Source organism: Xenopus laevis, chromosome 4L, assembly GCF_017654675.1.
Source record: "Xenopus laevis strain J_2021 chromosome 4L, Xenopus_laevis_v10.1, whole genome shotgun sequence".
NCBI classification, from domain to species: Eukaryota; Metazoa; Chordata; class Amphibia; order Anura; family Pipidae; genus Xenopus; species Xenopus laevis.
In genome coordinates, this window is record NC_054377.1 from 136,423,492 (window position 1) to 136,567,670 (window position 144,179).

Here is a 144,179-nt window from a genome sequence, read left to right on the forward strand (position 1 = left end):
GACATCTGGCTGACTTTTGGCCAGATATTGATCGGAAAAGCCCGTCAGATGGCCCCACACACGGGCAATAAGCAGCCGACTCGGTCTGTCAGCAGCTTTTATCGGCCCGTGTATGGGAGCCTTTAGTCATGACAAGTGTGGCTCACCAGCTGTGCAGTCAAATTGGTCACAGACCTGCCAATGGGTTAACGAGGTCAAAAAAACTGAAAAGTTGCTAGGAATGGGATATTCTAGAACATATTAAAATTAGCATAAAGGTGAACCACCCCTTTAACATATTCAAAGTTTTTGGAAAAGTCAAATAAATTGTAGCGTCACAGAGTAGAGTCCTGCACGGGTCAATTTTTTGGAACCCGTAGCCGCAATCTGCAGCCCACTTTCTTAACCGCTTGGCCCCGCTACCTGCGTACGTTATCCGCAACCTGGACCCGCCTACCATCAATAATCAGGAAGTGCTGTCATTGTAAATGGGAAGTGACATCATTAGAAAATAAGGTAAAACAGGAAGTGCTGTCATTGTAAATCGGAAGTGACATCATCTGAAGTAGACGTGATCAGAAAAAAAAAAAAAATCGAAATTGAGAAGACCCGCGGCCCAAACTGCAAAACCGCCGACCCCTGTCTGTACCCGCAGGGTACCGCAGGTTTTTGCGGGTAACCCGCGGGTACCCGACCCGCTGCAGGACTATCACAGAGCACTCGTTTTTGGCTGACGGGGTCAGCGACCCTAGTTTGAAAGCGGCAAATAGGCAGAAGAGGTAGGCCGATGATTCAGTACTATATAAATGAAGACTAATTGAAAAGAGCAGGATATTAGATGTGTACTAACATTAGACAGTACTACCAGTCCAGTATCCCATAGCAACCACTCAAATGTTGGACTATAGACAGACATTTGGAATGAGTAGGTCACCTTTTTGAAAAAAAATACAAAACCTGATGACATTTATTATTCAGTAAAAGTTTTTTCTTTTATTATAGCTGAATCTTTATTAATAAAGTCAGATCTCCATTGAAAATACTATAAGACATTACACAGATATCTATGTTATCAAAATAAATAGTTTACTTGGGGATGGGAAGGAAGAGTCTGCCCAGGGAGCGATGCTGTAAATTCCGTGCTCTTGAGCCATGGTTTCGTCATGAAGCTCTGCATGCGCATTCTGCGCCACTAGAAAAATAAACCCGTGCATAATACTTTAGGAAGAGCCAAATTCTGTGATCAGTTCCCCATTCACAGTGTTGTCAGTGTCGGCCAAATTATTTTGCCTCTGCAGCCATGAGATCTGATTATGAGACAGAAGCAAACGGTGAGCCCAATATCATTTGAGGATGATTAAAAGGACCCCCTCTGTCAGTTTCTCTAACTCTCCAATACATAATGGGACTGTGACTTATTTCCTAAATGGGAAACCATTAGCATCACCATAAATATAAGGGGAAATAATATCCCTAATTGCAAGTGCTCAAATCAAACTATTCTCGAATACGGTTTCCCAAGAGGAGCTGTCATTGTAAGAACAAATCCCCAAAAACTCTAGTGGATTTAAAAAAATATATAGTATTTTGTATTTTTCCTTATAGAATTTGAGATTTTTCATACCCCCATCCCAAAAATATATAGTATTTTTCCTTATAGAATTTGAGATGTTTCATAACTTCACCCACACCCCATAGTCGGGGGGTAGGGCCAGGTGTTACAGGAAGGGAGGGGGTGTCCTGCAGGCGACACCCCCCTGTGATTTTGATGTACAGTAGGGGGCTGGACCCCTGAAGTTATGCTTTTCAATTTACAAACTGATTTGAATGATCTGGAAGGCTCAACAACCAGAATACTGGTTGTTTGCAACAGAAAGGAATAAAGCATGTTTTTGGTTAAAAAAAAAAAAAACATTCACTAGTCTGGGTTCCCTTTTACTCTCATTTAACATCTAGTATGCATTGACTGCAGTTTAGAGCAGAGACAGGCAATCTGATGGGAGTGGTGGAAAAACCAGGAGGGCCATACGTTGCTGATCCCTTTTAAAGAAATTGATATCCGTGTTTGAAGAGGATTCTCTAACCTGACATAGCAGCACTAACGGTCTGTCGGTTTTTTTTTTTTTTTTTTTTAGAGGAGCAGTCACAGGAATTGAGATGTAAACACTCTCTGCAAGAGACTCCTAACCTGCCTGTCTCTGGTTGAAGCAGAGATGCAACTGCCAGCATTCTGTGTTGGCCCTTTTCAGGAGCTGCAGTTCAGCACTAGTCGAAGAGCTGTATGGAGAAGAGAATTAATGAGGTTAGTACAGAGATGTCTATTTTCTAATTGAATCCAGTTAGTGATTATTTAGCTAGCCTGAGAAGCCATCTGAGGGAACTCCTTGTATATTTCCCTGATAATGATTTTGTCCATCTGGCAGTGAGGCTCCGCCTCTTCTTCAGATAGGATACGCTGCAGAATTCCGTGAAGGTCGGTCTGGCGGTGCGCGTGCTGAAGGTAATCAGTGGAGCGAACGATGGCGTGCATAAGTGACAGGTACTCCATCCGTAGCTGCAACATAAAGAAATTCAATGTGAACCTCTATGGAAATAAAGACTTGGTCTTCCTATTCGTAATTCCCTGCATGGAAGCTAAAGCAAGGTACACTTGAAAGGTACAAAAGTGATTATATGGGGTGTCTCCATAATTACGAATGTTTTGCAGTCTCAGTATTCAGTTATACTATCCAAGAGACATCCAATAACAAGTATGGGTGGGTAAAGGTGGACATACATGAGCAGATCTGCTTGTTTGGAGAGGTCGCCCAACAAGTGGATCTTGCCCCGATATGGTCACCTTGAAGGATATCGGGCTGATTCGATTGTGGGCCCCCTAGGGCCCAACGATTGGATTGGATCACAATGCTGGGAATGCAGGCGGTTGGAGTGAAAACCGCATCAACGAACCAATGTGGCTTTCAATCCAACTGGATTTTTAAACAATTTTTAGCCAGATGACAGTTGGGAAAACTCGCTGGACGGCCCCATACACTGGTCAATAAGCTGCTGGCAGCTTTTATTGGACCCTGTATGGCCATCTTAAGGCTAGTGGCAGACGGGGAGTTTAGTCGCCCAGCCGAGGCAACTTTGGAAATCCGAAGCGATCCTGCTGGCGATTCATATTTTAGCCAGTAGGAAGGCAGTACATGGAGATTAGTTGCCCGTAGAAGATGAGATTTGTCGCTGGGCGACTAATCTCCCCGTCTGCAACTAGCCTAATGGTCCCCATAGACGCAAAGATTTCTCTTGCTGAACGACCAATTTTAGCGAAGTCCGACCAATCCTTCGAAATTATCGTGCGGTTAGTGGGATTCGAACGATCGAACATCTTACTATTTTTCGCCCCACATCTGTCAGGTTAAAAAATCTTTGTCGGTCCCAGTGCAATCTATCTATGTTTGCAGGGCGAAGCAGGCAGCTCCCCTTTGTTTTCCTGGCAAATTGGTCTTTTTAGTTGATGGACAATTCGTATGATCGTTCCGAGATAATCGTGGTCTCACCATGACGATCGGATCTTTTAAAAATCTCAACATCTATGGCCGGCTTAAGTGTGGTCTGTAATAAGATTTGCACAGTTCTTATCCCTCCCTGAGCCTTACCTTGTCCCCCGGCGACAGGTCGGCAATCTGACGTACTATTATATCGATCATGACCATCATGTCTGTGTGGTAGAAGAGATGAGCGGAGTCCTTGCTGCCAAAAACGTCTTGGAGGATCTTCAGAACTGAATGTGGGGGCTGAGGCTGATGTTTGAAGATAGAAACTGGGTCGTCTAGTAAAAGAGTAGTAGAAGTTAGCGGAAGCCAAAAATTGCTGTATTATCCTCAGGCCACACTATAGTCATGCATGAAGACCTTTTTTCTCTTGCCTAATTTTCTCTTACTCCTTCTGGTGCTATAATGCCATTATGAGGAGTCAGGGGAGCAGTGGAATGAGATCAATGGCACACGGCTAGTGCAAAGCAGCTGATAATGGAATTATACAGGCACAGCACCAGCAAGAACAACGCTCTAGGTCAAGGTTGCTCAAAGGAACAGTAACACCAAAAAATTAAAGTGTTTTAAATAAATGATAATATAAAGTATGGTAACACCAAAAAATGAAAGTGTTTTAAATGAATGATAATATAAAGTATGGTTGCCTTTATTAGTAAAACTGATGTATTTGCTTCAGAAAACTCTACTATAGTTTATATAAACAAGCTGCAATGGGGGCAGCTATTCAAGCACAGGATACACAGTAGATAACAGAAACTCTGTAGTATACAATGGGATTCTTCCGACCTTACCGGTTATCTGCTGTGTATCCTGTGCCTTTTCTCCCTTTTTCAGCTTTAAATGGCTGCCCCATGGCTACATAGAAGCTTGTTTATATAAACTATTGTAGAGTTTCTGAAGCAAACACACCAGTTGTACCAATGCAAGGCAACACTATATTATATGGTCATTCATTCATTTTTTTGGTGTTTCTGTTCCTTTGACTTCTTCTCAGGGGACCAATATTAAGTGGCAGAATTCACCTTCCCACCTAAATATTCTATAAGAACCAATATCTAATTGGAATTTAAATTTGAACTGATTAAAGGACAAGCAAAGCCTCAGTAACTGAGTGGTGCCAACTACACTCTCTAGTGACTCACTGGGACTCCTCTACCTCTACTCATCTACTAAAAAGTGCACAGGGGTGGTTTACTGCAGAGCAACTTCCATCTTGTGCAGCCACCCAGGATCCCCTCCAGTACAGATGTTTCTTGTCATATACTGTGCACATACCAAGTCTGACAAGGTGCAGGAAGGCCATAAAGAAATGGGAGAGAAGTTGAACTGGAATGCTGAACTGGGGTAAGGAGCAAGAAATGCTAACAAATTGGTACCCCCCCAGAAACTAAGCTTTCCTTCTGCTTTAAAGACCCACTCACCCTAAACAGCATGGAGAACCATTTTTGGATCCCAGGAAATGCAAAGAATCGCTCAAAGCCTATGAATTCCCCAGCAAGAAGCACAAATCAATAGAAAAGTGTCTAGTTGGCCCGTAGATATACATTTAATTACAGAGGGACAGACAACCTGTGGCCCTACAGATGCTCTGTGGCTACAACGCTTGGCCTTTGGCTGTCAGGGGAATTCTGGAATTAGGATGCAAACTCTAATAATAAAAAAAAAGAAAGATTAACGTGTTGCCAAAGTAACATATTGTCTCGGGTTAGTTAACTAGCAAACCTTCCTGTGAAGTAGTGTAAATGCAAGCCTTTTAATTAAATTGTTTTCCAGACCTCTGATTCAATTAATCAAAAAGCAAAATCAAATGTATGTGACCTTCCTGCATGCTCCAGCAGCCAGCTAAATTCTGTGCATTTCGGCAGCGTTTAATTAGGTTCCATATGCTCCTGTTATTTTCCAAGCGCTGTATTTCAGAAGCCGCTAATTCTCCAGATTTAGATTTATATTATTATAAAATATGCCGATTCCGCTACCAACGGTACATTTACAGGAGAGGTGCAGTATAATAAGGATAATAGCGCACAAAGTAATTTTATTGCCGACGTTCGGCAGAGACAATTCAGTGAAAATCCCAGAGCTCTTTGAAAGTGATCCGGCTCCCTCCTTCCTATTTAATGTCAACTATCTTGTGCATCTTAGGCAATTACTCCTTGCTGGAGAATGCTATGAATTGTCATTGTAATGGTCCCTAAGGAGTTGCCGGCCCTAAAGCACATGTGCATATTAAAATTAACGATTACTGTACACTTACCCCCTCTGTTAAAAAGTAGCAGCAACTTTTCTGTAAACACCTTCACGTTGGATTGCTTGACCAAGGTTTTCATGATCACGTTGTTTGCCGGAACTATCGGAGTGAAAGTGCAATTGTTATGGTCAGCATTAATCCAATGCAACTACTGTATGTTCTAATGCAGGTAAAGGAGCTTGAGAATGGGCTCAGACTGGGACAACACAACATCAATCACTGTCCAAATATCTCTTTTACAATGGTTAAAGCGGTGGTTGACCTAACTTTTAGTATGTTATAGAATGGCCAATGTAGTGATGTGTGGGCTGGCCGAAACCCACGGGTCGGGGTTGGGTTCGGGCTGGCTACTGCAAAAAACTGCCGGCTTCCTTTCCCTGAATTTATAGGCTAAAGTCTGCTCGTCCCTTTTGTGATGTCACTGCGGGTGGGTGCAGGTCTGTAAATAGAAGGGATGGAGCAGGCCGGGTTCGGAGGGGCGGGTTTGGTTCAGGTCGAGGGAACCTGCAGATCACTAGTCCAATTCTAGGCAGCTTTTCAATTGGTCTTCATTATTTTTTATAGGTTTTAAATAAGGATACACCGAATCCAGGAATCGCCTTTTTCAGCAGGATTTGGATTCGCCGAACCAAAGGAAACCGAGGGAAATAGTAAGGCAGTAAAAATGTTTTTTCCTTCTCCCCCCTAATTTGCATATGCAAATTAGGATTTGGTTTGGTATTCGCCCGAATCTTTCGCAAAGGATTCGGGGGTTCGGCCGAATCCAAAATAGTAGTTTAAATCTGGCTTCTGACTCTTTCCAGCTTCAAATGGGAGTCAGTGACCCCATCAAAAAACAAATGCCCTGTAAGACTATAAGTTATTGTAACTGTCTGTAAATTCAGGCCCTCTCCTATTCATATTTCAGTCCCTTATAAAAATCAGTGCATGGTTGCTAGGGTAATTTGGACCCTAGCAACCAGATTTCTGAAACTGCAAACTGGAGAGCTCCTGAATGAAAAGCTAAATAACTCAAAAACCACTAATAATAAAAAATCAATTGCAAATTTTCTCAGATTATCACTCTCTACGTCATACTAAAAGTTCATGCAAAGGTGAAATCCCCCTTTAAGTCAGCGAATGGAAGGCATCACCAAGACGGTCTCCCGAATCAACGCAAGTCCCCATTGCTAAGCTGCAGCTACATTGGACCCACTCTAGATGTACCTATTAGGTTCATATTTTGACAGAGGTAAAATGCAGGTTTTCCTTGTAGTTCATAAGCACTGCTTATATTGAGAGGAACATATTGGCAGAAGATGCGGTGGGAAGTGAATGCTGCAGCTATGGTCACTTCATTCCATCTGTGCCCACTGCTCCCTCAGTTATACTTTGTGGCATTTTGGGATGGAACTATAATAAACTGCAGGACTTTATAATTTGGGTTATGGCACAGGCACACGGGTTATGGCCCTCCCAGGCAGAACTTGAGCAATTACAACACCTTTCCATGCGAATAGCTGCTTCCTATGGCAGCCACTGGGAATTCCGTTATGTCCCTATAAGAATAATTATTAAAAAAAAATACAGCCTCCGCCAAATGTCTTCTTATTTTTAAAGGGCATGTAAAGGCAAAAAAATAAAATCCCATTTTTACTTTCTTTAATGAAAAAGAAACATATCTCTAATATACTTTTTATAAGAAACCTGACTGTATGCAGTGAAATTCTCCCTTCATTCACTGCTGTGGATAGGAATTGTCAGACGGTCCCTAACTGCTCTGCAGGGAAACAATCATACTTATGAACAGCAGGGGGGGGCCCCCACCTTAATTCCCAGCCATGCAGAACTCAAGCAGCTTTGTTTGTTTCCCTGTAGAGCAGTCGGTGACTGTGTAGAGATTTGTATTGGATTTTATTTTTGTCTTTACATCTCCTTTACTGTTTCCAACTCCAGATGCAGGGACAAAGATCATGGAGCCAGATAAACTGTGATTCTATTTGGAGGATTATTTTGCTGCAGCCACTGTTCTGTAGAGTTGGAGAAAGTTTGTATTAAACAATACAAAAACTATAAAATACACATTAGATTACATGATAACACAGGAGCCAGTGTAGTCTGTATATTCTGATTATTAATCAGTCTTGCTGTATCGGCTTCTGGCAGATATTATTTGACTTGTGCTGTTTTAATAATTTATGACGATCCTAAGCAGCCCAGACCACACTGAGCATGTGCACAGTCTTGGTCTTGCAAAGATGTTTAACAAATTTACAAGATGGTGACCAACTTTAAAAGCATAAATCATTTGTTTGATTAGGCTTGTGGTGCAGTAAGTTCATGTTTAGTATACAAAATACAGCATTTCTAGCCTTATTCTCTTTTAGACTTTACTTCCCCTTTAACTGTAAATGGAATTTCTCTCCACTCCGCAAAAATAAGACAGAGGGTATTTCCATTCCAGTGTGTTTTCTCACCCACTAAACCCATTCACTAGCAAATGGTATCGTGGGATTCCAAAGTGAATTGGTAAGAAAAGAAAACCACAATAATTTTTTTCCCCTGCTTTGTGAGCGTTTAACTTTAAATTACGTCTGGCATGTGATGGAAGCTGAATACAATTTTGCATATGAAAGAAAGAATTTGAGTGCTCTCCCTCCTCTGCTCAGAATGAGTACAAATGACTCTCGCTTCTCCTGCTACCGATAGTATATTGGCGGCTGCAAGCTCATTTGTCTCAACGTGGAGCTGGGAGGGGATGACAGAATGACTATTAATTGTTTCCTTATGTCCCACCTGGTATGTGCAAGTTAAAAGCCAAAAGCACATTGATAAACAGGTCAGGTAACTGCTCGGTAATGTCGGAAGGCAGGCCGTCTTCGATCACTTCCAGCAGGAACTGGACAAACTGGGAATTCAGATGCTCTGTTGGTGGAATAGGAATAGAATTGTATTCACAGCTGGTCTATATGATATGGGACGAGTCATGTCTTGGTTCATTGCTTGTGAGTAGCACTAGGATGAACATATGTCAGAATTTGCTTAGAGAGAAAAACAGATAACTAAATCCAGGGGTGGTTCACCTTCAAGTTAACTTTTAATGTGCAGCTTTTCAATTGGTCTTCATTATTATTATTTTTTTTTTTATCGTTTTTGAATGAATTGCCTTCTTCTTCTGATTATCTCCAGCTTTCAAATGGAGGTCACTGACCCCATCTAAAAGACATATTCTCTGTAATGGTACAAATGTATTGTTATTGCTACTTTTTATTACTCATCTTTCAACTCAGGCCTCTCCTATTCATATTCCAGTCTTTCATTTAAATCATTGTGCATGGTTGCTAGGATAACTTGGTCCCTAGCAACCAGAGGCTGAAATTGCCAAATGGAGAGCTGCTGAATAAAGACTAAGATCTCTCAAAAGCCACAAATAATAAAAAATGAAAACCAATTGTTTTTAAAGGGGTGGTTCACCTTTAAGTTAACTTTTAGTATGTTACAGAATTGCCAATTCTAAGCAACGTTTCAATTTGACATTATTTTATCGTTTTTGAATTACTTCTTTTGACTCAGCTTTCAAATAGGGGTCACTGACCCCATCTAAAAACAAATGCTCTGTAAGGCTGCAAATGTATTGTTATTGCTGCTTTTTATTGCTAATCTTTCTGTTCAGGCCTCTCCTGTTTACATTCACGTCTCTTATTTATATCAATGCATTGTTGCTAGGGTAAATTGGACCCTAGCAACCAGATTGCTGAAATGGAAAACTGGAGAGCTGCTGAATAAAAAGCTAAAATATGCAAAAACCCCAAATAATCAAAAAATCAAAACCAATATTAAATTGTCTCATGATATCACTCTCTATATTACACTAAATTTAAAAGGTGAACAACCCCTTTAATTAGGAACTGATTAGGAGAAGTGCTGAAAGAATAGGGTGCACATGTCAGTTGCATACAATGGAAATGATGCTAGACACATTTCTGAGCCTGATTTGCATTCATTTTGCAGAATCTGAAACTGCAATAAGCACAGCAACACTGTGTCAAGACCATTGCCTCTTTGTGACTGCAGAATTTTGGGAAAAACTTCTTGTCTGTTTTAGAGAAAGAGGGAACCTATTTAAGATCACTATACGTTATATGTGTATAGTATAAAGTTTAATCTTAGTGTTTATTTGATATATGAGCTGGTAAAAAATACTTCTGAATTCATAGCCGAGAGATCAAAGCTCTTACAGGAAGCTCTCTGCCTCTACACACTGTATATCTGTAAATAGACTGATGGACAACATGACAACGACAGGTAGTTGTTTTCTAAAAGATGTGTGCATATAGGCAATGCTCTATAACCATTGGTGTTACCTGTTTTCACCTTCCATTACATACAGAACAGGGTGATACACCAAAGTTGCCTCTCCAGATTCCTTGGGTCTATACATAGCCTGTCACCATTAGGGCACAGACACGCGCTCAGATTAAGGGAGATTAGTCGCCCAGCGACAAATCTCCTCTTCTTCGGGTTGACTAATCTCCCCGAACTGCCTCCCGATGGGTAGAATGTGAATTGCCGGTGGGATGGCAATCGGTGGACTTTGTTTTCCCGAAGTTGCCTCACGAGGAAACTTCTGGCGACTTTGGAAAGCGAAGTGCTCCGAGTGCCACCCCGCCGGCAATTTAGATTCTAGCCGGCAGACGGCAGTTCGGGAGACTAGTCGCCCCCAAGAAGAGGCAATTTATTGCCGGGCGACTAAATCTCCCCGAATCTGAGCATGTGCCTCTGCCCTTAGGGTGAAGAAACACAGAGCTACTAGTAGCAGCTACTATAAAATGCCAAAAAATATCCTGCCATAGACAATCCTGAGAATTGCCTCTGCTAAAACACACGTAGTGTCTTAGAAAGTCAATTATCACTATTGTTTATTTTGCAGCTGTGACAAGTAGCTGCGACTAGTAGCTCTGTGTTTCTTCACCCTTAAGGCACCCATACATGGGCTGATAAAAGCTGCCGACAGACCAAGTTGGCAGCTTATCTGCCCGTGTAGAGCCCTCCGACGGGCTTTCACGATCAATATCTGGCTAAAAAGTCGGCCAGATGCCGATTGGGCAGGGTAAAAAACCCTGACCGCCTGTTTGGCCTCCATTCTGATCCAATCGTTAGGCCCTAGGGCCCACGATCGTATCAGCCCGATATCGCCCACTTCAATGTGGGCATATCGGAGGGATCTCCCTGTGTATGGACACATTTATTCTCTAAAACACTTTGCCGGAGCACAATGAAACATTCATCACACCTATTTAATATCATTCTTGCACAGAGAATCAAGGAAAGACTTACCATAATGGTGATATGGAAGAGGCTCCCCCATGGAGAAGATCATTGCTAGAACCAGGGCAGAGTAACACAACTTCTGATGTTCTAAAACACAACCAGTTCATCACGTCAGATTTAATGAGACAACAAACATGCATGCATGTAAAATAAAGTGTAGTCCCCTAATTCCCCTTTCTATCACTGTTTATTCTTCAAAACTGAGCTGAGCTGAGAAATAAAACAACCAAGGGAAAGTTATGCTCACCACACCACCCTTGTTTGTAATAATTTATACAGGAGCAGTGGCTCTATTATGTAGCTCCCAGCCTTTCCAGCTATAGGCAACCAAGTTGCGGAGTTTTAAGCAGCAAGTAATTTGCGGGTCAAACTTCGTCGCTGTGTAAAATGTATAATGAAGCAATAGAATTCTTTATGAATCAAAGGAAAGTTGAGTGTAGCACTGGCCATACCAGGGATGACTGATGTAGTTGGCCAGCTTAAATATATGGACAAACAATCCCTGTTTTGTTTTTAGTAGCTTAAGGCACAAAATGGCTCAATGTCCTAAATATATTGATAATAGCTTGAGTGCAGAGGACTCTTGTATTTGTCTAGTGGAATTCTTAGAAGAGTACAAAATAAATATTCACTAATAGGGGGAAAAAAAATCATACATTTATCTTACAAAATCTGATTTGTTTACTGCTTTTAGTTATTCCGAATACATTTTCAATGTATAATATACTCAGAGCCTGTTATTGAGTCCAGAGCATCTATTTATATGCACATACATCAGTGACAGCAGGGGCAGTGTCTGTCCACTTTGATAAATCAGTGAGGCCAAAAGACAGGTTTGTCATATTAACATGACATATTATAGAGACTTGTACTTGTACAGTTTGGCAGTTACCAACTCATTTACTGTAGATTCTTAGTTTGAAAATGAATTCATACTATCCTGCTCATAACTGGAAACAGATATAAGTCATTCTAGTGCAAATAGGGATGCCGAGGTGCTGGAGACAATACCCAAAAAATGTGGGGCTTCATTTACATATATACGGTAGCTCCCACACCAGGATCAGCTCTTTATTGGATAAGTCCAGTGCTTGTTATACGAGAGGAACATGGAATGAAATATCTAGGAATGTCATATTAAATATTTATAAGCTGTAGAGTGACTAGGGTCTATCTGTTGGTCTTCTAGATAAACCACAAAAAAGCATTCAGGTAGAAAACTGGATCTTGTAAACAAACTTGGCAAGAAATCACTCATTTTAGTAGCTTGGCATTTAGGGAATTAAAGTTGGGAATTAGCGTTTAGATGTTCACACTTCGATAGAGACAAAATATCATACAGTTAAGTCTGTGCTGCTGTTAGTTACTTCCATGCATTCTGTTTATGTCAGTTTTTCATTTTAAAGGATAGAATGGTAATGTGTTGGCAACTTGCGTGACAATCGGTCCCTATGGTTTTTCATACTTCAAAGACCTTAAAACGTTTAACCAGTTGGCTTTGGCAACATTAAGTAGTTGACACAGATCCCAGGGAGTCCAAATGGAAGATTTTATATTCCCCTACTGAAGAAGGGCACCGACTGTTTTACCAAGCGTAAAAAAAAGGATTATAGTAGACAATGGAGCAGCAATCAGCCCCAAGTCCCCCAAAAAGCTTACATTTTCTGAGCTTCAAGGTCATTTTATTCCAAAGGACCCACATTCTTTGGAGGATTTGATCCAACAATAAGGCTATTTATTTGTTTAAAGCTGAAAATAAATTGAACTTGAAGGGGCAAAAGGAGATTAAGAGTAAATACATTTGAAGGAGTTCTGGGATTGGAGGTAAATGTAATTGAGAATGTTACTTATTGTGAGATGGATGTAAGCACAAGAGTCCTTGAGTTAGATGATTGGCGTTCTAACAGAATTCAATGTGCTGGGATACAATGCAATGCATTATCAAATTATATACTTTACATATAAAAAAAAAAAGGTGCTGGTGGCAGCACTCCAGCAGTCTGTAGTATGGTAATAATGCAAAATAAAGCAACGTATAAGAGCAGCACTCACTTATTCTCAATTGGATTAATAAGTAATTCCAAAAAATATGTGCATGAATTACACAGAGTGCTGGTCTTTTTATGAAGAAATGCTTGCATTGTAAGTCTGTGAGCTTGAAGGGTGCAAGGACCCACAATGGGTGAGCCAGAGGGGAGCAAAAAAAATAGTCTGAGGGTGGTCTACAAGCAAGGCAGGAAGGAGTAATGATCAAGCTCTATATACAAGGGGCAAGAATGCAAGAATGCAAGAATGATGAGCCAGAAGGGACAATGAAGTCATGAAAAATTGGCCCAAGCAGAGCAAGGATCCATGAAGCATGTGCCAGAGGAGAAACAGTAGGAAAGAGGTCCCTGACCTGCACAGTGAAAGACAAAAAGCAAGGAGACGCAGATGTTGAGTCAAGACCTGGACGTCCACAGAAGACAACAGTGGTGGTTGATCCCAGAATCATTTCCATGGTGCAGAAAAACCCCTTCACAACAAACAAGTGAACCACCGCTGCAGTAAAGACCTGGCAGAGCATTAAAAAGGAGGAAACCCAGAATCTGGTGATGTCCATGAGTTCAAGATTTCAGGTTGACGTTGCCAGCAAAGGGTTTTCAACCAAATATTAGAAATGAACAGTTTATTTTCAGTTTTATTTATTTGTGCAATTACTTTTGAGCCCCTGAAATGAAGTGATTGTTTTAAAAAAAGGCTTCAGTTCCTCACATTTTTATGCAAACTTTTTGTTCAACCCACTGAATTAAAGCTGAAAGTCTGCAGTTCAACTGCATCTGAGTTATTTCATTGAAAATTCATTGTGGTAATGTACAGAACCAAAATTAGAAAAAAAAGTTATCTGTCCAAATATTTATGGACGTGTGTGTGTGTGTGTGTGGGACGTGTGTGTGTGTGTGTGTGTGTGTGTATAAATATCTATAGATATAGATTAGATATAGATTAGAGATATATATATATATATATATATATATATATATATATATATAGATATATATAGATATATAGATATATATATATATATATATATATATATATATATAATATGTCCAAGGGTACCTGCACTCCAACCACTTATGCTTTCACGGGTGCTTGGTCAAAAACGTATTGTATAATGATCGAAGGATGGACCAGCACTCCAGTTCAAATAAATAATCGTGCTTTTATTTATCACCGTGCATCCAACGTTGCGGCCCGCATTGGGGCCTTTATCAAGGATCAATAGAGAGTAAATGATAAAAAATAAACAAAGGGAAAGGGTATTGCAGTAAAAATAGGGCAGACAGTGGAATCCTGCTAGAGGACATTAGCCCTATGGCAAGGGCCAGAAAATTAGAGGTAACACATTTTCAACAGAAAAATGTGCCGACTCATTCATTATTATATGAACGTGAAGAATAATGCTAGCCCTGCATTGATGCATTAGTAATGATCAGTAATTGTGCTGAAGTAATTTGATTAGCTGGTATGACATTCCGAGAGACTGGCACAGGGGGAGAGCACGGTTCCTCAGACTGGCTCCCCAATATAGCCAGCCTCTCTATGAGTATGTGAACCAAACACAGAGAATAACATTTGGCCTAAACAAAACAATTCATTATTAGCAATTTGCCAACAAAGCAAATAAATCAGTTCAATGTTTTGTTTCTAAGAAAGGTTTCAAACTCCAGAGCTGACAGTTCATTAGCTTTTTTATTGATTTATACATTTACATTTCTTTTTGTGTGAATTACTATGAATCATGTGCAGGTGAGAACTGCAGGGCACACGCTGTTCCTAGTCTTGCCATGATTAACACATTGTTCTGCATGAAATGATGTTGCTCCCCACCTCACGGGCCATGCGATACTGGTGTAAGCGCACACTGAGCCTTTCATTTCCCTGCATCAATGTTTGACTCACGGCCTTTTGAAATGAGGTTACATTCACTTATTGAACAATAAATACTACAAGCTAGACTATGGTGTGTATTGAAAAATGACAAAGCCCCGACATAAAATGAACTAAATGGGAAGGGTCTCCTGGAGTCAGACTGCATTGTCCACTTACAGCACTTAGATACTCTCACATTCAAGGAGAAATTACTTTTATTCTGTTTTGCCACTGGCAGAATAACAGATGTTTGATTGCTAATGAAGTCATGCAGCATAAATGCGATCACATGCTATTAGGAAGAGAGAAATGCATTCAAATACGGCTGTATACAGCAGCTGCAATGTGGTTGCATCTATGTCTCAAAAACCAGGGCGCTGTATGTTTAAATGTACCATACCCTGGTGCTTAGGAATGGAGATCCATCTTGATCAAAAGACCTGATTCCATATCTCCCAACATTTGGAAAATAGAAAGAGGGACAAAATGATCTGTCACACCCATTTTATGGCCACACCCCCTAAATACCACATCCATTTTACATATGGAAAGTTTGAACACATTTCTGGGGGGTTTTAGGTAGGGATGCACCGAATCCAGGATTCGGCCAGGATTGGGCCTTTTTCAGCAGGATTCGGCCGAATCCTTCTGCCTGGCCGACCGAATCCAAACCCTAATTTGCATATACAAATTAGGGGCGGAGAGGGAAATCACATGACTTTTTGTCACAAAACAAGGAAGTAAAAAATGTTTTTCCCTTCCCACCCCTAATTTGCATAAGCAAATTAAGATTCGGTTCAGTATTAGGCCGAATCCTTCGCGAAGGATTCGGCTGAATCCAAAATATTGGATTCGGTGCATCCCTAGTTTTAGGGTCAGGTTATTAAAGTTTTGCTAATAAAGGAGAATTGTCCTTTAAGCTGCAAGTCACAGTTCCCCAAGAGAACTGCTTATCTTAGTTACAATTGCTTATCTTAAATTGTTACAAACGTATCTAAGTGCAAGTTGCTGAGTATTCTGGGCTCTCTGCCAAAAAGCCTCTTATTTAATTACATTTCAGAAACTTTGTATCTTTTTCTGGCCGTTTAGTGCAGGAGATCAAAGAGAAACTCTGGACATTTCAGTAAGGAACCCGGGACTGCGGGACGAGTTGTTACAATCGGGACTGTCCTGCAAAAAAAACGGGACAGTTGGGAAGTATGTGATTTCACCAGCAGCTGGTTTATTGTGATTTGGGCAGCAATATGTAGATTGTAGCTCAATAAATTAGAATAAAGAAGCTCAATAAACTAGGAACTGAAGGAATCTAATTAACTTAGAGGGTCTTAGGTCCATAAGAAAGAAAAAAGCCTTCCAAATGACCCATTATGTAAAATTGATGTATGTATGTATGTATGTATGTATGTATGTATATATGAGTTATTTTGCTTTTTATTCAGCAGCCCTTCAGTTTGTAATCATAGAAATATGGTTGCTTGAGCCCAAATTACCCTAGCAACCATAAACTGATATGAATAAGAGACTGGAATATGAATAGGAGAGGCCTGAATAGAAAGATGATTAAAAGAGATTAAAAAGTAGTAATAACAATAAATGTGCAACCTTATAGAGTAACTGTTTTTTAGATGGGTCAGCTATCCCCATTTGAAAGATGAAAAGAAAAAGCAGACAGCAAATAACTAAAAAATGATTATAAAAATTGAAGACCTATTGAAAAGTTGCTTACAAATAGGCCATTCTATAACATACTAACAGTTAACTCAAAGGTAAACCACCCCTTTAATGCGTTTAAAGAATGGGGTTTAAAGTGCAGCTCACTGAAGGGTAAGTTGCGGGGGCAACTGCATTTGTGTTCGTAAAATACCTCTATAGTGTTTTCTTCAAAGGGGTTGTTCACCTTTAAATAAACTTTTAGTATGATGTAGAGCATGATATTCTGAGACAATTTGCAGTTGGTTTTCATTTTTTATTATTTGTTTATGAGTTATTTTGCTTTTTATTCAGCAGCTTTCTAATTTGCAATTTCAGTAATCCGGTTGCTAGGGTCCACATTACCCTAGCAGCCATGCATTGATATGAATATGCGTCTGGAATATGAATAGGAAAGGAAGATGAGTAATAAAAAGTAGAAATGGATTCGGCTTAACCCCCGAATCCTTCGGCCGAATACCGAGCCTGAATTTGCATATGCAAATTAGGGGTGGGAAGGGGAAACAATTTGCATTGCATTAGGATTCGGATTGGCCAGGCAGAAGGAATCGGCCAAATCCTGCTGAAAAGGCCAAATCCCGAACCGAAACTTGGATTCGATGCATCCCTACTTAGAATTATAATATACGAACAAAGGTGAACTACCCCTTTAAGTGCAATCTATTACTCGTCTATAGCAGGTTAAAGCTGGGTACAGGTAGGCAGGTCAGTCTGACAGCTGAATAATCACATTACTGACTATAAACAACCGCAGCCAAACACAAACACAGGCCTAGGCCCGCAGATTTGGCAGGGCAGCCATTAACCTCTTTATGTGATGCGTGTATATATATATATATATATATATATATATGTGATAAAACAATCATCACCAGTTTGTATTTATCAACACTTTTGAGCAGATTCCATTTATAACCTGGCTTGCTTAGTGTTAAATTGCCAGCCCGCTTGATGAAATGTTTTGTGTATCCAGCTAAAGTCAACATGGCTAAAACAAACAAACAAACAAACAAAAAAAACAAATAAATAGAAGTCATTTTAAAGCCCAGCCAAGTGGAATGGAGATATGTGTAGACAGATGTTGCCTCTGATTGAATTAAACTGCTCTGTGTATGAAAATGATACCGTGTATTTCAGACTGTAGCCTCCTATCTGTCAGCAGTGGGCAAGATGCACAGTTAAAAGCCTTGATTGTTGTCTACAAGTGTCCCTGCCCTGTATATTTAGCGGCTCAGGGAATAAAACATTTAATATTAGCCAGTCAATGGAAGGCACAGGCGATAAGAAAGTGAAGAAGTCTCTGCAATTCCTCAGCATGTTTCTTGTTTCCAACAGACAAGGGATGGTGATCTGCAGGAGACACTGTATACAGGTATGGGAGCAGAATGCTCGGGACCTGGGGTTTTCTAGATAACGGATCCTTCTGTAAATCGTATTACCTTAAAGGACCAGTAACATCAAAAATTTTGTTAGAGTAGAACGAAAAAAAAAACAAATTAAAATTTAAAATAGCAAAGCCTTTATTAAGAAATAACTTACAGAAACTCCACTTCCTGTCCTCTTCAGAAACGGCGAAAGGGCGACCATACATCCTGCAGCACTCGATTTCTCCTCCCTGGATATTCACAGCTCTTCTTCAAACTCCTTCATCCAGCAGCAGTAGGAAGGCGATGTCAGTGGGTTCCATTGAAGAGAACCAGAACCCACTGAAGAGAACCAGCTGGGCGATTTCGCTTGGGAGTCCGGACTGAGCCCAGCTCTCCCCAGCTGAGCCTCCCGGCGCTGGAGAGACTGACCGCAATGACTGCAGACAATGACTGTAATGCTCCACAAACCATGGACTATGGTTAATAATTAGGATAGCGACTAGCATATGCCCAACGGAAGAGAAAGTAATTCTAACCGATGTTCCAATATTCATGCATTAATTGTCACTGGTTTTAAAGTTCTTTGTAAATCTAATGACCATTTCCTATTTTTAGGAAGTAATTTAACAGTATTCAGGGGGACCACAGGTACCCATACAAGGGCCAGAGTTCTTACAACAAATTTAAAATTCTTTTGTTCAATGGCTAAAAATGAAAAAAAGTACAATTTGCCCATCCATATTTTAGACTGTTCTTTACCTACTGCTTTATCGTAAAGGGGTGGTTCACCTTTGAGTTAACTTTTAGTATGATGTAGAGAGTGATATCCGGAGACAACTTGTAATTGGTTTTAATTTTTTATGGTTTTTAATTTATTTAGCTTTTTGTTCAGCAGCTTTCCAGTTTGCGATTTTTATCAATCTGGTTGCTAGGGTCCAAATTACCCATGCACTGATTTGAATAAAAGTTTGCACTATGAATAGGAGAGGGCCTGAATAGAAAGATGAGTACGTAGCAATAACAACATATTTGTATCTTTACAGAGCAATGTCTTTTAGATGAAAACACAGAACACACACAGAACAACCAGCTTAGGTGGGTCAATTTAATTACTGTTTTAAAACTTCCGTTCAAAACTTCCGTTCAAACATATATTTGTCTATAGAATGGAGAACTGTTTCCATAAGGACCCCTATTCTTCCCATCAATAAATGCAAAAGACAGATCGTATTATCACTACTCCTATTTGGATATATTTATAGTTTATTTATACATGAGGTCTATTTCCCCCCAATTGGAAATCATTACCCAGTCTTTATTTCAAGTTATATTTTTTCCAGCGGTTATAAAGGCTGAATAGTAAATTCTCTATCTAAAGGGTAAATGTATTCAGCAGAGTCTCCTAGGTCTGTCTGATCTAGATAGTTTTCTATCCTCTGATTGTTCCTGGGTATGTGCCAAGGAAATAAGGAGCTTGATATGTCACAAATGTTTAAGCTATTGCATTGTCATTTCCCATTAAACCTCTCTTACAGAGATTTGGCACGCTGCTAAAGCTACCTCTGAGAGCAGAATATGAGGTTCAGCAGATGCAACCCCTGGTGCTAAAATCCGGCGCTTTAGAGAGTCAAATGGTCAATATCCGCAGAGTGGTACTGTGAAAGCAAGTGATTAAGAGACTTGTATAACAAAGATCTAACAGTAGAGTTTAGCAATTAAGCAGCATATAACATTGCTCATAACTTAAAGGAGAAGTAAACCCCTTTGGCACTAAAATCCCTTCTTCCCCCTGGCCTACCTCCCCCCCGGGCAAATGCCCCTAAGTTGCTACTTACCCCTCGCCGCAGGTCCTGTCCACGGAGTTCACAGATGCCATCTTCTCCCATGCGGTCTTCTTCCTGGATTGCCCGGTTTGGTGGAGCATGCGCAGTAGGGGCATTTGTCGGTTCAGCTCTACTGCGCATGCGCCAAAAGTCACAAAGTTTCCGAAAAAAGAAATTGGAAAACTTTGTGACTTTCGTTGCATGCGCAGTAGAGCTGAACCGACAAATGCTCCTACTGCGCATGCGCCGGCAAATGACGGGCAATCCAGGAAGAAGGCCGCATGGGAGAAGATGGCGTCTGTGAACTCCATGGACAGGACCTGTGCCGAGGGGTAAGTAGCAACTTAGGGGCATTGGCCCGGGGGAGGAGCAAAACAGGGGAGGGATTTAGCGCCAAAGGTGTTTAGTTCTCCTTTAAAGGAGAAGGAAAGGCTTGGTGCGGTTCGGGGTGCCAAATGTTAGGCAACCCCAAGTGAATGTATTGACTTACCTGAAACCCCGGGCTGGTGCTCCTATCAGCAGAAAACTGCACCTGCCCACGGTTATACCAGTGAGCACCACAGATGGTTTCTCTTCCGGCTTCTTCTTTCTTCAAATTTCCCGGGGCAGACGCATGTGCAGTTGAACGAAATAGCCAACTTTTTAGTTAAAGTTCGGCTGTTCATTCTACTTCGCATGTGCAGCCACGCAAAGGAAGACGGAAGAGGATCACTCTGTGGTGCTCACTGGTATAACCCCGGGCTGGTGCAGTTTTCGGCTGATAGGAGCACCGGCCCGGGGTTTCAGGTAAGTCAATACAATCACTTGGGGGTGCCTAACATTTGGCATCAAGTCCATGAAGCCTTTCCTTCTCCTTTAACAAATTAAAGGGCAATGGAAACATGGACTTGCTTTATAAGTGCTATGCCAAAGGGCTTTGGATGGGTGCTTTGGCATAAGGGGGGCACAGAGTTACTGGCCATGGTAAACAGCACAGTAGCCACAGATAGTAAATAAGCCTATATTAATTTTAAAGGGGCTGGCCACCTTTGAGTTAATATTTAGCATGATGTCAAGAGTGACAATTTGAGACAATTGGGAACTGGTTATCGTTTTTTAATTGTTGGTTTAGAGTTATTTCGATTTGTATTCAGCGGCTCTCCATTTTGCAATTTCAACAATCTGGTTGCCAGGATCCAAGTTATCCTAGCAGCCACGCATGGATTTAAACAAGAGAGTGGAATATGAATAGGAGAGGGCCTGAACAGAAAGATGAGTAATAAAAAGTAGCAATAATAATGCCTTTGTAGCCTTACAGGGCATTTTTGTTTTTAATATGGGGTCAGTGACCCCCATCTGAAACCTGGAAAGAGTCAGAAGGCAAATAATTACATTATAAAAAATAAATAATGAAGACCAATTGAAAAGCTGCATAGAATTAAGTCATTCTACAACACACTAAAGTTAACCAAATGGTGAACCACCCCTTTAAATTACTTTTAGGTTACTAGTCTATCCCTCCTGTACCCCAATAAGTTGTCATTATTGACTTCATTACGGATTTCCCCCATAATGAAATATATAAAAGCTCAGAACTGAGGATATGACCTGATAATAAGCAACAGACTACCTGCCAAACCCAAGTGAGAGCCCTTTCTTTAAAAATGTATCTACCCATATAAAGCTGTTTGTATTGCGCAGGCAAAAAACCAATGTAAGTGTCTCAGGTTAAAGGAAAACTATACCCCCAAAATGAATAAGTAAGCAAAATGTGACCTAACATGTATGGTTTGTTTGTGTGCACTGTGAATCATAGGATCACAGGGGCGGCCCTTATTTTTTTAAAATGGCAGTTTTCTATTTATGATTACCCAATGGCACATACTACTAAAAAAGTATATTATTATGAAAATGCTTTATTTACATGAAATAGGGTTACACATAGGAGCTGTTTTATGCAATATATTTTTATAGAGACCTACAAAGTTTTCCTTTAACGTCAGGCGGAAAAACTTACCCGAGATGCTGAAGTTTAGGGGAAGATGCAAAATTGTGATATTTTGATCCTTGCAGCACTGCACTTGACAGGTGTCAGCCACGGGCTGGACCTTTTTTTACAATACACATTTCTCCTGCCAGTTTCCAACTCAAGGTATTTTGTAGCCCGAGGGGTCACAAGTCACATAGTCAGAGAATGTGATTAGGCGTGTGCTGACCCAGCCAACAGCAAATCTCCAAAGACCTCTAAGGATACCTGTAATGATGCCCCATGAACCCAGTTTGCTGGTCAATTGCTCCTCAAGGAAAAGCTTAAGTCACAGAGCCCTCCAGCTATGATTAGGGTTTGAAATGCTGTATCCACCAATAAATTGTAAGGTGGGGCTCTTGTAAGGTGGCACAGCCTGAGCATTTTCCAGCTCTTTGGGTGGGTGACCCAACTCTTGCAATTACTCTCCATTCATTCCTATGTGAATCGCCTGCACTTGAGGGTCAGGCAATTATCGCTCGAAAACGCTGACTGATGCATTGGAGTAAAAAGTCATGATAGGCCACAAAAGCCTGGATCTTTAATTCATTCTTACATCTCTAAAAGCACCATGTTATCAGGACAGACTTACCCTGAGTATGCGTCTGCATGTCCCGCGCTAGCTCCATGGGAAGGACAGAGTTAACGAGAGCAGAAATAATTGATGCGTCCAGATTACACATGGCACCGAAACACTTCAGCAGCAGCAGCCGTAATGGCACTCGGTGCTCCTATCACACAACACATTTATGTTAGTGTATGACTTGATGAAACATATGTGCACTAAAATATTTAAACAGTGAGCAATTGTCTTTCCGGGGTGGCAACACAATATACGGGATATTGAGCTTATAAGTTAATTAATTTTCCATTTTCTTGTGTACTCAATAGTAGGGCTTTCTAATTAAGAATTTTATAGACACAGCAATTACCGTGGCCTTTGTATGCTTTACTGAGCAGTGTAAAATGTATCGCATTTATCAGCCGGATTTACTTACATTACATATTCCCTAAAACTGTTCGCTTTGGAAGAGGCAAGCCCCCATTGCCCAAAAATGAAACCGTGCCTCTAGTTTTAATAAACAGATTGCATTGTTTCAACGGAGCCTATGCAGAATGCACAACAGCAGAACTTACAACATATGAATGTAAATTGTGAGTGTATTCACAGGTGATTTACATCAATTGCTTTTTGGGTGCAGTCCATGTACCATTATCCTAAAAAGAAACTGGGTTGGGTGTCAGGGAGCACTGGGGCTGTGGCAGGATATGACTGATGTGACCTTTCCACATTAGGGGCAATGTATATATAGGGGAATATGTACCCCCCAACTGTAATATAGAAGGATATTATAAATCACCCAGGAGTTCCAAAACCATATAATAAAGGTCATAGAACTCCATGATGACTTTGAATACCCTCATATGTTAAAGCAGGGGGTACAATAATGTTTATAATACAGGTATGGGACTTGCTATCTAGAATGCTTGAATATTATAAGAATATTATAAATCACCTAGGAGTTCCAAAACTATATAATAAAGGTCATAGAACTCCAGGATGACTTTTAATACCCTCATATGTTAAAGCAGGGGGTACAATAATGTTTATAATACAGGTATGGGGGTTGCTATATAGAATGCTTGGATATTATATGAATATTATAAATCACCTAGGAGTTCCAAAACTATATAATAAAGGTCATAGAACTCCAGGATGACTTTTAATACCCTCATATGTTAAAGTAGGGGGTACAATAATGTTTATAATACAGGTATGGGAATTGCTATCTAGAATGCTTGGATATTATAAGAATATTATAAATCACCTAGGAGTTCCAAAACTATATAATAAAGGTCACAGAACTCCAGGATGACTTTTAATACCCTCATATGTTAAAGCAGGGGGTACAATAATGTTTATAATACAGGTATGGGAAGTGCTATCTAGAATGCTTGGATATTATAAGAATATTATAAATCACCTAGGAGTTCCAAAACTATATAATAAAGGTCATAGAACTCCAGGATGACTTTTAATACCCTCATATGTTAAAGCAGGGGGTACAATAATGTTTATAATACAGGTATGGGACTTGCTATCTAGAATGCTTGGATATTATAAGAATATTATAAATCACCTAGGAGTTCCAAGACCATATAATAAAGGTCACAAAAACTCTAGGATGACATTGAATACACTCATATGTTAAAGCATGGGGTACAGTAATATTTATAATACAAGTATGGGACTTGCTATCTAGAATGCTTGGAACCTGGGGCTTTCCAGATAATGGACCTTTCTAAAACGCATACCTTAAGTCTACTAGAAAATCATGTAAACATTAAATAAACTCAGTAGGCTGCTTTTACTTCCAATAAGGATTAATTATATCTTAGTTGGGATCAAGTACAAGCTACTGTTCTCTTATTACATAGGAAAGTCAAATTATTTGCTTAAAGAGAGTCTATGGGATATGGCCTTCCCATAATCCGGTACTTTCTGGATAAAGGGTTTCCGGATAACGAATCCCATACCTGTACACATGTTTTAGGGATTCACTTGAAACAAATTGCATGCATTAGCAGCCATTATAACGGATGACATCACAAGGCATCACAGATAAGGATATAATTTACAGGATATTCATGGTTCTTGTTTCTTACATGTTTATATCCTGATTTTAAATTGGTAAGTGAAGCATTTGAGAGAGGTAGAGTTTCTCACCAACCCCCTTGGATGTTGCTCCCAGTGGCCGCAAGGCAGGTGCTTATTTTTGAATTCCAGGCTTGGAGGCAAGTTTTGGTTGTATAAAAACCAGGTGAATTACCAAACATAGTCTCCTGTAGGCTGCCAGTCCACATTGGCGCTAACAAATAGCCAATCACAGCCCCTATTTGGCATCCCTAGGGTCATTTTTCATGCTCATGTTGCTCCCCAACTCTTTTTACATTTGTATGTTGCTCATGAGTAAAAAAAGGTTGGGGACCCCTGCGCTACATCATTAACTCCATACTGCCCTCTACATATGAGACACCAAGCTGGCTTTATGTAACAAAATGAAATCTGAAAAGAATGGCAACCTAGTCAAATGTACAGTGATATTAATGAAAAGCAGTGGCATAATTAGAAAGCTTGGCCATGACAAATGCGATTCACAAGGCCTAATCTGTTATTGTACAATTAGTGGAATGCTTTTCATTGACGGAAAAATGCGATTTTTCAGCATTCTTCAGCAAGCGTGAATCAGTTATTAATTACAATGTTCGGCGAAATGCTGAACACAAAACAAATACGTGGAATGAGGCCAGAGGTTGTTTCCATGTTTTTGGAAGCCGGCAGATGCTTTCCTTGATTGCGCTCTACGCACGCTGATCAGCCTGCAGGATTCATTGGCAGGAATGATCTGAAGCACAACTTACCATTTGATAATAAGCCACAAGGGAAAGAACGGCCTCAAACTGGTTCCTCTTGCACATCCTCTTGCACACTTCTGGGTCAGCATCTGTCTGAAAGGAAACAAGGAGGCATTTCTCATACTTGATGGATGCAGAGTCTCTGGGTTCTGGAATGCACTGCTACATCAGGACAGGGACTGGGGGTGTTCATTAGGGTTGCCACCTTTTCTTAACGTTTTTACCGGTGGGGGGCAGGAACAAAAGTGGCGTTCCTAGACGCAAAAAGGGGGCAGAGCCACGTACCGTGCCGCAGTAGGAGGCAGAGCCACATCGCATGATGGCCAGAAGGCAGAAAAAAAGGTAATTACTAAGCAAATTGGGGGCAGGCCAGGGGCTTTTTTTTTAAAAAAAGGATATAATAAATTTACCGACAACTGTGTTGCCTGTAAATTTGTAATACCGGCCCCGGCCTCGGCAGGTGTTTTACCAGCTAGCCCGGTAAAATACCGGCTGGGTGGCAACCATAGTGTTTATAAATATAAAACTGAAAACTTTCATTTATATACTATGGGATGTCAGAATCAGAGCATCGCACAACTAAACACTACTATTGTTTATATAAATAAGCTGCTGAGTAGCAATGGGGGCAGCCATTCAAAGGAGAAAAGGCTCAGGTGACACAACAGATAGCAGATAAGCTCTGTAGAACATAATGGGGTTATCGGTTATCCACTATTTAACCTGTGTCTTATAGCCTTTTTTCAATGTATATCCAGGGTTTGGGAATCACATACTATAGGTAGATTAACTGCAAGTTGCATTTTCATTATTGTCCACACGACATGTTTTGGGCATCGAGGCCCTTTTTCAATTTCCGTCATGGCTACACAGCAGCTTGTTTATATAAACAATAGTAGTGTTTCTGAAGCAAACACATCAGTTTTACCAGTGCAGGGCAACAGTTTCATTATTTTAAGTTTCATTTTCTGGTGTTACTGTTCCTTTTAGATATAAAGGTTACATATAAAGGTAACTTGAAGATGAATGTAATCCTTCTGTATGCATACCTACACAGCTGTCAACCTAAATTTGCAGAGAAATAAGTTAAAAGGTATATTAACCTCACATATCTAAAAACTAGGGAATCCGTTATTTTACTTTAACGGTAAGTAAAACTTAGGGTCAGGAAGTTTTCAAAAAAACCCTTATAGATAGGGGCAGACATACATTTTGCCTAAAGCATCATAATCAGCTATGTTCCTAAAGTGGAGTCTCCATCTTGCCTTGTAGTCATGTTCTAACTATGTAGATCAGTGATGGAGAACTGGAAGCCCTACAGATTTGTAAGACAACTTCCAATAAACAACCCAACAGACTTCCTAAAAGGGGACTGCTTATTACAGTAGAACACCTATGCTGCAGGCTATGGGAACAGCCAAAGAGTTGTCCCAATGCTATGGGAGCATAAATATGTATGGATGAACATGTCCTCTCCAGGCCTGCTTCATCAAACCCCTTTTTGGTGTTTTCTAATGGGATTATAACATAAAAGAAGCTCATTGGAGTTGATAATGAATCTTGTAATCAGCCATGCTTATTAAGAGACTATTACATGGCAGATTTATTAAGGTTCGCGTTGTGTTTTCTTTGATAATTCGATAAAAATTGCCAAGATTTATTATACTCCCACCCTGCAAATAGCTCAAATCTGAAAAAACACCACCTAAAACCCGTCGAGCTCATGTAGGAGTTAATGGCAGTGGTCCTTTGAAGCACTTGAAGATGTTAATAGCCTTCATGATGTTTAAGTTATTTACGGATGGTTTTGCCCAAAAAGTCGATCAATTCAAGTTTTCCCCACCAAAAACGCGATAAATTTGAGTTTTTCCCACCAAAAACTCGATCAATTTGAGTTTTCGATTTGTTAACACCGAACTAAAATTAGACCTTTGATAAATAACCCCCTCAAATTTAACAAGTGTTAAATTCTCTTGCCTGGCCCTCGAAAGACAGAAATTCATATCAGAAAAATAACTGTAAGATAAGCGTCTATTGCCACTGGAAAATGACATTATGGTATTGTGTCCCATTAACATAAAAAAGCAATAGGATCTAATATGATTGATTAACATAGCAAATATTAAATATTTTGAGATGTTCCGCTGAATACAAAGAACCCACCAGTATCAGCAGCAACTCCTCCAGGTAACAGAGAATCACATTTTCATCTTCATACAGGGCCCAGCTCCGTTGCTGGGCATCATCTTTGTGCCTGGCCAGATCGGCAAATATCACTTCCAAGCGCTGCTCATCATGGCAAACCTGCCCCGAAGGTAATCCCGTGCCTGAATCCTGTCAATAGAACACACAGATATCAGTTCTTTTGTCGATTTATCATCGACTTAAAGTGGGTAAGCTGCTTAGTGCTGTATAATCAGGGTCTAATCCTCTGATCATATAATTTGTGCTTTTTTCCTTAAAATGGATAGCAATGCTAAAGCTTTCACCAGGCTATACCGGAGACATTTTTTGTGCGTCTCTTCAGCTATTTGTTAACCTTTCCTTTGCAGTCAATGGAAAGCAGCCTGTGGCAGTTCCTCCCTTCACATCCAAGGGCTGATAGAATATAGGAGCAACCAATCAGCTTCTGCAATTTAGCACCCACGTTTGTAAATCATCCACACGGATCACCATGCATTTACTCTCAAAGAGAAGTAGCAAAGCATTTATAATAGAGTGTAAGCTTTACAGGACAAGGACCTCCTTCCTACTGTGACTTTTACTAGGGATCCATCAAATTCACTATTTTGGATTCAGCCAAACCCCTGAATCCTGAGTGTTTTAACACTCTGAGGGAGTGCCTAAACAAAGCTCCCCATAGACGCGACGATTCTTCTTGCCGAACGACCGATTTTAGGGAAGCCCGACCAATCCTTCGAAATTATCCTGTGGTTAGTGGGATTCGAACGATCGTACATCTTACGATTTTTCGGCCGACATCTGTCAGGAAATTGATCGGCCAGGTCAAAAAATCTCTGTCGGTCGCAGTGCAATCTCTCTATGTTTGCAGGGCCAAGCAGGCAGCTCCCCTTTGTTTTCCTGGCAAATTGGTCTTTTTAGTTGATGGTAAATTCGTACGATCGTTCTGAGAAGATCGTGGTCTCACGATCAGGATCTGATCTTTTAAAAATCTCAACATCTATGGCCAGATTTAGGGCACGAAACGCGTCAGTGGTGAGCAATATGCACTGTACCTAAACTGATAAATTTTTAATGGATTAAATAAAGCTAAATATTTTATATCTTGGAAATCGTGTCAGAGAAATCCGTATTTATGAAATTAGGGATGGGAACTGGAAACGTTTTTTACTTCCTTGTTTTGTGACAAAAAATCACGTGATTTCCCTCTCCACCCCCATTTGCTTATGCACATTAGGATTCGGTTCAGCCAGGCAGAAGGATTTCTGCTGAAAAAGCCAGAATTCTGAACTGAATCCTGTATTCGGTGCATCCCTAACTTTTACAGTGTGGCACTTCTCTGTATATTTATACTTATCACAGTGACTCCTTATTTGTATTTTTCCATACAGGTATGGGACCTGTTATCCAGAATTCTTGGGACCTGGGGTTTTCCGGGTAATGGATCTTTCCGTAATTTGGATCTCCATAGTCACTAGAAAATCATGTAAACATTAAATAAACCCAACAGGCTGGTTTTGCTTCCAATAAGGACTAATTATATCTTAGTCGGGATCAAGAACAAGCTACTGTTTTATTATTACAGAGAGAAAGAAAATCATTGAAAAAAAAAATAGATTTGGATAAAATGAAGTCTAATTCGGAGCCTTTTTTTCCGGTTTCAGGATAACTGATCCCATACCTGTATTTTAAAAATGTATGGTGCGGTGTATCCTAGTAGCGCTATATAATGTTATACTGTACAACAAATAAGACACACAAACAGGCTTAACATATCCAAATGAAAATATTTTCTAAAAACATAAGAACCCAAGACAAATTGGATTACACGTTATGCCTCTCTACACATAATTATCAATGCTTCACTAACTACATGTAATATAAACAGAAATTATCAATTCCCTGTTTCACAGTATGCAATATAAATCTGCACAGATCTGCATAAAGTCCTTGTATTCTTCTTCTACTTCAGACCCCACCATTAGATCTACTCCCATGGGGTACAAGGAGTCCACACAGTGTTGGGGCATCTTAGAACCATCAGAAAATCCACTACGAATTCAGAACTTTTCCGCCAGTTTACCACTGCAAATCTTTGATATGATACCCTTATACATGTCAAATTAAAATAGAACCAGTTGGGTTATCTAGGTTGCTCAAAAACATATAATACACAAAAGCCATGAATATCCTGTCAATTCTATCCTGATAAACGGTTCTTAGTGATGTCATAGGTTTAATGTGAGTTTAGTGATGTCATTTCTGTCACTGAAACTTCTGTATTATAATCAATAAACAGTTGCAAAATATGAGGATATTAGAAGTCACCTCGGAGTTCCATGACTTGTTTTTTTTTTATATGGTTATGAAACTCCTCGGTAACTTATAATATCCTTATATTTACAAGGGGGGGTACTTTATTCACTATATATTTTTAAATAATTCACAATTTATCTGTGGAAGGCACATTCCTTTTCTGTCCACATTAGGGATGATCGAATACACTATTTGGGATTAGGCCGAATTCCCAAATTATGCCAAAACTGAACCGAATACAAATTTGCATGTGCAAATTAGGGATGGGAAAAAGTGGAAAAAACATTTTTTTACTTCTTTGTATATGCATCCCTAGTCCATCCCTTGCCCATATGTTTGGTCTCCACCTGTTGTGTGGGTGTTTTTTAATGGGCACTAGGTTGCCTATTCCTCACGGGTGCTCCGGCATGGCTAATCAACTTTAGCTTTTGAATGTAGGCAGAGGGATTGCCTTTAGGATTTTAATAATTTATATACTCAAGGCTTGGAGCCTCCTGGCCCATAGCTCAAGAAACAGATCTACTGGTATGAAAATAAGTTGCGCCAGGGCCCACCAAAACAGTGAAGAGGCAGAATATTTCACATTGCCCCTGCAGGACAGTAGCCTGAGAAACACTACGCTAGAGTAATGAAGACCTGAGGATCTCTAGAGATGTGCAATGTTTCTTTGATATGTTATAATCATTTGTGGCTGGAGCAAACAGGCCAGCAAGGTTAGAAAAGATGGAAGTGTAGGCCAGGAACACATGAGAAGAGTGATTCTGTAAATGATACAAATCTAAGGTTTCGAGAATCACACTTCCCCCTTGTCAAGGCTCAAACTGCTCTTTAATTCATTATAAAGGAACAAAGCGTCAGCTAAGTTTTATTGTGACCACTTGAAAGCCACCTGAAACCCATTGAAGTAGAACCCCCGGATGGCTGGAAAAGCTTATAAACCTCAGCCAAACAAACACACGTTACATGCAAGTTGCAATTTCATGATAACCGAGTCTACAGTACTTTATGCAGTGGGTTACTAGACCAGGAGCAACCTCGGTGTCTGTTATGGCATTCTCTTAAAATATCCTGTTACTCACAAGAGTTCTTGTTGTAATGCAAAAATCCCAAGTACTAGAGATAATATATATTTGAGATAAAAAGGGTCTAGGTCATCATGCAGTAAAGTGCTTTATTGATCCACTAGAAAGCCCAAGATTTCGGGCACCACTTAGTGACCTTCATCAGCGACATAAGGATTTAGCCATAAATCCTGATAAAGGTCACTAGAACTCACAATTTCAACTTGTAGCCACACACATGCATGATGCACACATTTACAATGCAACTTGTATGTGTTATGTATTTAAAGCAGGGTTTGTAGGTCTGTTTCTGAATAGGAGAATACTTAAAGGGGAACTCCAATCCAAAACTTTGACAAAGAGGCCCACATAACACAGAAACCCCTAATATATCCATTACAGTCACCAGTTTCTTCAAAAAGTATGAATAAATGCCATTTTCTATGCTGAAATCCATCTATTTAACAGTTCTTCTCTTTCTGAATCATTTGAAATCCTGGCAGGGAAGGAAGGACTAAACACTGATATTGTAACAACTTCTCCACAGCTTACAGACAGCATGCAGGAACTACATAACCCACAATGCATTGCACTGGGATCTTCCTTTCCTTATTGAAATCACGTTTGCAGGGAATTGTGGGGTTTGGAGGATAGACGGTTGTTGATACAAAGTAACAGTAGTCAGCCAGCACAGCAAAGTAGTCAGACAGATCAACAGGAGAGCAGGGGGCTAGGTTAAGGGAACTGTTCCATTAAAAATCATAAAAAATCTGCATATTTTTTAACTGATGTATATTGCAAAGTTGCTTGAAATTATGTTTACTTTTCAAAAAGCTCAAGTTATGTTTGTGTGGAGTTCCCCTTTAATGTACAAGGGAGGGGATCTCGCATATGATTAATGACTTTTTCTCGCTACAGTGACCCACATTAGACAGAACATTAACCTCTGTCCATAAGCGTATTGATGACTTCATACATACAGAATGAGCTCACCTATAAGGCAACACAGTAACCAAGACTTTTGTGGCTTAGTGCTCCCTTGGCTAATGAGGCTTCATCCAGCTGTGCTTATGCACATTAGCTGTGGCCTTGACATTAAGCCAGAATTCAGAGTATGCTGGTACCCTACTGTCAGACTCCTGATATCCTGGAGATGATTTACCAAAGCTTCTACCTTTAGCAGCATGAAGAGAAGGTCAGCAAACAGTGTGTTTAGAGAGATGGGATGGCCACGGACATATTCATTAATGTAGGCCATGGGGGGCAGCTTATACATATAACCCCCTGCTTGCAAAATTCAGTGTGAGCTTCCAAAGTAATGGGCAGAGGAGATGTAAAAAAGAGAGAAGGAGATAAACCATACTGAAGATGATAAGATGGCAGGGCATGGAGGCTAAAATATAGAAAAACCTCTATATAAATTGTCATATTCTAGTTTTCAAGCTCTGTTTAGGGCTAAGATTCCAGATGAGAAAGATGCTATAAAAAAAAACCCAATTCTACACATTAAATAACAATGAGAGAAATGTTACACCTTGTCAGCGTCTGACATATGAACTAATTTTAACGGTTAACAAATTCAATCCTTCTTTTAAACTGCAATTTCACTCATGAGTGCCATACTGTTATTAGTTTATATTTCCCCACTAGCATTTGCCTTCCCAAGAAAATGAGCGCAGGATAAAGTATAATGAGACACAGATTCCTGCACTTATCCGCCTTCTGTAAACTAATAAAGTAAGAAATGATTCGGGCCGGCATGAGAGAGTGTCAGGGATCTGCTCTACTTTGATCAAGGAAAAAAAAAAACAATACTTTTTTTTTAGAAAATGTGTAATGTAAGTCCAATATTATGTACAATACACCACCAGTTGGGAACCAATTTAAAGGGTCAATTCTCGTTTGTCAGGGAAATTCACTTACTGGAGATCAATTGAGGTGAAAGACAAAGTTTATTTGGCACAAGAATGGATAAAACCCTGCCTTATACGCCACCCAATATCATACCACCCAACATTTTGGAATCAGAATGAGGGACAAAAAGATTTGCTGTACGGATATTGGCGAAAAATGTTTTGCCCATGCCCATTTTTGTGGCCACACCCCCTAATTACCGTGTTGATTTTACAAAATTTGGCAGGTTATGAAAGTTTGAACACAATTCTGTGGTTATGTGTTATTACAGTTTTGCTTCTGAAGGTGAATTGCTCTTTAAGATGCTAGTCTGTTTCCCAAAGAGACCTGCTTATCTTAAATTGTTACAGTTGCTTCTTTGCTTATCTTAAAATGTTACACATGTATCTAAGTACAGCTACCACATATTCTGGGCTCTCTGCCTTTTAAAAGCCAATTACGTTTTAAAAACTTTGTATCTTTTCCTGGCTGTTCAGAGCAGGAGATCAAAGAGAAAGTCGGGACATTTCAGTAACAATCCGGGACTGCAGGATGAGCTGTCAAAATCGGGACTGTCCCGGGATAAATGGGACAGTTGGGAGGTATGGAATTTGCATTTATTAAGACAGCATATACATTATCGGATTAGAGAAGCACGTTTGACCCAAAGACATCAGATTGCTCTTTTTTCCCCCACTTTTGGGCATTTTATGTTTTCATTATGTATTGAAATTAAATAAGTCATTTTTCAAGCGACATATATATATATATATATATATATATATATATATATATATATATATATATATATATATATATATATATATATATATATATATATATATATATATATATATATATATATATATATATATATATATATATATATATATATATAATTAGAAGGCTTTACCGCTGATGTCACAAGCAAAATGTCAGATTTATATAAAAAAAAAAGTATAACATCAATGATATTATAAATCTAGCAATGCTGTCTTTGCACCTCTCCCAGCTCCATCCCTGCAGGCATTAACAGTATCTTGATGTTATGTGACAACTACTAATGAACCATTAAAAAGCCTGTAAAACCACAATTTCAGAATTATTAATACTGACCACTTTGCAAAGAGAATTCCTACAGGAATAAAAAAAATCAATATTGAGTAAATTGCATGTACAGAAAAAAAAAAAAACATACTTTTTTGAGATATTAATGTTAATTAATTAACGGCTTGGGCTCCCATCAACTGTGCCCAGTAACTGTGAATCTTCCCTTCGGCGGGTTCAGATTTGCACTGAAGATGCTGATCGTGCAACGCATATTTGATTAAGTATGAAATGGTATTATTAAGTAACTAATCAGTAATTCAGTGAGACATTTGATTCAGTTCCAGAGTGAATGTTAGGGGCCCCATAGCAAAACTGTTGACTGGCCATTTAATACAACAATAATAAAAAAAAAAAGCCTAGCAGAACTGCTAGCAATTTTTTTATCAAAAGGCCTTGCCGTTAGCTGAAATATTAATTAAGTTAATTAATTAGGTTAATCACAAGACAAATGCGAGTTTAAATGCTGGGAAATGTAATTTCCAGTTTATCATTGTTCCAGCGATGCATTTGTGTTACTCCATATAATCTGTCAGTTAAACCAATTCACTGAAATCACCAGCAGGCACAGAGACAGCTTTGCCTTGAAGCAAAATTCGGCCCACTAATAAGGTGCTTAGTGGCAGCTATAAAAAAAAATGGGGGTATGGGGGGGGCATCACTTTTCCCCTCATGGCCGATCCTTGCACACATTTGCCTGTGACATGTGCTTGTATGTGTATTTATTTTTAATATTCTTATGCCTAATATTATACAGGACTGTTCAAAGGGGCCTATGGCCCAGATATGTCCTTTCAAGGGACTCAAAGCATGCTGAAGAACTCCATAGACCACTTTAAGACCATTTTTATAATAATCCATACCTCCCAACAGTCCCTTTTTCGGAGGGACAGTCCCTCTTTTGACAACTCAACCCGCAGTCCCTCATTTGTACTGGAAAGTCCCTCTTTTCTATGCACTGAACAGCCAGAAAAAGAAACAAAGTTTCTTACTTAATTGGCTTTTAGCAGAGAGCCCAGAACAGCTAACAGGTGCAAATAAGATACTTTGTAACAATTTTGAGACACAAAAACACAGTTTAGATAAGGAGAAATATTTTCAAACTTTCATAACCTGCCAAATTTTGTAAAACAAACATGGTAATTAGGGGGTGTTTGTCAAAAAAATTGCTGCGCTACGTGCGGGAAAATTTTTTTTGTCCCTCTTTTTACTTCTAAAATGTTGGGAGGTATGAATAATCCAGCCCCAAACAGGCTAAATAATGGAAAACTGTTCTGTATCATGGAAAGTGGAAAATTAGGTTTTACGGTGGCCATACACAGAGATCTTGAAGTGGGCGATATTTGGAAAATTCGATTGTGGGACATAGGGCCCAATGATCGGATCATAATGTAGGAGTACGGGCGGTCAGATCGCATCAACGAACACACGCGGTCCGCGATTCAACTGTATTTTTTAGCACTAAAGGATTGACATCTGATCGACTTTCTGTCAGATATCGATTGGGGAAGCCCATCAGAGGGCCCCACACAGGGGCCAAAAAGCTGCCGACTTGGTCTGTCAGCAGCTTTTATCGGCCCGTGTCTGGCCACCTTAAATTATTGGACAATAAGTGAAAAGTGGGTTGTCTCTTGAAAAGCTAAGTTTGTCAAATTAAATTCAAATTACTGAAGTATTTAGACTTGAACACATTTATGTAATGTATATTCTTAACAGGCCTAAGCATTAAAAATAGCACAGCTGTAATCTTTGTTTATTATGCCACAAGCCATCCTATGCCCATAAAGGCTTAGGACTTGAGTATGATGTGCTACATTGTTATTATTACAAAGTATATTACAAAAATTAAAGAAAAATGGAACAAAATGACTGGGTGGTATTTTTTTTTGTTAGGTGCCACCCAGTGCCTCTAATTGTCCTACCCCAGGTCTGTGTACTTATTTTTCTTGTTGCAGGCCCTTACGCATGGAATGCCCTTAGGCTAATGGCACATGATGATCATTTTTTCTTCACCTGCTTTTACTACATATTTTTGCAAAGAAATTCACTCCATGCGTGTGCTCTAAGGTCGATGCCATGCCTTCATCGCTCCAAGTAGAAGAATCAAATAGGAGAACATCAGCTTTTCTATGCCTGTGTGCAGCACATTTGGCCAACTAGAATAAAGGAGGCCATAGACGTAACAATTACAATCTTTCCTGGAAAATATCTTGCCAAGAAAGATCGTTCATTTCAATACACACGCGTAGAGCTGAATCGGCAGATATACAGATAGAAACAATAGAATTCTACCTGTATCTAACAATTTAGTACTAACAAAGGCAAATGTTCTGGTGCCTTCAAAGGTGCCCAATCAAAATTTTCCACCTGGGCGGATCGACGAGCCAACCGATATCCAAGTCTTCTGCTATCGGTTGGCTTGTCTCCTGCCATACATGCACCAAATAGCGTACAAATTTTTTTTCCCCGTCCGATTGATGATTGTATGGCCACCTTTAGGTTAATAGCACACAGGGCTGATGGTTTTCTATGCAGCTGGAGAAAATCCAGTGTGTTCCTTCTTGGTGCACAGACATTGCATCAGCCTGAGAGTGCACACATGGAGCAGTTTTAGGCCTAAAATTATGCAAAAAAACTCAAGCAGATGAAGACCAATAATCAACCATGTGTGCCATTAGCCTTATTCTAGCTAGCTGCATATGCTGTACAAAACTTTTGTATGTATGGAATATGCTTGTAATATGTAATTCCCATATTTCAGAATAATGGGTTTACATGTGCCATACTTGTGTGAATTGCTAGCAAATCAATTTAACTGGGTGAGGGAGTTACCCTTCAGGTACTCTGGTTCCCTCAAAATACTGATAGTACCTGCCTGTCTGTGTTTCTGGAGAAATTAGATTGTGAGCTCCACTGAGGTAGGGACAGATATTTAATGGTGCTTTGTCAAGAACAAACTCATAAAAATTATATTAGATTACAGTAAAAGCATCAGGTTAAGTGGCACTTTAGAAGCGGTTTCACAGCCTCGAAGGTTTTTCCTGAGCGGATTCCGCTTTCTTTGAGAAGATTTAATTGATGAACTGACTATTTAGTTGCGCCAGAAACAATTTAGAGCTGAGATTTTCACATATGGTCCCAAGTTTATCAGGACCCCAGTGGCACATAAAAGACTTACTAAAATATACAAATATTCCCAAATTACACCTACCAAGCTGGAATTCCAATATCCAAGACTAGAAATAGGCACCCAACATTTGATCATACCCATATAAGCCGTCAGACTTGCTACCTTATTCATCATTTTTGGGCATGCCTCATATCTGAAAACTTTTTTTTTTTTATTCAACTGCCCCATTTTATATTGAAAAGTAGAAGTGGGTGCTGCATAGTCCTGTGATAATATGTTGTGGCCAACATAATTTTTTTCATAGATGGAAGTTGGCAGATAAACTCAACAATTTTACACTTTCCTAAATAAAATATTTCTGACCTCAACAATACCGTTTCCATGCCTTGTTTCTGGGAGGGAAGAACACAAAATATACAGACACTTTTCTTTTGCATTTTTGTGACCATGCAAATACATTTTCTGTAGGGATGCACCGAATCAACTGTTTCGGATTCTGTCGAACCCCCGAATCCTTCACGAAAGATTCGGCGAGAATAGCGAACCAAATCCTAATTTGCATATCCTAATTAGGGATGGGGAAAACATTTTTTACTTCCTTGTTTTGTGACAAAAAGTCACGCAATTTCCCTTCCATTAGGATTCGGTTCGTCTGGGCAGAAGGATTCAGCCGAATCTGAATCCTGCTGGCCAAATCCTGGATTCGATGCATCCCTAATTTTTTGCTTAGCTGACTTATCCAGGAGCTCTAGCAGTTCTGCTTGGGTCACAGAGAGCTCTTTATTCCTGAGGAAGGAGTCCGCTAAGTACACTAAAAATGCACGTGTATCGGAAGCCGACTAGCCAGTGTTTCCAGAATGGAGAGTGAGGCCTGTCTGCTGAAAAGCCATTTGCATTCCAGGCTTTAAGCCATAAATCCTTTCAGTCTGAGACAGGCAGCCCCATTATCCTACAAGTCATTCTAATCACATCTGCGACAGCATCATAAAAATCTATGACAGGCACATTTTTGTAGTATCTTCCCTGCAGTAACAATAACAACATCCCAAATATTGAGAGAGCTCCCTTTCCCATATAATGGTAGCTACACAGGGGTGTATAGGTCCCTAGCACATACCTCCCAACATTTTGGAAGTAAAAAGAGGGACAAAATTTTTTTTTCGCACGTAGAACAGCAAATGTTCTTGACCACGCCCCTTTCTGTGAACACACCCCCTAATTACCATGTTCATTTTACATAATTTGGCAGGTTATGAAAGTTTGAAAATATTTCTCCTTATCTAAACAGTTTTTTTGTGTCTCAAAATTGTTACAAAGTATCTTATTTGCACCTGTTCTGGGCTCTCAGCTAAAAGCCAATTAAGTGAGAAACTTTGTTTCTTTTTCTGGCAGTTCAGTGCAGAGGAAAGAGGGACTTTCCAGTACAAATGAGGGACTGCGGGTTGAGCTGTCAAAAGAGGGACTGTCCCTCCGAAAAAGGGACAGTTGGGAGGTATGCCCTAGCATATAACCACACCCTATGTTGGCTCCTATAAAAGGCACACTGCTTTATTACCCAAGAAAACACGCCCAACTGAAAATATGAAAATCTTACAAATGCACATTTTGTATATTAAAAATCCCATTTTTTTATACCAAGGATTGCATGTAACACTGAATTAGGACAACCCTTTATTTGATCTCTGCAGGGGACTCTACCAAAGGGAAAACATCGCTTGTTTAAATAGGTTTCCTTTTCGCGGTCATTTTCTATAAATGCTCAATACAGCAATCTGCCCATTTGTCTTTCATGATATCAATGGAAGGTGCCCTGCTGCTTGCTTTTGTTCTTTCAAGATTCGGCCGCACACGCCTCCTGGCCTGACTTAGAGCAGCTGCATTCCCCTATACATCCTATATTTAATAAAGTCTTCCCAAAAGATCAGTCGGAACGAGAAGCTCTGTCCCACGGTAGAGGGAATTTAATTTAATTTACTGCATACTCCTGAGAGTCCCATTAACAGATTTTAGCTCCCTGCTGCGTGCCTTATAATTACATAAAATAATGCTAGAGGAATGGTGACAATCTGTAGGAAGCGCAAGTTTGCCATTAAATGAAGCAGGGGTGGATCAGATTTTAGAAACGGCTGAGGATAAGTTGGTGTGAAATGAAGAAGTGCTACATGAGTAGGGGCTGTAGAAACCAATGCATGTATCTGATAATGGGACCTACCACAGCATTTGAAGGGGCACTATACTCAAAGGCGAGGGTTTCCGGCAAGACTGGGTGCTGCAATAGCTTAACCGACATGACAATTTGGTTACAAGGAAAAACTCATACAGTATACCGGAGTCTATATAGAGATGTAGTGGATGGGACCAAATCTGAACGGGTAAACAAACTGAGCAAGGCTTAAGCCCCAAAAGGGGGTCCGCTTACAAGCAGTCACAAAGTCTGCTGTATGGCAATATAATATTTATGTCACACACAGATACACAATCAGGGGAAGAACGAACAAGCGCCTTTCAGATCATGCCCTGGCTGCAATCGATCATAAGGTAACCATGCAATGGTTTTCCGAAGTCGCCCGAAGTTGCCTCACAAGGAAACCGGATGACTTCGGAAAACGCCAGCGATTTAGATTCTTAATCTACCCGAATCTCCACTTGTGTCTCTGCCCTAAAAGTCAATGTAAAGGTGAACCACCCCTTTGAGACCCCAAGGGCCCCTTATTTTCCACAAATTGATACATTTCTTAAATAAAAACAACCAACAATAATACGGATGGCATTTCAATTCAAAATCTACATTGGTTTGCCTTGAAAGACTATGTTGCCTTTGGATGATGGAAATGAAAGTTTACTATTAAAGGATTATTGAAAAAAAGTTTTGAAACGGAAAACAAAACCTGGTTAGGGTGAGAAGGGCTGAAAGGAGCCAAAAAGCCCTTCACTAGCAAAAACATGCAAAGTGAAGCCTTTTGGAATCAGAATGTATTTACTTGTCTCATGAAAAAAAGTTTGAAATTCCTGCCCAGGACTCAACAGATTATCTCAATATCAAAACACATCATTTTAGGGGATAGTGATCTGCCTATTTCTGGTTGGAATAAAGCACCAGAAGCCAGGCTGCTACCTGATTTTCTCTGAGGGAATGCACCCCTTAATAAACTAGGCTACGAACACAGGCTCCTGCAGTCTCCCAAAATATTATACAGGTATGGGACCCGAATGCTCGGAACCTGGGGGTTTTCAGTTAACTGATCTTTCAAAATCGTGAAAACATTAAATAAACCCAATAGACTGGTTTTACTTCCAATAAGGATTAATTATCTCTTAGTTGGGATCAAGTACAAGGTACTGTTTTATTATTACAGAGAAAAAGGAAATCATTTTTAAAAATTAATTATTTCAATAAAATTGAGTCTTTAGGAGTCCTTTAAAGGGATCCTGTCATCGGAAAACATGTTTTTTTCAAAACACATCAGTTAATAGTGCTACTCCAGCAGAATTCTGCACTGAAATCCATTTCTCAAAAGAGCAAACAGATTTTTTTATATTCAATTTTGAAATCTGACATGGGGCTAGACATTTTGTCAATTTCCCAGCTGCCCCCAGTCATGTGACTTGTGCCTGCACTTTAGGAGAGAAATGCTTTCTGGCAGGCTGCTGTTTTTCCTTCTCAATGTAACTGAATGTGTCTCAGTGAGACATGGGTTTTTACTATTGAGTGTTGTTCTTAGATCTACCAGGCAGCTGTTATCTTTTATCTGTAAAGCTGGCCATAGATGTTGAGATTTTTAAAAGATCAGATCCTGATCGTGAGACCACGATCTTCTCAGAATGATCGTACGAATTTACCCTCAACTAAAAAGACCAATTTGCCAGGAAAACAAAGGGGAGCTGCCTGCTTGGCCCTGCAAACATAGATAGATTGCACTGGGACCGACAAAGATTTTTTGACCTGGCCAATCAATTTCCTGACAGATGTCAGCTGAAAAATCATAAGATGTACGATCGTTCGAATCCCATTAACCGCACAATAATTTCGAAGGATTGGACAGGCTTCCCTAGAATCGGTCGTTTTAGCAGCTTTAGGGAGCTGCTATCTGGTTACCTTCCCATTGTTCTTTTGTTTGGCTGCTGGGGGGGGGGGAAGGGAGGGGGGTGAAATCACTAACTTGCAGTACAGCAGTAAAGAGTGATTGAAGTTTATCAGAGCACAAGTCACATGACTTGGGGCAGCTGGGAAATTGACAATATGTCTAGCCCCATGTCAGATTTCAAAATTGAATATAAAAAAAAATCTGTTTGCTCTTTTGAGAAATGGATTTCAGTGCAGAATTCTGCTGGAGCAGCACTATTAACTGATTCATTTTTTATTTTTGTTTCCCATAACAGTATCCCTTTAAGTAATTTGGAGCTTTCTGGATAACTGGTTTCCAGATAACAGATCCCATAATTGTAATTTGAAAGGGGGAAAAAGTGGCTTTCCCCCAAGATATCTGCAGAAATCGCATATAGAAATCGTGTCTTGCCATTTACCCAATGTGCTTAGTGGACCTATCATAAATCAGCTAACACGGCTAAGAAAAAGCAGTCTGCCACTAGGCTCACAAGAATAGATGCCTCTGCTAATTTTAAAGCAGCCAAACATATCACAGATACAAACATAAACTATATTTTGTCTGCCAGTGAATGTCTAACCAGGCTGCAAGCCATGTAATAATGTATTTATTTTCCATAATCATTCTTCTTTAACATGATTACGTTGAAAACAATTGATGAAAGGCAGAGCCGCTGTACTGGGAGAGAATCCTTTGTATTTGTGGATTGGGAAGGGTAAATACATAGTTGCACAGCTCAGAAACTCAATAAATAAGTGAAGCAGCAGAGGGCAAATCAGATGTGGCAGGGCTTATTTGTGTATATTATGGAAAATGGCTGTTTGTATCGTGTCCTATCTCCGGCTGAAGGACACATGATTTCATGTAAAAGGGAAATATATTAGATGGAATCCTTTGATACAACAAGAGGAAAATTCTTTCAACAATTGTTGAGCCAAATGCAAAGCAGCCATAAAACAGGAGCACGGTAAAAAAAAATAATAAATCAATTTAGGTTGGGAACCAAAGGATATGATAAAACTATAAAGTAGCGTATGAGACAATCAGAATATTTATAATGCGGGTTGTAGGTAGAAGAGAAGGAAATTAAGCCTGGCACGAGACAATATGCCAACAGCATATAACAAAGCCCATTAGGTGCTCTGTATTTATCCATAAATCTCTCCCTTTAACACAAACTGATCCAGAATGCTCTGGACCTGGGGTTTTCTGGACACCGGATCTGTCCATAATTTGGATCTTCATACCTTAAGTCCACTAGAAAACCATGTAAAAATCAAATAAACCCAATCGGGAGGTTTTGCACCAATAAGGATTAATTATATCTTAGTTGAGATCAAGTACAAGCTACTGATTTATTATTACAGAGAAAAGGGAAATCATGTTTTAAAAATTTGGGTTATATGGATAAAATAGAGCTTTCTGCATAACAGGTTTCTGGGCAATGGGTCCCATACAGTAGATTAAAAAGATATAAACAGATATATAACTGTACGCCAAACTGAAAACCAAAAATGTGGTGCCTGATGCAGAGCACAGCTTCAAAGTTACTGGTTCAGACGCTGTATATTTTCCCCTGCCTATACAGGCTTGTGAGCAGAACATTCCTTTTGTGCAGTTGTGTATAAGCAGAGCTGCCATGCTGCTTACATCAGCTGAAAAGAAAACTAAACAGAAACTGCAGTACTTTATGAAAGGTTGAATTTCGAATTCATGTGAGTTTTATTTAGGGTTGCACCGAATCTACTATTTTGGATTTGGCTGAACCACCGAATCCTTTGCGAAAGATTCGGCCGAATACCGAACCGAATTCGCATATGCAAATTAGGGGTGGGAAGGGGAAAACACGAAAAACTCGAATGTCAGGAAGGCTAGTAATATGTAGGGATGCACCGAATCCAGGATTTCGTTCGGGATTCGGCCAGGATTCTGCCTTTTTCAGCAGGATTAGGATTTGGCCGAATCCTTCTGCCTGGCCCAACAGATTCCTAATCTGCATATGCAAATTAGGGGCGCAGAGGGAAATTGCGTTACTTTTTGTCACAAAACAAGAAAGTAAGAAATGTTTTCTCCTTCCCATCCCTAATTTCCATATGCAAATTTGGATTCGGATTTGGTTCAGTATTGAGCCGAATCTTTCACGAAGGATTCAGCCGAATCCAAAATAGTGGATTTGGCGCATCCCTAGTATGGGATATGTTATCTGGGAACCCATTACCCAGAAAGTTCTTAATTATGGAAAGGTCATCTCCCATAGACTCCATTTTATCCAAATAATAAATTTTTTTCTTAAATTATTTCCTTTTTCTCTGTAATAAAACAGTACCTTGTACTTGATCCCAACTAAGATATAATTAATCTTTATTGAAAGCAGAACCAGCCCATTGAGTTTATTTAATGTTTTCATGATTTTCTATTAGATTTAAGGTATGCAGATCCAAATTACAGAAAGATCCATTATCCGGAAAGCCCCAGGTGCCGAGCATTCTGGTTAACAGGTCCCATACCTGTACATGAACACTGCAGGTTTTAGATGGCAAATAATGGATAATTCACAATTCGAATTTGAGATTTTTGACCATAAAACGATCTGCCCCCACTTTTAGTATGTTGTAGACAATTTGCAATTGGTTTTCATTTTTTATTATTTGTGGTTTTTGATTTAGCATTTTATTCAGCAGCTCTCCAGTTTGCAGTTTTAGCAATTTGGTTGCTAGGGTCCAAATTACCCTAGCAACCATGCACTGATTTGAAAAAGAGACTGGGATAGGAATAGGAGAGGGACTGAATAGAAATATGAGTAATAAAAAGTAGCAATAACAATACATTTGTAGCCTTACAGAGCATTTGTTTTTTAGATGAGGTCAGTGACCCCTGGAACAAGTCAAAAGAAAAATAATTAAAAAACTATAAAAAAAATAAATAATACAAATTTCTTAGAACTGGCCATTCTATAACATATTAAAAGTTAACTCAAAGGTGAACCATCCCTTTAATGTCTGCTAGGTCATAACTAGACAGCACTGACACAAATGATAAAATAGCTGCCCATATCCAGCTTCTGTTGACCACGTCAAGTATGAAACAATGACCCTACCTTGCTTTCCACCAGAGTGACCAGTATCTGCTCCATGGCTGAAGCAGTGGATGGGACAGAAGCCTGGATGTGTCCAACGATCACGCCAATGGCCACCCGGGAGAGTTCATAGCTAAGGTTGGTGTTCTTGCGGACCAGTTCAATAAGCTCTGCACCAATTGTTTTTGGAACCGTCATAGCATCATGGGTTGGGGATTCGGGTGCAACAGACTTCAAAGAGGCTTTAACTTTGGAGTCATCGTTGATGGCATTAAAGGCCTCAATATTGGGAGGGGGAGCTGGAGCGTTCCTTTTAGTTTGTGTAGTCTGGCTGCTCTCAGTTGCATAATGTATTTGAGTTGGGGGTCCTGGGGCAGCTTGATTAGTGTGAGAATTGGGAACAGCGATGGCTGACGTGCTACTGGGGTCCACACCCTGGGACACTCTAGTATGTGCGCTCCTTGTTGGGACAGGGGGTGGAGTATTGCATGGACTGGAAGCTGTGGTGAGATGAACAGAGTCTGTGGATGAGGAGCAGAGCGTGTCAAGAGATGAAATGCTTGGGTTGGAAGCATTGGACATAGACTTGTCAATCATACCTGCAAAACACAAAACAAAAAAAGGATGCGAGTACTGCTCTAATGGGTTGCAATGACCTACCGAATGCAGGGCAAGAATAACTTTCATGGCAAGGAAAATATATAAGATATCTGCAGATAGGGTTGCCACCTGGACGGTATTTTATCGGCCTGGCCGGTAAAAATGATGGCTAATGCCAATGTTATTAATAGGGAAAAAAGATAAATATATAAGAAGGCCCATATTTCTTTCCAGAAAAGGGGACAACCATACCAGCTGATGTGCAATTCAGGTTATTAATCTAAATGTGGGAAGGCATGGAGTCGCCTCTCATTTGCATGTTTGAAATTTTATTGCAGCATTTAAAGGGATACTGTCATGGGGAATTTTTTTTTTCAAAACACATCAGTTAATAGTGCTGCTCTGGCAGAATTCTGCACTGAAATCTGTTTTTCAAAAGAGCAAACATTTTTTTATATTTCATTTTCAAATCAGACATGGGGCAAGACATATTGTCAGTTTCCCAGCTGCCCCCAGTCATGTCATGTGACTCTGATAAACTCTTTACTGCTGCGCTGCAAGTTGGAGTGATGTCACCCCCCCCTCCCTTTCACCCCCTAGCAGACTAACATCAGATCAATGGGAAGGGAACAATGATAACAGCTCTCTGGTAGATCTAAGGGTGGCCATACACTATTAGATCGCAAAATGAGCTGATCTTAACCGGATATGCCCACTAATGGCTGGGCGATATCAGGTGAATCGGAACGTTCAGCCCTGGGGCAGACCGATTACAATGGTGCAAATGTGCGCCGATGGGACGCAGGACCGCACCAACTAGTTGATGCGGTCCTGGATCGTAGAAAAAAATCAAACTTGACGATCGTTATCTGCCCGTTTTTTGGCCTAATATTGATCGGGAGGACCCGTCGGGAGACCACACATGGGCAGATAAGGCTAAAGGAATATCGGCAGCTTTAATCTGCCCGTGGCCACTTTATGGCTCAATAGTAAAATCCAGGTCCCACTGGGACACATTCGGTTACACTGAGTAAACAACGGCCTGCCAGAAAGCAGTTCTATTCTGGTGCTGGCTTTCAGAAAGCACATGACCAGGCAAAATGTCCTGAGATGCATCTACACACCAATATTACAACTAAAAAAAAATTCACTAGTAAGGTCAGGAATGAAATTTGATATGGTAGAGTGAATTATTTTCAGTGTTAACAGTGTAATTTAGAAATAAAAACTACACCATAAAAATCATGACAGAATCCCTTTCAACATAGCAGGGAATTGCAGTGAGCTACTTACTTTTAGTACAGAGAGCATTCTGCAGATTCCTCTGCTTCTCGGGGGGCGGAGGAGTGACCGGAGCAGCTCGTCTTGGCTGTGGGGGAATCTGGACGACAACACCGTGCTTAAAATATACACATATTTAAGGAAGCAGTTAACGGTGCTATAAAAAGATTTTATTGCCTTTGCACATTTCATAAATTTAAAACTGGTTGCACTGGAGACTTTATAAATCACTCCGCAATTTCCAGTTGATTTACAATAGACATTCAGCAACCTGCTCTGAACAACAAACTATGTAGGACACAAAGGGTATTTATAAATAGAGGGTAAGAAATCTTTATAGTTAACAGGTTTTATGGTAGGGTTTCTACAGATTGCAAATGGAAAAATACCTGATAAAGGTTACTCTCCTCTAATTGGAACTCGGGGTTCGGCAAGCTCATGTGGCGTTCTGTCCGGTTAACCCCATTAGACTGCCGTCCCGAATCCAAGTGGTGCTCACTGGAGGAAGCGGTGATGGAATTCGACTGAGAGGATGGGGAGTGGTTCTTTCGGGTTTGTGTCTCTTTACGATGATGTATAAGCTTCCTATCAGGAAAATAAAACCAGTAAATAGAATGATCGCTGTCCCTTTAATCCCAGCCTTGATAATTCCAACCCAGTCTTCCATAATCTTTTCTGTATCTGTAGTAGCTTTTTTCATGCATCCAGGTAGAAAGTGCTAGATGGGCATCTCAAATCAGCTTGCAGTGGTCTGAGTATCAGGATGTGGGGCATAGAAAGCACTGCTAATGGTTTTATATAGAAATCAGAAATAGTAGGCCACAATGGGCCACCATGTCTGCACCCTCGTACTGCCTTTATAGCTATGGGAAACATTGAACTAATTCCTCTTCATCTTTTAAAACATACCTAATAATTAGGCTTTTACTTTAACTGGCACACGGACAGCAGAACTCTCACAGCCCCAATATATCACATTACTGAGAGTTTACCCGACCCTTCTCCCCAACATCCCTAGCCACAGCCAGTGGGCAACTCACTGCAGTACATCTCGCTGCTCTAGGTTGTATTTTCCTCCATTCTTCATAGCCGCATTATGGATTGTCTCAATAGCTCTGTCAATTGACTGCAGGACCACGTCTTGTTCTTGGACCTGGGTCACAAGCAAAAAGACACAATGCTTAACAAGGAGCAATATATGTAAATTGTTCAATTAATAAGTACACTATAAGGCCATGTAGACTTTTCCTGCAAGTATGTGCTACCTATCTCTCTCTCTCTCTACAGACCTTGAGCTGAACACCTATGCACACAGATGTCTATAGAATTCCAGCCTAACTGTCAGTTCTTCTATTCATGTGAACAAAACCAGACTGACCAGTGAATGAAACAGAACAACAATATCCCACATTTTCGACTCATGATCTTTAAAGGAGAAGGAAAGGCTAAAATTAAGTAAGCTTGATCAAAAAGGTCTATATAAATACGCCAGTAAACCCTCAAAGTAATGCTACTCTGTCAAAAGAAACACCACATTTCTTTCCTTCTATTGTGTACACATGGGCTTCTGTATCAGACTTACTGTTTTAAGCTCAAACCTTCAGGGCTAGGGCTTGAGCATGCTCAGTTTGCTCCTCTCTCCCTCCCTTTTGCCTCCTCCTTCCTCCCCTCCCTGCTGTAATCTGAGCACAGAGCTATGAGTGAGCAGGGAGAGACTCAGGCAGGAAGTGAGTCACACCAAGCTAATATGGCAGCTCCTATCCTAAACAAACATAGAACGTATCTAGAGTGGTTTACTCAGGTATGGTAAAGCATTCTGCAGAATAAATTTAGTGTTATTGCTTGTGTCTAATCTTTTGGCAATAAACTGCTTCAGTAGATTTCCTTCTCCTTTAAGTGTCCCACAGGTCAATCTAACAGATCAGTGCAATCTGAACACCCACACATGTGGACAAATAACTGTGAAATCCATCTGATAACAGAGTTGCCCTTCCTAGGCAGTAATTCATATACATCACTGGCCAAACCCAAAGGACTACCAGGTCAAATACTTGGCAGGCATCTATTAAGGGTAATATAAAACAATAGGAAGGCTATGAGTCTAAAGGTGGCCATACACGGGCCGATAAAAGCTGCCGACAGACCGAGTCGGCAGCTTATTGGCCCATGTATGGGGGCCCCCGACGGGCTTCCCCGATCGAGATCTGGCCAAAAGTCGGCCAGATCTCGATCGGATGGGGTTAAAAATCCCGTCGGATCGCGGCCGCATCTGTTCGTTGATGCGGTCCCGCGATCCGACCGCCCGTTTGCGAACGTGAAGGATCCGAACGTTGGGCCCTAGGGCCCACGATCGGATCAGCCCGATATTGCCCACCTCAAGGTGGGCATATCGGAGGGAGATCCGCTCGTTTGGCGACATCGCCAAACGAGCGGATCTATCCGTGTATGGCCACCTTAAGGCCAGTGAACGTAAGCTCACTGCAGATCCCAGCATGTGTATATGTACTCAAGAAAAATGGATTATTCATGAGAGATATGAGGCCAGAACACAGCCAGTAAGGTTGCTAGGCAGATTGTGCAATTAATGGAACCCTAGAAATGTCATTTCTGTGACACCCCCTCCTCTCAGATCCCACCCACTAAGAAAGCAGATCCCACGGCTGCAGGGGGGCCCAGGAGGCATAGGGACCCTATGAAGCCCTAATCCATATACAATTTCAATAAATATTGATAAAAAAAGCAAACCTTTAGGTTTTGAAAATAATTTTTCCGTGGGACCCAGGAATATCTAGTTATGACACTGCCTCCTCCCTGGGTCTTTCTCAACTTTCAAACATCCTGAATATTCACAGAAAAAGACCTTGATATGCTTCATATATAAAATATTTCCCAGCTAATGACAGAAATGGCAGAAATGCTATATTTAATCAAATTCCAATGAAAGAAGTAATGTCATTCAGTCCATGCTCCATACAGAGGAACAATCGCTACTTTCATATTGGTAAAGAAGTTCTTGGGTGGTAAAAATGGCTACAAATCCAGTACTATAAGAAGCCAGTCAGCCTTGCCTTTCCTCAAGGCAAGAAAACAAAAGAAAACATTATTTGGCCATCTCATAAAATATTTTATATAATGGCAAGTGCTGTCCACGATAACAGCGGTCTAAAGCTGGACTCATGCTAAGATCTGGTTGTCTGAACTGATCACTGAGAGGATTGGATTTGTACCCAATTGGTCAGTGCCAGCTGGAGGAGAGGCTGGGGAACCAGCACCCTAACATTTATCAGACAGGGCCTACACAAAATGCGAGGATCCTAGAGATGCTGAGAATGCAATTCCTGGGAGTAACAGTAGATAAATCCGAGTAACAGCTGGATGACAATGTAGTGGAGGAGTGTATTTCCTAACCCAGAATGGTTGGCCAAGTTTCAACCCAAACCTACCCAACCGGTGGTCTACCTACAGGTCACCTCGGGTTTTGGGTCAACCCTCACATCACTAGAGACTGGAATATGAATAGGTGAGGCCTAAATAAAAAGATGACTAATAAAAAGTAGCAATAACAATACATTTGTAGCCTTACAGAGCATTTGTTTTTAGATTTGAAAGCTGGAAATAGTCAGAAGAAGAAGGAAAATAACTACAAAAATACAAAAAAGAAAAAAATGAAGGCCGATTGAAAAGTCGCTTAAAATTACCATTCTTAAAAGTGAACCACCTCTTTAAATGATTAATTTCCCTTTCCTTCATACATGAGACCTCAGTAAGGAAGAGACACTTTTGGAGAGCAGCTGCTTGGGGTATGCGAGTATGTTTAGCTGTTGTTCTAAAATAAATACAAACATTGTCTTGTGTTTCTCTAGACATGTTAAATCAGGGACGGGACACAGACCTTGTCCAGGGAGCTTTTGCCATTATTGTTTTTCTTGGATGATATTTTATTTTACTTATTGTAATACAGGTATGGGATTCATTATCTGGAAACCCGCTATCCCGAAAGCTCTGAATTACGGAAAGGCCGTCTCCCACAGACTCCATTTTATCCAAATAATTCAAATTTTTAAAAATGATTTCCTTTTTCTCTGTAATAATAAAACAATACATTTTACTTTATCCAAACTAAGATATAATTAATCCTTATAGGAGAAAAAGCCTGCCTATTGGGATTATTTAATGTTTACATTATTTTCTAGTAGACTGCTATTTCGGGAGACTAATCTCCCGAAAAAGCAGTCTACTAGAAAATAATGTAAACATTAAATAATCCCAATAGGCTAGGTTTGTCTAAAATACTGTAAGTACAGCTACTGTTTTATTATCACAGAGAAAAAGTAAATAATTTTTAAGATTTTGGATTATTTGAATAAAATGGAGTCTACAGGAGACGGCCTTTCCGTAATTCGGAGCTTTCTGGATAACGGGTTTCCAGATAACGGATCCCATACCTGTATTATAATAAGTGAAAATGAAATATCATCCAAGAAAAACAAAGGCAAAAGCTCCCTGGGACAAGAGAGTGGAGGAGAAAAACTAAAAGACTATAGGATTTTTCTGAGTTAATTTGCCCTATTAGCGGCTGAGAAGAATGAACTACAATTTGTTTATTTTCCTATGATGTATGAATTCGAATGTGCCCTGTTAGAGAAAAATCCTACTGTCAAGAAAACATAGGCAAATACCTGCATGAAAATGTGTCCTGCCTCTTACTTTGGAAAAGGAATTGCCACTTCGGCCAACTGGATGAATTCTCATATCTGTTACTATAAAGATCTTAATGTTTGTGGATGATAGTTCTTGTAGTAATTAAACGCTGACACAGTTTTAAAAACTACTCATATGTTCACTTTCATCTGTTCATTTTTTTTAATAAAATCAAAAATATAACAGGGAGAGGAGCCAGATCAATAGCAAATTGCAGTCAAGCTTCAGCGAGATAGATGCCTCAAGCAATATGCTGGTCTATCTGGGCCAAGGAAGGATTCCTGTCGTTATTTACAATGGAGAATGGATGAGTTTGGGAACACAGGGGAAATGAAGGAGATACAATATCATCTACAGATACAAGAGCAATATTGAGGCATCATCACTTGTGTCAAGAGAAGCTTCATAAAAAAGGGAAATTACAGTCAGGAAGGAGAATACTGAACTCTAAATAAAGTGGCTGGAAGTCATTTCTCCAGAATCATTTATAATAAAATAATGAAAAAGGGAAGCCATGAGCATGTACTGACAGGAATGAGATACTTAAAAAACGCACACACACACACATATATATATATATATATATATATATATATATATATATATATATATATATATATAGGATCGCCACCTGTCCGAATTTCACCTGGACAGCCCGGTAATCGGAAGGGTGGAAAACTTACTGTCCAGATTTACAAATTAGGAAATCCAGACAGGGCATTGAAAATAATGACATGGCAATCAGCCAATCAGAGATCGGCACATCATCGATCCCTCCCCTGACATCACCAGTCACACAACACACACACACAACACACACAAGATTTTTAGTGATACACCGAATCCAGTTTGGGATTCGCCCTTTTTCAGCAGGATTCGGCCAAATCTGAAAAATCTTGACTTTTCAGCACATACAAGGAAGTTAAAATTTTTTTTACTCTTTTTCCACTTTGTTTCCCTAATTTAAATATGCAAATTAAGGTTTGGATACGGTTCGGCATTCAGCCAAATCTATCACAAAGGATTCGGCCGAATGCTAAAATAGTGGATTCGGTGAATCCCTATTTTGAAGAAAGAAGAAGCGATTGCTCTGTGGTGCTTTGTGAGAAGAATCAAGGGCCGGGCAGTTTTCTGCTAAAAGGAACATCTGCAAGGGGTTTCAGGTAAGTGATTATAGTGATCACTGGATTTGGGGCTAATTTTGTGCCCATTTGGGCACAAAACGCTTTAGGTCAACACATATTCTAATAAAGATTTTTTACTTTATAACTATTTGGCTACTGCTTTACTAGTAGTGAGTCTTTCCCATTTGAATTTTCCTTATACTCTCTTAAAAGACTGGTTACCCTTGGACTGGGGGTTCCCTGGGATGGGACCACTATCTAACCTTTTTTCTGTTTATTTGATCCATGATTTTTGCTCATAGAGCAGAGCCACACACCACTGTTTATTTATCGGCAAACTTCTGGCGCCTTAAAGTTATTGTGACTTTCCTTCTCCTTTAACCATCAAATCTGGTGACACTTTCTATTACAGCAACTTGCATTTTCCACTTAGCCGGCACCCGATTGCCCTTGAATTTGGGAAGGAATTCTGTTTCGACCTCAACAAATTCTACTTCCAAATAAAGAATGAACCCTCTTAATTTTGTATTTTATGACGTTTGTTAAATGACTTTATGTAAGTTAATTGAATATCTTCTGAATACAGAATACTCAAGGCAGATTAACATTTTGAATGTAAAAAAGGAAAACTAGGGGCCACAAATTCTCCAGCTCTGGGCTCTGATAAAATTCTAGCAATCTGTTATTGCAACAAGTACAGCGTGTTGGCTCAGAGAAGATGTACTGATCTAATAGAGGCTCCTCTTTCTGGAGATACAAAGAAGCCGCCTCAATGCTCTGAACATGAACTAAAACCCTTTTTAATATTCCAACAGCCTTTCCATGTAACACTGCTTGGACTGAATCCCCCTCCCAACCGGCCCTGACCCCGAGCATCATCAAACACTGAGCAAACGAACCATTCAGCCATGGCGGAGCAGAACTTTGTGATTAATCTCTGACATTAATTAGCATTTCACTTCTTGGGACCATTACATCAATTTCCGCAGAAATGCAAATGATGCTAAATGAACAGAATATGCATAAAGCCCGCTGCTCGGCGGAGTCAAACCAATAAAGGTTTAATCAGGACAATTAACAGCGGCCCAGGTACATCTGTAACATGGGATGCAACCCTGACGGCAGTAAATCTGCATGACGATTATTCATTAGCATTTGCTGGGAGATGCCATCCGAACGCCTGCTGGTTTTCAATGGAAAACATTTTATAACGGGATGATAACCAAAGTTTAGCTGATCTGATTCGTACATAATTGATATTTCTGCAAATTGAAAATCTAAAAATCAAAGTATAGCAATCATATCTGCGACCAATTCTAAGCAACTTTTCAGTTGTTTTTCATGATTTATTTTTTATAGTTTTATAGTGATTTGTCTTTTTCTTCTGATTCTTTGCAGCTTTCAAATGGACGTCGCTGTACCCTTCTAAAGGCAAATGTAAGGCAAATGTATTGTTAATGCTACTTTTTATTGCTGATCCTTCTATTCAGACGGTCTCCTATTAATATTCCAGTCTCTTATTCAAATCAATGCATGGTTGCTAGGGTAATTTGGGCCCTAGTTACCAGATTGCTTAAAATGCAAATTGAAGAGCTGCTGAATAAAAAGCTGAATAACTTAAAAACCTTCAATAATAAAAAATGAAAACCAATTGCAAATTGTCTCAGAATCTCACTCTCTACATCATACTAAAAGTTATCTCAAATGTGAACAACCCCTTTAAGTTAAATATGTACATTAGGGTGGAGAAGGGAAATCAGGTGACTTTTCGTCACAAAATAAGGAAGTTAAAAAATGTTCCCAACTTTTTCCTTTCCTGCCCCTAATTTGCATATGCAAATTAGGACTCGGATTTGGTTCAGTATTCAGCCAAATTTTTCTAAATGTACCTATTAGACTTAAGGTATGGAGATCAAAATTACAGAAATATACCATTATCTGGAAAACCCTAGGTCCCCAGCATTCTGGATAACAGATCCCATACCTGTACCTTTTTTTTCATCCAAATCCCCCCAAGGATATCAGGTCTGGAGGTGGCATTGTAGAAATCTTAATACATTGTCAATATCTCTTTAATCATCAGCAAAAAGGAGTCTAAGGGGCAAATTCACTAAGCACCGAAGCGCTTTAAGGTATGAAGATCCAAATTACAGAAAGATCCATTATCCTGAAAACCCCAGGTCCTGAGGATTCTGGATAACAGGTCCCATACCTATATTATAAATCTGCCTCCAATCTGATTTTTATTTCAGCAGCAGCTCTTGGGAACAATCCCTGCTTGAGTGACAGGTGCTATCTTTTAGTCTAAAGGTGCAGCCATCATATTCCTTTGAAATGACAATGGAGAATCAAAAAAAAAAGCATGTCAGGAGAAATAATATTAGTGATTTAAATTGTTGTTCTGCAGCCCTAAAAGGAAATCTGATGCTTTCACAGATGATTTATTTTCCCAGCGAGCGGGGCTTTGACTCGTGCGGTTATGAGGCAGGCGCGTCTATTATAGCGAGGCTACAACCCTAATAATCTACACAGCCACCATATGTGCGGCAGCCCTTTGTGCAACTTAATTCCTTCATTTTATTGCTTTCTAACTGACATTCAATTTTGCTTTCCCCTTGTCTGGGATCTGCCGCCGCTGTTTACAGCGCGTTTATTAAAACTGAACATGGATTCTTTCAGAATGATTACGGGCTCTTACTAGATTTACGTGGGGTTAAATATCAGGTGAGACGCGGGATATCCAGGGTGCAGGATTTTTTTTTAAATGAAAACCTGGCCCAAGTATTACAGCGGCACAAAATGAAAAATAAAGTAAGAAATTAAAGATAAAGCAAGGGTCGAATAGAAGAATTGATCATCGTATTGGTAAATCCCTTGACGCAGAACATCAGGAGAAAAGGTAGGCTTTACGTGACACCTCCGTTCAGAAGCAATCCAGAGCTCCGGGGCAAGGAAAGCCTCCTTTTTAATTCAATCGCTTCTTCTTGTCACTTTATGAGATGCAACAATTTTAGCTGCCACTTGCCCATTTCCACGGCGGCGCTATTGATTTTTTCTGCATGTCTTCTTTGATTCTCTCAGGAATGAATTTCTATTTTGATATATATATATATAAGCACAGGTCTGCTATTCTAAATCAGAGAGAGAGAGATGTAAAAGGGATTCACTTTGCCCGTCATTCCATGTGACAGCTCTATATCCCCGCTGGGGAAAAAAATGCATTCAGATTATAAAACTTTGTTATGACTGGATACGGCGCATGAAGGAGGCAGCCAACAGTGTTGAAAGAGCTTTATATACATCTTTTTTCTTCTAGCTTAAAACTATATATGAAGGCAACACACTATTTATGGACATTGAGCACCCCCAAATTATAACCCCGATCCCCTTTCTAATGCAATTATTTTGCATTTGAAACGCATAAGGGTAGAGGTAGAATGTAAAAAATACTTTAAAATAAAAAATACACACCACTGGAAAACAGCTACCACTTATCAAAGGTTGAATGTTTTTCAATACCTCAAATGAACGCACCACACAAATGGTTTCTTATTTAAGAAAAACTCAAATGTAAAAAAACTCTATTCTTCGAGTTGTGAAACGCAAAACTCAAACTCATCGAGTTTTTGGCAGTAAAAAAAGTTGTATTGCTCAAATTATTCGAGTTTTCAGGCAAAACCCTCATCATAAAGGGTATTAACATCTTCAAACATTGACTCCTCCATGACCTCGACAGATATAAGATGCTGTATTTTCGGATTCAAGCTATTTCCAGGATGGGGTATAATAAATCTTGACATTTTTTTTTTTTTTTTTAAATAAACTTGAAAAAAATTTTTCAGGGAAAACAAGACTCAACCTTAAAAGAAAACTATACCCCCCAAACAATGTAGGTCTCTATAAAAAGATATTGCATAAAACAGCTCATATGTAAAATCCTGTTTCATGTAAATAAACCATTTTCATAATAATATACTTTTCTAGTAGTATGTGCCATTGGGTAATCATAAATAGAAAATTGCCATTTTAAAAAATAAGGGCCGCCCCCTGGGATCGTAGGATTCGCTGTACTCACAAACATACCAACAAACCATACATGTTAGGTCACATGAGCCAATTAACAGACAGAGTTGTGTCTTTTGCTTCCTCATTTCTTCCAGTTACAGTTAGAGTTGAAGTATTTCTGGTCAGGTGATCTCTGAGGCAGCACACAGACCATCACGAAATGGTGGCTCAAGGCAAGAGATGTAAAAGGGCAATATTTACTTAAATATATATTCCAGTTTGGTAAGATTCTTTAATATGCCACTTAATATGATATGAACTATCTGTTGCTTAAGTGTTCATTTTGGGGGTATAGTTTTCCTTTAAAGGGGTGGTTCACCTTTAAGGTAACTTTTATTATGGTATAGAATTCCAATTCTAAGCAACTTTTCAATTGGTTTTCATTATTTATTTTTTACAGTTTTATAGTTATTTGCCTTTTTCTTCTGACTCTATTCAAATGGGCGTCGCTGACCCCTTCTAAAAAGTAAATACTCTGTAAACCTACAAATGTATTGTTATTACTACTTTTTATTACTGATCCTTCTATTCCGGCCTCTCCTATTCCAGTCTCTTATTCAAATAAATGCATGGTTGCTAGGGGAATTTGGACATTGCAAATTGAAGAACTGCTGAATAAAAAGCAAAATAACTCAAAAACCTTCAGTAATAAAAACTAAAAAAAACAATTGCAAATTGTCTCAGAATATCATGCTCTACATCATTCTAAAAGTTATCTCAAAGGTGAACAACCCCTTTAATAAATATATTTATTTTATAGCTCTTGGCTCTTCCCCCTTCCAAAGAAGCATTAGATTCTAGACAAACTATATTCCCCAGAATTCCCTTTCCAGAATTGCCCTCGCCTGGCACACCCTGGCTAAAACCAAGAAGAAGAGTATGGCAACATATGGACAACTAGTTTTAGGACTGTGCAAAATGGCCCGTAGTGTCAAATTCTCTTAACGGAGAATTAAAGGATTACTAAAGTAGTAGGTAGAAATGTTGTACATGATGTTTTGTGCTTCTGTACAAGCCCAAGGCAACCACAGCCCTTTAGAAGTAAAGATCTGTTTCTCCAAAGATGCCCCAGTAGCTCCACATCTTCTTTTCTGCTGATACAGTAATGTTATAATAGAAGGCTGTTATATACAGTAATGTCACAATATAAGGCTGATTAGTAATTAATACAGATAATTACTACATGACAGCACAGAAACCAGTGCAATTAGCATCAGCATTTAATAATCAGCCCTGTAGCATCAGCTTATATTACAGGGGAAGCTCATTTTCTGCTGGATAATTAGTGACGAGCCCTAAGCTTAGCTTCTCAACAGCTGCTCAGAGCCCACTGAGCATGTGAGTGTCACAGACACTTTCCAAGATGGTGACCCCCTGTGACAAGTGTGAAGTCCTGGATCATTGCTGCTATTGACAAACTGAAACTTTAGGCTGGTGCAATAAGTTCATTATATAAAATATGCCATTTTTATCTATACAAATTTTTAGGGTTTAGTCCTCCTTTAAAGAACACGGAAACTTGAATATATTCAAAGTCCACATGCAAGGCAATCATAAATTATACATAAATCCCATACTTCTTCCCTCTTTTTTGTGCAGCATCAGTAGGGTAATTTCAGGCTATCATATACATGTTGTAGCCCTGGGTCAAGCCAAGACAGCCGCAGACAGTGACTCTTTTTAAATATTTATTAATTGAAGTCCTTTGCTAGTAACATCTATGTGTATCATTTAGTGCTTAGCCATCATTATACAAACTAATCATTTGTGCAGCAAATAAAAATCTCTACATTATGCCTAGGTTTGACCAGTTTAAAAAGTTAAAAAGCGATCTTCTTTAAATCTTCCCAAATGCGGATGAATAATTATTGCCCGGCAAGAGCCAAATCATTTGAATGGAAGGGAAACGTTCCTTTTGAATAAGGATCCACCGAATCCACTTTTTTGGATTCGGCCAAACCCCCAATTCCTTTGCGAAAGATTTGTCCGAATATCGAACTGAATCTGAATCCTAATTCACATATGCAAATTAGGGTTGGGAAGGGGAAACTTTTTTTTACCTCCTTGTTTGTGATAAAAAGTCACACTACTTCCCTCCCCGCCCCTAGTTTGCACATGCATATTCGGATTCAGTTCGGCCGGGCAGGAGGATTTGGCAGAATCGGAATCCAGCTGAAAAAGACCGAATCCTGAACCAAATCATGGATTCGGTGCATCCCAAATTTACTAAAGCGTGAATCGGCTAACGCAAATTCGCCAGCGTGACATCATTTCGTTACTTTGCTGATTTACGAATGGGTGCTGGCGTAAATTCGCTAGAGAAGTGGACCTACTCTAGCGCTACTTCGCACACTTACGTCAGAAGAAGTTGCGCTTTGTCGAAGGGACGTAATTACGCTAATTCACTAACTTGCACATTTTACGGAACATTACCTCAGTAAAATTGTTGTTGTTAAATTTTGTTTAAAGTCTCTTTTTCACATTTGTATTCAAGGCACTCTTTGTACAGAGAGACTCTGACATGTACAAGGAGATCATTTACTAGGACTGCAGTTCTCCAATGTGAATGGAAAGATACATTATAAAATGAAAATTAACCTTGTTTTCAGGGAAGAGTCTCTCGTTTTTAGATAAGCAAATAGATAGCAAAGCTTATTCTGCCAACAGAACATTCTAGAAGGATTCGTTTGATGGATATGAGTCGGAGCAGTCGTGTTGCTTCACTCGGATTTAGCATCTTCATAGCTATTTATGTTGTGCTTTTGAGGTCGATGGAGAGTCTCAAATAAGCTATAGGGAAACTCCCAAATGTCTGTATACAAACATAACTCTCGACATTTCTAATAGAATAGAACCCCGCTTTTAAGTTTTCCAAGGGGCCATTAAAAACAAAAGAAAAATAAGGAAAAACATAAAATCCAGGATGAAATGAACGCAGTGTGCGAGCACCGGGCTGCAAATCATTGGCGAAAAATCCAAGGAAAATGAAAAAAAGAACAGGGGCGTAAAATCGGGGTTCTACTGTAAGGTTCAAATGCCATTCCTATGGTCCTGATGTTCATTCCCAGTTACACATAGACAAATACAAGAGTCCTCTGCACTCAACCTATTATCAATATATTTAAGACAGATTTAAGACAAATGCCTTACCCTTTAAACAAAACAGGGATTGTTTGTCCATATATTGCAATATATTTAAGCTGGCCAACTACGTCACAGTCATCCCCATTCCCAGTTACACCCCAACATGTCCCTATTCTCTAAGGCCACACACCTTCTTGGGGTTGTCCCAAAAAAAAAAAAATAGGACCATACCCTGATGGTTCCCAGCCTTTAGGATAAAGGGGTGCAGAATCCAGGATTCGGTTCGGGATTTGGCCTTTTTCAGCAGGATTCAGATTCGGCCGAATCCTTGTGCCTGGCCGAACCAAATCTGAATTTGCATATGCAAATTAGAGGCAGGAAGGGAAATCATGTGACTTTTTGCGCCAAAACAAGGAAGTAAAAAAATGTTTTTCCACGTTTGACTTTCCAACCCCTAATATCATATGCAAGTTAGGATTCGGATTTGGTACATTCCTATTTAGGATCTTTGGCTTTTAAAGGGGTGGTTCACCTTTAAGTTAACTTTAGTATTTATTTTTTAACGTATTTAATTATTTGCCTTTTACTTCTGACTCTTTCAAGCTTTGAAATGGGGGTCACTGACCCTTCTAAAAACATGAAATGCTCTTTAAAGCTACAAATGTATTGTTATTGCTTCTTTTTATTACTCCTCTTTCTATTCAGGCCTCTCCTATTCATATTTCAGTCTCTTATTTAAAGGAGAGCATGGTTACTAGGGTAATTTGGACCCTAGCAACTAGATTGCTGACACTGTAAACTGGAGAGCTGCTGAATAAAAGGCTAAATAATTCAAAAACCACAAATAATAAAAAATGAAAACAAATTGCAAACTGTCTCACAATATAACTCTCTACATCATACTAAAAGTTAATTTAAAGGTGAACAACCCCTTTAAAGGCATATGGACAGTTACCAGAAAAAAATACAGGCATTTTGTGCCATGAGAAGAACAAATGGGCAGATTCAGAAGATTTAGGAGGTGTGATAATGAATTAATTGTTGGTATATTTTTCCATATTTGAATTGCTGCAAGGACATGGCACACTAGATTTTCATAAGCAAATAGTAGACCAGGAACTATTAATGTATAAATGGGCTCATTGCGACGTGGGGAGAAAGAAAAAAAAGGCCAAAGCATTTGAGGAAAACGAAGGAGGAATTAATTTAGTCTTAATTTACCAAACCAAAGCCAATTAAGAGTATTTTATGGCATATTTTCTAGTAATTAGAAGCAGTGTGCATTCTAAATAAGTTGTTAATGTATCCCTACGCTAAGCTACAAATCTATTCAACATCAGACGGCTAATAGTCCCTGCTTGGCTCAGAATGGTCTGCGGTTTCACTCACAGGAATTCGTAGGAGAGAATATAAAATCAAACAGAACAGCAGAATATATAAATGTCACAGACATTCTTTACTTTCATGTCTGTGTATCTGGATTTATACAAGGGAGCTGTTATATGCTGCTTACTTCAGCCAAGCTATGATAAAGAATACTCATCAAAACAGCACCCCTACTGGGCATAAATATACTGCACACCTCACACTGCTAAAATATATATATATATATATATATATATATATATATATATATATATATATATATATATATATATATGTATACTGTATACAGGTATGGGATCCTCTATCTGGAAACTCGCTATCCAAAAATCTCCCACAGCCCATTTTAATCAAATAATCCAAATTTTTACAACAGACTTTCTTTTTCTCTGTAATAATTAAACAGTAGCTTGTACTTGATCCCAACTAAAATATAATTAATCCTTACTGGAAGCAAATCCAGCCGTTTGGGTTTATTTAATGTTTAAATAATTTGTTACTACATAGTAACATATCATAGTAAGTAAGGTTGAAAAAAGACACATGTCCATCGAGTTCAACCTTTTTTTTTTTTTTTTTTTTTTTTGTTTATTAACTACCTATCTGCCAGTTGATCCAGAGGAAGGCAAAAAACCCATCTGAAGCCTCTCCAATTTGCCTTAGAGGGGGAAAAATTCCTTCCTGACTCCAAAATGGCAATCGGACCAGTCCCTGGATCAACTTGTACTATGAGCTATTTCCCATAACCCTGTATTCCCTCACTTGCTAAACACCATCCAACCCCTTCTTAAATCTATCTAATGTATCAGCCTGTACAACTGATTCAGGGAGAGAATTTCACATCTTCACAGCTCTCACTGTAAAAAACCCCTTCCGAATATTTAGGCGGAACCTCTTTTCTTCTAATCGGAATGGGTGACCTCGTGTCAGCTGGAAAGACCTACTGGTAAATAAAGCATTAGAGAGATTATTATATGATCCCCTTATATATTTATACATAGTTATCATATCACCCCTTAAGCGCCTCTTCTCCAGCATGAACATCCCCAATTTGGCCAGTCTTTCCTCATAGCTAAGATTTTCAATACCTTTTACTTGCTTAGTTGCCCTTCTCTGTACCCTCTCTAATACAATAATGTCCTGTTTGAGTGATGGAGACCAAAACTGTACGGCATATCCTAGATGGGGCCTTACAAGTGCTCTATACAGTGGAAGAATGACCCCCTCCTCCCGTGACTCTATGCCCCATTTAATACAGCTCAAGACCTTATTTGCCCTTGATGCTGCTGACTGGCATTGCTTGCTACAGCCAAGTTTATCATCTACAAGGACTCCAAGGTCCTTTTCCATAATGGATTTGCCTAGTGCAGTCCCATTAAGGGTATAAGTGGCTTGGATATTTTTACATCCCAGGTGCATGACTTTACATTTATCAACATTGAATCTCATTTGCCACTTAGCTGCCCAGATTGCCAGTTTGTCAAGATCCTGTTGCAAGGATGCCACATCCTGGATGGAATTAATTGGGCTGGATAATTTTGTGTCATCTGCAAACACTGATACATTACTTACAACACCCTCCCCTAAGTCATTAATGAACAAGTTAAATAAAAGTGGACCCAATACTGAGCCCTGGGGGACCCCACTAAGAACCTTACTCCAAGTAGAGAATGTCCCATTAACAACCACCCTCTGTACCCGATCCTGTAGCCAGTTTCCTATCCATGTGCAAACGACTTCATTAAGCCCAACAGACCTTAGTTTAGAAAGCAGTCGTTTGTGGGGCACAGTATCAAACGCTTTGGCAAAATCCAAATAGATCACATCTACTGCCCCCCCACTATCCAGAATCTTACTTACCACATCATAAAATGCAATCAAATTCGTCTGACATGACCTATCCTTCATAAAGCCATGCTGATTGTTGCTCATAATGCCATTCATTAGGACAAAATTTTGAATGTGATCCCTTAACAAGCCTTCAAATAATTTGCCCACCACAGATGTCAAGCTTAGGGGCCTATAATTGCCAGGCTGAGATCGTAATCCCTTTTTAAATATTGGAATAACATCAGCTTTTCTCCAATCCATAGGCACCATACCAGATGACCGTGAATCTGAGAAAATCAGAAATAAGGGCTGGTCTAAAACTGAACTAAGCTCTCTTAGAACCCGGGGGTGTATGCCATCAGGCCCTGGAGCCTTGTTTACATTAATTTGTATTAAAGCTTTTTGAATCATATCCTGAGTCAGCCACTGACTAGATTGAGCTGAACCATTCGTGCAGTTATTAAGTGAGCCTGTGAACCCAGACTCCTCTATTGTATACACTGAAGAAAAGAACTGATTTAACACATTTGCCTTATCTGTATCTGTTACAACCATACTGGTACCATTATTTAATGGAGCAACACTCTCAACCTGCATCTTTTTACTATTAATATATTTAAAAAACTTTTTAGGGTTAGTTTTCACCTCCACCGCAATTAACTCTTCATTTCTTTTCTTAGCCTTCCGGATTGCTGATTTACAACATTTATTACAGTGTTTATATTCATTAAATGCAGCTTCTGTCCCTACAGATTTGTAGTTTTTAAATGCCTTTCTCTTCTTTCCCATTAACATCTTTACCTCTGTATTAAGCCACACAGGATGATTCTTAGAGCTTCTACGTTTAGTCCTTAAGGGAATAAATTGAGAACAGTAATGATTTAATATCATTTTAAAGGACAACCATTTCTGTTCTGTGTTTTTAGCTGAAAACCTAATGCCCCAAACAATGCTCTGTAGTGCAGCCCTCAAGGCACTAAAATTAGCTTTGGCAAAATTCATGGTTTTTGTTGCCCCAGTATATTTTTGTTTTTTGCACCAGACATTAAAAGATATAACATTATGGTCACTATTACCCAGGGGTTCAATGACTTGCACATTTGCTATAAGTTCTGGGTCATTTGAGATCACTAAATCAAGAATAGCATTTTTTCTGGTAGGCTCCTCAACAACCTGTGCTAAAAAATTGTCGTGCAATAAGTTTATAAACTTGTTCCCATTAACTGATCTAGCAGTACCGTTGCTCCAGTCAATATCTGGGTAATTGAAATCCCCCATTATCATTACTTTACCTAAACTAGCAGCCTTTTCTATTTGCATTAGGAGCTTTGTCTCTTCCTCCTCACTTACATTAGGGGGTCTATAGCATACTCCTAAAATTAATTTGCTGGATTCTTTACAATTGGTGAAGAACTCCACCCATACGACTTCTGGCCCCTCATTTTCTAACAAATTACTATAGTTAAAGGGGTGGTTCACCTTTTCAATTAGTTTTCATTATTTATTTTTAATAGTTTTATTGTTATTTGTCCTTTTCTTCTGATTCAAATGGGTGTCACTGTCCACTTCTAAGAAAACAATTGCTCTGTAAGGCTTCAAATGTATTGTTATTGCTACTTTTTATTACTGATCCTTCTATTCAGGCCTCTCCTATTCATATTCCAGTCTCTTTTTCAAATCAATGCATGGATGCTAGGGTAATTTGGCCCTAGTTACCAGATTGCTTAAAATGCAAATTGAAGAGCTGCTGAATAAAAAGTTAATTATCTCAAAAACCTTCAATAATAAAAAATTAAAACAATTTGCAAATTGTCTCAGAATATCACTCTCTACATCATACTAAAAGTTATTTCAAAAGTGAAGCATACTTTTCAATTGGCCTTTATTTTTCTTTTTTTATAGTTTTTTTTTTATTATTTGCCTTATTCTTCTAACTCTTTCCAGCTTTCAAATCGGGGGGGTGACTGACCCCATCTGAAAACAAATGCTCTGTAAGGCTAAAAATGTATTGTTATTGCTACTTTTTATTGCTCATCTTTCTATTCAGACCTGTTCAGAACAACACCTTTAAATAAAATTTTAGTATGATGTAGAGAGTGATATTCTGAGACAATTTGCAACTGGTTTTCATGTTTAAAAATGTGTGGCTTTTGAGTTATTTAGCTTTTTATTCAGCAGCTCTCCAGTTTGCAATTTCCACCATCTGGTTGCTAGGGTCCACATTACCCTAGTAACCATACACTGATTTGAAAAAGAGACTGGAGTATGAATAGGAGAGGCCTGCACCCCAGACACATGCCTCTCCTGCCTAACTCTAGTTCCAGCCCTGAATGTTTTTTCCAAATGTCACCAAGTTACAGAATGGTCAATTAACAGCTCACAGAACATGGAAGTCATAACTAGGGATGCACTATTTGGGATTCGGCCAAATCCATTTATCAAAGATTTGGCCAAATCCCAGAATCCTTCATGAAAGATTCGGATGAACACCGAACCAAATCCTAATTTGCATAAGCAAATGAGGGACAGGAAGGGAAAAAACATTTTTTACATGTTGTTTTGTGACAAAAAGTTACGTGATGGTCCTTCCCGCCCCTCATTTGCATATGCAAATTAGCATATGTATACAGTTCGGGCAGGTTCGAGGATTCGGCCAAATGTGTATCCTGCTAAAAAAGTTCAAATCCTGAATGGTACATCCCTAGTCATTACTGCTGTTTTCCTTTCTTGGATCAACAAAAAGCTAAGTACCGGTAAGAAAGGGCATTTTCTCACCAAAATAATTTAGGAGGAAGGGAGAACCATCCTCTCCGATGGGACACACCAGCGTTTCTTTTGTGGTAGACTTTGGAATTTAAATCACTAAATCCATCTAATAGACACTTATAACAAATAAAAGCAGCATTTGAACTTGTCCCCTATGTCTATTTTCTACAGATTGGAGTCGGACCAAGTATTTCAGCAGGTAAGAGAAGCAGGACAAATGCAATGCACAGAGAAGTCATGTAAGTTCACCGATTCTGCAGCTTCTCCTAGTGACAATGTCATTATTCTATTTGGATGACAAAGGGAACACAGGGATCATTTGTTTTACGGTAGCAGGCAAAGGCAGTAAAACACAAACCCCAATCATCTGAGCTGTAATAACAAGTACATATATAAATAACAAGTACAAATATATATGGAGCTCTCATGCTGCTCAGACACATCATTTACAGGCAAAAGGTTACGATGTTGGACACTCTGAACTTACCTATCACAGCCAAAATCAAACACATATTAACAATCTGACCAGTACAAGCTAAACACATTTAATCAAACTACATATATAGTTTTTTGGAAAAACTGCAGGTTTTAAAAAAATCCCTTACTTTGTCAAATGGGTTCTTTCACTGAGGGAGGCCATACTGTGACTATAACAGAGACTCTAATATGCAAATTTCAGGAGCATGCTCAGATTGTAGCACTGGCTTGAGTATTCTACCCAGAATGCCTTGTTTTAGTAAACTACTCCACTAGAAGTATCAGGATATTTCCCTATCTTGTCCCATGCTGGTAAAGTCATTATGCAAATGAAGGGCACACAGTAACTTCCAGCAGGTGGCAGCACTACTGAACAGAAGCTAACACACAGGTTTGGCTGATTTGAAAATAGCTTAGAAGGGTTGATCAGGGGTGATTCTTGCTATTATGCCGCCTGAGGCGGCCTTCTTTCGCTGCCCCCACCCCTCCCAACGCCGGAGAGGGCAGGGGCAGTCCGCGACGCTTAGTGTAGAGAGCGCAATAGCGAATTTCCGGTTTGAAAACCGGAAAGTCGGCTCTTAGTTACCAGGAGCAGCATTTTTGCCAGCCCTGGCAACCAGGGGGGCGCTGCCGTCTGAGGCGAGTTGAGACATTGGTGGAGCGCCCCTGGGGTTGATAAGCAAGCAAGGAATTTCAACTGAGCATGTGCGAGATTTCAGAGCTACAGTTGGCTGGGAAGATATAGGTAGGAGGAGCCAGTGAAATCCAAGATGACTGCCTCAGCTAGAACTGCAGGGGAGATAGGGGAGATCTTGCAGAAGGTACAGTGAGCTGATCATTTACATTATACAAACAATTCTGTTTTAAAAATCGGAGTTCTTGAACTTTCACATAGTGTATTTACTTAAATGATTTTGGTCATGATTGGTGCCCTTTAACTTAGAGGGGACCGGTCACCTTAAGAAATAATTCCAAATGTAATGATGTAAGCCAAGCAAAACAAACTTCACGTACACTATATTAAGTATTTGAATCTCAATTCCTTTAGTCTTTTAATTTACAATCACATCACACAGGAGCCATTTTGTGGACACTTTTGTTAAGGCAAACTTTGCATCATGGAGAAATCTTGTTTATGCACCAGAATGGGGCACCAATGTCTAGGCCCAAGCACTGGCTACACATTAGATCACGTGTCAAACTCAAGGCCCGCTGGCCAGGACCGTTCCACAAAGAGATTCCTTGTGATAATTTCTAATTATTATTAGATCTTGCCAGCCGGTATATTGCCTCCACACTATTAGAACTGCAAGTCCCACAATGAACTGCTAGTGTGATGCAATGTCAATCAAAGGCGCGCTAGTCCCTGTTTTGCTTGTGTATCAGCAGCTTACCTGCGGAGCTAGCGTTACCCCTCTCCCTGAAAAATGGCGGCTTAACGGAAGGTGGACTCAGCTGTGAGCCTGACCTCAGACATAGATTGTATCCAAGATGAGACACCAAAGGGGTTATTTACTAAACTCCGAATGCAAAAATCACGAAAAATTCGTGATTTTGGTTTTTTCCCCCATAAAATCTGACTTTTAAAAAAAATCACAAATTTTTTGGAATTTATTAAACCCCGAGGATGGAAAAGTCAGAATCAGAAATCTCAGGGAAGGTTCCTTTCGGGAAATGTTTTCACTGCATAACATTTATGTTGTTTTATAGGATATAACTTCTGTACTGTGTTAGTTCCAGGTTCAATATATACAATATTTCAATTTGTTTTCAATAAACACTGAACTTGTCCGGCCCTCGACTTGGAGCACTGTTTATTTGAGTTTGATACACCTGCATTAGTGAGGAGGAAGGGGGAATGTGGGAGGGCTGGAAAATCTAAGTGCAGAAAGGAAAGTGAAAGTAATTGCCTGCCTTAGGCATAGAGGTGGGGCAAGTATTATATGATTGACAGCTGAGACTTTCAAACGAGTTTATAAAAGGTATGTATTTTTTAAAAAAAAAAAAAAAAAGAATTGGGGTTTCATGTTTAATTTGCAAAGGACTTTTATTATACAGCTTTTTATATCTGGGTGACAGGTCCGCTTTAAAAATGTTATGGATATAAACGTACTACATTCATTTTCCATTTTAATGGTTTTTGAGATATCTGCGTTTTTAGACTGCAAATACCAGACTTTTGGCTCAGCTTAGAGTCAACAACCCAACTGAATACAGGAAGAGCACAGATGTTTAGGGTCGCTGATGCTCCAAGAGAGCTGTTGAGCTGAAAGCCTGGTACAGGTATCGCATCTGTTATCCAGAAAGCTCCGAATTATAGACCATAGACTCCATCAATTAATCACATTTTTAAAAATGTTTTTCTCTGTAACAATAAAACAGTAGCTTGCAGGGGCGATCCGCCAATGAGGCGAGCTGAGGCGCTCGCCTCAGGCGGCATCGCCAGCTAGGTTTCCAGGGGCGGCAAAAAGACGCTCCTGGTGCCTTTAAGAGCCGAATTTCCGGTTTTTGAACCGGAAATTTGGCTTTACTAGGGCGAGAGAGCGCAATTGCGCTCTCCGCACTAGCGTGAATCGGGCTGGGGGGGGGCAGCATTACTGGAGCCGCCTCAGGCGGCAATGGATACAGAAACGGCGCTGGTAGCTTGTACTTGATCAAACAAAAAAGATATAATTAATCCTTATTGGAAGCAAAACCAGCCTATTGGGTTCATTTAATGTTTAAATCATTTTATAGTAGACTTAAGGTATGGAGATACAAATTATAGAAGGATCCCCTATCCAAAAAAAACCCCCAGGTAAAGAGCATTCTGGATAACAGGTCCCATGCTTGTATTAGCAGTCTCAAACTGCTAATATCTCAGGAATCACTTAAAATAGAAACTGCCAAAGGGCTCAAAGGACCACTCTGAATAAATCTGCATCAGTTCATTTTTTTTTTCAGTTTGAAATCCAAATGGCAAGGGGAATGTAATGGAATACGGCCATCACATAATTACCCTACTTTTCCTACTTAATATCTACATTTTAAAGGTTCAGATAAATTCCACCACATTACAGGCTCAGATTTAGTATATCTGTGTATTTTAAAATGCTCCCCACTCTACAGTGCAGTAAATGTTAACGAGCCTTTTTGGATAAAGGGTAATTGATTCTGCGTTGCCTTGTGGCTTTTCCTTGAATAGAGAAAAATATGCTGATTTATCAACCTTTTCTTCAAGAAGAAAAAAAAAACTGTTTTTCCCCTTCATTCACTAGTATATTTCATAGAAGAAAACTCAAATGAGTTAATGGCAATGATGTATAATTGTCGGGAAAGTGAAAAATCTCATTATTTATCTTTAATGAGGCGACAATACGTGACAAAGTTGCATGACTGGTTTAGATACACCCCCCATTGACTATAGAATATCAACAGGATTTAGGCATTTAGAAAATTATTTAGAGTCACATTTATTAAAGTTCGAATTTTCGAATTCATGTGAATTTTTTTTTAATTCAAATATACTCACAATTCAACAGGGAAGTTATTTAGGAACAAATTTGCATATCTAATATTCGATTGAATGGTTCCGACCCGAAAATTCCAATCGTATTAGATCGTATCGTATTCAATTCGACACAAATCTATTTTTTTCTCCCTAAAAAAACCCCTCGATGTCAGGAAGGCTAATATCTCCAAATGGCTCAACGGACCTCTGACATTGACTTGTGTCATCAACACGGAAGGTTTTAGGTGGCGAATAATTGGATTAGGACTGTTGCCATGGTCGATGTGTGATAAATATTACATTCGAATAGGGGGATTAAAATTCGAATTTGTGAATTTTGAAATTTACTATTCGAGCCTTGATAAATCGGCCCCTTAAAGGGGTGGTTCACCTTTTTAGGTAAATTGTAGTATGTTATAGAATGGCCAATTCTAAGCAACTTTTCAATTGGTTTTCGTTTTTTTTTTATATATAGTTTTATAGTTATTTGCATTTTTTTCTTCTGGCTCTGTAAAGCTGGCCATAGACGCAAAGATCCGATCGTAAGAATCATCAAACGATCAAACTTCTCCATCTCCCGACCTGCCAATAACGATTCAGATCAAATAAAGCACAAAAGAACAGATCAGCCGATGTTCTGCCCCTGACATCAATCGTATGAAAGTTATGTCTGACCAAAGCTAGTGACAGTCTCCCACTGAAAATCGTATGATCGGCAATACACGCAGAGATATTATCGGCAGCCGACAGAAATCTTTTAACCTGTCCGATTGACCAAACGACCGATCTCCGCCGGACGAAAAATGTCGGGACTCTCCACACACGGTCCGAAAATCGTACGAATCCTCTATTCGTACAATCGGATCTTTGCGTTTATGGCCAGCTTAAGGCTACAAATGTATTCTTATTGCTAATTTGTATCACTCATATTTCTATTCAGGCCTCTCCTATTCATATTCCAGTCTATTATTCAAATCAATGCGTGGTTGCTAGGATAACTTAGACCCTAGCTACAAGATTGTTTAAAATGCAAATTGAACAGCTGCTGAATAAAAATCTAAATAACTCAAAAACCTTAAATAAATAATAATTAAAACAAATTGCAAATTGTCTCAGACTCTCTACATCATACTAAAAGTTATTTCAAACATGAACAACCCCTTTAATGTGATAAATCGTGAAAATTTGAGTTTGTAAAACTATATTTAAAGTCACCTTTTTTCCCTTAAATCCCAGAACAAATGGAATTTGTTTGTAGAACAAATCTGGAATTTTAATAAATTTGGCCCTCGGTAAATGAGGCACATCAAGTGTTGAATTTTGAATCCATGCGAGTTTTTTTAAAACTCACAGGAACTCAAAATGTATTAATAAAATCAAATTTTTAAAACTCGGATGAATAGAGTCAACACGAAAACTTTAAAAAAAATAATTTTTTTAAAAACTCGAATGTCAGGAAGGCTGCAAACATCTCCAAATTGATCCCCGGACCTCTCCCATTGACTTAAACACCAATTCGGCAGGTTTTAGGCGGCAAATAGTCAAATTTGAGTTCTTAAAGGACCCGAGTATGATAAATCTCGAAAATCAAATTAGAATTTTTTTAAAAAAACTCGAATTGAATTTGAATAACTCCCTATTCGGATTTGACAGTTGACCATAAAAAAAACTTGAAAATTCAAGTTTCGAATTCAAACTTTCAATTTGACCCTTGATAAATCTGTCCCTATATGTAGAACAGTGATGTGCGGGTTGAGAACCCACACCTGCCCGTCCCCAGATTCCCTTCTCCTTTTATAGTTGGGGGCCACCCCGCCAATGACGTCACTAAAGTGGCACCACACAATAATGGAGCGCTCAAACCTTGTGCGTAATCCTTAAGGATCAGGTGCTCACATTTTTGGCAAAGTAAAATGGGTTAAATTCGCCCATCGCTAATGTGCAAAATTAGTGTACTGTTCCTGGGCTTGCAGGCCCACACCCACTAACCTACAGACACCCTTCCAACTTATGGCTACTATATAATTAGAGCAAACTGGATAGAATGTTCTAAAATTTACAGAAGGTCTAGTAACCCATAGCAACCAAATCCATGCTTTCTTATTTTTACCTAAGGGTTACTAATGAGACCTGGTATAAACGTTGACATATGTATTATTCTGCCCCATTAAGGCCTTACATTCCGGCTACCAAGAGACCAGACCATTGAGCTGTGATAGAGGCAGCTCATAGTAGAGATCAGAGCAATGAGTGCAGCATGGAGGCTTATTGGAAGCTCCACATTTACACATGTCATTATTATAGTTTATATAGGACATTCAGCATAATGATGGTCTGATATAACATTCCAGCCAAAAAATGAGACAAAATCACAAATGTATCTGTTTAGAGAGGAACAGATTTGCTGACTAAAGTGGCTTCATGAGAATACATACCCCGTGCGCTATTCAGAGAGGAATTACTAAATACCAGAATTGTATAAAATTATTCATGCAACACCGTTATGGAAATGTGAACAGAAACACCAACTGTCCCAAATGTTTTACACCAATCTGATGTGAATGTGTTAACCTACTCCAACACAAGCATATTATATCAACCCCTTGATGGAGACACTGCGTATGCATATACAGGTATGGGATCCGTTATCCAGAAAGCTCTGGATTACAGGATGACAATCTACCATAGACTCCATTTTAATACAGAATTAAATTTTTCTCTGTAATAATAAAACAGTAGCTTGTACTTGATCCCAACTAAGATAATGAATCTATATTGGAGATAAAACAATGCTTTTAGGTTTATTTATTAACGATTTAATAACTGATTTTTTAGTAGAATTAAATGACAGAGATCCAAATTACAGAAAGATCCCTTATGCACAAAACCCCAGGTCCCAGACATTCTGGGTAACAGGACCCATACCTGTACATAGCTACATATATATAATATACAGTATATATATACACATACACACAGGCCAGCCTCATTGGCCGGTGGTAATAAAAGCAATGGCCATGAGAATATGTGAAAGCATGGAGAGCCTCCACGTACACATAGGTGCTCTACAAGCAAACCAGTACAGTAGCCTGATGCTCTAGACCAGGGGTTCCCAATTTTTTTCACATTCAAATGTAAAAAGAGTTTGAGAGCAGCACAGGTATGAAAAAAATACCCTGGGGGTGCCAAATAAAAGCTGTGATTGGCTAATAGTAGCCCCTATGTGGACTGGCAGCCTACAGGAGAGACTGTACACATTGTTTTTATACAACCAAAACTTGCCTCCAAGCCTGGAATCCAAAAATAAGAACCTGCTTTGAGGCCACTGGGAGCAACATCCAATTGGTTAGTGAGCAATATGTTACTCGTGAGCCACTGTTGGGAATCACTGCTCTAGACATAAATCAGATTGCAGAAATGCGGCTAATTCAACGAAATTAAAGAGATAGTGTCATGGGAAAACATTTTTTTTTTTAAAAACGTATTCGTTAATAGTGCTGCTCCAGCATACTTCTGTATTGAAACCCATTTTTCAAAAGAGCAAACTGATATTTTTCATCTGACATGGGGCTAGACATATTGTTAGTTTCCCAGGAGCCCCCAGTCATGTGACGTGTGCTCTGATAAATGTGAGTCTCTCTTTACTGCTGTACTGCAAGTTGGAGTGATATCAACCCCCACCCTTCTGCCCCAGCAGCCTAACAACAGAACAATGGGAAGGTAACCAGATAACAGCTCCCGAATACAAGATATCAGCTGCCTGGTAGAGCTAAGAACAGCACTCAATAGAAAAATCCAGGTCCCACTGAGGCACATTCATTGAATAGAAGAAACAACAGCCTGCCAGAAAGCAGTTCCACAGTGCAGCACTGGCTCTTACTAAACGCACATGACCAGGCAAAATGACCTGAGATGCACCTACACACCAATATTACTGCTAAAAAAATACAGGAATGAAATTAAATAAGGTGAATTATGTGCAGTGAAAGCAGTGTAATTAAGAAATAAAAACGACACCATAATAACCATGATAGAATCCCTTTAACTATTCAAAAACACCTGAAGGTGAAAACTGGTTTCTGATACAAAACTAAATAAAAAGGCATCATTGTTCCACAAAGGGACAATTGTTCTGCAGTTGCCAAAATGTTGCTCTTGTGCATTGCCTCTAATAATTCAGTGGGCACTCGCGAAACCCCGAGAACAAAGGGGCTTTATATTCCGTTTCATATTTAATCAGTGACAGTGGATATTAATGTAGAAATGCAGTTAATAAATATCTCATCCGTGGCTTATAAAGCCAGTAATTACTTTCTGTTGAATCACGCTGAACATCTGAGATTTCATTTTGAAAATGCTCTGATCCAACTAAATGGCACTGACGTACCGCCCCCAGAACACACCATTGTTTTTGCTTTTTTAGCTGATCCATCCCAGCTGATATCTAGGTTAGAGTCCTGCGAGGAACCAATTTGTTAAACCTGAACCCAACCAACATACTTACCCGCTTGGATCCGCTACCCGACCCTGAAGTACCTTATATGCAACCCGATCCGCGACCCGCTGACCATCAAGAAACAGGAAGTGCTGTTGTTGAACTGGAAGTGACATCATTGGAAGTAGGGTGGAGAATATATAGTGGATAAAGTACCCCCTTTTGTAAAATATAGGGATATTATAAGTTACCGAGGAGTTTCATGACCATATAAAAACATGAGGCCGAAGGCCGAGTGTTTTTATACAGGTCATGGAACTCCGAGGTAACTTCTAATATCCTCATATTTTACAACTGGGGGTACTTTATTTATTATAATACACAAATTTCAATGAGTCATGTGACAGAAATGACATCAGAACTCACCGTTTATAAGGATATAATTTACAGGATATTCATGGCTTTTGTGTATTATAAGCATATAAGACCCGGGACCCGAACCGCGACCCGCGTCTATACCTGCTCCTGAAACTTCCCGCAGGTTTTTGCGGGTAATCCGTGAGTACCCGACCCGCTACAGGACTCTAATCAAGGTACTGATATTTTGGTGGGTTTGCCCATTGGGTATGGTCCATCAGCCGATATGGAAGTGAAGAAGAGCAACTCTACTGTACAAAGGGCTAAATTACTTAAAATGTGGTTGTGAGCAGGTGGCCTTCCATAAAAGATCCTTAAAGGGGTTGTTCACCTTTGATTAAACTTTTAGTAAGATGTAAAGAATGATATTCTGAAAAAACTTGCAAATGGTTTTCATTTCTTATTATTTGGAGTTTTTGCAATGCAAAATCATGCAATGATTTGAATAAGAGACTGGAATATGAATAGGAGAGGTCTGAATAGAAAGATGAGTAATAAAAAGTAGCAATAACAATACATATGTAGCCTTACAGAGCATTTGTTTTTAGATGGGGTCAGTGACTTCCATTTGAAAGCTGCAAAGAGTCAGAAGATTAAGGCAAAAAGTTTAAAAATGATAAAAAAAATAAAATAATGAAGACCAATTGAATTTTTTTTTAAATTGGGCATTCTACAACGTACCAAAAATTAACTGAAAGGTGAACAACCTCTTTAAAGGGACAGTTCACCATTATATTTAGTATGTTATAGATTGGCGAATTTTTAGCATCATCTTCTTCTTCAACTGGTCTCCATTTTTTAATAGTTTTTTTCTTATTTGCCATCTTCTACCTCTTTTCAGTTTTCAAATGGGGATCAATGTCCCTAATCACCTTACAGCCACTGGAAATGATGGAGGTTACAACATGTAGCTGGCAACTTTCCTTTTTTCATTATTATTTATAGAGGAGCAGCGGTCGGGGCAATGTTGTACCTCCCATCATTCCCAGTGGCCGAATACAGTTATGGAACGATTATTCTATTATTTGGGACCTTTGGGTTTTCCGGATAAGGGATCTTTCTGTAATTTGGATCTTCATACCTTAAGTCTACTAGAAAATCATGTAAACATTAAATAAACACAATAGGTTGGTTTTGCTTCCAATAAGGATTAATTAATATCTTAGTTTGGATCAAGTACAAGCTACTGTTTTATTATTACAGGGAAAAAAGAAAATCATTAAAAAAAAAAAGTGAATAATTTGGATAAAATGGAGTCTATGGGAGAAAAGATGTCTTGATAACGGGTTTCCGTATAATGCATCCCATAATTGTACTCAAATTGATTCGAGTTTTAGAGCGCAAACAAGCGAAAAAAAACAGAAAAATCATGAAGGCTAAAAACATCTTAAAATGGTTCAAGAAACCTCTCCCTTTGACTTCTACATTAACCTCGACAGGTATTTTGGGATTCAGGCTTTTTGCAGCTTCGGGCATAATACATCTTTAAAAATACTAGTTTTTTTTTATCCTGATAAATTCGAGTATTTGATGAAAATACTCTTGAAAAACTCAAAAAGTTGATGAATGGGGGGGTGGGGGAATATGAGTCAAAGCAAATGTTCATTAGATATTTATTAAACATCTTTAATGGTTTTTAAGTCACGTGTTAATAGAAATGCTGTTGAAAAAGTGTATCGGCCTGGCTGTTTATATTCTTCGTCCTTCTGGCTCTGACTACTGAAAAAATGTAGCAGAAGCCAATTGATTTAACAAACCTGGAGAAGAACGACCAACGATGTTGTTGAGTCAGAACCAGCACATAGATAAGGATAAACAACAGCAATTGCATTTACAAATAATTTTAAAGCAGTTGAGAATTTTAAATGAATGTATATTGGGAAGTTGCAAAGTTAGACGTGCAAATAACAGTTTTGTGGTGGGGTTCCCCTGACCCTTACTCAGCAGAAAACTGCACCGGCCCAGGGTTATTCCAGCGAGCACCACGGATCGATCATCTTCCTTCTTCTTCGGTTTTCAAATTTCCCGGGGCAGACTCAGGCGCAGTAGAATGAAATAAACGGCTTTTCGTTAAAATTCAGCTTTTCACTCCACTTCCTTTCGAGAAGAAAGAAGAAGCTGGAAGACAATTGCTCCCTGGTGCTCGCTGGAATAACCCCAGGCCGGTGCAGTTTTCTGCTGATAGGAGCACGGGGTGTCCGGTAAGTAAATATAATCACTTGAAGGTGTAACTTTTGGCATAATTTGCCATTCGTTCTCTTTTAAGTCATATGTGCAACATGTAGTGTTTGTATTTTCCCCAATGACTATTTGCAGTGTTTTAGAACAAGCAGCAGCTCCAGATCAGATAAAAGAGGTTTTAGCAAGGGATTTCTAGACTCAACAAGCATTTTCCAAAACACTTGCAGCAAAAGATAATAACAATAAAAAAAACAAAAAACATTCCCAGTTGTAGTTTTCATATGAGGATTATTTCCCTTAGAACAAAATCCAACCACTTTCACTTCATAGATATAAAAGAAAAGAAAAAAAAAACAGAATTGATCCCAGCACTCACTAATTATTCATACAAAGTGAAGAAGCGCAGCATTAGGAGAGAGGTACCCGGAGTACCCTTGGTTATATTCACTGGGGCATCTGTTGCAAAATCCCAAATCTGATATTGATACAGGTATGGGATCGGTTATCCAGAAACCCATTATCCAGAAAGCTCTGAATTTTGCACAAGCTGTCTCCTATAGATTCCATATTATCCAAATAAGCCACATTTTTTAAAATGATTACCTTTTTCTCTGTAGTAATAAAACAGTATCTTGTACTTGATCCAAACTAAGATATAATTAATCCTTATTGGAAGCAACACCCGCCTATTAGGTTTATTTAACGTTCAAATGATTTTCTAGTAGACTTTAGGTAGGAAGATCCAAATTACAGAAGGATCTGTTACCCAGAAAACCCCAGGTCCCGAGTATTCGGGATAACAGATCCTATACCTGTACAAATAAATAGGCAATTAAGGCCCAATAAAGCTGAATATTTCCAAATTGCCCACGCAGCTGACTTTGTATAGAGGGATATTAGTACCCGATGGTCCACAGGATCTTCAGATATTTGGGTTCAGAGTCCCCCTGTGTGGTCATACATTTGATCATAAAATGACAGAATCTATATATTTTTTTTTTATTTGTGGTTCTTAAGTTACTTAGCGTTTAATTCAGAAGCTCTCCAGTTTGCAATGTCAGCAATCTGGTTGCTAGGGACCACAGTACTTTAGCAACCATGCTTTGACTTGAATAAGAGACTGGAATATGAATAGAAGAGGCCTGAATCTAAAGATGGCAATATGAATAAATGTGTAGCCTTACAGGGCATTTGTTTTTAGATGGGGTCAGAGACTCCCATTTGCAAGCTGGTAAGGGTCAGAATAAAAAGGCAAATAATTAAAAAAAAACTATAAAAAATAAAGAAGACCAATTGTAAAGTTGCTTACAATTGGCCATTCTAGAACATACTAAGACTTAACATAAAGGTGAATCACCCCTTTAACAGATGCCCAAGATATTAAATAAGTAGATACCATGTGCCTTTACTGTAAGTTGCCCCAGGCTAGGCCTCCCCCTTTCTGAAGCTTCAGACCACCTTAAGGGTTAGTTCACACGAGGAGATTCGGGGATATTTTGTCGCCTGTCGACTAATCGCCTCGTCTTATGAGCGACAATCTGCCCGAACTGCCTCAGCGTGTTTTCCCATAGGCTATAATGAAAAGTCACCTGCACTAATGCACACGTGGCGATTGTCAATCAGAAGGCGATTAGTCGACAAAATCTCCCCAAATCTCCTCATGTGGCCTAACCCTAAAGCACTAGTCCGATAGCTGAGCAAGGTAATAGTCTATGGCATGTGATTATACGGTTACATTCCTAAAATAGTAAGTAAATTCTTATAAAAATGATGAGATGTTTCCCGTTGTCACATCAGGAAACAGGTCTTAATGGTAACTTCCTACTAACAGACACAGACAGCAGCCGTGATTGGGAGAAGAACTGAAGCAAAGAGAAGGCCAGGACCCCAATGTGGTGGAGGTTCAGGGCCAGTGGATGTAAATAAACATGTCCCAGGCTTAAATAAGCAGCCACCATGTATTTTTGGCTGACAGACACACTTTTTAACCATAAGCCTTTCTCCTCTGACTCTTTCCTGCTTTCAATTGGGAGTCACTGACTATTGCTCTGTGAGGCTACAATTGTATTATTGTCATTGCTACTTTACATTACTTATTTTTCTATGTGGGCTCTCCTCTATTCATATCAGTCTCTCTCTCTTTCAAACCACTGCCTGGTTGCTAGGCTACATTGAACCCTAGCAACCAGATAGCTGCTGAAATTCCAACCAGAGAGCTGTGGAACAAAAAGTTAATTATTTCAAAAACCACAAATAATAAAAAATGAAAACCAAATGCAAATTGTCTCAGAATACCACTCTCTACATCATACTAAAAGGAAAGAAGGGAGGGAAGGAAGGAGGAAAGAAGGGAGGGAAGGAAGGGTAGAAATAAGGAGGGAGGGAAGGAAGGAGGAAGGAAGGAGGGTGGGAAGAAGAGAGGGTAGAAGGAAGGAAAGGAGAAAGAAAGAAGGAGGGAAGGGAGGGAAGAAAGGAAGGATGAAGGGAGGGAATCCCTGTCACATGGTAACAAGGTATATCCAACTCCAGGTATATCCATTCCGATAATCTATCATTTACCCAAAGTCCATAAAGATACATGTCCCCCTGTAGGGAGAACCATAATATCAGGCATAGGGTCTTTAGGAGAACCCCTGGCACAGTTAGTTGATACTTACTTGCAACCACTAGTTTTCCGTTTACGCAGTTATATTAGAGATAGCCAACATATCTTAGAACAACTATCTACAATTACTTGGAAGGAAAGTTTCATATGGACCTCTTTAGATGTTGTATCATTATACACCCGTATCTCCCATAAAGTTGGTCTTGAGGCGATTAAATATCATCTCATAAATTATAGTACCTATTCATTGAATTTACAAACTTTTCTACTTGACGCAATAGAGTATCTCTTAACACATAACTACTTTTTGTACAAAAACAAGTACTACTTACAGCAACGTGGCACAGCGATGGGGGCGAAATTTGCCCCCTCATGGGGTTGATGGGAAGAAGAGTATGTTTATAATATGGATAATCCGTTTGTGTTTTTTGGCCATTATATCGATGACCTAGTTGTTATTTGGCAAGGTACACATGTAGAATTCGTACAGTTTGTGGAATATGCGAATAGTAATGAAATAGGTCTCACGTTTACAACCTTTTTCCAATAGAGAATCTATCAACTTCCTTTATTTAACTCTATACCATGATAATGGGCAAATTGTGTCCACTATATATAGAAAACCGAATTCAGGAAACTCTTTGCTGCAGGCAACCTCTTGCCACCCAAAACACGTTATTAAGGCAGTACCAATAGGGCAATTCATGAGATTGCGGAGATTATGTACTAATCCACAGGAATTTGTATCTCAGTCAGAAATACAACAACAGAGATTTCGCGCTAGAGGGTATTCAGAAATCCACCTAGATCGTGCTTTCAGCCAGGCCCTTCATTTCCATCCTAGTGTGAAACGTGATAGGACATGTCCAAGGACAGAAAATAACACACTGGTAAAAAATTACCACACAACAAGTCCGAATAAATAATCCAGTTCACTTTATCACAGAATTTAGTCCACAATATAACAGTACAGGTATGGGACCTGTTATCCAGAATGCTCGGGACCTGGGGTTTTCCGGATAACGGATCTTTCCGTAATTTAGGTCTTCATGCCTTAAGTGTACTAAAAATTAATTTAAACATTAAATAGACCCAATAGGCTGGTTTTGCTTCCAATAAGGATTAATTATATCTTAGTTGGGATCAAATACAAGGTACTGTTTTATTATTACAGAGAAAAAGGAAATCATTTTTAAAAATTTGGATTATTTGGATAAAATGGAGTCTATAGGAGACAGCCATACCGTAATTCAGAGCTTTCTGGATATCAGGTTTCCGGATAAGGGATCCTATACCTGTATTAAAAAAATCTTTGAAAAAAATGTAAGCATACTAAGAACAGACCCAGCCCTTGATCCGGTGTTAGATACAGGTTACAAAACAGTTACTCGTCGCACACGCACAATAGACAATCAACTTGCCCCCAGTTTAGTTCAAGTACCCACTACCAACACTAGTTGGCGAAACACTAAGGGAATGTATAAATGTATAAATGCGCAAGTTACTAAAACGAAATCATTCAGGTCCAGTGTTACTGGACGTGAATACACCATCAAGTGGTACATAAATTGCAACACCTCATTCGTAGTTTATCTTCCAGAATGTAAGGTTTGCAGTATTCAATATGTAGGTCAAATCTCCCGTCCGTTGAAAAATCGTATCAGAGAGCATATCCTGGACATAAAGAAGGGACATCAAGATTCTCAAATAGCTTTTCAAGAATGCAATGGAGGAGACATTACTAAATTGTCTGTTTTGGGTATAGATAGAGTGTTTAAAGGACCAGTAACATCAAAAAAATTTTTTTAAAAATTCGTTAGTATACAACGAAAAAAACACACCAAGACGAATTAAACTTTAAATAGCAAAGCCTTTATTAAGAAATAACTTACTGAAATTCCACTTCCGCTCCTCTTCAGAATCGGCGACACGGCGACCATCCATTCTACGGCGTTTGATTTCTCCTCCCTTGCTGTTTCTCCTCCATGACAGCTGTTCTCTGACCCGATCTCCTTCTCTTCTTCATCCTCCGTCCTCCCAGGTGTCCAACAGCAGCAGTAGGAAGGCGATGTGGGTAGCCTCCCAAATGTCTCTACAAAAGGTGCAGTAGGGTAGAGGAGTGCAGACACGAGCGTGCAGCCTGCGGGGGAGCCGAGCTGAACCGGTACTTATACATCCGCGGAGTCCTGCGCCATGGAAACGCTGTGTATCTAGAGCCCAGCAGCAGCGGTATGGGGGTCGCCTTCCTAGGATCTCCATGGACGTGCAGCTTGTGGGGAAGCCGAGGCAGAACCCCTGCCTATACTTCCTGTGCTGCCAACTCCGGCCGGGCAAAAGGGCCAATGCAACTTTAGGAGTCCGACCACAGCTCCTATCTCCGCTTACCGACACCTCCGTTCACGCCCACGGCCGCTTTGAAATTAAATGAGCGGCGGCTTCATTATTTGTGACCTCTTCCCCTGACCCGTGTTTGTCCATTTGTGTGTCACGACCCCGTTTTGTTTCACTGATCGCTCTGCCATTCATTCGGGTTGCGGATCTGTAAGGAATAAATGAGCCCAGCCGACCCCAGCGAGTGGTTTATATGCAGGGGGTCGGGTTAAACAGTCCCCGCTTACAATAACCTTTAATGATCAATAAACAATTCGCACGATTGTTAAACGGGCAGCAGCTGTCCATGAATGGGATCAGATGGGCGAGATGAATGGCAGAGCGATCAGTGAAACAAAACGGGGTCGTGACACACAAATGGACAAACACGGGTCAGGGGAAGAGGTCACAAATAATGAAGCCGCCGCTCATTTAATTTCAAAGCGGCCGTGGGCGTGAACGGAGGTGTCGGTAAGCGGAGATAGGAGCTGTGGTCGGACTCCTAAAGTTGCATTGGCCCTTTTGCCCGGCCGGAGTTGGCAGCGCAGGAAGTATAGGCAGGGGTTCTGCCTCGGCTTCCCCACAAGCTGCACGTCCATGGAGATCCTAGGAAGGCGACCCCCATACCGCTGCTGCTGGGCTCTAGATACACAGCGTTTCCATGGCGCAGAACTCAGAGGATGTATAAGTACCGGTTCAGCTCGGCTCCCCCGCAGGCTGCACGCTCGTGTCTGCACTCCTCTACCCTACTGCACCTTTTGTAGAGACATTTGGGAGGCTACCCACATCGCCTTCCTACTGCTGCTGTTGGACACCTGGGAGGACGGAGGATGAAGAAGAGAAGGAGATCGGGTCAGAGAACAGCTGTCATGGAAGAGAAACAGCAAGGGAGGAGAAATCAAATGTCGTAGAATGGATGGTCGCCGTTTCTGAAGAGGAGCGGAAGTGGAATTTCAGTAAGTTATTTCTTAATAAAGGCTTTGCTATTTAAAGTTTAATTCGTCTTGGTGTGTTTTTTTCGTTGTATACTAACAAATTTTTTAAAAATTTTTTTTGATGTTACTGGTCCTTTAAGGGAAAACGGGGGGGGGGGGAGGAGATATTTTACCAAAGTTACTCCGTTTAGAAACGAAATGGATTTTCTTTTTACAGAGCAGGAAAACCTTCTGGGTTGAATAGTGACTTTGATGTGACGAGCTTTTTCTAAGTAACCAATGGCTCTCCTTAAGTTATCTACTGACGTAAAATACACATACCTTATCTAACCTATATTTGGCTATTTATTTAGGATTCAGATTAACATATTCTTATCTCTGGGTTGTCTAATAAAGGCCTGCTAATTACTACATGATCATTTGCCACTGTAGCTGTATAAAGTCCGTTAGTTGTCAAATTTGGGGTTAACCCCCCCTTCCTTTTTTTCCCCCTTTTTTTCGTTTCATTATTATTTTGTATAAAATTGTGGCTTGGTTTGTTTGAGGTGTAATTTATACTCAGTATTTATTGTGTTACCTTTTGGCACATTGACTTGCACAGATATATTTGTAACAATTAGCACTTTAACCAATCGGTGGATTTTTATTAATAGTATAAAATGGTAACATGTGACAGTTGTTTTGTGATTGGCTACAGCCCCTTTCTAACCTGTGTATAGGGGTGTGTCATTCAGCCTATGAGTAAGTGCCCCAGTAGACACGAAACGTGTTAGGTCCGGTCTCCTATGTCCTGATACATTTTTAATTTTTTTAACTGATTGACTTATTATTGCTGGAGGTACTCACATCTCTCTTTTGAAATATCCAACTCCAACACTTATATTATATGGGTTTCTCATTGTCTTTCCATATCTTCTACTTTCACTAAAGATTCCATTGTACCAAGAATGTCCCTGGAGGCGCCACACAGAGCATCAGATTGGGGCTACTAATGGAAGTGACCAGACGCATTTACTTTCACTATTGCCCCTCAGTGTATTACCCTAGAGGCACTAACAGCCCACCCTGGGCTTGGCCATTCATCCTCCTCATGTGCCAGTGCCCCACGCAAGTTAATTGCCCCGCAGTACAGACATGTATCTCTGGTGTATTAAGCAGGCCCGGATTTGCGGCAAGGCCGCATAGGCCCGGGCCTAGGGCGGCAAAAAAATAGGGGCGGCATGCCGCCCAGCCGCATTATGGGGACGCGTGCGTCCCCATTCACTTACAGCAGCTGCGTCTGCGTTTTTTCGCCGGCGCGCTGGGAAAGTGAGGTGAGCGCTAGGACCGTGCGGCCGCCTGGTCGGACCGCGCGGCCTAGGGGCGCGCCTCAGTGAAATCCGGCGCTGGTATTAAGTACAGTATTTATGGGAGGGGGGTTGTTGGACGGAGCTCACAGGACTTGTTGTTCATTCAGCTATTGTGTAAATAAGTGAAATATAATGGAAGTGTACAGTGAGGCTGGGGAAGGGTATGGAGGGGCAGCACAGGGTAATAATGAAAGCTCTACATGGGCATTTCTGCTCTCCTGTCTGGGGTAAAACTAAGGCTGTCGCTGGGGGTCATTTATCAACACTAGGCAAATTTCCCCATGGGCAGTAACCCATGGCAACCAATCAGATTGTTTTATTCATTATTCTACTTGCAGCTGGCTTTAAAAAGCAAATCACTGACTGGTTGCTATGGGAAACTGCCCAGTGTTGATAAATGAGCCCCCGTGTCTTTAATCCAAGAAGCTACAGGACTGGGCACAATTACAGGGGATTTCCTTGGAGCCAGGGGCAGTAATGGACCAGCAGAGACACTAAATACCCACATGGGAGCAGAGGGGCTTTAGTACATCCCACTGAGCCACTGAATGTGTGAGTGACAAGATGTTGTGCAGCAGCTCAGCCAATAAAGGTCTCTCTCTGTAGCACAAGGAAAGTGAGAGATGTAGTTGTACAGCCAGTGTCTCACCTGGATCCGCTCCAAGTAAGAGGCCGGCACGTATCCCGTCTCTCCGCTGCTGCAGCGACTCGCCAGCCACCAGTGCAGGTTGGACCTCTCCAGGATCAGGAAACTCTCGCCGGCTCCGAACTGCAGCGAATTGGCCTCCGGGGAGCGGAAAGCGTACAGAGCTCGGTACATGGCGCCGGCGAGCTCCTCCTCGGTCCCTTCTGCCGCAACGCAACTGCCTCACTGGACCGAACCGGGCCAACCTCAACTAAAGCGCGTGCACGCTTAAAGGTCGGTCACGTGAACCCCAAAAGCGCCCGCGCATTCTGTGGGAGAGACCAGACACACTCCCCCACAGGCCCCGCCCCACTCACCCACAGGCCCCGCCTACTCCCCGTTGAAGTCACGTGAACTACAAGCGCGGCTTTTTTTTCAACAAAACTTTATTGTTCGTGGAACACAAATTCACACCACAGTCTGAGACGTACAGCAGAATTATCCATTCCCCTCACAGTAGCGCAAAACCGGCGTATTAATGCGCGGACAGCGCCGCCCAGTGTCCATTGCGCTACGTTACTCACGTGGCTGAGGCGAAAGAAGGACGTTTTGGGATTAATCACTTGAAACAACTGAACGTGCGTGAATATATAATCACACAAATGGGTTATTAACGCCTGTCCTGATTCCCAACCGTTTTATATACTAAACAAAAGCGTTTGATAAACAACCGGTATGAGGAGGCAAAAGTAGAACTTACATCAGCCCCCCCAAAAATACACAGATCGGGAATACTTCATTCGTTCGTCCTAAAGCGAAATAAATATTAGTCTGCGAAAAACAACGCGTCCCTGGGTGGGCTTGAACCACCAACCTTTCGGTTAACAGCCGAACGCGCTAACCGATTGCGCCACAGAGACGGTGCACATCAGCTTGTAAAAATGTCCTATTCGAATTCAATGTGCAGCGTGTGTTCTCTTCAGATCCCTCCGCCGGGGCCGCTGCACTAAGGCACATTGTTTCCCAGTCAGATCCCCCGCTAGGCGGTATCACATTAACCAGAACAGTCTTACGTCATAATAGAATACTAGAATACGTTGTTCATGGTGTTACAGCAGCTGCCGAAATAGCTCAGTTGGGAGAGCGTTAGACTGAAGATCTAAAGGTCCCTGGTTCGATCCCGGGTTTCGGCAAAGAGCTGGGGTTCAGTTTTTTTTTCTCATCTGTTTTAAGGTTTGATATTTCCACCAAAAGTGCAACTGACGTGTTATCTATCCCTGCTGATGACTGAACAATTATACGTGTGTTTTTTTATTTAAAGGGGAAATACGCAGTTTTTAGACAAGGGTCTGCATTCACATTATTTTTCCTGTGCTTGGACAGTTGACAAACTAGTTATTTTAGCCACAACTTGTTTGTAGCCGTGTGTTCTCAAGTGTAGATACGGTTCCTTGTCATGAAACAGAGCATATGTAAAATGCTTAACTAAATGGTAGAGTCAGTGCTTAAAGGGATGGCTCATCTTTAAGTTAAAGGACCAGTAACATACAAATAATTTAAAAAAAAATTACTTTGTACTTATCGGAAAAAAACACCAAGACACTTTTAGGGTCAGTCCACACGAGCAGATTCGGGGAGATTAGTCACCCCAGCGACAAACCGCCTATTCTTCAGGGGCGACAATCTCACCCCGAAATATCTTCCCCCGCCCTCCGCCGGCTAAAATGAAAATCACCTGCTCCTCTTCAGAAATGGCGACAAGGCGACGATCCATCGTGCGGCGCTTGATTTCTCCTCCCTGCCTTCTATAGGAGATAACCAGGGAGGAGAAATCGAACGCCACACTATGGATCGTCGCCCTGTCGCCGTTTCTGAAGAGGAGCGCAAGCGGAGAATTGGTAAGACATTTCTTAATAAAGACTTAGCGAATTTAAACTTAAATGTGTCTTGGTGTTTTATTTTGTTATATAGAAACACATCTTTTTATGTTACTGGTCTTTTAACTTTTAGTATGTATTAGTACAATGGCTAATTCTAAGCAGCTTTTTTTAGTTTTTGAATTGTTTGCTGCCTTCTTCTTCTGACTCTTTCCAGCTTTCAAATGGGGGTCACTGACTCCATCTAAAAACAAATCTAAAAACAAATGCTCTGTAAGGCTACACAGAGCCATCAGGGGCACAACTGTTCCGGGCCCAGTGCTTTAAAGGAACAGTTCAGTATAAAAATAAAAACTGGGTAAATAGACAGGCTGTGCAAAATAAAAAATATTTCTAATACAGTTAGTTAGGCAAAAATGTAATATATAAAGGCTGGAGTGACTGGATGTGTAACAAAATAGCCAGAACACTACTTCCTGCTTTTCAGCTCTCTAACTCCGAGTTAGTCAGTGACTATAAGGAGGGCCACATGGGTCATAATTGTTCAGTGAGTTTGCAATTGATCCTCAGCTCAGTTTCAAAAGCAACAGATATGACCCATGTGCCCCCCCAAGTCACTGATTGGTTACTGCCTGGTAACCAATCAGTGGAAGCCAAGAGAGCTGCAAGGCAGGAAGTAGTGTTCTGTTCCATACCTTTCAACATTTTGGAAATAAAAAGAGGTACAAAAATATTTGGTTTTGGCCACACCCATTTTGTGGCCACACCCCCTAATTACCATGTTCATTTTACAGAATTTGGCAGGTTATGAAAGTTTGAACATATTTCTGTGTTTTTTTTCAGTTATTACAGTTTTGCTAATGAAGGTGAATTGCCCTTTAAGCTGTGAGTCTAACTTTTCCCAAGGGACCTGTTATCTTATATTGTTCCAATTACTTATTTGCTTATCTCAAAATTGTTACAAAAGTATCTTAGTTGCACCTGGTGGCTGTTCCGGGCTCTCGGCCAAAAGCCAATAAAGTTAGAAACTTTTGTTTCTTTGTCTGGTTGTTCAGTGCAGAGAAAGTCTAAAGAGCCGAAAGCCACCGATTGGAGCCGAGAGCTGACCACCAGTGATTTTTTAACTTGTAGGGAGGCCTGACCTCCAATGTTTTTTTTTTAAAAAACTTTACTTTTAGAGGGGCCCTGACCACCAATTTTTATTTTTAACTTGTAGGGGGGGCCTGACCTCCAATGTTTTTTCAAAACTTTTATGGGGTCCCTGGCTCCAATTTATTTTTATTTATAGGGGGCCTTTACCGTCAATGATTTTTTTTTTAACTTGTCAGGTGGCCCTGACCACCAATGGCTTTTTATAACTCTTGTGTGTTTGTTTACTGTTTATGGCGCTGATGTCTGTGTGGCCTTTTTACTATGGTGGGGAGTGGGGGGAATCCATGGTGGGGCTTGGGGGGCCAGGCTCGGGCGCTCAGAGACCAGGGGGGCCCAGAATTTTTTGTATGGGTCCCATGATTTCTGATTGTTACTGCTAATTTTTCATTACTTGTCTTTCTATTCAGTCCCTCTCCTATTCGTATTCCAGTCTCTTATACAAATCAGTGCATGGTTGCTAGGTGAAATTGGACCCTAGCAACCAGATTGCTGAAATTGCAAACTGGAGAGCTGCTGAATAAAAAGCTAAATAACTCAAAAAGCACAAATAGTAAAAAATGAAAAACAATTGGAAATTGTCTCAGAATATCCCTCTCTACGTCATACTAAAAGTTGATTTAAAGGTGACCAAACCCTTTAATAATAATCACAAATAATAACAAATAGTGAATAGCCGTGAGACTCCCATGGGCCTTATTGCCAGGCCTTATTTACTAAAAGAGTGCTCCTTTATGTGCAGAGCAGCTTCCGTTAGATCAGAAGGGACCATCAGCAAAACTTTGCACTTGATCTTATTGATGCTGGTGGGGGGTACCTACAATATGATTCCCGTATTGGCAAGGGATGGTATTATTAGCACTGATTATCAGAGTGGGCCAGGAGTCACAATATAAAGGGACCAGGGACTGATTCAAATGGCTCTGTGTTCTTTTGCCCAGAATAAGTTGAAGACTGTGTTTATGAGCAAAAGGAATAACACTGAGGGCGTTAGATTGTAATACCAGTAGTGCCCACTAGATGGTGATATGTCTATAGAAATGATGGTTCAGACACAGAATTGTGATAATAACACTGTTACAATTGAAGTTACATTCCTAGTAGAGGCTGATCTGGAGTTTGTGTGTGTGTGTGACTTTAAGCAGATACCTGTGTCCCCCCTCCCCCACCCCCTGCATAAAACAGTAATCTGTAATACATTGCAGAGTTATTCATTTCCCAGTTATAGGCCAGAGCCAATGGATTTCTAACTTCAAACTGCAGGGAAAATCAACTACACATTGTATATCACAAGAGATATGAGCTATTGTATGTAGATAGATAGATAGATAGATAGATAGATAGATAGATAGATAGATAAATGATAGATAGATAGATAGATAGATAGATAGATAGATAGATAGGTAGGTAGATGATAGATAGATAGATAGATAGATAGATAGATAGATAGATAGATAGATGATAGATAGATAGATAGATAGATAGATAGATAGATAGGTAGATGATAGATAGATAGATAGATAGATAGATGATAGATAGATAGATAGATAGATAGATAGATAGATAGATAGATAGGTAGATGATAGATAGATAGATAGATAGATGATAGATAGATAGATAGATAGATAGATAGATAGATAGATAGATGATAGATAGATAGATAGATAGATAGATAGATGATAGATAGATAGATAGATAGATAGATGATAGATAGATAGATAGATGATAGATAGATAGATAGATAGATAGATAGATAGATAGATAGATAGATGATAGATGATAGATAGATGATAGATAGATAGATGATAGATTGAGACCTGGGTGATGTATTTTATGTCATGTGACTTTATATGGGAAGCCATTGAGGTCAAGTTCTCTGGAGGGCCCCAGTCCAACACTGATCCAACCACACTGTGGTCACGTTCCTACAGGGAGGGTAGTGGATAAAGTGTGCTAAGCTTGGGGCCCTTTATCAACGTGCATCATGTGCTTTGGGTAATCCTTCCGGCATATTAGATTTCCTTACATTATTTCCTGCAACCTCCCAGGAATCCCCTTGTTCTGTGGGCAAAGCTGATGGACATGTATTTAGCTGGATTCCTATACCTATTTACATCTCACTGCCTTTGCTCTTGTACTGAGAGTGTATCATTGGGAATGTTGTTCTTGGCTCATGGATGGATTCCGTTAGTCACACACCAAGGGTTAAACAGCTTGTGCCACAGTTTTGATCTTTAAGCTCTAATTCCTCTCCCCTGAGCTTATTAGCAGCTGTCCCGGCCTCGACTGTAAACATGTTGCTCCTTTCCACGGGACCCATCTTTCACTAGCCCTGGCACACAGGACAAAGGGTGAAAAATAACATCTCCTTGCCCTTGAATGGTGGAATTTTCCTGGCAAGACACAAAGTGTGGATTGTTTCTGTCTCCAAGGGGACGGCATAGGTTCTTCTTATCAGTGCCATCGTCTCCTGACAACCTTTATGTGTCCTTCTCCAAGCTTTGCTTCACTGGCAAGTAAATGACATAAGAGAAAATTTAGGTTAACCCATTGGGAGCACGGAAAGTTCTATCCCACCACCCACTCACCAATACCTTCTGCCTTGTGACATGGAGAAAAGCTTTCCTATAGAAACCAATAGAGCAGGAGAAGTTGCTCAGCAGATCATGAAGTAGGAAGGGCTGGGGGTCCATTCTTTGAGATTGTGGCCAATTTGATGACTGCATCCTAATCTCAGGTCGTAATCTCTTAACACAACACAAATATAATTAGGAGCAGTCATTAGGATTAACAATAAAACAATGATTATTATATGGACGCTGATACATTTATCTGCAATGTCAGATACCTGAGACTTTCTAGGCCTTTTTGATTCAGGCTTCTCAGGTATCGGAAAACAACGGCAACAGATATTTTAGTGTTAATAAAGGCACTTTTGCAGCAGAACCTCTGCGCTGTTTTGTATCGACACCTATCTCTTTTGAGCAACAGATATTTGAGACCTTCTAGACCGTTTAAATATCCTGGATCCAAAATGTCTAGAAGATCTCAAATATAAAAAAGTATCCAGTGAACACTCTTATTCTTATACTCCTGGTTTACTCATCCCACATGAAAACCCCAATTATCGCTGCCTGTCCACTATTTGTCCTCTATCAGTCCTTGCATCTTACTGAAACTTTAACAGGATACTGTCATGGGGAGAAAAAAAAATTCAAAACACATCAGTTAATAGTGCTGCTCCAGCAGAATTGTGCACACATTTTTTTATAGTTAATTTTTAAATCTGACACGGGGCTAGACATATTGTCAGTTTTCCAGCTGCCCCCAGTCATGTGACTTGTGCTCTGATAAACTTTAGTCACTCTTTACTGCTGTACTGCAAGTCGGAGTGATATCACCCCCTCCCTTTCCCCCAGCAGCCTAACAACAGAACAATGGGAAGGTAACCAGATAGCAGCTCCCTAACACAAGATAACAGCTCACTGGTAGATCTAAGAATAGCACTCAATAGTAATTTCCAGGTCCCACAGCAACACATTCAGTTACATTGAGTAGGAGAAACAACAGCCTGTCAGAAAGCAGTTCCACCCTAAAGTGCTGGCTCTTTCTGAAAGCACAGGACCAGGCAACATGACCTGAGATGCACCTACACACCAATATTACAACTAAAAAAAATACACTTGCTGGTTCAGGAATTAAATTTTATATTGTAGAGTGAATCATTTGCAGTGTAAATAGTGCCATTTAGAAATAAAAACAACATCATAAAAATCATGACATAATCCCTCTAAGGAGAAGTTCTGAATGCAGACATATCACCAACATACCCAGAATGCACTATTGATTCCTTACTCCTTGTGTCATTTCCTTTACCCCCTTTGATCCGGTTCTGCCCAAACTTCTTCATCTTCTCTTCACCATTCTTACTCCAGCACTAAGCCACCATTTCAGTTCTCCTCACTCATTATCCTTGCCACTTTAATCATGTTGCTCTAAAAGCCATAAATAATTGTATTTGAGATCTTCTAGACATTTTGGACCAAGGGCATCTAAACAGTTTAGAAGGTTCCAAATATCTGTTGCCGTTGTTGAACCCATTAGCTTCAAGGGAACTGAGCAACCCTTGAAACCTTAACCTTGCCTGGAAGATCTGTTATCACTTAGATACCCAATCTTGTCAACAAGGCTTTTCCACTGCTTACTCCTCCACTGAGAATATACCAACCATTGTTCCACCCTCTACTCCTTGCTTATTTCCTTGGCCTCTGCTGTCATTGGACCATCATCTTCTTCTTAGACTCAGCATCCAAAAAACATCCACATAAAACAGGGACAAGTCTTTCCAATGCCACTAGTAAAAGGCAACAAAGTCCCAGAAGGGACCTACTGAACTTGGGGGTGGGATAATTAGTATTCTGATGGACTAAGGAGGAATCAGACCGTGGTCCAACCTTTAAATGGAGTGTTTCTCAATGGAAATGGGCAGGAACAGTTTAGCAACTTCAAGTGCAATCAGCACGTTTTACCCACAATGCAGCCTTCCCATGATTCAAGCATAATTGAGGTCACCAAGAGGAAATACACCTGATGTAGTTATGGCTGATTCTTCAAAGTTGACACACAATGTTCAGTGTGAACTTTTTTTGAAGAAACTGCGATGCAGAGTGCCCATGTTCCTGCAAGTACCTAAATAAATGTGTTTGTAACTGACCCCTTTTGTCTTTGAGCAGTCCTATTTTATAGTGTTCAGTGACCCTCAATACCCCTGAGCAGCCTGCACTGTGTCTCTTTGCTGACTTACTCCTTGAAACCTAGTCATACCCACCATACTGGGCCCCTCAGTAAAATCTCTTAAAGAGGTGGTTCAACTTTAATTAATTTTAGTATGTTACAGAATGGCAATTCCAAGCCACTTTTCAATTATTTATTTATAGAGTTTCACCCTCTGTCCTAGGGGCGGCCGAAACAGGAATCCGGCCCTGCATATTCCAGTCTCTTATTCAAATCAACGCATGGTTCCTGGGGAAATTTGGACCCTATCAACCTGTTTGCTGAAACTGCAAACTGGAGAGCTGCCGAATAAAAAGCTAAATAATGTAAAAACCACAAATAAAAAAAAAAATCAGAACCTATTGCAAATTGTCTCAGAATATCACTCTCTACATCATATAATTTAAAGGTGAACAACCCCTTAATGGGCATTTTAAACATCAAGAAGACCTATTTCACTCATATAGACTAATAATTGGACATGAGTCAGGCCCTGTGTAGTCTGCTTCCCCTATCATTGCACCTCCGGGTCCCTAGTGAAAGTGTTTGAGATCTCAGGTTGTAAATACACTTTATGTTGGAGCAGGGGATCAGCTTCCCCTAATAAGGAAAAACTCTACTGACCTTTAACAAGAGATTTACCCACAATAAAGCCCCCAGCACCTGACATCCCAATCCCTCACAAAGAGTTAGGCCCCACTGCAGAGGGTGATGACAATCCTGTAGTTTATGGCTCCAAGTTCCAGGCTCAGCCCTTAGAACAGAACTTTCTTTTTAAAAACAAGACCATATGGTAGTTTGTTCCCAATGTAAATACAGGACCCATCATGGTGACAGGATACAAACAAGGAGCCAAACTGTCTCTGGAATCCCGGCCCTGCTTAGTCTCCTTTGTTATACACTGACGCACGTCTCTGACAGGCTGCTTCATTATTCATAGGGGAGCCTGTGTCAACAGGAGCCAGAGTAGCAACTTACCAGCAGTACAGGTACATAGCAAGTGCCACCCTAGTGCCCACCTCTACACACAGAGCTCCATCATCAATATTGTTTATTTCTTATAGGGATTTAACATGCAGAAGACTGGGTCAAATCATTTCCCTTGGTTGTCCTTGCTCCCCAGCGTCACTAAGGGTTGGTTAACTTAGGACTTGATTTTGGACTCCTGTACTGAGGCCTACCTCTAGAGTCGGATTGGAGCATTAAGAGCCTAACAGGGCTGCAAAACAAAAGGCCCTCCTGGCAGTCCTCGGGGGTCCCCTCCAAACCTCCAAAGCCAAACCAATCACAGCGCAATGGCAGTTCTTTATGGAACAACCAGAGGAGCAGGTCTGGGCCGGCAGGGGCACTCCGGGTTTTTTACCCGATATCCCGCCAGCCCAGTCCGACCCTGCCTACCTCCACCTCAGCCCTTTGGCAGATCCACCGCCTCCTGTGTAGGAGTCCAGATTGAGTCACACTATTAAAGATGAATGGTTTTAAAAGGAGAACCATCACTTCAGCAAAAAATACTAAGGAAACTACCTTGCTATCTATCCCATCTATCACAGCATGATTGCTATGTTTGCAATGGGAAAAAAAATATGGTTGGTTTAGAAAGCACACACATAAACCATTTGAGTCTCCAAAAATATATTAAAAAAAGAACAATTTATTAAAAAGATGTATTAGGCTAACAGTATAGTTTGGGTGCATGTGTGTAGCTGTGACAGTTCCCCTTTAAAAAAACCTTCCCCCTAAGAAAGAAACAGATCTGTTTACATGTAATTAGCCTGGAGGAAGGTTCTGCTGGTCTCAGGTCTCACGGCCAAAGAGAAATAATGATATTAGGTTCACACAGACTTCGCGGAATAATAGTCGTACGTGACTCTAGTAACACGTAGGGGGGTAATGGGCAGGCTGCTTATACTTGTGTTACTGGGCATTCATTATATACTAGGTGCACCCAGCACTGTATTTCCTATATACACACCCCACACGTGCCTAGGGCTGCAGCTTGGTGGGGGCCCTCAAGTGCCTATATATACAACAATATATTTTAAATAATATTTGGAGGAGCGGATGGGGATGGGGGTAGCTCTCTACAATTCAATTGGATTAGAGAGGAGGTAGGACTGCCTAGGGCTGCTCCCAATATACATCCACTGCTGGGTGCTGCTGGGTGAAGTTTGTCCTTTAAAGACAAGGGCTCAGAACACTCAGCATCTGTTAATGTCTTACCTGTTATAGGAGCCCGAGGAGCAGTCAATTCATCTCCTGCCAGGAGCATTAACTGTGCTCATTGTTCTGTAATTATAGCAATAGAGATATTTATAAACGGCTATAATTATATAATCTCCCATATAAATACTGAGACTGTCACACCAGTTATGTGCAGATGGATTAGCATGTTAATTAGTACATATTTCAAGCATTATACTTCATGCCTGGTACAGGCAGTGTTGACAAGGCCAACATTATATTGACTGAGGTAGGGTGACAGTCAGGCAGGCATAGAAATAAATAGTCCTGTCTGTAATAGTCATGTGGCCAGAAGCTATTATCTCTACCACTACTATAGGCACCATCTCTCATTTTTATACCTGCTATCCCACAGTCACACTCCCTTTCCAGAGACTATTATCCCACTGTTACTATAGGCACCATCTCTCCCTACTATACCTGCTATCCCACAGTCACACTCCCTTCCCAGAGACTATTATCCACTGTTACTATAGGCACCATCTCTCCCTACTATACCTGCTATCCCATAGAGACTATTATCCCACTGTTACTATAGGCACCATCTCTCCCTACTATACCTGCTATCCCACAGTCACACTCCCTTCCCAGAGACTATTATCCACTGTTACTATAGGCACCATCTCTCCCTACTATACCTGCTATCCCACAGTCACACTCCCTTCCCAGAGACTATTATCCACTGTTACTATAGGCACCATCTCTCCCTACTATACCTGTTATCCCACAGCCACACTCCCTTCCCAGAGACTATTATCCACTGTTACTATAGGCACCATCTCTCCCTACTATACCTGCTATCCCATAGAGACTATTATCCGACTGTTACTATAGGCACCATCTCTCCCTACTATACCTGCTATCCCACAGTCACACTCCCTTCCCAGAGACTATTATCCACTGTTACTATAGGCACCATCTCTCCCTACTATACCTGTTATCCCACAGCCACACTCCCTTCCCAGAGACTATTATCCACTGTTACTATAGGCACCATCTCTCCCTACTATACCTGCTATCCCACAGTCACACTCCCTTCCCAGAGACTATTATCCCACTGTTACTATAGACACCATCTCTCCCTACTATACCTGCTATCCCACAGTCACACTCCCTTCCCAGAGACTATTATCCACTGTTACTATAGGCACCATCTCTCCCTACTATACCTGCTATCCCACAGCCACACTCCCTTCCCAGAGACTATTATCCACTGTTACTATAGCACCATCTCTCCCTACTATACCTGCTATCCCACAGTCACACTCCCTTCCCAGAGACTATTATCCCACTGTTACTATAGACACCATCTCTTCCTACTATACCTGCTATCCCACAGTCACACTCCCTTCCCAGAGACTATTATCCCACTGTTACTATAGGCACCATCTCTCCCTACTATACCTGCTATCCCACAGTCACACTCCCTTCCCAGAGACTATTATCCCACTGTTACTATAGGCACCATCTCTCCCTACTATACCTGCTATCCCACAGTCACACTCCCTTCCCAGAGACTATTATCCACTGTTACTATAGGCACAATTTCTCCCTACTATACCTGCTATCCCACAGCTACAGTCCTTTCCGAGAGACTATTATCCCACTGTTACTATAGGCACCATCTCTCCCTACTATACCTGCTATCCCACAGTCACACTCCCTTCCCAGAGACTATTATCCCACTGTTACTATAGGCACCATTTCTCCCTACTATACCTGCTATCCCACAGTCACACTCCCTTCCCAGAGACTATTATCCACTGTTACTATAGGCACCATCTCTCCCTACTATACCTGCTATCCCACAGTCACACTCCCTTCCCAGAGACTATTATCCACTGTTACTATAGGCACCATCTCTCCCTATTCTACTATACCTGCTATCCTACAGCTACAGATGCTTTCCCAGAGACTAATATCCCACTGTTACTATAGGCACCATCTCTCCCTAAATCTGTTATCCCAAAGCTACAGTCCCTTCCTCATACTACTAAGTTAAAATGGCCCTCGACTAAATGGGGCCCACTGGGTGGCAGGCTTTACTAACTTAGTAACATGGGACTTTGACTGAAAAATATCCTCACCCACAAGGAATAATAACACAATTAGAAGTTACTATACTTTTAATATTTTACTTTTAATATAATATATAAAATAGCACACTTAGAAGTTACTAGGTTCTTCAGCAAATCATTTTAGGACATGCCCTTTACAGATGATGAATCCATTATATCTATCCATGTATAACAATGTGACTTATACAGTTGTGGAACACTGTTGACCCAGCTTGATTTCGGTGTTTCTGCACATCATTGCTGTGAATCATTGCCGTGTTATGTTAACAGAAAGGAAAATAATTCTTGCTTAGTGTTAGGCTATAAACACTCTTATAAATGCTCAGTACTTTGCCTGAGAACTGCAGAGATCTGAAGGTTGAAATGAAGGTGATTGGATCGAAACACAAACACAGCCCTGCACTTGACTGTGTACTTTACTCTCTGCCCAGGGAAAAGATATGTCTCAGCAAAATCAGAACTTGATTCAACTGGAAAAGCAGACAAACAACAGAGGGTGGAATGGAGACCTCCTCAGAATGGGCTGGGGTCATTCCCAGGCAGGTCAGTGGCACTCACTGAAGGCCGTCCTGCTCATTCCAGGCATGGCCTGCTATGAATATGGTCTGGGTCACTTACAGGCAGGTCATTGTCACTCAATGAAGGCTGTCCTACTCATGCCAGGCAAGTCCTACTATGGACATGGACTGGGACACACTAACAGGTCATCCTTATGAAGTTACCCCCCAAAACTTTAAGGCACAGGTGGTCACATTAAAGGGGTAAGCTCCCCAACTGCAACAATATAGTGTCTGTGCAGCTCTCTTAAATCTATATTCACACTTGCAGGCAGGACATTTTCACTTATCGAAGACTGCCCTACTAATGCCAAACATGTCCTACTATGGACATGGACTGGGACACTTACAGGCAGGTCATTGTCACTTAATGAAGGCCACCCTACTCATTCCAGGCATGTCCTACTATGGATAAGGCCTTGGGTCACTTACTGGCAGCTCATTGTCACTCAATGAAGGCTGTCCTACACATGCCAGGCATGTCCTACTGTGATCATGCTCTGGGTCACATACAGACAGGTCATTGTTACTCACCATGGACTGCCCTATGCATACCAGGCATGTCCTACTATGGGCATGGACTGGGTCACTTACAGGAAGGTCATTGTCACTCAAGTCAGTTTGCCCTGTTCATCCCAGACAGGTCCTTCTTCAGTAATGGCCCTAGGTTACTCACAGGCAGGTCATTATCACCTAAAACCAGAATTAGGGAGAAACACCAGAATCACTTGCTCTTGGTGCAACGATTTTGAAAATAGTGGGGTGTATTTTTTCCCCAAATCCAATTATAAATCAATAACAGTGCCACACACCTTCATAGAATGTATTGTATTGCTGCATGCGTAGCCTTGGAAAATGTTCTCCTGTTGTACCACATGCTTCTTCACCATCCTGGACACACCTACTTCGATAACATTTTTGACCAAGTTCTGATTGGCTGAAGGTGGTCAGCACAGCAGCAAATTACTTGAACAGCTCATCTTTGTCGCTCCTCATATCTGGTCTGCCAGAGGGGTAATTGGGCTGTAGGCAAACTAGGGTATAGATTAACACCCATGCATTGGTCAAAACACCTTTGTCTTCTACTGGTGGCATTGGCTGCAGGCTGCCCCACTCATTCTAAACATGTCCTTCATGTCCATGGGCTGGGCTCTACAGCCTGCAACACCCTATCCACAAAATGAAAAAAAAGTATCTGAGAAATGTTAATTTTGCACATTCTGAATATTAATTTTAAGCATAATTCCCAAAAGTTCATAATTAATACGGTTTTTTTCATTTTCATCCATTATACATTTCTGGTCTAATTATCAGTATTCATTCTTGAACAGACTTGAAAAATAATTACATTTCCCCCGCAGTAATTGGAACCTGCAGAGCTGCCTTCAAAGTATTAACAAAAATAATGCAGGCTTCATTCCTTTTTACTATTGCTCAGTCTCATGAGCTAAAGTGTTCAGCTGCTGAAGGACTTGTTATTCATCTGGTGGGCATTTGGTAGCCCCATTATAATTAATGTACTAGCTAAGGTACATGGTGTTGACTTCCCAATCAACGCTGTGTCTTTTAGCTAGTACATTAATGATGGGGCTATCTTTAAAGTAACAGAATAATTGAATGCAATGTCATTGGTGAAATAGGTAGACATGCACTGCCCAATATATAGGAAACTTTTAAGAGCTACATGTTAGTGCTAAATGTCCACAGGCATCCAAATCTCTTTAAACAGAAGCTATTGTGAAAATAACTTCATCTACAGGGACATAATTCCTTCTGGTTTCCACCAGGCTGATGCCAGAGGGAGGAAGTGCTTTAGTAGAATGATTTCTGTGGCATATGATGATGGGTAGGGAGGCCAGAAAGTTATGTGACAAGCAGGTGACGTGGGGCGAGGGCCCAGACTAGAGGCAGGCAAACAGAAGAGGTACATGCCTAGTAGCCCACTAAAACCTAGTTCCTGTCCTGATAGAGTTGGTGAAAGACGACGTTCTATTTTCCTGTGGAACAGGCTAAACAGAATTATTTCTTTTGCTGGGAGTCACAATGTTGTCCTATGCTTGGATCACTGTGTAATTTTATGCTGGGAGTCACAGTGCTGTTCTGTGCTAGGGGATTACAATTGTATTTCATGTTGGGGTATGTTGGAAGTCACAGCTCTTTTGTGCTGGGGTTTCTTTGGACACAGGTTGATTTTATGCTGTGGTATGTGTCAAATTGTTCATTTCATAGGGATCACAGTGTTGTTTTATACTGGCTGGAAGTCGCAATCAGGGCTGGACTGGGCTGGCGGGATACCGGGAAAAAACCTGGTGGGCCCCGCTGACCAAGACCTGCTCCCTGCCTTGGGCACTACATCCATACCTCTGCAACAAGATAAAATAAGGTACGTGTGGGGGAAAACAGATGGGGGGGGTGCAGTTGGGGGGGCAGAGGGGGGTTTCCGGTTGGGCAGGGGGCTCAGAGTTGAAGGGAAGCTCCGGCTGGTGCGGGGGGGGGTGTGTGAGCCCCAGTTGGCTTCGGACCCCCCTAGTCTGATACTGTTCACAGTGATAGTCAAAGGGGCGTAATTACTAAAAAAAAGCCCACACTTCTGACTTTTTTTAACACTTTACTTCCAGTGTGGCATATTGTTCAAATAGCCTCTGTGCTCCTTTTTGTGGAGGAAGGTGCACAGGCACATAGGCGTACCCCAATACCTTGCACGTCATTCAAAATGCAAATTCAAAATGCACATTCTAGCTGGGAAAAGAATGGCTTATAATATAAATATATAAGTAAAAATATAGTGTTAATAAGTTTGACAATATAATTATCAAGCCCTTTGTTTTCACTGCAAAGAACAAATGTGATTTTTGTTTCTTACCCAAAAATTAGAAGTAGGAAGTCTCAAATCTGGGTGTGGCCAAAATACAGAGGGCTTGTCAAAAAATGTGCACAATGTGATTCAGGTGGCACTTTCACTTTTCTGACACATTTCAACCCCTGGGTGTAATGTAATAACAGGTGCAAAGTAAGGGGGTTTTGTCCCGGCTCTGTGTCCACAGTCTTCTCATGTTGATGAAAGCTGCAGTTGGTACTGTTGCATAACCATCAGAAAGTTCCACTCAACACACATATTTTGGTAACACCATGGTACTTATAAGGAGCCTAAAATACTGGCTGCTCTGAATTCTCAGGCCTCTAAATAGCACGTCCTGCAAACAGCAGCATCTCGGAATAGTAGGTGGTGATATCTACGTCTCCATCAACTTTCATTCAACACTGCCTTTGACCTGTCCCTCCCTCCTAAATTTACAGGAAAACATTTACCCTGATTATTAATTGGCTTTACATTGGCATAGTCAGGAGTGGCATAATTTATGTGGCATAGATCACACTTGGAAAGCAAGATGTCACCCAGTAAACAGAACCAGTGTTAGCCAAATCCAGTCCTACCCACACAGGACCCTATCCACCTGTAACTAGGAAGGTGCTGGCTTCTAGGGTCACCAGCACCAAGTATTGAATAGCTGAGGCCAGATGCAAAGATCACAACTACCCTGGGGAATTTCAGACAATATTGGCCACCAACTCATCATCATGCTCCTGTACACCCTGTCCATGCCCAGTTACACATTGATAATGCCCAAATGCACCAACCAAGGCTGCTATATAAATAAATATATATAAATCCAGGAGACTCTTGGAAAACATGATAACAGCTCTGCAGAAGCTGGGGAGAAGGAATTGACTGAAAAGGAGGACAGTAGGCTTGGGTGCATGTAGGATCATTCTAGATGTGGAGTGATTGCCTGAAATTATAAATTAGGAACAATATAACACCCCTACATGGCACCACTCCAGGGTTTGACTGCACAGGTGGGACACTGGGAAAAACCAAGTGGACCCTGGCCCTTGTGGACCCCTCTGGCCCAGACCCAGTCCCCACGGCTGCTTAAGAATGTGTGCCAACATAAGAAGGTACATGCTGGTGGGGGGGGGGTTGTGGCTGGGGCCCTTGGGGGTAGCGGAAGGGGGAGGGCTGAAACCCCAGTCCGATGCTGCACCACTGAGCAAAATATGTCATTTTCTGCAGTATTATAAATCAATATGACGTTCCTTTAAATGTCCAGTTAGAACAAAATGGGCTTTATCCGAGTCATTTTTTTGTGCACGTCATTGGGATGAGTCCTCACCACTCTGCTTCAATGGAAATTACTGTAAAGTTGTATGTGTTCCAAAATTTAGCAAATTATGCAAAAATAATGACTGACGCATGCACATGCTCACATCTTGCAATATGATATTATTCCTTCAATTTACTGACGAATTCTAATTCACATTTTCATAAACAAAGTCTTTAGTGGTTGGCTACTGGCTGCCTTCCAGAGCTGTAAAGTTGCTTAAAGTCTAATTTCTATTGCCCAGTCTCAACTTCCCTGCCAAAGAACAGTTGAATGTTTCTGCAATGGGATATTCCCGGGAATTTGCCTGCCTGGTGCCTGCCTAAAGCAGTGGGGCTGTGCATACATGGGACATGTACTGTATGTGAATACCCATGGGCACATGGACACTCTTTACCTGGTGGGCTCAAGTTGGTCTATTCATTGTGAGATGCACCTCTTTGTGTTGCTGCTCCGAATAGTGCTAAGTGCTACAATGAAGGGGCAAGGTGAATTGTCGGCAAATAGCATGGTGATTTGCCCCAGTTTTTACTATTTTGCACCTTGACCCCTTTTGTAAATTAACCAGGCCGGGACTATCAATTTGTGAGTGTGTATTTGAAATGCCAGGACCTATTTTGAATCCCTGTCCAGACTTAAAATTAACCCTAATGCGTTTTTATCTCCCACCCCTTCTATATGTTGTTCTGGGGAGCCAGGGCAATATTTTATATATGTACAAAATATTTTACCCATAATAAGCAATCCACCGCTGGACACTTACATCATAATCAGGTTACAGAGCTAAGGGGGGGAAGGAGGTTACCCCTTCTCCTACCCAGGCAGGGCATACCCATAGACTGTATGGGGCATGTGTCCATTGGGCAGTAGAGGGGGAACATTGATAGGGCAGTGACAGGCATTAATCTGCATTGCAGGGTGCAACATCCATACTGCTTTGGGGCAAGATGCAAAGTGCAAAGAACCAGGGCACATTTTTGCATGTGCAGAGAAGAGTAATGGGCAATGCAGATTCATACATCTTTGATATTTGTTGTTACTGGCCCTTTAAACAGGGTCCTTTAATAACTAAAGGGCCCCATCCTACCATTGGTTCCACCAGCCAAAACACTTTCTTGTTTACCCTCATTACATCCCTAAACGAAGTGATCGTGTCCTTAAATTACTTTTCTGGGAAACCCCTCAGAGGTCCGGCAAAATCACAGATTTTCCGTAATGACTCTGCAAGTTCTGGTAAATTCCGGATGGGAGCCAAGCTGCCCTTAGCAGTGTTTGTACCAGTGAGTGTGTACATTTCAGGCTGTGTATACACCACTCTCGCCCTTGCTTTTCTATAGCCGTATCTTAGTTCAGTGCCTTGATCCAATATTTTACACAGTGATTCACAGGTAATATCTGAGCTGAAACTGTATCAGTGTCCAACCCAGAACGGCAACCAACTTACCCCAACGATAAGTGGGATTTTATCGGACCTTTTTCTTTTATCGTGATGGTTCTGACGCAAACTAGCCTGTGTTTCCATTACAAATCTCTGTATCAGCAACGATTTACTCACTAGAGAATCAGAATGCAAGACGGAGGCAGGGTGGTACCAGGGAGCCCAGTCATATGTAATCTAGATCAAACATTACACCTTTTTCCACTGGTGATTAGGATCCATATTGTTAAAAACCTGATTGGTGCGATGCATTAGCGCCGGTGTCCTCCCATTCCTGGCAACAGGCACAAGGGCAGATTCAATACATTTTCATGCTGAATTGGATATTCTTTACTTTATAGAAATAATCCCATTTGCCATGACAATAGTTGTATTGATACTTATTCAGTTAGCCAATAAAAGGTATCACCAAACTTTACGTTTTCTGAATAGTTGTATTAGAACAGTTGGTTTTTAAAGCAGTGAAAGTTGAGCGACTATTGTTAGTGGAAGACTCTTGATGAGAGGTAAAAACTTCCGTAGAAATTCACAGAGCAATCCAAATATCACTTTGGGGTTAAAGAGCATGTAAAGGCAAAAGATTGTAATCCCATTGTTACTTTCTTTAATGAAAAAGAAACCTATCTCCAATATACTTTGATGAAAAAATATGTACCGTTTTTATAAGAAACCTGACTGTATGCAGTGAAATTCTCCCTTCATTTACTGCTGTGGATAGAAATTGTCCAACGGTCCCTAACTGCTGAGCAGGGAAACAATCATACTTATGAACAGCAGGGGGAGCCCCCGCCTTACTTCCCAGCCATGCAGAACTCAAGCAGCTTTGTTTGTTTCTCTGTAGAGCAGTCAGCGAGGTAGAGCGAGTGTAGAGATTTGTATTGGATTTTTTTTTGCCTTTACATCCCCTTTACTGTTTCCAACTCCAGCTGCAGGGACAAAGATCATGGAGCCAGATTTAAACAGATAAACTGGGATTCTATTTGGAGGATTATTTTGCTGCAGCCACTGGTTCTGCAGAATTGGAGACAGTTTGTATTAAACAATACAAAAACTATAAAATCCACATTAGATTACATGACAACACAGGACCCAGTGCAGTCTGTATATTCTGATTATTAATCAGTCTTGCTGTATCGGCTTCTGGCAGATATTATTTGACTTGTGATGTTTTGATAATTTATGACGATCCCTAAGCAGCCCAGACCACACTGAGCATGTGCACAGTCTTAGTCTTGCAAAGATGTTTAACAAAGTTACAAGATGGTGACCCCCCTGTGGCCAACTTTGAAAGCATAAATCAGTTGTTTGATTAGGCTTTTGGAGCAGTAAGTTCATGTTTATGTTTAGTATACAAAATACAGCATTTCTAGCCTTATTCTATTTTAGACCTTACTTCCCCTTTAAGATGGCTTTGTTTCTTCCCCCACTTTTAGGCTGACCTAGACACTTATAGGCTAGTGGCATTTACAAACAACAGGTAAGATGCTGCTGGCCATACGTCATACATTAAACAAGAGGGCCTTTCACCAATATTCCCACTTTGAGGGGACCAATATCAGGCTGATACAACTGCTTGGCCTCAGGTCAACAATCACATCATAAATGCCGCTATGCCGACCATCAGATTGAGGACTGAATCAGTACACAGATGTGCTCCTCAATCTGCCAGATTGACATTGGGCCAAGATAGCTCTCTCTCTCTCTCTCGCTGATCCCCCCCATTGTTATATACAATAACAGCCAATGTTTGGTTACTACAGGGGCCTGCTAAAAGCACCTACGTTTGACTCCTCCCTATACTAGGTCCCTCGCAAGTACTAAGAATGGAATATTCAATGAGGGAGAAATGGCGTAAAATAAAAGTGATCCAAGTGATCCGAACCCAACTCCAAACATCTCCATCAGTGATCCCAGACAGCCTTTCCATAATTCGGTGCTTTCTAAGTGCTAAGTGATGTCAGCAGTAATAATTGTTGCCTAGTCCCTGAAATAAGAAATATTATATTTATTATTTACAGAGAAAAAGCAAATTATTCTCAAAAATGTGCATTATTTGGATAAAATGGCGTCTATGGGAGACAGGCTTTCAGTAATTCGGAACTTGCTGCATATCGTATTTCCGGATAACAGATTCTATACCTGTACCACTGAAACAATGCAGCAGCAGCAATCAACCCTCCTGCAGCCACAGCTCTATTTCCCATGCTTTGTAGGTTCTATGGTTAACAGACAGCCAGCAGTGCAGAATTACCTTTGCTTTCATCATGCAAAATTTGGACTAACTTCCGCTTAAAATCAACTTGGACAACAATGTACATTTTTCCTCTGTATGTATGTATATTTGTATTTGTATAATGCTCATTGAGGACAAAGTAAAACAATAAATTAGTAGTAACAAACAAGGGTCTGTGACAATATGCAATTGGTCTTCCTTGTTTTTGTGTTTTTTTACTATTTCCCTTGTTATCATGCCTCTCTTCAGCCTGAAATTCCAAATGCTGTTGGTTGCCTGTGTCACTGACCATGGCAATGATTTATTATTATATGACAAATGTCACAGCATGCTGGACTTCAATCAATTTCACAGCCAGCAAAGTCTTGTGTGGTCCTAGTGCTGCCTGGAGCTATCTCTGAGCAACTCAGTTGTTCCACCCCCCTAGTTTACAAAAGAGACTTTAGCTGTAACTCTGCAGAAAGTGTTTGTTCCATGTGCCCCCTATGTTCTACCACAGATCCCAACCTTCAAGAGCTTTCAATTTAGCTTGGATTTTACAGCTGTAAGGAAAGAAATATATGCGGAGGTGTAACCTCAGTGTCACGCTGATTTAAAGTACTAATTCCTATGCCTTCTATACAAAAGAGCTGAAAATATGGCTGAAATAAGAACATTAAAACATTATGTGCACTAAACATTTCCATAGATAGATAAAGAGCGTGGGGCAGAAATACTATTGAATTGTGATGTCACGGCAAAAAAAAAAAAAAGGGAAACTGAATTGACTTTTACAACAGGGAACTAAGACTCCAAGAATTCTGAGGGCACTGCTGTTCTACTGGTCTGTGAATCAGCTTAGTGCCCAGTAGAATATAGGGCTCATAGATTGTAAGCTCTTGAGGACAGAGGCATCATTCCAGCTGAGTATTGAAACTCATATCTGTTTGTACCTGGCAAGCCACATGTACACTTGTTGTGTTATATAAATAAATGTAATAGAGTTTATGAATACGTGGCACATTTCTGGTCACAAAAGCGAACTCATAATGCCATTTTGCGCCCAGTGGCGTAACTAGAGTGTGCCAGGTCCCCCTGCAAAAAAATCTTCAGAAGGGCCCTGCACACTCCGATCCCCATCCTCCTGTCCACTTCCCGTCCTGCATCCTCTCCGCCCATGTCCCGCCCCCACCCGTCCACATCCCCGCCTCTGCCCGCTAGACCCCACCCACTCCTGCTCCAACCCCACCCACTCCAGCCCCAACTTGCATCCCCTTCCTCGTTGCAGGTAAGAGAGCGGCTGGGGAGGAGGGTTCTTTTTTTATTAGCTATTAAGGAAGCAGACCCCACAGTCTGGGCCCCCCTATTCCCCATTCCCCTTCAACTGCAGGGTCTGCTTCCTCTATAGTTACGCCACTTTATGCCCCTATATGTCCTTCTCTATACTTCCAAGTGCTGCTTGTACCTGCCTGATGCTTATGGAGCAGATGGTAAAGGGGCAAGCGAGCCCTGGCGGTTATTTCAATGTTTGGAAGTTTAATCCCATGGGAGGGACATTTCTGACTCCAGGGAACATTTCCATGGACACCAAAGCAGCTTCCAATTTGATAATTTGATAAATGCAATTGTATTTTTTATATGACTATGAAGATTTTCATTCATCCAGGTCATGGTATATCTAGTATAGTTAAATCTAAAACAATATTGTATTTTTTATATTTGAATGAAAATGAGGCAGTACATGTGTCTTGGCTCCAGTTGTCTTGGTTGGGAACTTTGATCAGTACTGGTTTTCCAATCCTATTGTTGGTTCATATAAATAGGAACCTCTCAGGAGTCAGGTCGGACAGACACTCTCTGAGGTCCTAGACAAGATGGTGATTTACTGAACAGCAGTAAAATAACATTTTAAGGCTGAAGGAATGACGACTTGAACCTCTTTTTGTAAAACCTACTGGAGAAATCACAGAGTGAATTTCACTTCTTGAAGTAATAGTTGAAGATTTATAGGATAATTATATCTAATACCTCGTTTATTTCAGCTTTGCACAGGAAACCAAATACATGCAGCATTAAATACAACTGGAACTGGAGAGTCTGGATTCCACTGGTTGCCCGAGGCTTCTTATCTGTCTGTCCCTTATATCGGAGCTCCTGGAAATTCCCTGTCTGACTCATGGAATCACTAATACAGATATAAATGCTGAGGCTGCAGTTTTTTTTCCCCTAATTTGGAGTGTTATACATTCTTTGCATGACACTGCAGGCTGATAGGGAACATTGCAAATAAAGCATTTATTCTTATGCATGTGGATACATGTGGATTCTGCAGGCATAGGGTAAATGATAGCCCTGTATGCACTGCTGCTAAACTAAAATGTGTACAATCTCCTGTAGAGACCCCAGGAAAGTATCCCTCACACTTGTGGCATAAGGTTTCCATATATATATATATGACACTTCTCCATGCCATGTGGGCTTTCCGCTTGTCCTGGGGTTGGACTTCCTCTGATGCAAAGGCTGTCTATGGTCATTGGCTAAGAAGTGTCAGTATAACTTTATGGAACTTTTACTAAATGGAAATATAATACACAATGTGTGGGATATAGGGGGAGATTCCAAAGGCTGATGTCCTGCCATGTGCTGGGTGTCGGAAAATATCAGTAAAACCATAGCTTGAGCTGTGGAGATTGAGATTAAGTTCCATAAAGGTACTCTACTTGGAAAATTGTCGAGCAGCAATTTGCACTGAAACAAGTTTAAATTATGTATAGTCATCACTTTAGAAGCAATAGGGGTTTTTAAAATCTCAGCATCATTCATATGAAGTGGTACATGTGCACATCTGGTTTGCCTTGGGTGGTTGATCAGCAAAGTCCAAGTAAAGGCAAGTTGCAAGTCACTGGGGATCATCATCATCAAGGGATAGTATCATGGGAAAACATGTTGTTTTCAGTAAATAGTGCTGCTCCAGCAGAATTCTGCACTGAAATCCGTTTCTCAAAAGAGAAAACAGATTTTTTTATATTTAATTTTGAAATTGGACATGGGGCTAGACATATTGTCAGTTTCCCAGCTGCCCCCAGTCATGTGACTTGTGCTCTGATAAACTTCAGTCACTCTTTACTGCTGTGCTGCAAGTTGGAGTTATATCACCCCCTCCCTCCCCCCCCACAGCAGCCTAACAACAGAACAATGGGTCTGTACCTTGTGCCAAATAAAAAATCCACAGTGATGTGCAGTGCTCAGTATCAGTGGGCACAGGCCAGCCCTGTCCTTAGCCCCATTGTGGCCTGGGTCCATCACTACTCCATAACTTTGTGGACGGCAGACAAAGGTTGCTTACACCCCCCAGTCCATTCATTAATACAGGGCCACTGAACACATAACGTTTATGGGGGTAACAGGTGGTCTGTGCTCACAGTGAGCAAGTAAACAATAAATAGCAGATTGTGAGATTTATTGCCCAGTTCCTAAATGAGTCCCACTGTGTGCTGCCCCTGGTAGCTTTGCAGGTGGGTCACTTCTAATCACTAGGCACGTAGCTCTTAATCCAGTCATCAAAATAAACAGTTTGCCCTTAAAATAGCATTAAGCCAAGGGCCATAATGGGAGAGGGCACCAGTGAGAATACATTGTTTACAAATACTGCAAACACTGTGCTGAAAGTTGAACATCCCCAATTTAGTGATGTACAGGGAAAGGCTTTAATCATCGCTGGACCGAGCACACTCCACGTAAATAAACTGTATATGCTCAATATCAGGCATCCCAGGAAGCTCCCAATCTCTATATAAAGCGAGTATAAGGGATTAGGCAGGACCTGAATGTATTCTATTTGTGGCACAGAACACAATCCCTTGGAAACAAAGTGGCGCTCTACAATCAGCCAGGCAATTATCTTATTCAATAGAACAACAGCTGGCAATGTAGAGAAGGTCAGATATGTTGACAGCCTATTTGTCCAGTCCACTTCAGTCCTGAAAACTTAGTTTAACCCTTTCAGTGACAGCCAATTAATCTTGGGCAATGAATGAGCAGCCTAATATTTAAATTATATGTAACGGTAGGTGCCAAAAGTTAGGCACCTCCAAGTGATTATATAAATATATATACTTATCTCAAACCCCGGGCCGGTGCTCCTATCAGGAGAAAACTGCACCAACCCAGGGTTATTCCAGCAAGCCCCATGAAGTGATCAGCTTCCTTCTTCTCCTTTCTTCAAATACCCCATATTAACAGTTTTAACAGAGACCATCTCCTCAGACTCCCTAAACCAAAATCTGTGCCCAGCGGAGCCCCTTGGGATGTCATATTGAGAATCCATTTCTACCACATTAAGGAAGACCTGTTGCAATACATGAGGAAGCAAAAATCGCCTCCCCAACCATACGTGCTTGCAAAGCACTGAACATTATAACACAAGCCTTGCGCACCCATGGAGTGCCATACAAATGGGGCTATCCAACAACACTAATAATCCAGTGGCAGGAAACACAAAAAATCATTACGGGAAGTAATGTGGAAGTTGCGGAAGTAAAACAAATCCTATCCAACTGGAACATCCCATTTGAATTGGACACAACCTACATCTGTCGCAAGAATGGAATAAAATAACAAAATGATTACTGGCAGGAACACAATTTATACCCTTAGCCTGGTAAAAAAACCTTTGGCACTGGAGCAGGAAGCCAATTAATGACTGAGTTACCTGCATCACCCGCCCTTGTTACTCTCTATTTACGTAAGAGCACGCTCCTATAGGCCAATACAGCCTATGTATATAGTTCATGTTATTGCTGTTTCTTATACAATACTGTATTCTTATACAATACTGTTATACTGTTTTCTTTTCTCCTGGAGCCCTGCACATCCTTGATGTATCTACAGTATATATACCATTAGGAATCTGCCAGCAGCACCTACAAATATATTGATAAGATCAAATGGTGCTTAAAGGGCATGTAAAGTCTAAAATAGAATAAGGCTAGAAATGCTGTATTTTGTATACTAAACATAAACATGGACTTACTGCATCACAAGCCTAATCAAACAAATGATTTATGCTTTCAAAGTTGGCTACAGGGGGTCACCATCTTGTAACTTTGTTATACATCTTTGCAAGACTAAGACTGTGCACATGCTCAGTGTGGTCTGGGCTGCTTAGGGATCGTCATAAACAAAGCTGCTTGAGTTCTGCACGGCTGGGAAGTAAGGCGGGGGCTCCCCCTGCTGTTCATAAGTATGATTGTTTCCCTGCTCAGCAGTTAGGGACCATCTGACAATTCCTATCCACAGCAGTAAATGAAGGGAGAATTTCACTGCATACAGTCAGGTTTCTTATAAAAACGGTACACATTGTTTAATTAAAGTATATTGGAGATAGGTTTCTTTTTCATTAAAGAAAGTAAAAATGGGATTTTATTTTTTTGCCTTTACATGCCCTTTAATTGCTTATCCATACATGCTAAATAAACTTAAGGAGGAAGTCAACCTCCGGATACTTCACATATGCAAAAACCAGTTACTTAAACTCCAAAGCCACACTTATGCCATGGGTATTAGGGCAAATTCAGACTTTAAAAGGCAACTTATCAAACAGTCCTTACAACATAGGATAGATAAAATATACCCAAAATAGGACTTCAAAATAAAAGCAAAAAATATAGCAAATACCTTTGCCCAATTCTACTCTATACTCAACTCTTATATATAAAATATATAAATATAATTTAAAAAAATGACCCAAACCTATCACTGCCCTCTCTGAGAGAAATTCAGACATATCTAGACACATTGCAACTCCCTACTATTCATCCTGATGCAATAACATCCCTAACAGCCCCCATCTCACCAGAAGAAGTTTCCACCACCATCAAAGGCTTACCCTTTAACAAAGCACTAGGCCCTGATGGCTTTACCAATAGATATTATAAGCAATTTGCTTCCCGACTTGGCCCATACCTCACAAGAACACTAAAGCATGCATTCACAGTAGGTGAATTCCAAAATGAAATGTTACTCTCCTTCATATCTACAATACCAAAACCAGGAAAAGATACTACACAGTGGTCCAACAACCATCCAATATCTCTCCCCAATGGAGATTTGAAAACATATACTATTATTTTAGCAAAAAGGTTACAGCCTTTACTACCAGCTCTAATAAATAATGACCAATCTAATTTTGTGAAGGGCCGACAACTGTATGCCAATACTAGGTGATTACTCAGTCTCACACAATATCTATACAGAGGCAAAATACTTTCCCTATATTTGAAGCAACGTAGGGGGTTCTTCACAGTCAGGACAGTGAGGTTGTGGAATGCACTGCCGGGTGATGTTGTGATGCTGATTCAGTTAATGACTATAAGAATGGCTTGGATGATTTCTTGGACAGACATAATATCAAAGGCTATTGTGATACTAAGCTCTATAGTTAGTATAGGTATGGGTAATTAGAATTTAATTAAAAGTAGGGAGGGGTGTGTGTATGGATGCTGGGTTTTCATTTGGAGGGGTTGAACTTGATGGACTTTGTCTTTTTTCAACCCAATTTAACTATGTAACTATGTAACTTTGTTATCGATCGATGCCAAGAAAGCATTTGATTGTGTGAATTGGTTATATGTAAAGCATGTATTACTGAAATATGCTGTGCCTACCTATTTGTGACTGCTATTATGGCACTCACATTCACAGCCATCAGCCCACGTCAACATACATGGCTTTCTCCCTGATCCTTTCCCCCTTACCTATGGAACCAGACAGGGCTGCTCCCTGTTCCCCTTAATCTACATTCTAAGCATAGAACCTTTGGCTCAACAGATACGGCAAGTTCAAACCGAACATAAAATCCTGCTTTTTGTAGATGACATAACCTTAATCTTTACCAAAACTGCCTATAGCTATGCCACTCCCTATCCACATAACGCTGAGCTACAGAAAATGAAATCCAAATACAACATGGACTGGCAAAGTACTTCCATTAAATACCTTGGAATCAATATTACAGCCAACCCTGGAGATCTTTATCAGCAGAATTTCGCTACAATGTTGATGGATACCCGATCTGAACTGCAAACCTGGCAAACCACCGTTGTATCCTGGCTAGGTTGGATCAAAGCTATAATAATGTTGATCTTTCCTAAAATACAATATAAACTCTGTGTACTCCAAATACCATTGGGCAATTCCTTCTTCCAACCCTACAAAGACTTTTAATGACATTTATTTGGGGACAGGTTAAGCCAATGATTGCTAAGGACATTATGTATAACAAGAAACAAAAAGCAGGTCTGGGGGGCTCAGATCTACAAAACTACTATAGAGCAACACACTTGAGCCGGCTGGTAGACTGGCACTTAGCCCCAAACACAAAGAGCTGGGTATATCTGGAAAATTGGCTTTATGAAAGCCAGTCCAACCAAACTATAACAACATACCTATGGTCATACGACAAAAAACCAAGACTAAATATGGATTCCTTGCCATTATCAACTAAAGCAACACTGCAAGTCTGACAAGCTACAAGAGCAAATACAAACTTGATCAAACTCCAGCTGCCCTAAACCCCCTCGTGACCTTAGAAGGGGCTATGCAAGACCTACCCCTGACTATATACTTATTTGTGAATTTGACATTATCTCCAAATGAACAAACTACTAACAACAAATCCTCTCACACAGTTTGAGCAAAGATGCCTAAAAAAATCCCAAAAAGCAAAAACGAACAGCTGCTGTATATGGTGCTTAAATGCTGAAACACCTCAAATATAGCCTACCCTCGTTAAAGCTCTGGAGACAAGATCTCCAAAGAGATGTAGCCTGTGGACACTGGGACTTATTTATACAAACAAACACCTAAATATTCCAGGGAACTAAACCAATAAAGCTATTGTACAGATGGTACTTAGAATCCAAAAAGCATTCCCAAATGCATCTAATTTGTGTTGGAGATGCCAAAAAGAAAGGGGAAACATTACTCAACATCTGGTGGTCTTGTCCAATTATGAAACGCTTTTGGGACAAACCACAAGCTCTCCTCCAAATTTATATAAGTGGGGGGAAAACCAATACATTGTATACCTTATAATCTACTTTATTCCAAGCCAGTGCTCCCTTCTTTAAGTTCCACTTTCCTCCTTTATTCTCTCTCTCTCTCTCTACTCTACCCTTCTGATTTCAAATATAAATGCACAAAACTGTTAATAATAAAAAAACCCTTAAGAGCTTTTTATTTTAGGGATTAATGTAAATTGAAAACCACAGAGATTTCCAAGCAGCCGAGAATGCAGTCTCCATGTTCCCCTGCTTTACTAACTTGCACATTGCACCTGAAACAAATAAAAGACTAACAGGCAAATGTAATAAAGGAGCAAAGTTTGCTACCGGTTAATCACCTATAGCAAACATCTTATTGGTTGCTATGGGTTACTACTCCTGGGCAAACTTAGTGCCTTTTATTACATATGGGGGTTTGGGGTTGACTACTGAATTAAAGGGGCCGTGTAGCCTATAAATCAGATTTACGTTTACATTTTTATAAAAGGTCCAGCATACACTTGGATGGGTTATTCTGCACAAGGAGGATTATTAATTTGCATATTTGTTTTTATTTTTATTAATGGGAGAATCAATATAGGTTGACATTTAAGCATCAAGGGCTTGGGATAGTGAACTCTAGTGGCCATATTTTGCTTATTTGGTTTTACTGACATCTAAAGGGATACTGTCACGAAATGCATGTTACAAAATGCATCCGTTAATAGCGCTCCTCCAGCAAAATCCTGCATTGAAATCCATTTTTCAACAGAGCAAACTAATTTTTTTATGTTTCATTTTGAAATATGAAGTGAGACTAAACATGTTCTTAGACCAGGTGCCCTTAGCCATGTGACTTCTACTGCAATGCAAGTTGGAGTGAAATCATAACCCCCCCTTCGTTTACTCCCCAGCAGCTTTTCAATATAACAATGGGAAGGTGGCAAAATAACGATTCCCAAAAATACACCTAGTGATAGATATTAGAACAGGACTCAATTATAAACACCACTAATACTCCAATCAAATGCGGGCAATGCTCAACTATAATTCACCGCTTGTTGTAGGGTTGGGTGCAAGCTGCTGGTCCCCCTGCCAGGGACCCACGTATAACTCCAAGAACCAACAAACTAGGCAACATTTCGGGCCAATGCCATTTCTCAAGCCTCTGCTACTCCAGATACATTGAGTAGGATAAACAAAAGCTTATCTGAACGCAGTTCCATTGTGAAGTCCTGGCTCTTTCTGAAAGTACATGAACAGGAAAAATGACCTGATGCCTACACACCAATATTACAACTAAAATAAAACATTTATTGGCTCAAGAATAATATTTCAGATGGTGGAATGAATTACTTGCAATGTACACAGAGTAATGTAGTAATAAAAATGAAACCATAAAAATCATGACAGAATCTCCTTAACTTTTCAATAAAGCACAAGAATACTCTTGTCAAACTCAATAGGAAGAAGCTGAACCTAACACATGGAGGTCATGTATGGTGCAAAAGGCTACCACAAGTGACTATACTTTGCACAAACTTTGCTCCAGTTATGACATTACCCATAACATTTTCTAACATTTTCTATTTTCTAGGAGTCTAATTGTGTTGTCTGCCCCTAGAAGACCCAATGCATTAAATAAGAGACCTGGCCCAGAGACCACTTCAGCTGAAATGCTTATTTGCTGATATTAACGGATCTTTAGCAGGTAACTACTGCTGCTACATTTTCTGTAACACTGTTTGGGTTCAACCCAAATACAGTTATAAATATGACCTATAAATATGCGGCACTTTAGATGGCACACAGACTCAATGAAAAGCAAACTTGAGTCTAAAGAATGCAATGTCCTATAAGGCTGAGTCAATAAATAACATTCTTACATAAATGTTATGAGGCCAATGCCATGTAGCTAAAGTTCAAAACTGTGTTTGTTTGTCACTAGCCACATTCCTGCCTCCCTATCCCATATCTGTAACTTAGTGACCAGTATATTGGATTCTACATACTGCGCTATTCAAAGAGTCCCAACTGGGCTCAGATTCCCAAACAACAGAGATGGGGTAACACAGAGTGGAAATGGTCATTGTTTATCAATCAGAACCACTTCATTTAACAGTAATACAATAACCCAGTATAGATAATAGCAGGGCTCCCCACCCATTTTTACCCCTGAGCCACATTTAATTGTAAAAAGAGTTGGGGAGCAACACAAGCCAAATAAGGGCTGCCATTGGCTATTTGGTAGTCCATGTTTGGACTGGCATCCTAAAGGAGACTTTGTTTGGCAGTACACCTGTTTTTTATGCAACCAAAACTTGCCTCCAAGCCTGTAATTCAAAAATAAGCACCTGCTTTGAGGCCACTGGGAGCAACATCTAAGGGGTTGGTGAGCAACATGCTGCTTATAATCTTCTGGTTGGGGATCACTGAATTATAGCCACTTCCCTTTTGGGAACACTCTTGAGTCTGTTGTGCTCTGTTCCATGGAAGCAGGACTCTTGGACTAAAGTGTTCATCTAGAAATGGAATCCTACCTCCTCACCACCGAACTTGAAGATCTCAGCACTCCATAGTTCACCTTCCCATACAGTAAGTTGATGGAGAGGTTTCAGCATGAATGCCAAGGATATAATTCCCTGGTTCCACCAGAAAAAAACGCAACTGATGTACATGATTTTATGATGATATTTTTTTTAATATTGCTTATATTTGATTATAAAAATGAGGGTCTGGTTCGGTATTTGGCCAAATGTTTTAGGACTAGTGCAACCCTAGTCTGCTGGGTTATCGTTGATGTGGAAGTCATAACTAGGAGATAAGGTGAAACCGGGACAAATGACTGGATCCTTCTCTGGCTCAGTGTGAGACCTACTGTATTGACACTGTAGTACTGGAGGGGACACGTGTTTTCAGCTGCACGTGTAGCCTGCCCATACTTATTATAGCAGTGCCGCTTACTCTGCTTGCTGTCACACCCGGCTGCCAGTCTTCTTAAAATTTATAGATGGATATTTGCATGTCCTCTAGTCCTATGATAACATCTAGGCCTTAAAATAAAACATCCCAAACTCGCTTCTGGAATCCGAGCGCCAATGAAATATAAGATCACTATATTGAATTAAGAATGGAATTTGAACGACCCAATGGTTGACATGCCATGTTTAGCTGCTTTAATCCTGCCTCACTTCTAGCCACGTCTCCTGGTTATTTTGCATTTATTTTGTGTTTCTTTTGGGGGGGGGGAACAGATGCAAAGATATCTGTCAGATAAATTAAAATAAGAATCATGTGGCATGTCTAACTATTTAAAAGGCCACGACTCAAGATAGTACAGTGCGGCCAATAAATATCATCCGGGCTGGGAATATATTACTACTATAACAAATAACACAGTAACACAGTAACCTAGATATTGAGGGTAAAAAGGGACACTGATCCATAAAGTTCGACCTGTTGCTTCTGTAGAACAGATTTATATTCATTTGAATTCATTGAATTACAGCAGATTGAATTTTAACCCTGACAAATGCATCCACTTGTCAACTGACATTTCTATCAATGCACTTACTGACACATAAAATAAAAGCTATGGCTCTAATGCCACAACAAATAAAAGCAATTATAAATTGATGGGAGTTGATGCCAGGGGAAAATGTCAGGTTTTAATAGGGACACTTGCTTTAAACACGTTTCTTTCCAGACTAATTATCCTTAGTGTGACATCAGGAGGTGACATCACAGGTGAAATGATCATGGATTTCCCTTTAATACTGTCCTATAAATCAGTATAACAGATTTGAATACAGCGGCTTAACTAGACATTACTGGGCCCTACAGCAAACTATTTTTCAGGCCCCCAAATTTCTAGAGGTTGCCTGTAGTGATGGGCGAATAAATTCACCAGGCGTGAATTTGCGAATAAATTTGAGAAACTGCAGCGTAAATTTGTCAAAAATCGAAAATTTTGGACGCATGTCGGAAAAGTCGCTCACGTCAAAACCATCGCACAGCAACAGTAATCCGATGACCATTGACTTTGAACGTCGGCATAAAAATTTAAGCGAGCGTAAAAATTAATGCAAACGTAAAAATTGATGTGAGAGTCAGAATTGACGCGGGCATCAAAATTCGCATTTTCGCAAAGTTTTGGGAATTGCGCAGGAAATATGCAAATTTTTCGGCATAGAAAAACGGGACACATTCACCCATCACTAGTTTTACCAATATTTATTCAAAAAATGAATTAGGGCCTCATGGGGCCCCTAAACCTCCTGGGCCCCTCTGCAGCCGCTGGCTCTGCTTCCACTGTAGTTACACTCCTTTTTGAATAGTTCGTCCCTGAATGACCCTGAAATGTTTAGTTATACATTAATATCTCTAAGAATTCATAGTAATTGTACAGTTACTCAAAAAACCTTTAATGACTTAAATGTATTCCTGTTAAGCTTGCATCTATGAGAGTGATCACAGGTTCACCCTTGCACGGCCATTGTTGCCAGAGATTTATCTCCATCCAAGCCCCTCTTCTCCTTGGTATAAGAAACAAAAGGCCAGCCATCAGGGACATAGCAGAGCAACAATTACTTCCATTTTAAGGCAATGGCCCTTGCAGTTCAAATTTAAGTAGATTTTTTTCCCCCAAAACTATTGTATTATATTAAACATTACCTACAGTTTTTAATAATGAGATTGTCCCTTTCATTTCTGAGCAAATTGTAGCGCTCCAGATGTCTGCAGGACAACAACATTGCCGGTTTCCTATCCCTGTTCCGGATTATAATGGACTTGGTGGCTCTACGTGACAATAAATCTGTAACTACATCTATCAGCACACGCTCCATGAGTTAGATATTGTCCAGGACATAACTCAAATGCCTGTGCAACTAGGTCACTTGGAACAGTTAGTATTATCAGTCTCCTGATTGCATTTGTATTTTGACATGAGATCAGATATAGAAACCAAACAAAAATATTACTCTTGTTTACTTGGTTACATGAAATGAGCCTGTAGCCATGTATTCAGAAATGGATACATATTCAGGCATTTAGAGGAAGTCTTTTATTTGCATTTTGTAGATAAGATACCGTAATTATTCTTATTAAAGGGGCTAATTTTAAGCCACTTTTCAATTGGTCTTAATTTTTTCTTTTTTACAGTTTTTAAATCATTTGCCTTCTTCTTCTGACTCATTTAAATGGGGGTCACTGACCCCATCTAAGCAACCAACGCTCTGTAAGGCTATACATTTATTATTATTGCTACTTTTTTATTACTCATCTATTCAGGCATCTTCATATTCATATTCCAGTCTCTTATTAAAATCAATGCATGGTTGCTAGGGTAATATGGACCCTGGCAACCAGATTGCTGAAATTGCAAACTGGGGAATTAAAAGCTAAATAACTCAAAAACCACAAACGATAAAAAATGGAAACCAATTGCAAATTGTCTTTGAATATCACTCATAGATACTAAAGTACATCATACTAAAGTTAATAATGGAACAACCCCTTTAACATTTACCTGCATTCCACAATAAATGGTTAAATGCCTTGGTGCTGGTAAAACTTACATATATTCAATGAAAAAAGAGACCGCACTCACAGGACTTGTCATGAAAAAAAGTGATTTTATTCCTCAACGTTTCGGCTATCCAACTCTAGCCGTCCTCAGCTAAGCTTAGGGGTCATCACTAATTATCCAGTAGAAAATGAGCTTCCCCTGTAATATAAGCTGATGCTACAGGACTAATTATTACATTCTGATGCTAATTGCACTGGTTTCTGTGCTGCCATGTAGTAATTATCTGTATTAATTACTAATCAGCCTTATATTGTGACATTTCTATTCTATGTGTACTGTATATTGTGAGTAGGTCCCTAAGCTCCGTAAGTGACAGCAGCACAGAGCATGTGCAGTGAATCAGCAGAAAAGAAGATGGGGAGCTACTGGGGCATCTTTGGAGACACAGATCTTTACTGCTAAAGGGCTGTGGTTGCCTTGGGCTGGTACAGAAGCCCAAAACATAATGTACAAGATTTCTAGCTATGTCTTTAATTAACCTTTAGTTCTCCTTTACGTCCTCTGGAAAATAATGTAAAAATTAAATAAACCCAATAGGCTGGTTTTGCTTTCAATAAGGATTAATTATATATTAGTTTGGATCAAGTACAAGCTACTGTTTTATTATTACAGAGAAAAAAGAAATCATTTTTTAAAATTTGGATTATTTTGATAAAATGGAGCTTTCTGGATAATGGGTTTCCGGATAATCGATCCCATACCTGTATAACAATGTATTTTGAGACAGACAAGTTGTAATAGAGTAATGGGTTCAGCATAAGCCCGATCCCAATGATCCAGGACAGGCCAAAGAAACAGCACAAAAGTGAAGCACTACCTAACTACCACAAAGAGAGAAACAATTTCCATACTGATCTCAGCATAGCAACGAGTTCTCTGCGACCTTGAGCACAATCTCTAGTTACAAGAAACAGCAGCAATAAATGGAGAACACACGGTAACTATCACCCTTTTTGTGGGATTTCCTTCTCCATAAATTCTGCTTAATATGAACTAAACTCTGGATCGATCTCTATTGCACCATACACAGAATAAATGAGGTACACAGGATATTTTATTGTATTATACAAAGAATTATTTTAAAAATAAGCAGGTAGCTTGGATGCTCTCTGAGACTGCTTTGTCCCTGGTTAAAGGCAAATTATACCCTTCTTTTGTGACATGAATATAAATAAAAATATATATATCTAAATTAAATAAAATATGAATAAATACAGATGTGGGACCTGTTAACCAGAATGGTCAGGACCTGGGGTTTTCCGGATAAGGGATATTTCCGTAATTTGGAAGTCTACTAGAAAAATTATGTAAACCCAATAGACTGGTTTTGCCTCCAATAAGGATTAATTATATCTTAGTTGCGATCAAGTACAAGCTACTGTTTTATTATTACAGAGAAAAGGGAAATCGTTTTTTAAAATTTTGATTAATGCATAAAATGGAGTCTATGGGAGATAGCAATTCAGAGCTTTCTGGATAATGGGTTTCCGGATAACGGATCCCAGTCTTGTAATATATATAGTCATATGAAAAAGTTTGGGAACCCCTTTGAGCCTGCATAATAATTTACTCCACTTCCAACAAAAAAGATAACAGTGGTATGTCTTTCATTTCCCAGGAACACTGGGAGTACTGGGGTGTTTTCTGAACAAAGATATTTAGTGAATCAGTATTCAGTTGTATGAAAATGTGAAAAACTGGCTGTGCAGAAATTTGGATACCCTTGTAATTTTGCTAATTTGAATGCATGTAACTGCTCAATACCGATTACTGGCAACACCTAATTGGTTGGATTAGCTCGTTAAGCCTTGAACTTCATAGGCAGGTGTGTCCAATCATGAGAAAAGGTATTTAAGGTGGCCAATTGCAAGTTGTGCTTCTGTTTGATTCTCCTCTGAAGAGTGACAGCATGGGATCCTCAAAGCAACTCTCAAAAGATCTGAAAACAAAGATTGTTCAGTATCATGGTTTAGGGGAAGGCTACAAAAAGCAATCTCAGAGGTTTAAACTGTCAGTTTTAACTGTAAGGAATGTAATGAGGAAATGGAAGGCCACAGGCACAGTTGCTGTAAAACCCAGGTCTGGCAGGCCAAGAAAAATACAGGACTGGCATATGCAGAGGATTGTGAGAATGGTTACAGACAACCCAAAGATCACCTCCAAAGACCTGCAAGAACATCTTGCTGCAGATGGTGTATCTGTACATTGTTCTACAATTCAGCGCAAAGAACATCTGTATGGCAGGGTGATGAGAAAGAAGCCCTTTCTGCACTCAAGGCACAAACAGAGTCGCTTGTTGTATGCAAAAGCTCATTTAGACAAGCCACAGTCATTTTGGAAGTGCTTTGGACTGATGAGATAAAAATTTAGTTATTTGGTCATAACAAAAAGCACTTTGCATGGCGGAAGAAGAACACCACATTCCAAGAAAAACACCTGCTACCGACTGTCAAATCTGGTGGAGGTTCCATCATGCTATGGGGCTGTGTGACTAGTTCAGGGACTGGGGCCCTTGTTAAAGTCTGATGAATTCAACTCAATATCAACAAATTCTTCAGGATAATGTTCAAGCATCAGTCACAAAGTTGAAGTTACACAGAGGTTGGATGTTCCAACAAGACAATGACCCTAAACACACTTGGAAATCTACAAAGGCATTTATGCAGAGGGAGAAGTACAATATTCTGGAATGGCCGTCACAGTCCCCCGACTTGAATATCATGGAAAATCTATGGGATGATTTGAAGCAGAATGTCCATGCTCGGCAGCCATCAAATTTAACTGAACTGGAAAGATTTTTTATAGATGAATGGTCAAAAATAGCCACATCCAGAATCCAGACACTCATCAAAGGCTATAGGAGGCGTCTAGAGGCCTGTAACATTTGCAAAAGGAGCTCAACTAAGTATTGATGTAATATCTCTGTTGGGGTGCCCACATTTATTCACCTCTCTAATTTTGTTATGATGCATATTGCATATTTTTTGTTAATTCAATAAACTTTATGTTACTGCTGAAACACTACTGTTTCCATAAGGCATGTTATATATAAGTTGCTACTTTGAAAACTCCAATGATAAACAAAACTCCAAAAAGTGGTTCCTAAACTTTTTCGTATGACTGTATAAATATATATAAATAAATATATTTTGTTTGGCATCAACATCTGATTCCACAGAATGAAAGGAGTTATATTGTTTATATTGTTATATACATTTTTTAATTCTGATTAGCTACAGATCAGTGAAGGTTCTAATGCTCTGACTACAGATCTATGTAGCTCAGTGAATGTTCTCACTCTTTAATTAGGTTCACATCAGTCTGACCCGGCAAATGCTGTTATACTCTGTCTACGCTTTAAATCTAACCACAACCACTTCAAAGATGGTTCCACACAAATACAGAAGGTGACATGTTTAAAATTGAGAAGACTAAACTGTGACTAATTGGAGAAGAAGTGGCTATTTCCATAAACACTTACAGGGTGGGGCTATATAACTTCATCTTATTCCAAAAGCGCAGGGAAATTTCTAGTCACGGGAAATTATAAACAGTGGAAATCATTGCTCAAAGGCCAATGCTATAATAAATTACAAATACATTAAGGGCAGAGACACGCTCAGATTTGAGGAAATTTAGTCGCCTAGCGATAAATCATCTCTTCTTCTAATCTCCCCGAATTGCCTCCCACCAGCTAGAATGTAAATCGCCAGCGGGATGGCACTCGGAGCGCTTCGTTTTCCGAAAACGCACAAAGTTCATGCGGCACTGAAAACCCAAAGCCGCGACAAAGACCCGAAAGTCCTGAAGCCGTGAAAAGACCTGAAGCAATGAAAGGAGCCAAAGAAGCTTAAGAAAAATCTAAGAAAAGAAAAAAAAGTCTAAGAAAAGTTCCACTGAACACCTTTATTTTTTTTTTCTTTATTGAACCCTGGCCACTAATATTCTTTAAATATTCTATGGGCCCCTTGACCATCAATGTTTTTTAAAACTTTTACAGGGAGGTTCCGGGCATTTTAGTAAATAACCCCCTATATGCAGGGTCGGACTGGGGGGCCTGGGGCCCACCGGGACTGCTATCCAGGGCCCCCCAGCCCCCGCCTCCCCTTGCTGTGGCACCAGCGCCGCGCTCCCCTTTGTCGTTGTCCCATGCTGGCGCGCATGCGCAGACGGCACCCGTGCCGACGAGAATGCGCAGACAGCGCATCGCGCCGGCTACGTTTTTTTTTTTTTTAACTATTACGATTGGGGGTCTGGCCCGGCGGGGCCCCTTGAAGGTCGGGGCCCACCGGGTATTTTCCCGGTGTCCCGCCGGGCCAGTCCGACACTGCCTATATGTCACAAATGTCCAACATCCCATTTCAAGGGTATAAATATGAAGTTGGTTCTCTCTTTACTCTTCTGGGATGGATTACCACTAAATGTTGGAACCAACATTGTTGGATTTGTTTTTATTTATTTTGGACATTAATGTTCATGGGAACAGGTCGGGCTGAAATTAGCATTTCAATTCATGTCACAGAGTTTTGGGCTGTTTGGGTTGAGGGCAGGGCTCTGTTCAGGGCATGTTCACATACAAGAGCTTCTCTGCACTCAAACCCATTATCAGTATATTAAGGACATTGAAACATGTTGTGCATTAAGCTACTACAAAAATGCCTTACCCTTTAGGGCAGAGACAGACAGATTCGGGGGGGTTTAGTCGCCCAGCAACAAATCTCCTCTTCTTCGGAGCGACTAATTTCCCTGAACTGCCTTCCCCTGCCTTCCTGCTGGCTAGAATGTAATTCACCAGCGGGATGGCACTCGGATTGCTTTGTTTTCCGAAGTCGCCCGAAGTTTCCTCATGAGGCAAGAAGAAGAGGAGATTTGTCGCCGGGCGACTTATCTCCCCGAACTGCCGCCCACTGGCTAGTGTATAAATCGCCGGTGGGATGGCAAACAGTGCGCTTCGTTTTCCGAAGTTGCCCAAAGTTGCCTCACAAGGAAACTTCGGGCGACTTTGGGAAACGAATCACTCCAAGTGCCAATCCAAAACAGGGATTGTTTGTCCATATATTCCAGTTGGCCAAATGCTCACAGCATCATTGCACTAATGGTTTGACATTTAGGGGAGGATTTATGAAGGGTCGAAGTGAATTCGAGGGAATTATAAAAGTAAAAAATTCGAAATTTTTTGATACTTCGACCATTGAATAGGATACTACGACTTCGAATTTACTTCGACTTTGATTCGAAGTAAAAATCGTTCGAATATTCGACCATTCGATAATCGAAGTACTGTCTCTTTAAAAAAACTTCTACTTCAATACTTCGCCAAATTAAACCTGCCGAAGTGCTATGTTAGCACATGGGGACCTTCTACAACATTTTTCTAAGTCTTTACACATCGAATAAAAATCGTTCGATCGTACGCTAATAAAATCGTACGCTAATAAAAATCGCTTGCTCGATTTGAAAGATTTAATCGTTCGATCGAACGATTTTTATTCGACCGTAGGATTGCCAAATTTGCTGAAAAAACTTCGAATTCGATATTCGAATTCGACGTTTTTTAATTCGATGGTCGAATGTCGAAGTTTTTTGTACTTCGAAATTCGACCTTTGATAAATCTGCCCCTTAGTGGTGAGCACAACTTTATCTTTTTTGCTGAAGTTTTCTTACACTGCCATCTTCACAAATCATATCTCCATGGACCTCATTATTCATGTGGTAATTATCCTGTAGAAAAGAGTGCTCCCCAGACTGTTGCCACAAAGTAGAAAGCAAAAGAAGAGCTGTCCATTCATCCATATAATGGGTGTGGCTAAAAATTGCAACCAGCTGAAATTGCAAACTGGAGAGCTGCTGAATAAAAAGCTAAATAACGCAAAAACCACAAATAATAAAAAAAATAAAAACCAATTGTAAATTGTCTCAGAATATCACTCTCTATGTCATACTAAAAGTTAACACAAAGGTGAACAACCCCTTTAAGAAGCACCTTAAGAATACTTGAGTTCAACCAAAGACAATGATATAGTGGGAGTCCTACACTGCCATTTTATTCAGTAATCCTAATGCGTTTCCAGCAACCAACAAAACATCTTCACTTTAGGCGTATGAACTTTAAGGGGCCGATTCACTAACTTCGAGTGAAGGATTCGAAGTAAAAAAACTTAGAATTTTTGTGCTCCTCGACTATCGAATTGGTGTAAATTCGCCTGAGTAAAATGATTCGAATAGATCGAGCGCAAAAACGCTGCGACTATTCGCCATTCGATAGTCGAAGTACTGGATCGAGCGCAAAAACGCTGCGACTATTCGCCCATTCGATAGTCGAAGTACTGTCTCTTTTAAAAATACTTCGACTGCCTACTTCGCCACCTAAAACCTACCGAATTGCTTTAAAAGCCTATGGGAAAGTCCCATAGGCTTGTTTTCCAAGTTTTTGATCGAATAAAAAGGCATTAGATCGAATGAAAATCCTTCGAGCGAATATTCGATTGAGCGCCTATTCGCCTGGCGAATATTCGCCAATTCGACTATTCGCCAGCGCGTAAATTCGCCCGAATTGTCTATTCGATTCTATTCGATTCTATTCCCCAGTCGAATTTCGAGGGATTTAACCCCTCGAAATTCGACCCTTGATGAATTTGCCCCTAAAAGTATAAACAAAAACATTTGTTCCATCTGCATCAATATAAAAACTGAGTTCTTTAATTAGATGGCTGACAAACAAGGCTAAAATAATGCAGAATGCTAAAAAATAACATGTGGAATAAACCTCCCGAGCTTTATATAAACATAACAAAAAGTAGAAGGGATTAGCAGACGTTCCACTATAGTGAAAGACAAACACATGATGTCAGCAAATAGTTCCTCAGTTGCTTTTAAATGGAACATTTAACCTATTTATAGGCAGTGTTTCATCTTCCACTTATTTTCCCTTGAACTAGACAGTGAACTATAAGGCAATAGAAATGACACTCCCTCCTAATAAGTTGTAAAACTAAGGGAGGCATAACAGATAATAAATCTGAATTAGAATTGGGCAATGTCTTCTTGTATTGTTCCATCCAGGATGCTCGGGTTGCCAGTTTGTCAACTTTTTGTGGTTGTATTCTTTAATAAATCTTGGTTATTCAAGGATCTTGAGTATATTCTTGTTCCAGTTTGTAAGCAGCATTTTTTCTCAAATCGAAAAAAAAAGTAAAACACGACTTTTGAGAAATCAGCCCCATATAATACAGTTTTAAAGCACAAACAGCCAATGGAATGTTGAAATTGTCATATGAGCTTAATATTTTTATATTGTTCTAACACTTCTATAAATGCCCATTCCCTCATGGTCCCATTTGCCATTATTGCACGTGGCAAGCCCAGCTGATTTCCCAGAGAAAGAAATGAATGTTTATGCAAATTTTCTCCCATTCTGGAAGAGACTCAGAAATAGATGTAAATGATATACATATTCCATATTAAGGGGGTTATTTATCACGGTCCGAATTTATCTTAGTATTTCTAAGTTAGAAATCCGAGCAACTCCGATTGCCCGAATGGACCTTATTGATGAAGAAAAAAGCCCGAAAAAATAGGGTCGGGCGAACTTCGGAGCTTTCCCAAAAACTCAAAATTGTTCAGAGTTTTGCCCAAAAACTAAGATTTTTTCGTAGTTTTCTGAGTTTTTTGAGCAGATACCACTAACTGATCGGATATCGGTACAAACAGCAGCACAGACACTGGGACCTTCCCCATTGACTTATACAGGACCCCGAGAGCTTTTAGATGGCGGGGTTTCGGATTTAGGGTTTTTAGACTATCGGACTTTAATAAATCTCGAACAATTCCTCGTTTTTTTTCCCTCCGAAAACCACAAATTGTTCGAGGTTTGGATATTCGGGCCTTGATAAATAACCCCCTGAAAGTCGTTTTCTGTGTGCATCTGTGTAAAAGCAGAACATGAGCCATTTATATATAACGTTGAATAATATTTTGTTCCATTCTTGAGTTCACAGTCAGAAACACAAATGTATTTAAGAATATAACATCATGTTCTCCATGGTGAATGCAGGAAATAGCCCCATCTCTGTTTTTCCCCCCGAAAATGTGCTCTCTTTAGAATACACAATCAAGAAGATATTAGAAGGGGTAACAGTAAATAGGAGGATAAAAGCGATGGACAGTAAGGGGGTTATTTGTCTAAGGTAGAATTTTAGAATTGGAAAAACTTGAATAAGAGTTTTGGGTTAACAACCCGAAAACTTGAATTAAACCAGTTTTCGGCAGGAAAAAATTCAAATCACTTGAAATTTTTGGGCAAAAAATAGGCCTATTACCATGGGGTCTTTTAAATATAGAGTAGTGATACATTTTGAGATTTTTATGGGAGAAATTGTTTTATGGGATATGTTTTTTGATGTTTGACATGCCCTGTGGTTCTGGTGGCTATATCCTGTTAAACAACGGTTAAACAATTGTTATTTGAAGGAAGAGAGAAAAACATGAAGCTAAGAGAATGAGAAAGACACAGAAAGAATAGACAAAGGGAAAGTAGGAAATCTCCAGTGGAAGAAGAAATAGGTGGAAGATTAGAGAATAAAAGGTGGAGAAGGAAAACCAGAAAGGAGTAGAGGAAACAGGAATGACAGCATAAAAGAGAATTGTGTGGATATAAAAGAATTGAATGTGACAAACACAACGATGAAGTGAATGGAGATGGATTGTATTTTGCTAAATGAACCCTTGCCCATTTGGTGGACTTCAGCTGCCACAGTGTAACATTGAAACACACATGGATCATGACTTGTTTTTCAAGTAACACCATGCTCCTTGACTCTAGAGAAGGTGGGAACGTTCTTGAGAAGTGAGTTTCTTAGATGTAGGCCAGCCTTTAAAGTGTGTGACCTTTCCAGCCATGAAGAAGACATCTTAAAGGGGGTACAAAGTGCAAAATAAGGGATGTGATTGGCTATTTGGTAGCCATATGTGGATTGGCAGTCTATAGGAGGCTTTGTTTAGCCATAAACCAGGTTTTTATGCAGCCAAAAGCCAGAATTTGTAAAATAAGCCCCTGCTTTGAAGCCACTGGGAGCAACATCCAAGGTGTTGGTGAGTAACATCTTGCCCACAAACCACTGGTTAGGTACCACTGCTTTAGAAGCATACATACATACATGTCATACATGCAGAGATCTTTGAAGTGGGCAATATCAGGTTGATCCGCTTGTGGGCCCTATGAGCGGGTGAACCAAGGACCGCATCCAATGGGATGGCCGATCGACATCTGGCTGATTTCTGGCCAGATATTGATTGGGGGAAACCCATTAGAGGGCCCCATATACTTCCCAATAAGCTATTAGTCTGTTGGCAGTTTATAACGGCCCATGTATGGCGAGCTTTATGTATTTATTATGGCATTGCTGCTGCCAGAGAAGAGTAACAGACTTGTCAGCATCACCAGTAGAAATCCTCTTGCTTGTTTGTTCCAATTCTCCTCCAACATTAAAATGCATTTGCGAACGTAAAAGATATCCTAGTCATAAAACACGTTATCATTTAACACAACAGTTGTGTTGGATCTCAGTAAGTAATGTCAGTTATTATTCGAGCACAAATTATTACACATTATTATCAGCACTAATCCACTAATTACCCATAAATCGTCCAAAAGCAAGAAGGCAGACTTCTCATCTAATGACAGAATTTTACAGTTTACAGAGATCACAAGGAAATAGTTAAGGAAATTAAAAGGAAGATTAGAGAAAAGGGATTGGGGGTCACCATGTCTAGCCATGGGGTGTCTTGTCCCAAATTTACTGGGAGGTGATCACTGACCAGCAACATGTGCAGTTGGTTTAGGATGGATTCAACTCTACATTCCCTTGGTCAGTCAACACAACCAGAAAGCTAGGGGACAGAAGTCAAACAGCCAAAAACCCACTATATTGCCATTTATTACCAATTATGGAGGGAGTAAGGCCAAATCGGGAGTGTTTTGGTCGTGGACAGTGTCGGACTGGGCCGGCGGGACACCGGGAAAAAACCCGGTGGGCCCTGGGCTCTAGTGGGCCCCGCCGGCCCAGATCCGCTATTTAGTTTGGCTGCGCGACCCCACTTTGTCGGGGGTCGCGCTAGAATAGAGGATCTGCGCATGCGCACAAAGGTATTGCAGCGCGCGTGCGCACAAACGCGCCCCGCGCGCATGCGCACTGCTCCGCTGAAGCACGCCGGAGAGGCAGCGGGGCCCTGGGGCAATAGCCCCGGTGGGCCCGAAGCCCCCCAGTCCGACCCTGGTCGTGGAGGCCCTTTCATTTTTTTTTTAAATCAAGACTCTAATTACTCTTAACACAGCCGTTCCTTGTGCATGAATGTAGTACATGCATGTTCCCATGAAAAGTAGTACATGAATGTTCCCATGAAAAGGGATGAAGGTGAAAAAAACAACCATCACGCTAAGAGTAAATCAAAAGGATTTTATTCTCTCAAGAAAAAGCTAAATTAGAGTCAAGAGGCAGCCCTGGCACATCACTCTCAAACAGCTCCATTCCCCAGAGACATAATGACCCTATTGGGACATCAAGTCATTTTATGTTCTTTTTTCTTTTGGCCTAAAGTAACCTTAAATAAGGTCATTAAATACCTATATTATTGAGTTTATATTCCAACTTTGGGAAATGTTGACTTAGTTAGGCCACCCATAGCAACCAAACAGTTCAATTAAGATAAAGGGTTTTTATTTATACCTAGAATACCTGGGAAAAATTTGAAATATTTTAATATAGGACAATGTAAGGATAGGCACAACATCTGCTGCAAGTCTAGAAAATCATAACAACCAATCAGATGTTTGCTTTCAAACAATAGACCAGTAAATGCTAAATTCTTGTTGGTTACTGCTGGTTTGTACATGTTATTACATTATCCCCCAAAGTCTTTATTACTAGGGTTGCCACCTTTCCCCATGTGGAAAGTCGGGTCGAGGGGTGGGACGTGACCTCATGGGGATGTGGTTGTGATGTCATAGGGCAGGGCGATGACTTCACCAGAGTCGGACTATGATGTGGTGATCAGCAATTGTTCTATACTATGTCAATCTAGGGGATCAGTTTTGATCTGGGCAGCCCTTATGAAAACCGGACATTTGGCAACAATACTTGGTACTCATGTGACTCTTCTTTTTTTGACCACATCAGGGATTAGTGGAGTTTGTGGCATAAAAGATAGGGTTAAGCAGCAAACTGGGCCCATTTATCCTATGGTACTGCACACTATTGCTCCAAATCTGCATGCTTTGTCATGTTTAAATGCACATCACAGTCTTGTGTTCATCAGTCTAAACTAATTGGGTGGCTAAAGTAAATCAATGGTACATGCAACATGCGCCAATATAACAGATTAAGGAAACAAGATTTCAGAAAACCGTTCCCAAATGACACAAATATATAATACAAGGGGTATTAGGAGAGGCTTGTGATAATCACTCCTTTAATAATATTAAAGCGGCCCAACCATGACATAAACGTTCCTGTAAAAAAGTTCACTACAAATGAGATGTTTTTTTTTTGTATAATTAGTATATATATGTTCTATTTTGATTTAGCTGCAGTCTAATCGTTTTAATCAGTTGCTGTTTCAAGCAGACAAGCATGTTTTTAAATTAGAGTTGACAGGATAGTGAGAGAGATAAGAAAGCTAAATAAAGTAAATGTACTCCAGCATTGCACTACCAGTGATTGAAAAACTATTGGTTGCTCTAAAAAACATGAAAAAGGTATAATTTAAATTTAATTTAAAGCAACACTATCACCAAGATAAAGAACCTCATTTAGTATTTGCAAGTGCAATGCTCAGCACGTAAGACACTGGTGCCTTGTATTTCTTGCACCAAGTATCTTTGTAGCTAAAGGACCTTTACTGCAGTTTGGAGATAATATATGATGTTACCCGTAGTGAGCTCCGCTTGCACACCCTTTTCATGTGTTTGCAAAATTCAGTTTAAATGGATTCCATGTAAGAGCAGGTTCATGAGTTGCCTCTTGAATCCTCAATTTTTCAGCAGGCAACTTGCCTGCTGAAAAATTGAGGATTCAAGATTTCAGCTATTCTTCTACATTTTGGGATGTATGTCCTCCTCTTGTCTATCCTGAAGAAGGAAGGCAGAATCCTTGGCTAACAATAAAAGATTGAGCCATTTCACTCATTGTTGATGTGCTATCAAGCACATGGTTGTGTGCACCACATTAATGGGCCTATTTATCATGCTGTGTAAAACTTTGGAGACAAACACAACCAGTGATGTTGCCTATAGCAACCAATCAGATCTTTGCTTTTGTGTTCCTGCTTGGATGCTATGGGAAACTTGGCCATTGATGTTTTTCACCAATGTTTTACTCCATGATAAAAAGGCCCCAGTGTGTGTCTACTGGAGTTGTAGGAGTGCTCAGTAGGTGGATCTGCCTTTATATCAAGCCTGAGTTTAATTGTAAGGCATATGACTGTAAAGGATACTAATGGATTTTTTTTTTTTTTTCTTATTATGATTTTTATTGCAACATACAATAAAACAGTAAAATACAGTATTACATATCAACAAGGTAAAGTCTCATGACATGTTTCATTGAACAATATCCTGGTTGCCAACTGTGGTAATCACAAAAGAATCTCGTGACATTTGTTTCAAAATATGCATCCTAGGCAATTTATTTTCTGTGCCACGTGCCTGTCGTACAGCATATAAGGGGGGGGGAGAGGGGAAACAAAAAAAAAAGGGGGGGGAAAGAAGGGGGAAGAAGGAAAGAGGGACTCAGTGATAGTCGATACTAATGGATTTCTATGGAGGATGAGTCCTTCAGGCAAGAGCTGATATTGTGCCAACAGGTAGAAAAGGGGTGACTGAAGGTTAGGAAAAAGATCAGGATGACGAGGCAAAGAGTCAGGGTCTGGCAGGATAGGGATGGTGCGGGCGATGAATCGGGAACTGGAGCAAGAATAGAACAAAAGCAGGACTAGAGTTGGTAACAGGACAGGAGAAAAAGGAACAGATAGCTAATGGCATGCCACAGTACTCAAGATGCATAGGTTACTCAGACAACAGAAGTGAGGAGAACTGGGTTTATATAGGTCAGAGTCAGCCTTGATTGGCTGACCCTATCCAACCAATAAGGTTGCTGGGACCACATAGGAAAGGCCAGGTGATCTATAATCAGGGTGGCCATTAAAAATCATGGGGTCCATTACAACAACATTTTTGGGGCCCCGTCTACCCAACCCCCAAGCCCCACCCCACACAGACATCAGCGCTAAAAATGGTTAACCCTCTCCACACACAAGTTATAAAAAGCCATTGATGGTCAGGGCCCCCCGATAAGTTTAAAAAAACTGTGGCTCCAGGGCCCCCCCATAAAAGATTTTTTTTTTTTAAAAAAAACATTGGTCCCAAGGCCCCCACTAAAAGTTTCTTAAAAATCATTGCTGGCCAGGGACCCCAATAAGTTAAAAAAAATGTTGGCGCCAGGGCCCCCCATAAAATTTATTTTAAAAAACTTTGGCACCAGGGCCCCCCTTATAAGTTAAAAAAAAACATTGGGGCCCCAGAGAATATTTTTTTTAAAGACATTGGTGGCAAGGGCCTATAGAGTTTTAAAATAATACATTGGTGACTAGAGGTTTAAAAAAATCAAAAAAAACAAACATTGGCTTTCAGTAGAACTGAACTCTTGGCTTCAGGGCTTCAACGTTCGTGACTTCGGGTCTTTTCGCGGCTTCAGGACTTCAAGTTCGGCTCTTTTTGTGGCTTCAGGTCGTTTCACTGCTTCAGGACTTCAAGTTCGGCTCTTTTTGTGGCTTCGGGTCTTTTCACGGCTTCAGGACTTGAAGTTCGGCTCTTTTTGTAGCTTCAGGTCTTTTCACGGCTTCAGGACTTGAAGTTCGGCTCTTTTTGTGGCTTTGGGTCTTTTCACGGCTTCAGGACTTGAAGTTCGGCTCTTTTTGTGGCTTCAGGGCTTTTCACGGCTTCAGGACTTGAAGTTCGACTCTTTTTGTGGCTTCAGGTCTTTTCACGGCTTCAGGACTTCAAGTTTGGTTCTTTTTATGGCTTTGGGTCTTTTCGCGGCTTCGGGACTTCGGCTTTTCGGCTCCTCAGGACTTCGGCGGTTCAAGAAGAGGTTGCACGGCTTCTGCACTGTTAGGCCCGGGCTTGGTACAGGAGTACCCCCTGTTCCCCCCTGATGGCGGCCCTGTATATAATGAGCACTCTTGCTAGCCCCTCATCTGACCTAGAGGATAGTGGACGAAGCAGAAACACAGAGATTCCTGGCGGGTAGTTATAAAGGGGCCTGTTAATGGAGCTCTGCTGCCAACCAATCAATCAGGACTGACTTTAGGATGGGACTAGAATCAAGAGGGCATTTTCCTGCTCCCCCAGCACCACAGAGTTATAGAATAATGTATGACGGTGATTAGAAATCTTCATTGGATCCATAAGGGATGTCCAACTTGCACACTTCCAGTTCTTATTGTACTCCAGTTGTTATTTACTCCAGTTGTTATTTACTCCAGTTTCCAACATCCCACCAACCATCTTCAGCTGCTAGGGTGGGTCCACATCGCTAATCATTTCAAGACTAAAAAGACTGAAAAGTGGCCCCCTATCTATCTAAAAGCCATCTATTTCTGAAAACTAGGACAGATAATTACAGGAATATTACACTCCTAATAGAACTAGAAGGATGCATGATGAGAGATTCCAGTTAGACTCGAAAGATCGGTAGGATATAGAAAGGCTGAGAATAAATATAAAGAACATAAAGTATTTTGAGCTGCCAATGTTAACAATAAACATGCAAAATGAGCCCGTTGTGCTCAGTTTGGGTTCAGATGTGTTTCTGGTACTAATCAGTGGAATTTAATCCTGTTACTATGGAAACTAGGAGCAGATTTTTTTTTGTATTGTTGTGAGTATCTTTTGATGGTGTAGTTAAAAATATCCTGTTTGACTCTGTTCTTTTTGTAAAGGAAAAATCATTTCTACAGGGCCTTGCAAATACAGGTATGGCTTTGGGTTAGATCAAGGCAACAACTCCAACAGAGATGAGGGCTCTTAATCTGCCAAATTTGTGCCTCAAATGTCCTTTATGGTATTTTAGGGCCCATTTGAAGGACCAAGGGCTCCAACAACAGAAACCTGGTCTATTATATGGAAAAAATTGGGCATCAACGAATTATCCAATAGAAAATGTAGTAGGGGTGACAAGATCGATTAAGCCAGTGGAATTTGGACTTTTTTATTCAAAAGCCCCCTTTAGGCCAGCAGTTGGTTTACATATTCCACCTCAAATTGCACCTTACATGCTAGGTCTCTAGGAATATCTATGACAGCAAATGGGCATTCTCCCAACTTAAATTAGGCCTCAGGCCTGGCCCATATTCACTGTTTCAGACAAGCCCCACAGCTTTGGAACCACTAGATTAAACTATTTACATTAAACTCGGGATGCACCGAATCCAGGATTCGGTTCGGGATTTGGCCAGGATTTGGCCTTTTTCAGCAGGATTCAGATTCAGCGGAATCCTTCTGCCCGGCCGAACCTAATCTGGGGTTAGACCGAATCCAAAATAGTGGATTCGGTGCATCTAATTCCTACATTAGACCATTTACTTCTTATAGCAAAAATCAAATCACCCAGCTTCTACCCGAAACCCCTTCCACTTCTCTCCATCTCTCATTCTTGTCCATTTCAGGTCCCATTTCCTGTAATTTGGCACCACTGCGAAATTATGAATTTATGTGACTGTATCTAACTCCTGTGAACATTGTGTCTTTTCTCCCAATCTTTCTTCCTAGGAAAATCACCTGAAAACTATTAGTTTTAGTTTACTATTAGTTAGTTGAACCCTAGGTACTGAGCAAATTCAAAATACTCTTAAAAATATTCAGATTTGACCCAAACCCCTAGATGAAATTGTTGATGTGGTGCATCCTTAAATATACATATGGGTAAAGTACAGGAATAAGCGACAGATTTAATAAGGGAAGTGGAAAAAGATTGGTGGGCTTTCAAAAAGATTTAGGATACTTGGGGTATCAATTAAAATGAAATAGGAGGTAGAATGTAATTGTATTTTTAGCCAGTTTCCAGGTCGCTGAACTGCAGATCAACTTGCTTTTGAACTACAATGCCAACCCAGCTTCCATACTCATAACGGATGATGCAAGTTGTAGCGCAATAACAGGACTAAATATCCCCAACGTAATCAATAAAGTTATGCACATTTCCTGATGAATTGGCCCTCTAATTCTGGGCCCCCTTGGCTCGGTATGTTCCAGGGACAGCCCTTTAGGAAATCAAGAGCATTTAATAGCAGCTTCACGGATCTGTGTTTCCAGTAAGCTGAACTTGTTTTTCTAGTTACTGTACTTAGGGATACCACTTGTGCCAGGAATCTTGGTAATTATAATGGCGGAATTATCAAAGAGAATCTCCCAGGGATTGTGATGTCAGCACTTCTTGTTGAAAGGATTCCAAGACTGTACAAAGGTCCCCAAAGATTTCAGAAAGAGAGAAAGAGGTTTATTTTCCTTGCTGGCTGCTTTTCAGAGGTCATAGCTGTAGAAAATCACGTCAATTCCCAGGCAGCTTGAGGCTCATGGACCTCAGTAATCCGGCTGTGGAGCAAAGAGGACAGGCCATTATTTTCTTACATGTGGGACTAATTATTGTTCTGAAAAACACATTCTGGAAATATCCCAGGGGGTGACGTGTCATAGATGCAAGAGTGCCGTCTGTCACCAGACCTGGGTTTGTTTATCACAAGACTCACTATTAAAGAAGAGATGCTACTTCAGCCACTGTGAGCCCTTGCTTAAATTCAAAGGTTTAGTAGCCAAATCACAGAGAGCATGGGACATGTACAAGGTCATTCACATCCAGTGTCGGACTGGCCCACCGGGATAACAGGAAAAGTCCCGGTGGGCCCAGGTGTAAGTGGCCCTCCTGCTACTAAACAATTGGCCTATTTCATGGTCATTCCCTATTTCTATGAGAAAAAGAGGCTAAATAGATGGAATAATAGGTTAGAGTATGTAAAGAAAAGAGATTAGGAGAATAGAGGCTGAGTGAGGAGAGGAAGAATAATAGTACTGAGAGTGGGCCCCTGGTCTAAGATTAACTAGTGGGCCCCTAGTCAAAAGTTTTTTGGTGGGCCCCTGGTGTCCCAGTCCGACACTGTTCACATCAGTCCTTGATGCAAAAGAACCTACAGTCCAGAAAACCCAATAACCTAACCTACTACATGCAACTGGGGAGCACGTATCTACACTATAGTCTGCAACATTTTGTAGATACGTTTGGAAGGTGCAATAATGTTGGAATAATACTTTATTGTGATTTTTTTACTTTTACCCATGTTAGTAAATGTGCCTTTTTTAATTTAATTTTTTACCTGTGGTTTGCAATAAATACAAAGGTCACTTGGTCTGGGTCAGTGCTTTCACGTTCTCTTTATTTGTGGTTTTATGGACAAGTAGAAAAGCATAGAGTGAGAAGGCAAAGATTCCAGGGAGACTCCCAAACTACATTTGAAGGTGGAAGCCTTTTGTTATTCCCTGTCATCTCACTGTATTCTTTATTCTGGCCATACATTATGAGAGGTGTTCATTTGGCAAGGGGGCCATATAAGTGGATCATTCACCGATGTGACCACCTTGAAGTGGGAAATACTGGTCCAAACGTTTGGACCTTGGGCCAAAGATCGGATCAGAATTGTGATAATTTTATGGGTCTGATGGAGGAACCAAATTAACGAGCAAATGCAGACCATGATCCAATGGGGAAATTCAAACCTGCCTGATCAACATCTGGACAATTCTTTGCCAAATATTAGCTGGGTGGTCCTGCTGGAGGGCCCCATGCACAGGCAGATAAGCTGCTGCTGAACAATTGTGAAGGGTTTGAATCAGCATCATAAATCTGCCTATGTATAGCCATCTTAAGTTACTCAAGGTCAGTATTCTTATGGGGTTCTTATGGCAAAACAGACTCTGTTGGGCCTAGTACAGGTATGGGTCCTATTATCCAGAATGCTCAGGACCTGTGGTTTTCTGGAAAATGGATTGTTTGGTAATTTGGAACTTCATACCTTAAGTCTACTAGAAAATCGTGTAAACATTAAATAAACCCAATAGGCTGGTTTTGCTTCCAATAAGGATTAATTATATCTTAGTTGGGATCAAGTACTAAGTACTGTTTTATTATTACAGATAAAAATGAAATCATTTTAAAAATTTGGATTATTTGGATAAAATGGAGTCTATGGGGCAGATTAACTATAGGGCGAAGAGGCTAACACTAGTGACTTTTCATCAGAAATTACATCCGCAGGGACATCGCCAATTCCCTAACAGGCGCAGGCGTCAATTCGCTAGCGAAAGAGACCATCGCTAACGTTCGTTCGCACTCTATCGCCAGGAGACTTTTGGAGTTGACTTCACCACCTCAGACCAGGCAAAGTGCTATAAAGCAGTGAGATCTTCCTCAATCTTCTGTCACTTACATCATATCCTGTGAGCCGAAAATGCATTAAAGTTCAAAAACTTTGGTGACTTTTCCTTTTTTGAAGCGGGATTGCCTGCAATAGTTCTAACAAACTTTTTTTTGGGTAACTGGTTTTCTCCAGACATTTCATAACATATGGAACATTCATATTACAGTGGGTTCATGTGTAGGGCACACCTCACAACATGTTGGAAACAGAAAGAGGGACAAAAAGATTTGCGGTGAAAGTTGTTTTGAACACCCCATTTTTGTGACCACACCCCCTAATTACCATGTCCATTTTACAAAATCTGGCAGGTTATGAAAGTTTGAACACATTTCTGTGGTTTTTATGTGTTATTACAGTTTTGCTAATGAAGGTGAATGGTCCTTTAAGTTGTGTAAGTTCTTATATTATCTAAAACCGTTACAAAAGTATGTATTCTGAGCTCTCTGCCAAGAGCCAATAAAGTTAGAAACTTTGTATCTTTTTCTGGCAGTTCAGTGCAGCAGATCAAAGAGAAACTCGGTACATATTACATATCCAGGACTGCGTGTTCAGCTCAAAACGGGACGGTTGGGAGGTATGGTGTAGGGCATTATATTAACTCTCTTGTCTTTATTAAGGTTCCCTGGACATGTGTAATAAAATTGGTAGCTTCAAGCATTTGCACCAACATTTATAATAAAGACGTCCATACAACTTTAAATTACCCGCTCTATGCAAATTGACCTAAGAGTTAGATCACTAGCGAATTTTCACTAGGCATAAACGAACGGTAGCGTTCGCTATGAAATGCTCGCACTGCCGAAGTAACGCTAGGGAAAAGTCGCCATCATTCGGCACCCAGGGCACAACTTTGCATATCAGTGAATTAGCGTAGTGGTAACAAATTTGCTCCTGGCGAAGTGGTGCGATGTGTGTGAAGCGGTCGCTGGCGACAATTCACCCTTTAGTGAATCTGCCCCTATGAGAGATGGCCTTTCTGTAATTCTGAGCTTTGTGGACAACAGGTTTCTGTATAACAGATCCCACACCTGTACCTATACCTCCCTATGCATCAGTGGGGTGATACTGTATTCTATATATGGTGCATGTTCTGGTAAGTGCCGGGCTGAAAGAACTTGTTTCCTTACATGTCCCACTTTGTCATTCTGATAACTTTGCTCTTTAACATTGTAAATAACATTTGGCCTAGAATTCCTAATTACATCTTTACCTTCATACTCACCCCAAGCCCTACAATTACTACATTGTTTTCTTTCACCTTCCCTACTGATTTGCTCTTGTTACGGCAGGTCTGCTAAAAAAGCCGTCTTGTTTATAATGTGCAGTTAGATCAAGTCATGCAACGTGTCTCGGTAAACAGTGAAAAGGTAAAAGAAAAGTCTTAAAATAGGAATCATTTGAGGACTCGTACAGTACAACAGGGATCCTCTGGGGGCCTCCTAGAGTTTGTTTCTCTCTTTTCCCACCCAGCCCCCACCCTAAACTTTCCCACTACCCTCCCTACTTCCCACGGCACTGCAGATTTAATAACCTAAAATGTAGTGAAATTTGAGGGAAAGGAAAGGAGGAGGGGGAAAAGGATCCGTGCTAGTTTATATAATGTTATCCCCTGTGTGACTTGGTAAGTAGCTTAGGCTGCAATGTATTGTGATCTCTCTGCTCAAAGTGATTGTGACTAGCCTTGAACAAGTTGGACAATTAGCAAGCCCGGACTGGCAATCTGTGGGTTCTGGCAAATGCCAGAGGGGCTGCTACAGGGCCGGAACTAGGGGTAGGCAGAGTCGGCATGTGCCTAGGGTGCCAAGGTGGAGGGGCGCCAGGCACGTACTTCTTTCTACCCCTAGTCCGGTCCCTTCTCTGCCGATTGCCCACTTGTCATCTATTTGCGATAGTGCGTCGCTCCACGCATTTGCGAGATCGCCTATTCACGCATGAGCACAAACGTCTTTTCGCGCATGAGCACAATCGCCTATTTGCACACACACAAGCATCTATTTGCGCACGCGCAAGCATCTAGCTCGCGCACTTGAGTGCACCCAGGGCCTATTTTAATTCTCAGTCCGGACCTGGTCCAATGTGACTTGTTATAAATATTCATTTCTGGGGCCCCAGGAAATTATAAGCCCAGTATATTGCTACGACTGCCTGATTGACCCTGATCTGGTTCTAGTAAATGGTTTTGAAACCCAAAGATAAGTCTTATCTGCCAGTCCTCATCTGCCAAATTTGTCGCAGGGCAGTTTGCCCAGTGTTGATAAATCAGCCCACATGTGTAGTGATGGGCGAATTTCTCCTGTTTCACTTCGCTGAAAAATTCGCGACTTTCCCGAGAAATCTGCAAAGCGGCAAAAAATTTACGAAACGCGAATTTTTATGCCTGTGACAATTCTGACACCAGCGAAAATGCCGATGCACATTAGTCAATGGGCGTCTATTAATTGACACCGGCGTCAAAAGCGAATTCACACCTGGATAATACATTCGCCCATCACTACACACGTGTCCATCCTGCCTCTTCTACTGAATCATATGGAAGTCCAGCCACCGGCACTAAACTAAACCTAAAATCACTGTGCCGATAAATCCACAATGGGTCGTGTCAATCGCACAGTAGACTTGTTTCAAAACACACAACTTCCCATGCAGCGGCAATTACACTGAGATTATTGGGGGAAAAGCTGCCTTGTGGGTAAAAAAAAATTAAACTGTGCCTGAAAATCGTAGTCAGAATAAGCAGTGCAGAGAACAGCAAAGGGCAGACAGATACTACTTTCAGTATCAAACGTTTTTGGGTGGAGATAACCTAAACTGTATGTTTATATATATATATATATATATATATATATATATATATATATATATATATATATATACAGTAATCAATTAACAATCCTGTACTGTTTCTGAAATAATCAAGTTTATCTTCACTATTCCTCTCTCAGCATCTGTTTCTCTTCATTCTCTCTTCATGCAGCAGTTGGGTGTCAGATATTCATTGACAGTTAGATCCAATATATCTTATAGGGGGCTCCTTTTGCCTAGAAAATGTATTTTAAAGAACAATATTTGATGTAAATAATATTCTTTTTTAGAGTTGGGGGCTCTACCTGCATTGCTAAAGGCCGCCTTACATCTGTCTTCACTCAAATACTGTCAAGTAGAGTCATATACAAAACAAGATTTCACATGTTTGCGTATTGTCTCCCCATGGATTATTCCCCGCTGTCATCTAGTTACGGTTCCACCAGGGAAATGATAATTGCACCTCCAGCCTGATGAAGAATTGGACCAAGGCAGCAAATTAAGGTGGGAATTAAGTATAAAACCGAACAGGCCTAACGCTGATCAGGATTTAATGCTAATTATTGGACAGACTACAGTAATTATGCTCTGTTCTGTACTTTGATGCACTGCTATTAGTATTATTGGCTTGTGGTTTTGAGGTCTTTGCTTCAACCACAGGCATTTCCCAGAAAACGATGATAGAACTTCTCATTACCCTTCTACCTTTATATACTCTCTGTGAGTGATGGTCCCTACAGCAGCAGCTTTGTATGGCCCCACAGAAAGAAGAGACCTAGGAGTCTACAGGTATAAAACCTGTTATCCAGAATGCTTGGGACCTGGGGTTTTTCCGTAATTTGGCTCTCCATACTTTAAGATTACTAAAAATAATTTGCACATTAATAAAACCCAATAGAATTGTGCTGCCTTCAATAAGGATTAATTATATCTTAGTTTGGATCAATTACAAGGTACAGTTTTATTATTACAAAGAAAAGGGAAATCATTTAAAAATGTGGAATTAATGATTAGAATGGAGTCTATGGGAGATGGCCTCTCCGTAATTTGGAGCTCTCTGGCTAACAGGTTTCTGGCTAACAGTTCCCATACCTGTACCTTTAATCCTCCCTGTGCTTGGGCAGCTGTGGGTGCAACTAGCGCATTAGTGATGTAATATTCTATATATGGTGCATGTTCTGGTAAGTGCCGGGCTGAAAGTACTTGTTTCCTTAAATGTCCCACTTTGTCATTCTGATAACTTAGCTCTTTAACATTGTAAATAACATTTGGTTTCCGGATCCCATACCTGTACTTTCAATTTTCATGAACGTGCTTTTAGAAATATGCGGTATTTGTTGTAGTCATTAAGCGGAAATGTATAAATTGTGCCTGTCATTTGCCCTGATTAGTGATGGGCGAATTTATTCGCCAGGCTGTTTTTTTGACGCCAGCGAATTTCCACCAGCATCAAAAAAACGGACGCCGTCGTAAAAAAAAAAAAACGGACGCCGGCACCGTTTCGTGAATTTTTCGCCATTTCATGAATTTCACAGGAAATTCGCAAATTTTTCGGCGAAGCCAAACGCCCCAAATTCGCCCATCACTAGCCCATTATTCAATGGGAGGATATATGTTAAATAACACAATGAGGGGTGACAGTTGGATAGGGGAACTTTGAGACGTCTGCCTGCAGTTGACCATAAGTGAGGGGCGAATAAATTCAGCAGAGTTTAGTTGTATGATTGGTATAAAGTATAAATGTAGCCAAACACAGGCAGATTTTTTACTTCCAAACGACCGATTCCAGAACGTTCTGATAATATCGATAACCTATCGGATAGTTGATGGTGTACGAACGATTGGCGAACGAACGATCGTCTCGACATTATCGTTCTCAAAATTGATCGGATGAGTTTAAAAATTCAGGATTCAGGATTGTAGCACAAGCCAACGAACATATACGGAACAACGGACATATACAGAAGGACCCGAATGTTCTTTGCTGAACGCTTCATTTGTAACTATATGAACTATGTAAGCAAATAAATTGGTGCTGACTGCAGGAATATCAACCTATCAGCTCATATGTGAAAGAAGTTTATTATACCATAGCAAGGCATAAATCTATATGTCTGCATGGAGCAGGGAAGGAGAAACGGACTATATACAGACTATATACTACAGACAGTGACACAATGCTGCACTACTCCTCGTTTGTTGAACAACGTTCGTCCGTACACAAAGCAAACGATACGACTATATCTGTTCATCGAATCGTTCTCCGTGGATGACATATCGTATGATAAAATAATCGTCAGACGATCGTTTAACGATTGTTCATCGCAGAAGAATAAAAGTATGCCCGTGTATGGCCACCTTAACTCGTGTATTAATCTCATGAACAATCAAGATGGCTCCATTTACTGTTGTTATAACTGAATGAGCTTCACCGTTCTGCCTCCATCTTTTGTCAAAGTTTCCGCTTGTTTAACTTGGAAAAACAATAAAAATCATTTGAAAGAGAAATAAATTCGGCAGACACTAATTCGCGGCTAATTTCCGCATTTCGCTGCAAGTGAATTAATTATCGAAACCGCGGCGTCAATTCTCTGGGAAATTCGGACGCCTATTGATGAATCTGGAGCAAATAGTCGCACGTGTAAAAATTGTCACACGTCAAAATTGATAGCGTCAATGACACCCATTGACTTCAATGCGTTTCGTGAATTTTCTGCAGTTTTGCATAGTTTATGGTAAATTCGCAAATTTTTTAGCGAAACCATACTGTACATATTTGTCCATCACTTCACCATGTTTTGTAATGATGCGACAGGCACTTGGGCAGCGGATGGGTAAAACCCACAGTAAAATAACAAGTGACTCTCCTATGATTCAGAAGTGAGTGGGCAAAATGCTAGCACTGAAGTCATATTTAGTATAAGAGGGACTGGAGGTGCAAGGCATTCTGGTAATGGTAAATCCCTTTCATTGTGCACAGACAGCAGCCTGTGTATGTGATGTGCTATAACATGACACTGCTTCTGCATTCATCCCCACCCATCGTGGGACATACACAAGCCTTGCATTGATCCAGCTCAGCTTCTCTGTTCCAGTGGGTGGCAAGGCCATGTAATGGGGGGATTTTAATAATAGGAATGTTTAGTAGGAGGGCAGAGAGCTTCTGGCATTTGGAATCTGTCTGCATGTGCAGCACACAGTGTCTTGTCTTGGAAAGAACTGATTCTGAGCAACATTCTGACCAGAGAGCCAGGCACAGGCCGTACAACATAAACACAAATTGTGCTGCCTTCAGTGGCATCAGCCTGTTTATCTCACCAATTCATAACTCCCAACTGACAGCTCAGCCCAGAGTCCCGGATTGTTACTGAATTTTCCCGACTTTCTCTTTGATCTCCTGCACTGAACGGCCTGAAAAAGATACAATGTTTCTAAAACTTTTGGTAGAGAGCCCAGAATATGTGGCAGCTGCACTTAAATACATTTGTAACCATTTGAGATAAGCAAAGAAACAATTGTAACTATTTAAGATAAGTAGGTCTCTTGGGGAAACTGTGACTTGCAGTTTAAAGAGATACTGACTCCAGAAATGTAACCTTTTTTTTACATCTACCAGCACGCTTCTTATAATTTTGCCATTAAGTATTTGCCCATTGCTTTTACATTACCTATCTGACTCCCTGTGATCACCTATGAGGGGGCTGCCATATTTGTGCAGAAGAGTCCATTAGCATTACAAACTCTAACTGAATCAGCATGACCTATAGGTAACTTTCAATGTGAGTTCATATTTTAAAAAGTATGTTTTTTCATTAGCAAAACTGTTGTAACGCATAAAGCATGACTCTAAAACTCCCATAAATGTGTTAAAACTTTCATAATCTGCCCAATTTTGTAAAATGGACATGGTAATTAGGGAGTGTGGCCATAAAATAGGGGTGGTCAAAAAATTTTTTTGTCCCCCCCTTCCATTTTTTGCATGTTGGGAGATGTGCAAATAAGTACGGAGCGGTCACTGGGTTCATTTTGCTGTTTTGGTGACACAGTGAAGCTCTCAAGGGAGATAATTCAGTCCAGTATATACAGTATGGGCTTTAGGAAAATGTGCCCATCGTTTTCATGGACAGTAACTGATTTTCACTCTCTATTTAGTGGTGTAACTAGAGTGCGCTGGGCTACCCTGCAAAAATAATCTTTGCAGAGACCAACTGTTCAATCCCCAACTGTGATCACACTCCCAGTCCCTGCCCCGTGTCCGCCAAGCCCCATCATACATCCACCTACTCCCCTCACTGCACAGTAGTCTGGGGAAGGGGCTATTCTTACGAGTGCCGTGACTAGAGGGGGGCGGGCCCTGGTGCGTGACGCGCAGCCGGGCCCCGCCCCCCTCCATACACACCCAATTCCCCCTACCCCCTGCTCCCCCGGTAGTTCCGCCACTGGTTCTTACATATTCTTTATAGCTATAAAGCTTCCTCTATAGTTACACTACTGTCTCTATTTCCATTCCAAGACTGAAATGTCCCTGGGTTTTTCAGATCTCGCTAGAAATCTGTAATAAATTCACTCTTTTACTAAATAATATAGGCATTTTAATAATAGGATCATAGGACCCTACTCACAAGAGCTCACAATCTATTGGGTTAGGGAACATTTGACATTTAAGAAAGATGAAAAGAATGGGTGAATTATAAGAAGTTGCATTTGAGTATTCTTCTTTAAACAGGTGAATTGTTTTTGGAGGGAAGGGAAGAATCTGAATCTGGAGTGGAAAGTTCCAGAGACAGGCAGGAACCCAAGAGAAGTCTGAATGGGACGAAGTGATGAGAGGAG

At 40.4% G+C, this 144,179-nt stretch overlaps 1 protein-coding gene and 2 non-coding genes across 7 annotated transcripts; 1 reads left to right on the forward strand and 2 right to left on the reverse strand.

Moving 5' to 3' along the window:
* Window positions 1-949: 949 nt before the first annotated feature.
* Window positions 950-84,257, reverse strand: nckipsd.L (NCK interacting protein with SH3 domain L homeolog). 5 transcript variants are annotated; one of them, XM_041589353.1, is made up of 13 exons: window positions 83,926-84,257; window positions 47,105-47,217; window positions 46,454-46,649; window positions 46,077-46,182; window positions 44,205-44,704; window positions 27,477-27,647; window positions 25,320-25,406; window positions 22,489-22,627; window positions 11,083-11,163; window positions 8,542-8,670; window positions 5,773-5,865; window positions 3,621-3,793; window positions 950-2,533 (listed from the first exon to the last, which is right to left on the reverse strand). In XM_041589353.1, the coding sequence occupies exons 1-13, from the start codon at window positions 84,094-84,096 to the stop codon at window positions 2,330-2,332; spliced, it is 2,163 nt and encodes a 720-aa protein (XP_041445287.1). In that variant the 5' UTR covers window positions 84,097-84,257; the 3' UTR covers window positions 950-2,329.
* Window positions 84,258-84,747: 490 nt separating this feature from the next.
* trnan-guu lies at window positions 84,748-84,821 on the reverse strand. Its single transcript has one exon. It is a non-coding gene; the product is annotated as a tRNA-Asn (tRNA).
* Window positions 84,822-85,021: 200 nt separating this feature from the next.
* trnaf-gaa lies at window positions 85,022-85,094 on the forward strand. Its single transcript has one exon. It is a non-coding gene; the product is annotated as a tRNA-Phe (tRNA).
* Window positions 85,095-144,179: the final 59,085 nt, after the last annotated feature.

Coding starts and splice junctions, on each gene's coding strand:
- nckipsd.L (XM_041589352.1), bottom strand. CDS start 84,096: ATGTACCGAGCTCTGTACGCTTTCCGCTCCCCGGAGGCCAATTCGCTG. Junction 46,650..47,104: donor GAGCAGCGAGATGTACTGCA/GTGAGTTGCCCA, acceptor TTTTCCTGATAG/GAAGCTTATACATCATCGTA. Junction 46,183..46,453: donor AGGAGAGTAACCTTTATCAG/GTATTTTTCCAT, acceptor GTATATTTTAAG/CACGGTGTTGTCGTCCAGAT.